This window comes from Convolutriloba macropyga, chromosome 4, assembly GCF_964194025.1.
Source record: "Convolutriloba macropyga chromosome 4, txConMacr16.3, whole genome shotgun sequence".
In the NCBI taxonomy this organism is placed as follows: Eukaryota; Metazoa; Xenacoelomorpha; order Acoela; family Convolutidae; genus Convolutriloba; species Convolutriloba macropyga.
This window is the reverse complement of record NC_134471.1, coordinates 21,026,971-21,171,149: the sequence shown is the minus strand read 5'-3', so window position 1 is coordinate 21,171,149 and position 144,179 is coordinate 21,026,971. Positions and strand designations below refer to the sequence as shown.

At 35.2% G+C, this 144,179-nt stretch overlaps 3 protein-coding genes and 1 pseudogene across 6 annotated transcripts in view; all 4 read left to right on the top strand.

Moving 5' to 3' along the window:
• Nucleotides 1-55,355, top strand: part of LOC142338315 (prostatic acid phosphatase-like) — a 56,274-nt gene extending 919 nt beyond the window's left edge. The window contains exons 2-10 of one of the 2 annotated variants that reach the window (XR_012758969.1): nucleotides 3,934-4,113; nucleotides 4,369-4,521; nucleotides 7,145-7,339; nucleotides 27,369-27,498; nucleotides 27,822-27,907; nucleotides 28,144-28,253; nucleotides 47,180-47,373; nucleotides 48,776-48,875; nucleotides 54,927-55,057. Coding sequence is in view for 1 of the 2 variants with exons in the window: in XM_075388007.1 (XP_075244122.1) it covers nucleotides 3,934-4,113; nucleotides 4,369-4,521; nucleotides 7,145-7,339; nucleotides 27,369-27,498; nucleotides 27,822-27,907; nucleotides 28,144-28,253; nucleotides 47,180-47,373; nucleotides 54,927-55,078 (1,200 nt within the window). In the remaining variant the exon portion in view is untranslated. Of the gene's footprint in view, nucleotides 1-3,933; nucleotides 4,114-4,368; nucleotides 4,522-7,144; nucleotides 7,340-27,368; nucleotides 27,499-27,821; nucleotides 27,908-28,143; nucleotides 28,254-47,179; nucleotides 47,374-48,775; nucleotides 48,876-54,926 lie in introns of both variants that reach the window. The other variant, XM_075388007.1, reaches the window with a different exon arrangement.
• A 10,652-nt stretch (nucleotides 55,356-66,007) lies between these two features.
• LOC142338314 (selenocysteine-specific elongation factor-like) lies at nucleotides 66,008-79,741 on the top strand. 3 transcript variants are annotated; one of them, XM_075388003.1, is made up of 5 exons: nucleotides 66,008-66,187; nucleotides 73,885-74,036; nucleotides 74,180-74,427; nucleotides 77,888-78,159; nucleotides 78,653-79,740. In XM_075388003.1, exons 3-5 carry the CDS (start codon nucleotides 74,285-74,287, stop codon nucleotides 79,675-79,677), a joined length of 1,440 nt encoding a protein of 479 aa, XP_075244118.1. In that variant the 5' UTR covers nucleotides 66,008-66,187; nucleotides 73,885-74,036; nucleotides 74,180-74,284; the 3' UTR covers nucleotides 79,678-79,740. The 3 variants fall into 3 exon arrangements, with proteins under 3 accessions (XP_075244118.1, XP_075244117.1, XP_075244119.1); XM_075388002.1 differs by having other exon boundaries at nucleotides 73,857-74,036; XM_075388004.1 differs by lacking the exon at nucleotides 66,008-66,187 and having other exon boundaries at nucleotides 73,467-74,036; nucleotides 78,653-79,741.
• Nucleotides 79,742-94,724: 14,983 nt separating this feature from the next.
• Nucleotides 94,725-95,459, top strand: LOC142338313 (succinate dehydrogenase cytochrome b560 subunit, mitochondrial pseudogene; annotated as a pseudogene).
• A 3,476-nt stretch (nucleotides 95,460-98,935) lies between these two features.
• Nucleotides 98,936-137,191, top strand: LOC142337510 (ribonuclease Z, mitochondrial-like). Its single transcript, XM_075386790.1, has 8 exons — nucleotides 98,936-99,209; nucleotides 103,103-103,313; nucleotides 105,924-106,107; nucleotides 106,584-107,203; nucleotides 127,503-127,989; nucleotides 134,543-135,569; nucleotides 136,049-136,245; nucleotides 136,920-137,191. The coding sequence occupies exons 1-8, from the start codon at nucleotides 98,960-98,962 to the stop codon at nucleotides 137,142-137,144; spliced, it is 3,201 nt and encodes a 1,066-aa protein (XP_075242905.1). The 5' UTR covers nucleotides 98,936-98,959; the 3' UTR covers nucleotides 137,145-137,191.
• Nucleotides 137,192-144,179: the final 6,988 nt, after the last annotated feature.

Here is a 144,179-nt window from a genome sequence, read left to right as displayed (position 1 = left end):
ATTTTCAACTTATTTTTATGCTCCTTTTCAATTCTTGTTGACCGAAAATATTCAGGCATTTTATTCGATTTGAGCACACATTGGCGAATAACTGAGATCATGCCATAGCTTGTTGTTATCTTTTGACAGATCTGCTGTAGTGTTAAAAGTCCGTGGAAATGTTTGATTTTTTTTGCTGATTTATATCATAACCAAATTGCATTAATGACAGTTTCGCTATCACCAGTTGATCTGGAAAGCATTAGAAAACATTTTCTGCGGTTTAATAGTATCTTTAAAAGCCCATTAGTAGTAAATTATTAAAACATTTCGTGCTCTTTGCCGTAAAATTTCTTGTACCTGTAAAGATGCAGCAAGTATCATCTGCTAATTGGATTAGCTGTTCTGTTGTGACCATGTGATAAAAGTCACTTAATTAAAGAAGGAAAATAAGTCAACCTAAAATTTCCCCGAGGAATAACGTGGTTTTTAAATTCAATTTTTAAAAAGTTTTACTCGTCTTCGCTCAACAAGAAACGAACAAAGCATTTATTGCATCGTCAGAAAAACTGGAATGAGCTTCCTTTTCTAGGAATTCATCTTCGTTTTCACCAGCAAAATGTTGAGCTTTGTGACTAATTATACCAATGAGTTCATCAAAATGAAAAGAATGCTTCAATAGTCTATTTGTCAGCAGAAGAGATGGGTTTATTTAATTCAAAATATATGTTCAAAATAAATGTCCAAGTTTATCAAATGTCAGTTCAACTGTCATGTAAACCTGCTTCCACTTGTTGAGCGTTTCCGCTTTGAACTCACACAATGGAGTAGCTTATGTTTTTTTGGATGTACGGATCTCAAAATAGTTGTTTAGCTGACAACACATTAGCTGAATATGATAACGTAAGTTTTATCAGTAAAAATTGAAGTCCTGGATCTTTTTGGCGGCGGTGGTTGTGCGTCTCCTAAATCTGTTTTTTTTTCGTTACATGCAGTTTTAAGTATCTTTTATGTACGTTTAAGTATCCGGGTTTCTTCAACTCTTGAATAAATTATTTTCTGCTTTTCACGTATAATTTCTCTGACGTCTTGTTTCAGGCATGGTTAGTTTTTGTGATTCTGCTCTGAACTTTTTGGAAAATTGCGGAAATGTTTCAAGAAAAGTGTCAGCGTCCCTACACTGTACGAGGGTTTTTTTTGCTCGTCGTACTGCTGTATGAAGAGCGTTGTTAAACTTGGCTGACAGTAGTTTGTTTGGGTAATTTTTAACAAATTACCAGCAACACTTGCACGGTGTTTATAGATCTGATGGCTATGAGCATCTTCCTTGAGCATGCAGATGCGGCACGAACTGCCTTGAGCATGCAAGAACAATTTTGTCTTTTAGTTTTGGTCAGAATTTGTCTCGTCGTCCGTCTAAATTTTTGTATCTTCTGCTATCGTGTATTGGGGTCCCAAAACAGCGTGCGGCAATATGCCCTTAGCGTCTCTGCATTGGTTCTGGTAAACTTGAAGAGTCTAGAGGACACTCAAGGCGGGATTACATCAGGAACCGACGAATACCTCTGAAGCCCTGGCACAGACAAGGTGCGGGTTTGCGATAGCTCCAATTTCTTTCGGCCAGACTGTAGACGGGTCATTGACCTGCGATACTCTACCTTCCTTTCCCGCAACCGCCTGACTACCTCTCAAGCGTTTATTGCCGCAGGCGTCAAGTCCTCAATTTTTTTCCATTTTGCTTCGTTTTCGCCAGAAAATTATTAAGCTTTGCGAATAGTCAATGGATTAAATACAATGTTTCAATGTACTGTGTCAGCAGTAGTCTTATGGGTTTGTTTGTTTGAACATATATGTCCTGGCTTATCAAGTGTCAGTTGAGCGTTCAAGGTATCCTGCAGCCACTAGTCGAGCGACTACACTTTAAGAGGTGATTTCCTTCTACTCAGATTCAAGTTGAGCTGATCTGGGCTTTAACAACTGAAAACATATGAGCGGAATATGATGATGCTGCAGGTCTTATTATTAAAAATTGAAGTCCTGATCTTTGGTGGTGATTTTGTTCAAATTTTTGTGCGTCTCTTAGTTTTTTAAAATTACGTGTAATTTTAAGTTGCCTGTACGTCTCATTATCAGGGTTTTTTTCCAACTGTTGAAAAAAAATTTATTTACTGCTTTTCGGATATAATTTTTTTGAGCTATTTTGTCAGTCAGTGTTGTTTTTTTTGTGGTATTGTTTTCAATGTGAGTACTTGCCCAACAACTTTTTAAAAACGTCGCTTCAAGAAACGTATCAGCGTCCTTACATTCGTTTTTTGCTCCCAATACTGTTGGATGAAGAGTTTCGTTTAACTTGGCTAGACATAATTTTTTTTTCGGTTGGTAATTTTTACCATTAGCACTTGCACGGTGTTTATTGGTCTGATGGCTATGAGCCTCTTCCTTGAGCACGTAGAAACAGCAGGAACTGCCCTGAGCATACAAGAACGGGATTGGCACGAAATCTTGGAGGTCAGATTTTGTTTCGTCGTCCGTTCAGATCTTCGTATCTCTTTCTGCTATCGGGGATAGGGGTAGCAAAACAGCGTGCGGCTACGTGCCCTTAGCGTCTCTGCATTGGTTCTGGTAAACTTGAGGAGTCTAGAGGACACTCAAGGCGGGATTACATCAGGAACCCACGAATACCTCTGAAGCCCTGGCACAGACAAGTTGCGGGTTTGCGATAGCTCCAATTTCTTTCGGCCAGACTGTAGATGGGTCATTGACCTGCGCTACTCTACCTTCCTATCCCGCAACCGCCTGACTACCTCTCAAGCGTTTATTGCCGCAGGCGTCAAGTCCTCGATTTTTTTCGATTTTGCTTCGTTTTCGCCAGAAAATTATTAAGCTTTGCGAATAGTCAATGGATTAAATACAATGTTTCAATGTAGTCTGTGTCAGCAGTAGTCTTATGGGTTGGTTTGTTTCAACATATATGTCCTGGCTTATCAAGTGTCAGTTGAGCGTTCAAGGTATTCTGCGGCCACTAGTCGAGCGACAACACTTTAAGAGGTGATTTCCTTCAACTCAGATTCAAGTTGAGCTGATCTGGGCTTTAACAACTGAAAACATATGAGCGGAATATGATGATGCTGCAGGTCTTATTATTAAAAATTGAAGTCCTGATCTTTTTGGTGGTGATTTTGTTCAAATTTTTGCGCGTCTCTTAGTTTTTTAAAGTTGCGTGTAATTTTAAGTTGCCTGTACGTCTCAGTATCAGGGTTTTTTTCCAACTGTTGAAAAAAATTATTTTCTGCTTTTCGGATATAATTTCTCTGAGCTATTTTGTCAGTCATTGTTGTTTTTTTTGTGGTATTGTTTTCAATGTGAGTACATGCCCAATAACTTTTTAAGAACTTCGCTTCAAGAAACGCATCAGCGTCCTTACTTTCGTTTTTGCTCCCAATACTGTTGGATGAAGAGTTTCGTTTAACTTGGCTAGACATAATTTTCTTTTTCTTTTGGTAATTTTTACCATTAGCACTTGCACGGTGTTTATTGATCTGATGGCTATGAGCCTCTTCCTTGAGCATCCAGAAGCAGCAGGAACTGCCTTGAGCATGCAAGAACGGGATTGGCACGAAATCTTGGAGGTCAGATTTTGTTTCGTCGTCCGTTCAGATCTTCGTATCTCTTTCTGCTATCGGGGATAGGGGTAGCAAAACAGCGTGCGGCTACGTGCCCTTAGCGTCTCTGCATCGAGTCTGGTAAAACAACAGGCTACATGACACTCGCGGCGGGCACATTCCAGAAACTCACTGATACCTGCGATCCTTTGACTTTTCTGGCTTTCTCTTATTTGTTTTTGGGTCCATCCAATTCATCCGTATTTCTTTTCGTACAAAATGATCCAAGAATGCGAATGAGCAGAGTGGGAGAATAATGTGCAAACGCGCCTTACGGAGTCTCTTTTTATAGGTATGTCGTCATGGCGATAGAGCTCCAATATTTTTGTACCCGAACTATGAGCACTCCGATAAGTGGCCCATGGGTCTGGGTCGATTGACTGAAAAGGGAATTCAACAATGCTACAACAATGGACTCATGTACAGAGAACACTATAAAGACTTGTTTGGTGAACACTACAATTCAGAAAAAGTAAGTTGAATCTTCCGTTCAAACGATGTTACGAGTTGCTGCTGAAGCATTCGACAATTGCGTGCTACAGAGCATCAAAAATTAATTTTAGAATTTTAAATTTAGAAATAGTTGAATTGTTTGATTTGATTTTTTCCAGTGATAAATGGACAAAAGACGTTATATTGTTAAACCAATATGCGAAGATGGTAGAAAAGCTGATGAATTGTTCTTTAGAGATACTATTGTAATGTTATTCTTCACGTTCTGGTTTAGGTTAGAATTCAGAGTTCTTACATCGACAGAACGATCGTCAGTGGACAATCTTTTGCAGCCGGATTCTTCCTCAACTCGGATTATCTACCAAACTTAGACAGCAGGACATTCATGCCTTACCCTGTTCATCAAATATCAGAAGACATAGACTATGTAAGTGGACAATTTGATATTCACTCACAATTACTTGTTGGGCGAGGCGCGGATCGAACGTTTGATCCGATTTTCCATTTGAAACGGATCCTTTGACGTTATTATGTTTAAAATGGCAATTGCTCAGCATGTACGTGGATAATGTTTGTTTTTATGGTCGATAATTGGAGTCATCGTTGTGTTGGTAAAGAAAGATTTACGTAGAAGCACGTTATTTCTATTGGGGTCTTTAAAAATAAATTTTACATATATAGGCAGGGGATATAATAAGTTGATAACGTAAATTTTAAAGTTGGAATGAAATCAAACAATAGACTACAACTCGAAGTCAACTAAATCCGTATTCAATCAATTAGATCAATCAATTAGATCAAGTAGCGTAATGTACAAGCATCATCCAGAATTAGGTCTCAAATTGTATTTTGCTTGTCGGTTTCGATGCTTAACGATTGAGAAACCACACTTGGTGCAATATGCGAAGTTAAGAATCTTGAATCTGTTACATCAAATCCGCAAAAGTTTAGACCCGTTATCAAAACTGAGCTCAATCATTGAGTCTCCTTTTGGGGAGATTTTTTGAATTGTTGATAAGTTCAATACGCAGCATTGGTAATGTATGTTAGCACATAATGATCCAAACCATCCAGAAAAGACATAGAAAAAAATTCCCAGAAGTGTACCCTGAATAATACATTCAACATAGTTGTTCGCCCGGTTGTCTTTTTCAATTAGATAGCTTAAGTTTTGAAACATTCTGAAATAAAAGTTTCGTTTTTCACCCAAAAGGCGCGTTTGAGAACTTATACCTCTTTGATGGACTTGAAGAAATTTCAAGTGTTTCAGTTGATAATAATTAGCATTCTTTTTTGATGTACAAATTAAAAGATCTATGAAATGTTTTTGGATTTGGAGAAATTATGGAAACGGCAACTTAGTGGAAATTTTTTCATGGATGTGATACTATGCTCCAAGGATTCTGAAAGCCTTTGCAAAATAAGATAAATTAAAGCCAGGAGTGTATTCTTGTTCTTTGAGATATACATTTTTTTGTATGAGAAAAACGATAAAAGTTGGGGAATTGTCGGTAGTGTTTTAGCATCAAATTATCAGAACAGAAAAATCGTAATTGGTAAGGATTCTTTTTTCGAGAACCAAGAAAAAATGTGAAAACTGACTTCAGTAGTTGATTACGATTTTCATTCGACTCTTTAAAGTGCTTGTTTTGACTTTTGAGCTTTTAAATTGCTCTTGAACGAGGTTCATAGCAATTATTGTAAACGTGTGTGTGTCTTTTTTATGCAAAATTATCGCTTGACAATTTTGACTTTTCGAGTGACTTTTACGCCCTTGACATTTTGCGTTTCGCGTGATCTAAATTTCTCTCTCAATCACAATTTCAAGCAGCTGAATTCAATTGGAGGCAATTTAATACTATAAGTCAACTGAAAAATGCGCCTAAACTGGTGCCATTTTTCACTTTAAATCTTAGTAGTGGTATATGTTAACCTCTAATATGGATATTTGAAGCCCACTATTGATTTTCTTAGTCTCATTTAGACCCCCCCCCCCCGACTGAAGCAGGCTGCAATTGATTAGAGCTCCCACTAGTCGTTCGAGAGCAATTCTTCCGACATTTAGTCGGTTATGTTTTCTCATTTTTTTTTACCTCGTGAAAAGCTCTTTTGCGGGTATTAAAACCTGTATTTTTTGTCATTTTTATTTACCTCATGAAAAAGCTCTTTTTATAAAAAGGTGTACCCAAATTTCGAAACAGATCAGCCAAATAACGTATAATTTGAAATGAGGCGTTCTTAAGGCGCGAAAGGCAACAAAACCGAGAAACTTCGATTAATTCTGGCCTGAATTTTTCGAAGAGTTTTATAGTCTGGCCATTGTTTTTCCAGAATTGTTTATAGGTTCAGGTGTTTTTCCCCGTTCTCCGCTTCTTCCTCCCCACAAAAAATAACGAAAGACTAAAACTGATTTACTAAGAAAAGCTTAAGCTCATAATTTCTGACTTTTTTCTCATGCTGAAAGTGCTCATAAACAGCAGTTGATCAGCAGAGCAATCTAAAATGTACGGTAAACAAAATCAAACATATAAATGGGATAACTCTGTAAATTCCGGTTTTAGATACCTTGTGTTTGGAATTGGTTCTAATTCGTCTCAGTTACCAGGTTTAATGTTTTTGCTATGGATACCAATCCCTGTATCCTCTCATTAAGAAACAGGGGTGTCTAACTAAAAAGTTTGTATAATCAATTTTTTCGGCTTTGTGAAATCCAGAGGTGTTATGTGAATTAGTCGTGGCAATTTTCCGGCAATCTATCGAGTATGGTCATATTTTAAGTTGAAAAAGCGAAAAAGGTGAACTGTTTTGATAGTTTTAAATATAAATATCTCCCCGAGAAGTGTAAATGTCTCTTCAACGGTCGACTCTGTTTTTAATGGCTTTTCAATGATACCACAGATATCGATCAACTAAAATTGGCGTATGAAAGAAAGTAGGGCTTTTGCAATAATTGGAGGGTTTGAGGAATAATTTCTCTCGTGGTTCAGTTATGACGTAAAATATAAACAGCTTTGTTCAAACAAACTAAGATTTATTATGCCATATTTTAGTACCTGGCTGGTGGAAGGAAACTGTGCCCGAAACTACAGACTGCCTTATCAAACTATCAACAGTCGCGCGAGTTCTCACTGTTCGTGGCGGAGAACGAGGAAACTATCAATCACATATGTGACAAAGCCGGATTCCCATTAGACAGATGGTCACTATCTTGTATAAGACATTTAGCAGATACCAACACTTGCGACGTTAGCTATCACTTTTGCAATTATTTTTTAAAAACCTGCTTGAAAAATGCCTAGAAACTGTTTTTTGGAGGCAAATTTTCAAAGTATTTCATTTGTGCTTTTCACGCTTATCATGACAATATCAGCAAATTGACCCTATTTAGTATACAAAAAATACTGAATTGAAGTAATCGATCGAGATGGATTTTTGATGGAAATAACTTCCAAATTGCTTCCATGATTTTCACACGTGTGCCTTTATAAATATATTCAGAATTTTTGATTCAGAAATTTTCAGTTAGAATTTTTCAGATACAGATCTTCTGAGGCCGAATGACATTTTATTTAACGTCAGCACGGTAAAAAAAATTTTTGCATTGACAAGACTTTTGTACTCGAATGACTTTATTCGTGTGAATATAAAGCTAACGTAACCTGAAGAATGCGTTCCGTATAATGAGCTTTAGGTGGAAAGGTCGCAGGGAGTTCGACTGTTTAATCATTTGAACGAAGTTTGAAGCAATTATTGTAAACCTGTCTTTTTTATCAATGGCCGCAAAGCGATAGCTGAGGCTATTAATGGCCTTCTCTTGGTGTTAATGACTCGAAGAGGAGTACTGGTCTTAGGTTTTTTAGCCGGAAGTACTACAGACGGCGTTTTGACCTAAAAGCAAAAATGTGTAAAGTTGCCGTGTTAACCTAATTTTTCTGAGCGAGAAAATTTCGAAAAGTCATGCTTTTTTGAACATTTTGAAGTTTTTCGAAGAATTTAATCTGCCTTATGCTTTAACGATTTGTCTTTTAGGCTGCATTGTTGATTGCGGACTTCTATCTTTATGAGAAAAGTATCATGAACTGTTTGATGAGTTTTTAGCCATATATATTTTTTTGAGATATCAATATTTGTCCATCTTTAGAGTTTTGGTCCTTTTTCAAAGTTACCAATTGTTTTTAATGTGAAATTTCTCAGTATCAAGATCTTAGTGATTGTTTTCTGTCATAATTATGTATGTATTAAATTTCGCTTTTTTTTACTGAAATGTGTCGTAATTTTTATTTTATGGTGACTTTAACGTGCTCCAAAGATGGCATTACATCAGCGATGTCTTGGTGACAGCGATGTAAATGTTACCATTTTCAAAATAAAATATGGCGAGGTACAGAGTTAATGTTTCAGTCAAAAGGTTATGGTTTTCTATGTGAAATTCCGAAGCTTTGAATCGCTTCCGGAATTCATCTGGTTGTTTTTTCATATCGTCGTCAAGATTTTTGTTACGACCACTTGACGTTACAACCAATTCAACTCTGCTGTTTCATTCGTTCATGCAATTTCAACTGAATTGCGTTCGTGACGTCATATTTCAACCCTATCGGGGGAATTTTGTGGTCAATCGCGTGATTGTTTGTGGTCAGACGTGACTTACTTCAATCTTTAAAACAATTAGGGCAGCTAATAGAAGCAACAATAAGTTATACAAATTCTTATTCCAAATCCCACGTCTCAGCTTTTATTATTGTGAAATTTCCTTTTGCTCTGCTTCTTCTACTATCTTTTCGAGACTCCGATGTACGAAGCTATCGCAGTTATTTTCTGGCAATCTAACAGCTATATTGTAAATTTTTTTTACTCAACCATTTTCTTCTAGAACATAGGAGTCGAAATTGGAGAAGTGATTTTGGTGTCGCCGAAATAGGAAAAGGAGCGAAAAAGCGAGTAGTTTTGCGGTGTGAAATTTATTAGCTCCAGTTTTAAAGAAGAGCAGAACTGTGTGTTTCAAAACAATTGCCCTCGTTTTTCCTATGCATTCATAGTATAATTTAGGTATAGTTTTTCTTCAATCCTTGATATTTCTTTGCATTAAATTTTTAATTGCTCTTGAACGCAGATTATAGCAATTATTGTAAACGTGTGTGTCTTTTTTTATGCAAATTTTTCGCTTGACAATTTTGCGCTTTTCTTCTAGAACATTCTTTGACTTCTCGGGTGACTTTTTCACGCTTTCTTTCTTCATTTTTGAGTGATCTGTGGTCTATATTGCTCCGAAGTAGAGCTAACATAAAATTGGTTGAAGAATAGGAGAGGTAAGTGAGTTGTACCGCAGTGGTTAGTGATTGTAGCTGTGGACCGGGAGATCAGTGGTTCGAATCCCGGCGGGGGAAAGGTTTTTTGCACCCATAAAGAAAAATTCATCTAGGCTACAGCCACTGATGAAATTGCCTCGCCTGTCGTTCAAGAGCAATTCTTCCGACATTTGTCGGTTTATGTTTTCAAGCTCAACGTTTCCGATTTTTGATGTCAATGAGAAGTGAAGTTTGTGGTGATTTTAATCAAGCTGGAGTTGCAAAGAGCGAAAAAGCGGTTAAGTTTGAAGCTTGAGTTTTTTTAATTAAAGTACTCTTAAATTGAAGTGCGAAATTTGTTTTTGAGCAATTTTTTTGCTGGTTGAAGGCAATTTTTTTCACGTGCGGCAATTGACCATCCTTTTCTACTATTTTTTTCCTGATTTTCTCAACTAATGGTTTCACAAAGTCAAGCGTTCTAACAATGAATAGTTTATTCCAGTTAATGGTTTACATGACTTAGACACTGTTTGTTTTAGTAAAATAGTTTTTGAAAACAAATATGGTCCAAGTGGTGAAAAACATTAACTATGAACTTAAACCATTAATTACTCATTTATTCCTCATTATCAAACGGCGAGAGCTGTCAATAAGGACACTAAGTGATAAAACAGCAGAAATTAAAAATTGGCACGACTTCAAAAATCATTGATTTTCTTTGAAAAAAAGTTAACTACTTCGTTTGTGTTCTTAATTCGTTTTCAATATCAGCGATTTTTTTTTACTCGTGCCCAGTTTCGTAGTTTTTGTTGTTTTATCACATAGTCGCATTAATGACACTTCTCATTGTTTGCCAATCAGGCATAAATGAGTCTAATTTTTGGATCGACCTAATTATTTGTCTGTTGACTCAAGCTGAATAATGCGAGCTCTCATAGGTTACGAGTGAGGCCTATGTTAATCGAACTATTTGTTCATGTTCATAGCTAGTGCTTTCAAATTTGACACTAAAAAATGTTAACTAGTTGTTTTTGCCCATTTTATTGTTCATTTTGATTTGTCTAAACTTATTCTCATTAATGGCAAGTATCATTGGTTGCCAATCAATCATAAATTCGAATTATTGTTGTGATTTCATTGCCGTGGTTTTTATGGCTTTTAAAATTTTCATTAGTTGTTTAAACTAGTTGTTTTTGTCTATTTTATTGTTCATTTTGATTTGTCTAAACTTATTCTCATTAATGGCGAGTATCATCGGTTGCCAATCAATCATAAATTTGAATTATTGATGTGATTTCATTGCCGTGGTTTTTATGGCTTTTAAACTTTTCATTAGTTGTTTAAACTAGTTGTTTTGTCCATTTTATTGTTCATTTTGATTTGTCTAAACTTATTCTCATTAATGGCGAGTATCATCGGTTGCCAATCAATCATAAATTCGAATTGTTGATGTGATTTCATCGCCGTGGTTTTATGGCTTTTAAACTTTTCATTTTCATATTTCTGGATTTTGATTCTGTGAGGGAAAGCTGATGTTTGTTTTATGACTTGGAAAATTTGTATTTTATAGTGTGAGTAAGAATTTTAGCATGTAGTTTTGTGTTCTGTCTTGACGTCACTATTGTTCAAAGAAGATTTTTCTCTCTTTGCTGTTTTGGCTTTGTTTTGCTTTTTTTATTTCGACAAGTTTGTTCAATTGTGTACTCATTCTAAATACGCGTAGTGTCAATATGTAGCGTCCTTTTTCTCGTTTTTGGAAAAAAAATTCAATTCTTTGAAAGTTTTTTTGTTTCTTTTTTCTCACACAGGACTATATGCTTCTTTGGCTGTCTTAGTTTGCTGTCTAATTCAGGACTTGTCCTTCTATGTTTTTAAAATATCTTTTACCTTTCGATTATGTTTTTCGTTTCACTTGAAAGTCGCAACTTTTATTATTTTTATTTCTGACTTACCTCGCTTAACTGTTTCAACTGAAAGGAATTGAGAGTTCATTCAACAAAATTAAGTGAATACGTTCAAGATTAAAAGGCGAACGCAAAAGAATTGACATAAAGCTCGTTCACTAAGACTTAATGTTGAAAGCCCTAAATTATTGTATCAAGTTGTCCGTAGTGCATACTGCTAACTGGTATCATTAAGCTTTTCGCCCTCCTAATTAAAGGTTGATTTCACTATATTTATTCTATCTATTGAAGTTGATGACCAAATTTGAGGACTTGTCGCTACTTTAAAAAAATTAGACTGTCATTTTTCACGAACTGATTCAATCCATGATTCAATCGTTTGCCGCCTATATTTAAGATGAGCAAAAGCTCTCAGTCAAAGTTGGTATCAATTATATGGGCTCTGTGGTCTTTTTTATGCGATCGATGTTTTCGTCTGACGCTTTTAAATTTTGTCCTCAAAATCGGAATAGACAGGTAGTGCCCCGAGGGCATTAAGTGGCTGAGCAGCTCTCTTAGAGCCTTAAGCTTTATCTTTCTCAGCATGATTTTTAGTTTAGGTTCAAATAATGATAACCCGACTGCTCAGAGTTTAGCCGGAAACATAAAGATTTATCGTAAGCTTGTATTTTGCCGCCATTTTACAAAGTGAGAAACTTGTTGACTGAGTCAGATTGCTTTGTTTTTATTCAGTGTTTGTTACACTTTCACACTTGGTCGCGCGGTGAGAACTGATTTAATCTGTGCTGAAGGATGAGCCCTGCGTTATCTGTACCATGACCTTATTAGACGATACATCAAAAAATATCTGGTATTGTTTGAGAAGAAAACTTAGAAGAAATGAGAACAAAATGAAAAGTTACTTCTACATGCTTATAACGCTTGTATGCTAAACAACTCAACCAGTTAATGCCCCGACGATACCTGCTCGAATTTTGATAGCCTCCCGATGTCGCGCTCCAAACTCCGGTGGTTTTAGTCATATTATCAACTCTGGCCTTTGATCGCGCTTCAGAACTACCAAACAGTAACAAGCTGTATTATATTTGTAGAAAAGGAGACTATTATAAATAAAGTTGTATATTAAATTGGTAAATAAAGTTCAATTCGTCAAATGAAACTTTCAAATGAACTTTGAGCAAAGAATTTTTACCCCGCCGGCTTTTCAGATATGTAGCAGTAATATTTATGGTCCAGGATATTTCCAAACGTTTTGGTCAGTTTTTGACATTAAAAGAGTTTTGAGACTCGAATGAGCTCTCCATGTGCACGAATTTATTTCGAATTCCAAGTGCTCCTGGCGTACTGAGTTGAGCCTCTTTTAACTGCCCAGGTGTTTGAATTTATCTACATAGCGCAATAAAAGTTCAAAAAAACGCTGATGAACGACAACGGAAATTTTAAAATTGAGAAACAAACCGATCGTTGTAGTTTTCGTATTTCACGTTTACGTTTTATAAACAGAATCAGCAAGTGCATTTCTGAGTACATTAAGTGACAGTAATTCAAGTTGGGCTCAAAACCAATCGGGCTCTGTCATCGCTCTCAGGATTTTCTCATCATATTTTTAGTAGCAGCCGTCAACCTCTCAACGGCTATTGTATAAGCGCTCTTTTTATAGCTGCGAAGCTGTAATCTGAGTGGAGCTATATCGCGGTGCTCTTGGTTTTTTACTACAATTCAAAGAGTTTGAATTGTATTGGGGCGCTGTCTTTTTTTTCAAAGATCTGTTCAGACATTTTCAGGATTTTTGAAGTCAAATTGGAGTAGTGATTTTGGTCACGCCGAAATAGGAAGTGGAGCGAAAAAGCGAGTGGTTTTTAGGCGTGAAATTTTTTCGCTCTAAATTTTAAGTAGAGTGAGAAAAAGGTGTTTGAACAAAAATTCGCTTTCTTGCTAGTGGTTTTTTTTGTTCACATGCGGCAATTTCACTTTGATTTTTACTGTTTTTTCGATTTTTTGGATCGGATTTTTTTCTAAATGGTTTTCCCAATCCATTCATATTCCGTTCTTGGTCTAATTTTCTGTTTAGTCAATGAAAATTCTTTGAATTGTACGTCAGGACTTGTCCTGCTATGTTTTTTTGTTTCGTCGTCTGACGCTCTTTTTTCGTTTTACATTTGTTCACACAGCAAAGCTGAAAAGGTCAAATTTTCTGAATGACTTCTTCCTCTCGCTAACGGCGTTTGGGTGCGTGTCGTCATTTCTCACTCTCTTTAGCAAAAGTTTTTTGCGTGAATAGATTTTGATCACAAGTGACTTACCTCACTCAATTGAATGACTTTTGCACTTTTAAACTTAAGTTGAATTTGAATTTGTTTAAGGTCAAAGAAACTCATATGTGCAGTAAAGGTCCCTAATAAGAGGTTTATGCGGGATGAATTTTAACAAGCTTTATTAATTTAGCGCTGAATGTTTTTACCTAGCTTTCTGAGCGGCGTCGATTTTTTTTCAATTTGGATCTGTCTCTGTTTCTATGTCTATTATACGGCACGCGGGTCTATTATTTATCAGCTATTCCGGTAATCTGCCGGCTATGTTTTTCAATCCAAAGTAATTGGATTGTATTGGTGCGCTGTCTTTTTTTAAAGATCGGTTCACGCTAATGAGAAGTCAAATTAGAGTGGTTATTTTAGTCATGCTGAAGTAGTCAAGAAAACACGAGCAGGAGCAGGTTTGAAGCCTGATTTTTTATTTACCTTTAAAATGGAGAAAGAAATTGGTGATTGAACCATTTTTCTGTTTTTCGGATTCAATTTTTTTCTCGTGCGTCAATTTGACTACTGTATTCAGTGTTTCTTCTCTTGAGTGCCATTGATATGGTACATATGTTCTAATTACATCTATTTGAAATTGTTTGATTTCATCAACGAGCAGCTTTTGGTGATTTTGACATTATTTGTTATGAAAATAACGCCCTGAAAATTTTGCTTGATTTATGCGCCTTATTTAATATTTCTACGCTGTCTTGTCACAGAATCAATAGTAACAGGCCTCATTGCTTGCCCATCAGGTATAAATGAACCTAATTGAGGGTTCGAGATCATAACTATCGTAGCTTGTGCATTTCTAAGGGATGCAAATATTTGTTGTGCTTCTTGTTGTCTTATCATTTAATCTCAATAAACACCAGTCTCATAGATATATAATGGGATCAAGATACTTGACTTAATTTGTTCTTATCTTTTTGCTTATTCCTGTCTTATCGCTTAATCTCATTGGTGACAGGTCGCATCGATGCTAATGAGGGTTTACCTAATCGTTTGGTTAAATAAATTTTTAAGTCCGTAGCTGATGCTTTCTGTGACTTCTACACTAGGGTAATGAGGGAACGCGAGTTTGAGTTTTGCGAAATGTGTTGTATTTTTGTTGTAATCATTTATTCTCAATAATGAGGAGTTTCATCGGTTGCCTGAGTTCATGAGGAATATGTGAATCTAATCAGTTGCTTGACATCATAGCAATCGTTTTTATGATTTCAGAAAATAAAACTTAGTTTTTCTTGCATTTTCTGTTGTTTTTCTTTGTGTTATCGCCTAGTCTCAAGAATAACGGCTCTTATTGGCCTTCTAGTTCAACGTAAAATCGTCAATTTGTTGGTTTCAACTTTCAGCTTACGTTTTCCTTGAATGAGCTTTGTTCCTGTGACTAAAATTTGTCTTCATTAAAGGTCCAAAGCTGGCTTTCGTAGTTCCTCAATTGCTTAGAGCGGTGCAGCTGCTGGGAAGCTGAGTTGAGCAGCAAAGGGTGCGATTCGCGTTTTTCGTCATTTTTCGAGTTTTTATTGGACCAGTCTACAATTGAGGTTTGTCAAAGTTGATAAATGTCTGTCAGACATAATTACTTTTTATGAGCTATATGTTTTGGTACTGCAAACATAATCACGAAGAATAATACTCCGTATAGTGATACTACTTTTTTGAAGTTTGTCGTCATTTTTTAAGTTTTGCAGCCTCAGGTGTCATACAATCTCCTCTAGGGCTCGGTTATAGGTTTCTGTATAGTTTCTCGTGGCAATGACACTCTTTTCGACATTTTAATGTCTTGAATTTCAAGCAATTGTTTTTGCATATTTTTTCAATTCTCTAGAATTTTTGTTATTGTTAGAGTTTTTCCGGCCTCAATAGCCAGAAAAGCCTCTTTGGGTTCTCACAATAGGTTACTGCAAAGATTTTAATGGCAATGTAATTATTTTCAACATTTTTTGTCACGAATTTTTGCAATTTTTTTAAATAATTTTTGCAAGTTTTTAAGAGGTTTTCTTATGAGAATTCTTCTTGCTTCAGCGACCAGGTAACCTCCTCTAGGGTTCGAGTATGTGTTCTTGCATAGTTCGTAGGGGCTCTAAAATACTTTTCAACATCCTTATATAACAAAATTTTGGAATTTCTTAATAAAATAAGAATTTTTCACAAATTTTAAAATTGTCATGTACCTAGTTTGTCAATGGCTTGCATATGTGTTACTGGACAGATTCTAACTATATGTCATGTTTCTCGATATTTTCTATTTTTTTTGGACAATAAATTTCTTTCAAGGCTTGTGCTTTGGTTGATGTGTATGTTTAATTAGATCAAGTTTGGCCATCAGGGTAAAAGCTTCCAGAGTTTTGGCAATGATTGTAGCAGCAAAGGGTGCGATTAGCGTTTTTTCGTCATTTTTCGAGTTTTTGTTGGACCAGTCTAAAATTGAGGTTTGTCAAAGTTGATAAATGTCTGTCAGATATAAATACTTTTTATGAGCTAAATGTTTTGGTACTGCAAACATAATCACGAAGAATAATACTCCGTATAGTGATACTACTTTTTTGAAGTTTGTCGTCATTTTGTAAGTTTTGCAGCTTCAGGTGTCATAAAATCTCCTCTAGGGCTCGGTTATAGGTTTCTGTATAGTTTCTCGTGGCAATGACACTCTTTTCGACATTTTAATGTCTTGAATTTCAAGCAATTGTTTTTGCATATTTTTTCAATTCTCTAGAATTTTTGTTATTTTTAGAGTTTTTCCGGCCTCAATAGCCAGAAAAGCCTCTTTGGGTTCTCACAATAGGTTACTGCAAAGATTTTAATGGCAATGTAATTATTTTCAACTTTTTTTGTCACGAATTTTTGCATTTTTTTTTAATTTTTGCAAGTTTTTAAGAGACTTTCTTATGAGAATTCTTCTTGCGTCAGCGACCAGGTAACCTCCTCTATGGTTCGAGTATGTGTTCTTGCATAGTTCGTAGGGGCTCTAAAATACTTTTCAACATCCTTATATAACAAAATTTTGGATTTTCTTAATAAAATAAGAATTTTTCTCAAATTTTAAAATTGTCATGTACCTAGTTTGTCAATGGCTTGCATATGTGTTACTGGACAGATTCTAAGTGAATGTCATGTTTCTCGATATTTTCTATCTTTTTTGGACAATAAACTTCTTTCAAGGCTTGTGCTTGGGTTGATGTGTATGTTTAATTAGATCCAATTTGGCCATCAGGGTGAAAGCTTCCAGAGTTTTAGCAATGATTGTAGCAAACAACTTGAGATTGTTTTTTTTCGCTGGCATCGTTCAATTGATCTGCTCTTCGGGTACTGTAAATCTAAGTTTTTCATTCAATTTTTTGTATTGTGTTTCAGGACCTGTATTGCTATGTTTTTTTCTTTTGCTTTACTTTTTTTCGACGTGTTTATATAAATCACGACTTTCACATTTGACTCCTGACTTACCTCTTCTTACCTTTTCTGACCTCTTCGACTTACTTTTTCATCCGACCTGTTGCGGCTGCTCAAGAAACTCAAGTTGGGGTGTCTGGAGAAGGACTTGAGTAGGTCAGCTTGCTCTTTCTCTAACGTTTTGAGTTGACCACTCGCCTTCCAATCAGCTGTCTTCCAGTGTCTGTTGGGACTTTTGCTTGCCATCGTTGCTGGTTGTGTTTCGGTCGACCAGGTTGAACCGAAGATTCGTTGCTGTTCGTGTAACTGCTGTTGTTGTTCGGGTCGGCGGACCAAATGTTGCGGCTGCTCAAGAATCTCAGCGGAACCGATATAGCACAGCCTGGTTCTCGAGTTTTACGCAGGTCTGGTTCGTCACTGGGTTCGATTGACTAACGATCTCGCAGAAATAATTAATCGCTCGGACGTATTAAAGGACTGTAACTTTAATTTTGTTGATTGAAGTTAAGAAAATCCTTAGTGATAGTCTATGTTCAATCTCGTGCTGAAGATTGTAAGGCTTCAGTCAGTAGCCAGTATTGTTGCAAACTTCTCGTTAAGTAAGCTCAACTAACTTAGAACTCGCAAGATCTTAAGATCTAGCAAAACTTAGCAAAAAGACTAAAGTTGTTAAAGAATCAAATTTTAGTCTATCTGAGAGCCAACTGCTCTTGGTAACAGTTTCTAATGGTTCTAAATACAATACGGTTTGACTAATCAAACAATTGGGTTAAAGTTAATAATCAAATATTTTTCATTTATAACATCCTCGCTACTTGTTTCTGATTGGTTAATCAAGAAAATGATTTAGGTCATTGTTTACATAGTAAATGTCAAATTACTGCAACATTTACTTTTGTTGAGATAAGCACGGATGGTTATTACGTAGCTCTAAATGCCTCGAATGTACGGTATTTCACCTTTAATGATCATCTAAAAAATCATAAATAAACAACTCAAGAAATTTAACAATAAATAACAAAATATCGAAAAATGCCAATTTTGCACCATTTAAGTGCTAAGAGCCACACTTGTGGGTCTGATGGAATAACGTTCGTTGGGTCCATGAATAGTTTAGAGGTAACCCTAACCGTCTGCCATAACCTCGGGTTGCTCGGGTTTTGCCTTCCCAAAATCGGGGGGGTGCACAGATTTTCGGTCCCAACTTGTAAAATTTTTCATTTTTGACCATTTTTGAGTTTTGACAAATTCTAAGTTTTTTCAGTTTCAAAAGTTATTTCTTGCTGTCTGATGGCTTTTCTAGCTGATTTGAAGTGGCGCCAACACGACCCTTTTAACTTTTCTTCCTTAAAATACTTGATGAACAGGTTAATCATGAGACAATTTCATTGTGTGATGGGCGTTTCAGTTTGACCCCCCTTAGTCACCCCCACTTGCCTCGCCCCCCACCCAACACTCCCACCCCAATGCTAGCATTCCTAAGCCCCAGCTAGCTGGCTACTATTGAAGGCGACCGGTCGTTTGAGAGCAATTCGCTCGAGTTTAGTGGGTAATGTTTAGTGAATGCCGTGAATACGCAATTTAGTGAACGTGGTCAATGTCAAAAAAGCAAATCAAATGAAATGGGATAAACCGATAAAGCTCCGTCTTTAAGTAATGGTGCATTAGGTTATCAGAGTTCATTAGAGCGGTTTGTAGCATTTCTTTTGCTCTTTCCTCCGAACCTTGATTGTAAAAGATTTGAAAACCTTTAGTTTGAGATATTAGTGTGATAGTTACGTCATTGTTCTACAGGTTGGTTTTTAGTAGTTTTACAGTCAACTGTTGGTGATATAGCCTCATGGCTGCCTGGAGCTATGTTTTTAAAATCAAGAATTGGACTGTATTGGAGCTCTGTTTTTTGGCGTTTTCACACATTTTTCAATGACTTCGATCTTTCAAAACGGAATGAACAGTTGGGCCGCAGTGGGAATTAAGTGCCATTAGAGGTCCAAAGCTGGCTTTAGTAGTTCCTCAATTGATTAGAGCGGTAAAGCGGCTGGGAAGCTGAGTTGAGCAGCAACGGGTGCGATTGGCGGTTTTTCGTCATTTTCCAAGTTTTTCTGAGCAAGTCTAAATATAAGGTTTGTCAAAGTTGATAAATGTGTTTGTCAGTAAAATCTCCTCTAGGGATCGGTTATAGGTTTCTGTATAGTTTCTAGTGGCAATGACACGCTTTTTAGCATCTCAATGTCTTACTTGAATTTCAAGCAATTGTTTTTGCATATTTTTTCAATTCTCTAGGATTTTTGTTATTGTTTGAGTTTTTCCGGCCTCAATAGCCAGAAAAGCCTCTCTAGGTTCTCACAATAGCTTACTGCAAAGATTTTAGTGGCAATCTAATTATTTTCAACAATTTTTTTGTCACGAATTTTAGCAATTTTTTGATAAGCAATTTTTTGCAAGTTTTTAAAACGTTTTCTTTTGATAAATCTTTCTTGCTTCAGCGACCAGGTAACCTCCTCTATGGTTCGAGTATGTGTTCTTGCATAGTTTGTAGGGGCTAAGAAATAATTTTCAACATCTTTATATAACAAAATTTTGAAATTATTTGATAAAATATGAATTTTTTCAAATTTTAAAACTGTCTTGTTCCTAGTTTGTCAATCTTGAGCCAATGAAACTTTTAAAGGCTTGCATATATGTTACCGGACAGATTCTAAGTATATGTCATGTTTCTCGATACTTTGTATCTTTTTTGGACAATAAACTTCTTTCAAGGCTTGTGCTTGGGTTGATGTGTATGTTTAATTAGATCAAGTTTGGCCATCAGGGTAAAAGCTTCCAGAGTTTTAGCAATGATTGTAGCAAACAACTTGATATTGTTTTTTTTTCTTTTTCGCTGGCATCGTTCAATTGATCTGCTCTTCAGGTACAGTAGTTCTAAGTTTTTCATTCAAATCTTTGTATTGTGTTTCAGGACCTGTATTGCTATGTTTTTTTTGCTTTACTTTTTTTCGACGTGTTTATATAAATCACGACTTTCACGTTTGACTCCTGACTTACCTCTTCTTACCTTTTCTTACCTCTTCGACTTACTTTTTCATCCGACCCTTTTAACTTTTCGTCCTTAAAATACTTGATGAACAGGTTAATCATGAGACAATTTCATTGTGTGATGGGCGTTTCAGTTTGACCCCCCTTAGTCACCCCCACTTGCCTCCCCCCCCCCACCCAACACCCCCCCCCCCCAATGCTAGCATTCTTAAGCCCCAGCTAGCTGGCTACAATTGAAGGCGACCGGTCGTTTGAGAGCAATTCGCTCGAGTTTAGTGGGTTATGTTTAGTGAATGCAGTGAATACGCAATGTAGTGAACGCGGTCAATGTCAAAAGAGCAAAATCAAAAGAAATGCGATAAACCGATAAAGCCCCGTCATTAGGTCATAGTGCTTTAGGTTTTCAATGTTCATTAGAGCAATTTCTAGCATTTCTTTTGCTCTTTCCTCCGAGCCTTGATTGTAAAAGATTTGAAAACCTTTAGTTTGAGATATTAGTTTGATAGTTACGTCATTGTTCTACAGGTTGGTTTATAGTCGTTTTACAGTCAATTGTTGGTGATATAGCCTCATGGCTGCATAGAGCTTCATTTCGCGATGGGAACCCCATTTATGCAAATCAATGAAGTCTGTGAGTACTGAATATCCGTATTCTGATCAAACATTTATTAATCTGAATTTTGTAGTAGCGTTTTTGCGAAATGTCATTGAAAGCCTTTTCGAAATATAGGTTAAATGTTTGTGATCAAAATAATTTACCTCTGGGTTTAAATGGTGTGAAACCTATGCTGTAGACTGTTTTGTTTTGAAGCCAAATTGAGAAACATTTTTGGACGTAAAGCAGAAGCAACTAATAGGCCATTAATGACGAGTTTCAGTTCTGCCATCCTTTTAGACTGCTGTTTAATTGCTCTCAAATGGAGTTTGTAGCAATAATATTTGTCCTGTTCTTTTTCGCAATTCTTATACTACCCAAATTTTTGTAAATTTTTTGTCCTGAGAAGCGGGATCAACTGGTAAAGCCTTAGAGCATTAAGTCATCGAGCCATACTAGTCTCCAAGAGCCATGGTAGTCTAAGTATGCGATTCTTCGAATGTTCTGAGGAAACTCGAATTGAAGGGCGCCTTCCATACTCCCCAACTTCCTGGTTGAATGGTTTTGATGGGAATGTGTACTCTCTCGACATTCAAGAGATTTTTTGAGCCGGTTTAAAACAAAATTTGTTCGAAGTTGTCAATATATTGAAAGTGAAAGAATAATAGCCAAGAAAAAACCATAGCTGGCTCTTCTTTTCACCAGTGTTGTCTTGTTTACCACTGTATCGAGAGGAGTATAAGCATTACAGTTTTTTTAGGTGAACTTCAGGTTTGACTTCTTTCTTTTCGAACGTTGACTTCTATTTTAGAATGTCGACATCTGTTTTTAAACATTTGAATTTAACAGTAACTTAGTTTAATTTTGTGTATTAAAAGCTAAATAGGAGCTCTGAAAAGGGCAAAATATTTGCATGTTTAAGGAGCCTTCTCATGTTTGATACGAATTGAGCAGCATGGTTAATAGGACATATCGAGAGAGTCCAATGACATAAAAGGTTTTACAGAAAAATAGATGGGTGGGAATCGAACCCGAGGTAAAGGGATGTTAGCCAAGAGCAGTTATCACGGGGCTATGCTGTCTCGAAAATATGCTTGCCCGGCGAAAAAATTGCTTCCTGGTTAATGTGTTGTGTGTGTGTGTGCGTGTGTGTGTGTGTGTAAGTGGGTGCATGTGCGTGTTTGTGTATAGGGCGGCGTCCTTTTGCATTCGGGGACTCCTATGTGACGAACGCTGTTAACAAGTATTGCTACTGACAAAAAGGCATCTTGTATTCTGGAAAAATGGTTGATATTTGAATTTTCAAACCATCCGTCAATTTATAATTATATCGTTTGCTATCTTTCTTATACGGAGTCAAATACTTTTTGCAGCAGTTGAGAATTGTTCTGAGGCTTCCACGCTTCCACTGATAGCGCTGATATATTGACTGTTCGTTTTCGAATGAAAGTCGAAATCGCTCTTTCGAGCCATTCTTTACTAGTTACTAGTTTCAAGAATTAATTCGGTATCAGCCAGATTAAAAAACAAACTCGAAAAAAGTTTTTGAGCTAGACAAAATATATGAAAATATCTTAACAAGAATTTAGAGCACCAAATGCAATCTAATTACTGGTTTGTGGAAAAAGCAAGAGCGTGAAAGTAACCCAATGATGCTTTGGTTCAAATCTAAACTGATCGATTTCGTTTAATTGCTTTCAAATGCTCTTCTATTTTTCCAGAGAAAATAAAATCCCAATAATTTTTTACAGCTATGTTTTACTCAGCAATATTTTTAAGGATACAACTAATGTGCTCTGGAATAAATTTTTTGTAGTTTGTGTGGTAATATTGTCTTCTGAAAGACTGGGAGATTTTGACGCTTGCGTTTAATTGTACCTGCAGCCTTATCTTAGATTTATTAGATTGAGACTGAACATTACCGAAAGACGTTACTTTTTGATATTTTCTGGAAAATTTTTTCTCGATGTTAAGATTTGCAATATTTAAGGAGTTGAAGTGCTCCTTTGAGGAAGTGATTATATGTGGTCTGTGTGCTGTCCTTTTCAAAAATGAAATTCAAAAATCTATCACAGTTGTTTTTATCGGCATTATTTTTTGTCGGATACTACTGATGTCTTCCTGGAAAGTTTTTCTGGGTGGTATTTGGGTCACCCCTTCTCCTCTCATCCCCTGAGGTGTAACCCTTTTCCCGAGATCCCCACACCGTGCACGCCCCAATAATTGTTCCGACCCCTCTTGAGGGAGGGAGGAACTATATGCTCAAATGGGTTTTTTTGTTCAGTCAATTTTGGCCGATCGATATATCGTAGAGAGTTGAGACTGGTATCATTAGAAAGCTTGTCCAGCGTAGAATATGGTATTAAAAAATTTTTTTGATTTTCGTTTTTGACAGGGAGATATCGAGGTTTAAACTTTCAAGAAAATAAGTGAATTCCGTTGATTTCATTCACCTTTTTTCGGAACTTTTGACTAAAATTTCGCCAATTTTGATAAAAATTAATAAAATTTTTCAAGAAAATGTTGATTTTACGTTTAAAGACAAAATATATTGTCGGCTATTTTTATCGAATTTTTTTTGTCACAAATTCCGGCTAAATAGTTCACAAAGTTCAGACTTTTTCATCAAAAACGGCACGAAATAAGTTTCTTTAGTCCACTCTGATTAAATATGCAGAAAGTGCACACCCAAACACCACTAACACAATCTTTGTAGACTGAAAAGACTAATTCCACTTCAACTTGAGAGTGCTCTGTAAACAAAACTCTGCCGTTTTTTGCTAAATTTATTCGTTGATTATGAAGAACGCAGCATTTATTTTTGATTTTTTCACTAACAAAATATCTATATCAATGACATTCCAAAAATTAAATATTCCCAATGGACAGTCAGCATTAGCAGGACTAGTTCTGTACCAATCTTGGACCGTTACAATCCAAAAATAATTCGGCTTGTCGTCAGTCGGTTTTTTATTAAAAAATTGATCTTTTTTATGTTAATTGAATAACAGAACATTTCAAATCAAAGCTCAATAGTAATGGGTCCTATTGGCTTCCTAATTAGCTCAAAATTAATTCATCTAGTTGATTGCTTGAAATCTTATGGTCGTTTTGATTTTTAAATAAAGAATAGCTTATTGAAGTTTACCTCCATTTTTCTCTTAATTTGGTCAACTTGTAGCTTAGTGTCAGCAATCAAAGAGTCCTCCTTCTTTCTGCTGAATTCAAATTTAGTTTTATTGCGGTTTTACGCCTTAAGTTATAGTGTTCTGGCTTTGATACTACTAGATTTCACAATTTTTTAAAAAATTTTTTGGTATTTGCTCATTTTTCAATGTTTTCTAGTTTTGCCAAATTATCACGTTATTGTCAGTTCATATATCACATTTTTCGCGTTCAAAATAACGCACAATTGATAATATTCAAATCCTTAAAGATATAGATTGTGGTTCTTTACCGCTTCGACAGTACTTTCTGGAAGAATTTAATAGATTTTTTAATTTTGTCTTTAACTGTCGTTTTTACTTTGTCTCTTGTTTAATTTCATCAAAAACGACCATAAGCTTTTTCATCAAAAGCGGCACGAAATAGGTTTCTTTAGTCCACTCTGATTAAACCTGCAGGAAGTGCACACCCAAACACCACTAACACAATCTTTGTAGACTGAAAAGGGGACTAATTCCACTTCAACTTGAGAGTGCTCTGTAAACAAAACTTTGCCGTTTTTTGCTAACTTTATTCGTTGATTATCAAAAACGCAGCATTTATTTTTGTTTTTTAACTAACAAAATATCTATATCAATGACATTCCAAAAATTAAATATTCCCAATGGACAGTCAGCATTAGCAGGACTAGTTCAGTACCAATCTTGGACCGTTACAATCCAAAAATAATTGGGATTGTCGTCAGTCTGTTTTTTGTTAAAAAAAATCGATCTTTTTTATTTTTGTTAAATAACAGAACATTTCAAATCAAAGCTCAATAGTTATAGGTCCTATTGGCTTCCTAATCAGCTCAAAATGAATTTATCTAGTTGATTGCTTGAAAGCTTATCGTCGTTTTCACTTTCAAATTATTTGATTTTTAAATAAAGAATGGCTTATTGAAATTTGCCTCCATTTTTCTCTTAATTTGGTTAACTTGTAACTTAGTCTCAGCAATCAAAGAGTCCTCCTTCTTTCTGCTGAATTCAAATTTAGTTTTATTGCGGCCTTACGCCTTAAGTTATGGTGTTCTGGCTTTGATACTACTAGATTTCACAATTTTTTTTAATTTTTTGATATTTGCTCATTTTTCATGTTTTCTAGTTTTGCCAAATTATCACGTTATTGTCAGTTCATATATCACATTTTTCGCGTTCAAAATAACGCACAATTGATAATATTTAAATCCTTAATGATATTGATTGTGGTTCTTTAACGCTTCGACAGTACTTTCTGGAAGAATTTAATTGAATTTTTTAATTTTTGTCTTTAACTGTCGTTTTTACTTTGTCTCTTTAGTCGTGTATAATTTCCTGTGCAATGACCCGGTTTGATTGGGTTTTCCTGGAAGAGTAGATGAATCGATGTTCTGATATTAGAAGATAGATAATGGCTTTCATGACTTTGAAAACAATTGTTTTCCAAAATGAAAAAAAAAAACATTTCAACTTCGCAATTTTGTTCCTTTTATTGTCTGTTTGTCACCTGGTCTCGTCAATTAAAGCTTAAAGATGACATTATTTTTGTCAAGGGAGTTTTTGTCAAGCTTCGACACGGGTTTTTCACAAAAGAAAGTAAATTAATTTTTGGTTTTTGTCATATTTAACGTTCTTTTTGTAGACGTAAGACTTGTTCTGAATAGTTGTAGATCTCTAGGGCTTCCTTTGGAAGGAAAAACGAACCTTTTCATTTTTTTCATTTTGTAATTAATGGCTTTCATGTGTTTGGAAATAATTTTTTTTCGAGAAAAACAATTATTACATAATCTTGCTTTTTTCTTTTTGGTCTAATTGTTACCTGCTTTCATTAATGAGAGGTCACATAATACATTTCAAGGGAAGGTGTCAAAAGGGATTGGTGTCACAAATTTTCATGTTTTAAGAGAATTCGTTATGGCTTTACTGGCTTTCACACGAGTTTTTCACAAAAAAAAGTAAATGAAGTTTGATTTTTGTCATATTTGACGTTCTTTTTGTAGACGTAAGAAATATTCTGGATAATTGCAGGTCTCAAGGGCTTCCTTTGGAAGAATGGACGAACCTATTCAAATTTTTCATTTTGTAATTAATGGCTTTTATGTCTTTGTAAATAAATTTTTTTCGAAAAAAACAAGTATTACATAATTTTGCATTTTTTTTGTCCAATTATTGCTTGTTTTCTTTAATGAGTGGCCACATAATACATTATAGGTGTTCGACGAATGTGCAATCGAACATATTTTGGGTGCCAAAGTTTGGCTTTACATTTTGGGTGCCAAAGTTTGGCTTTACGGCTTCCAAAGCATTTTCTGGCAAGTTTTAATTAATTTTTAGTTTGTTGTCTATTTGTTGTTCTTTTTCTAACTGCATAAAAAATTGAATGCGAAGAGTTCTTAATTCTCTTCTATAGAAGCATCGGTCATTGTAAACCTATGGGTTATTTTAGTTGATTTTTAATGGTTTTGATTACTTTGAAATTAATTGTTTTTTTTAAATTCAGCGAATTTTCGAAAGTTTCTGTTCTTTTTTGTCTAATTGTTACCAAGCTTTATTATGAACGGGTGAATAAGCATTTTTTTCTGGTGTATTACAAGTTATTTTATTTCTTTCAGTTTTATATGACGCTATTTTGACTTTGTTATAAAGTTTTATTTTTTAAAACGGACAAAAATTTTTTGATGTAATTAATGTTTGTTGTTGTTGTTGTTGTTGTTGTTGTTGTTGTTGTTGTTGTTGTTGTTGTTGTTGTTGTTGTTGTTGTTGTTGTTGTTGTTGTTGTTGTTGATGTTGTTGTTGTTGTTGTTGTTGTTGTTGTTGTTGTTGTTGTTGTTGTTGTTGTTGTTGTTGTTGTTGTTGTTGTTGTTGTTGTTGTTGTTGTTGTTGTTGTTGTTGTTGTTGTTGTTGTTGTTGTTGTTGTTGTTGTTGTTGTTGTTGTTGTTGTTGTTGTTGTTGTTGTTGTTGTTGTTGTTGTTGTTGTTGTTGTTGTTGTTGTTGTTGTTGTTGTTGTTGTTGTTGTTGTTGTTGTTGTTGTTGTTGTTGTTGTTGTTGTTGTTGTTGTTGTTGTTGTTGTTGTTGTTGTTGTTGTTGTTGTTGTTGTTGTTGTTGTTGTTGTTGTTGTTGTTGTTGTTGTTGTTGTTGTTGTTGTTGTTGTTGTTGTTGTTGTTGTTGTTGTTGTTGTTGTTGTTGTTGTTGTTGTTGTTGTTGTTGTTGTTGTTGTTGTTGTTGTTTAGTTTTGCCGTTCGTCTTCGCTCGCTTTCTTAATATCGGCATATCTCATCAATCTAATGCATCATATTTACTCCACTGAGTTATTTGCTTTAGAGGCTATCTTTTCGTTCATACACCAGTTTTTTTTTGAAAAATACTTGAATTTTTTATGTTTTTCCATCTGTTCCTCATTTGGTAGACAATTATGCCAAAATTGTGGATGAGCGGGGTCGGAACCTTATGTGCAATCGCACATTACCGAGCCGCCTTATTGCATTTCTAAGCCCCAGCTGGTTACTACCAAAGCCAACCGCTCGCCGGTCGTTTGAGAGCAATTAGTTCGACGTTAGTTGTTTATGTTTCTTTTTTTCTTAGGAAGCCCATGGGCTGAGTTTGCCTGATTGGATGGACGAAACAGTTCAAGAGCAGGTCTCCAACATGACGGAATTTGAGAGGAAATTGGCATTGTCTCAACAAGAAGTGCAACGATTCCAAGTCGGAGGAGGTAAGAATTTGAATATCCGGATCAGTTATTCTGGTACTCAAATTTCTTTTATAATCCTACAAAGATGATCCTACCTAATAGTAATGGAGCTTTACTGTGTAGAGTATGCAAAGATACCGATTCTGTCTTTTGTGTAATTATTGAACGCCCTCTTATTGTTATGCTTTAATTGTATGTCTTCCTATTCTATACAAAGCGTGAGTTCAATCTTATACAAATCATCATGAGCGCATTGCTAATATCGGCTCCTGAATACAAATGTTAATGAGTGAATAGGAATAATTTGCTGCTGGTAAATTGCTGAAAAGATTGGTTTGTTTCAGGAGCCTTCATCAACTTGATTTTGGATAACATGAGGTCATTTGTGAACGGATCCCTGAACACGACAATATTTGATCTTATTTACGCTGTAAGTTGCATCCGGTAATTTCGCTCAAATTAAAAATTTGATGACAGCTTCAGAAGGGAAAGCAAAGTTTTCAAAGTGAAGCATGACTTATGTACCCCACAGCATATAATGGGAGCTAAAATGAGAGTATGTTCACGGAGAACTTAAAATTACAGATTCATTCGGTAGGTGCTATATAGTACAGGCAAAGCTTTGATTGTTGTTACCCAAGGAATTTCATTGTTTTTTTTTTGCAGCACGACACGACCCTCCTCGGTTTTCTGGCCAATATGAAGTATGAGCATATTCAGAAAAACCCAGAATACACTAGCTGTATTAATATGGAACTGCATTTCAAAGATGGAGAGTAAGTACAATTGAGGTTTATTAATTGCTCTCAAACGAAGTTTGTTAATTGCTCTCAAACGAAGTTTGTAGCAATTATATTAGTCCTGTTGGTCTTTTTTTATGCGATTTTTCGCTTGACCGATTTTTCGTCTGACGCTTTTGACTTTTCGTCCTCAAAAACGGGATAAACAGGTAGCGCCCAGCGGGCATTAAGTGCTCTTAGAGCCTTTCAGCTCTGTTTCAGCTCAAACTGTTTTGGAGACTTATACTTATGGTGTGAAGGGCGGTTCTGAGAGGTTGAGAACCCCAACCCCCCCCCCCCCCCCCCCGTTGACCCCCATCCCCACCGCGCTGTTGCCCCCCCCAACCCAGTGTTGCCCCCATCAGCCCCCAGTGCACTCCCCCCGTGGCCAGCTACTGACGAAGCCAACCGCCGTCGTTTGAGAGCAATTCGCCCGACGTTAGTCGGTTATGTTTAAATCTTGTTGCGATAACAACTTTCTTACAAAAGTTTGTTACCGCCCGATATATCAGGGCAGTAACAGTGATGTTAAACAGTCCGATCTTAAACAGTTATGTAACTGGGCTTCGGGATAGATTACGAAGTTCTGTCACTCTTTTCTCACAACTGATGGTATATGAAGAGTGGTTAGAAAGGAGTGGCGGAACTTCAAAGTCCGTCAAAAAGTGGTCGCGTAAGTTTTGCAACATATCACAACGAGAGTTGATTAGAAACATTACCACTCGATTGTTATTAATAGCAGCCCTCATCTTCTCAGCCGGTTATTAAAGCGCTTCTGACTTTTCATTAATTCAAGGAATTTGAATTTGTATTTTCTTTTTTACGACTCAAAGGGGAGTATTGGTGGAGCGTCTTTGTTATTTTGACCTATAATTTTTGGAGTGTTTTTAAAACAGGATGTAGAAGTCAATACCGTAGGGAAAACTGTTTAGGTCAAAGGGTTGAACTAATTGAAGAGCAGAGAGAAGAGAGAGTCGTTCTTGGAGTCGTTCTTCGACAGATAGCGAGATTTAGGTGTGAAAAATTTATGCTGCGCGTGCAAAATTTTTTGATCACGTACGGCCTTTCAAGGCTGTTTTTTTAGTTTTAGCAACAATTTTTTCAAAGTTTTTTCGATTTACTATCTACACTAGAAATAGTGCGTTGGTAAGCTTTTTTGAAGCAAATGTTACACTTTTAAGACTTAATTTTTGAGTTATTTTTTACCATTTTATTTTGTTTTAGGTTTTTTAAACAGTTTTGAACTCTTTTGACTTTCTTTGGCGTTTGTGCAGTTGTTTGGTTGGAATTATTTGTATTAGCAATTTATGTGGCTTGGCTATTTCTCTGTTTTGTTTTACTATTTTTCAGTTATTTCCTCTGATTTCCCGCTGTTGTTTCTTTGTCTTTTCCTAATTAAGCGCTATTTCTGGGTGTTGTTACTATGAAGTGACCACTGAATACTAGACATCTAAGTTTTGTAAGTCATTTATTTTTTAAGTTGTTTCTTTTTTGGGTTTTGGGTGAGTGAATGGTCTGGGACAAGATTTAATAAAACATTTTGCGAATAATGGTTGGGAAGTTGCATTTAAGCTTTTCGTAGAGAAATCGCTTAAAATATTTATAAAGAGTTTACTTCCTTCCAGATCTTTTCCTCCCAGATCTTTTGCTTCCCTTGGTTATCTTTCTATGAACAGTCTTTTATACTAGGTTGTCTTTCATTTGGTATTTTTTTGCTGCAAACTAATTGTATTACAAGGTCTTTTGACACTAGTTTATTTGGAGTCGCAACGTCATCAGATGCTTTAATCAGTTTTTTGTCAGCTACTTCCCCCATGTTTTTGTTATTGTTTCAAAATGTTCCTAAATTGTTTCAAAGTTTAATTATGTAGGATCTGCATTAGGTCAGTGAGGATGGTCAGTTTTCTATTCCGAGTCGTTTTCGGAATCCTTCTGGCTATATTTTAAGATCTGTTCACGCATGATTTTTGAAGTGAAATTGTGAAATGTTTTCATGTTGCCGAAACAGGAAGAGGAGCGAAAAAGGGAGTGGTTTTGCGGCATGAATTGTTCACCAATTACGTCAAATTCTTGTCTTGTTGTGTGTTTTTACTTCGTCGAATGAATTTTTTTTCGCTTTAACTTAGTTTACAGCTCGTTCAACCTTTTGCTGGAAATCTTTTTGATTTCTCTAGGCTAGTTTTGTTCTTCTCGCATTATGTTCAAATTGATTTTAAACAGAACTTTGGTTGGCAAAGCGATCTTAAATGGATGGTGTCGTAAAGAAACGACATCAAAAATAGAAACAGGTATAAATGGGGCTTGGAATCAAGGGCCGCTGTTTTCCAGCAATCTGACCGGTATGTTTGCACACTCGAATTTGATCAACAACTAGACTTCACCTGCGAGCTTAAAAACCTCCCAATGGCGATTACATGCTGTAATATTTATGCATAGATGCGGCAAATAATTTAAAACTTTTTTTGCGTTCTTCTAGTTATAGCTGCGAAGCTGTAAGCTGAGCGTAGCTATATTGCGGTGCTCTTGGTTTTTTACAATTCAAAGAATTTGAATTGTATTGGGGCGCTCTTTTTTTTAAGATCTGTTCACACATTTTCATGATTTTTGAAGTCAAATTGGAGTGGTGATTTTGGTCACGCCGAAACAGGAAGTGGAGCGAGTGGTTTTGCGGCGTGAATTTTTTTCGCTCTAATTTTAAAGTAGAGTGAGAAAACAGTGTTTGAACAAAAGTTCGGTTTCTCGGTAGTGGTTTTTTGTTCACATGCGGCAATTTCACTCTGATTTTTACTGTTTTTTCGATTTTTTGGATCGGATTTTTTTCTGAGTGGTTTTCCCAATCCATTCACAGCTCATTCTGGACCTAGTTTTTTGTTAGAATCAAAATTACATATCTCACTAGTGGTTTTTTGTTCTCCCTAGCAGCATTTTGACATTGATTTTCTGTTTTTTTTTGTTTTTTTCATCTGATTTTTTTAGAAATGGTTTTCCCAATTCACCCATTGTCCGTTCTAGGTCTAGTTGTTTGTTAAGTCAATGAAAATTATTTGAATTGTACGTCAGGACTTGTCCTGCTATGTTTTTTTGTTTCGTCGTCTGACGCTCTTTTTTCGTTTTACATTTGTTCACACAGCAAAGCTGAAAAGGTCAAATTTTCTGAATGACTTCTTCCTCTCACTAACGGCATTTGCGCGCGTGACGTCTTTTCTCACTCGCTTTAGCGAAAGTTTTTAGGTTATTTGCGTGATTAGATTTTGATCATACGTGACTTACCTCACTCAATAAAATGACTTTTGCACTTTAAAACTTAAGTTTATTTGAATTTGTTTAAGGTCAAATGAACTCATATGTGTAGTAAACGTCCCTAATAAGAGACTTCTGTGGAATTTATTTTAACAAGCTTTATTAATTTATCTCTGAATGTTTTTTAGCCTAATTTTTTTGAGCGGCGTCGATTTTTTTTTCAATTTAGATCTGTATCTGTTTCTATCTCTATTATATGGCACGCAGGTCTATTCTTTCGCAGCTATTCCGTTAATCTGCCGGCTATGTTTTACATAATCTGTGCATAGCTGCTTCTCAAGGTTTAGCAGGCGACTATTGATTTTAAGCTGTCAAATCAAGTATGCTGCACCCGGTTCTGGGCTGGCTTTACCGTTATTTCTTCTCGTCTCAATATGATAGGTCGGGTTTATTGGCTTCAGACATTGTGTTGTGGTTGTGTTGTCTTTTTTGCGAAACGAGAAATGTATTGCTATCCTACAAATTTTTAATCACTCAAAGAGCAGAATTGGTTTTTCCAAGATTGTTGAAGCTAAAGCACATGCTTTGAATATTGACTTCTGTTTTCGAACGTTGGGAATAAATAAGCTCTAGTGGAAGTTCATTTGGAAGTTGTTATTTATTGCTCTCAAACGAAGTTTGTATCAATTATATTAGTCCTGTCGGTCTTAATAGCCGCACAGTGATAGCTGGAGCTATTATTGGCCTTCTCGTTGTTTTTCAATTCAAAGAATTTGAATTGTATTGGGGCGCTGTCTTTTTGGGGCGCTGAATCTGAATTGTATTGGGGCGCTGACTCGAAGAGGAGTATTGAAGAAGTCAGTTTTTTTAGTCAATTTTAGTGGAGTAATTTTTGAAGCGAGAAATGAAACGCGTGAAAACATTTGGAATTATTTTGGTGCTGAACAAAAGTGAAGAGCGGACCGAAAAGAGAGTGGTTTTTGTTCATACCGCTATTTTTGAGAGAGCGAGAAATTGATATGTCCAAAATTTTCTCGAAGCGAATGAAATTTTTTTGTTCACGTGCGGCTTTTAAAAGCAGTTTTTTTGCAACTTTTGATGGTTATGAGGTTCGATATTGTATAAGTTTTAGGCTTGTTTTGATAGGAATTGAAGGTTTCAAGTAGTTAATTTGAGTTTGATGCTAATTTGGAGGTTTCTGATCAGTTTTGCTGGTCTTTAGACAAAATTTAATGAGCTTTTACCTGTTTTCTTTTGTTTAAATGCTTTAAGTGGGATTTGAATAGAAGCTTGTCACCTAAGGGGAATATTCAGATACCAATTGATTAATGTTTTCGTGGTATAAATCACTTTTTTCTTAGGAAAATTGACAGAAAAATTGAGAAAGTTTCTTAGTCTACTATGACGTGCCCATTGTTTTGCGAGTTTTCCATTGCTCTAATTGCAAAGGATCTTTTTGGGCTTTATGTTTACTTGTGCTATTTAAAAAAACTTGAGTATTTCTAGTTTTTTGTTCAATTTCTTTTTGAATGCCGTTTCTATTCTTTCTTAAGTTTTTTATGGCATTTGAGGAGGTTCTGGGTTCACAAAAGGTGTTCCAGTTGTTTTGTCATAAGTATGGGCAGTTTTCTCCTTCGAGTCGTTTCCGGAATTCCTCCAGCTATGTTTTATTTGTTTACATATAATATACTTGTTTAATAGCTGCCTCAGCTTCACAGCCGGCTATAATAGCGCTCCTTTTTTATAAATCAAAGAATTTGAGTTGTATTGGGGCGCTGTCTTTTTTACGAGACGTCCCTTTGTTAATCAATTTTATTGGAGGGTTTTTTGAAGCGGGAAATGAAACGCGTCCTTTTTTTAATCAATTTTATTGGAGTGATTAATAGCCGCGCTCATCTCAGCCGGCTATTATAGCGCTGCTATTTTTTTTACTTCGTCGAATAACAAAATGTTTCGCTTTACCTCATTTTGCCGCTTTTTCAACATTTTGCGTGATATCTTTTTGACTTCTCTAGGCTAGTTTCTCTCTTCTCTCATTTTGCTAAACATGATTTTGAACATCAGTTGCTCAGCAAAGCAATTCAAAATGAACAGAGTCAGTATAAAAAATTGAAGTCAGAAATAGAAAAGGGATAAACCCATAAAACCCAATTTTAGATGCCCGCTATTTGAACGTCGTTCCTATAAGTCTTAATTACCATCTCTAACGCTTATTGGTTTTGATAGTAGCCCCTGTACCCTCTCTCTAGGAAACAGAAGTTCGTTTTGTTCAACTACGAAATGCCATCAAAATAAATCGGACTTAAAAAATGTTTTGTACAAAAATATTTTTTTAATATCTTTTATTCTTTCAATCCCAATCATGCTTATTAGAATCAACGGCGGCTATTTTCCGGCAATCTGCCGTGTATGTTTTTTGTAGCGTGAAAAAATTTGGAGTGATTTTGGTGCTGAATAAAAGTGATGAGCGGAGCGAAAAGAGAGTGCTTTTTATTCAAACCGCTTTTTTTCAGAGAGCGAGAAATTGATGTTTGAAAAATTTTCTCGAAGCGAGCGAATTTTTTTGTTCACGTGCGGCTTTTAAAAGCAGTTTTTTTGCTACTTTCGGTTGTTAAGAGGTTTGATTTTGATTTTTTATTAGTTTTAGGCTTGTTTTGATAGAAATTGAAGATTTCAAGTAGTTAATTTGAGTTTGATGATAATTTGTAGGTTTCTGATCAGTTTTGATTTTTAGACAAAATTTGATGACTTTTTGCCTGTTTTCTTTTGTTTTCTTTTTTGAGATCTGTTCACACATTTTCATGATTTTTGAAGTCAAATTGGAGTAGTGATTTTGGTCACGCCGAAACAGGAAGTTGAGCGAATAAGCGAGTGGTTTTGCTGTGTAAAATTTTTTACTCTAATTTTAAAGTAGTGTGAAAACGGTGTTTGAACAAAAGTTCGCTTTCTCGTTTGTGGTTTTTTTGTTCACTTGCGGCAATTTGACTTTAATTTTTACTGTTTTTTTTTAATTTTTTGATCGGATTTTCTAAATGGTTTTCCCAATCCATTCTTAGTCCGTTCCAGGTCTAGTTTTCTGTTCAGTCAATTTTTTTTGCAACCATATGACGTCACAACCACTTCAAATCTTGCTTTTGTTCATTCGTTCAATTAATTTCAACTGAAGTGCGTGCGTGACGTCATTTTTCGCTCTTAGTGGACCGAGTTTTTTTTCATTTGCGTGATTAAATTTTTGGTCACCTGACTTACCTCACTCGCAAAAATGACTTCATCACATTGAAGCTGACTTTTTTTACTTTAATTCAGTGATAAGGTCAAATGGGTGTGGTTATTAGAGAGCAGCTAATAGGGGAAGCAAATTTATAATCAAAATATAACATCAGCCTTCAATGGAAAGACATCAGCCTCAATTTTTTGGGTCTGTCTTTTTTATTGTTTTTTGAGACTGCATATCTACGAAGCTATTGCGGCTATTTTCTGGCAATCTGCCAGCTATGTTTATGCTATTTTTCGCTTGACCGGTTTTTCGTCTGACACACTTTTTGTCCTCAAAAGCGGGATAAACAGGTTGCGCCTAGCGGGCATTAAGTGCTCTCAGAGCTTTTCAACTCTGTTTCAGCTAAAACTGTTTCGCAGACTTATTTTTATGGTGTGAAGAGTGGTTCTTAGAGGCTGAGGACCCCCCCCCCCCACATTTGCCCCCCCCCTCCCCACCTCACTGTTGCCCCACCCCAAGTTTGTACTAATTTAATTTTTTTAGCTTTTTTAAAATTTTTGTCATTTTTTGTTTTATCAGCCCTAATTGTCGAAGAACCTACTCTAGGGTTTGATAAAATGTTACTGCATAGTAAGTAGTGGTAATAGAAATGTTTCAACATTTTAACATCGCAAATTTTAGCATGGCGAAAACATTTATTGCCATTAAAGTTCTTTCGCTAACCAGGGGCCAGAAAACCTCCTTAAGGGTTTGATAGTAATTTATTGAAATTTTAATTGGTCATGGAATAGTTTTTATTATTATAAATTTTATCGATTTTTTTTATGAAACTTAAATTTTTTGCAAGTTTTTTGAAAATGTTTCATTTTTTGTTTATCCAGCCTCAAGAGCCAAGGGGCCTCCTCTGGGGTTTGATATTAGGTTAGTGTATGGTTTCTAGATGTAGTGGAACTTTTTTCACATCACGACCTCAAGCAATTATTTTTTTAAAAATTGCAATTTTTTCAAGTTTTTTGTATAATTTTTTTTAAACTTTTTTTGTGCACCAGGGAACTCCTCCGAGGTTTGAAAGTAAGCTGCTTCATAGCCTCTGGAGTTAATGGAGTGGTTATCAATATTTTAATGACTGCGATTTGTGATAAATTTTAATTTTAAAAATTTTCGAAAAATTCTGATCCAAGTTTATGGACCTTTATGAGCCAGTGAAACTGTTTAAGGCTTGAAATAGAGTTGCTAGATAATCTCTTGAGACAATGAAATGTTCTGAAGATGTTAATATTTTGCATTTTTGCATTGTTTTGAATATGTTTGATTTTTTTGTCCTTGTCTGAGTTTAACAATCACTACTGGCCGACGAAGTTTTTAGGTCTTGGAGATGGGGTCACATGACAGAAATCCAGAGACAGAAATGTTTTTGAGCATTTTCTTTACTGCGAAATGTGGAAACTTTTCTTTTGAATTTTGCCCTTTCATTTTTTTAATTTTTACTGTTTTTTATTTTTTGATCGGATTTTCTAAATGGTTTTCCCATTCCATTCTTAGTCCGTTCCAGGTCTAGTTTTCTGTTCAGTCAATTTTTTTGGGGAGCTAATAGGGGAAGCAAATTTATAATCAAAATATATCAGCCTTCAATGGAAAGACATCAGCCTCAATTTTTTGGGTCTGTCTTTTTTATTGTTTTTTGAGACTGCATATCTACGAAGCTATTGCGGCTATTTTCTGGCAATCTGCCAGCTATGTTTATGCTATTTTTCGCTTGACCGGTTTTTCGTCTGACACACTTTTTGTCCTCAAAAGCGGGATAAACAGGTTGCGCCTAGCGGGCATTAAGTGCTCTCAGAGCTTTTCAACTCTGTTTCAGCTAAAACTGTTTCGCAGACTTATTTTTATGGTGTGAAGAGTGGTTCTTAGAGGCTGAGGACCCCCCCACATTGCCGCCCCCTCCCCACCTCACTGTTGCCCCACCCCAAGTTTGTACTAATTTAATTTTTTTAGCTTTTTAAAATTTTTGTCATTTTTTGTTTTTTACAGCCCTAATTGTCGATGAACCTACTCTAGGGTTTGATAAAATGTTACTGCATAGTAAATAGTGGTAATAGAAATGTTTCAACATTTTAACATCGCAAATTTTAGCATGGCGAAAACATTTATTGCCATTAAAGTTCTTTGCTAACCAGGGGCAAGAAAACCTTCTTAAGGGTTTGATAGTAATTTACTGAAATTTTAATTGGCCATGGAATAGTTTTTTTTATTATAAATTTTATCGATTTTTTTTATGAAACTTAAATTTTTTTGCAAGTTTTTTGAAAATGTTTCATTTTTTGTTTATCCAGCCTCAAGAGCCAAGGGGCCTCCTCTGGGGTTTGATATTAGGTTAGTGTATAGTTTCTAGATGTAGTGGAACTTTTTTCACACCACGACCTCAAGCAATTATTTTTTTAAAAATTGCAATTTTTTCAAGTTTTTTGTATAAATTTTTTGAACATTTTTTATGGTCCAGGGAACTCCTCCGAGGTTTGAAAGTAAGCTGCTTCATAGCCTCTCGAGTTAATGGAGTGGTTATCAATATTTTAATGACTGCGATTTTTGATACGTTTTAATTTTAAAAATTTTCGAAAAATTATGATCCAAGTTTATGGACCTTTATGAGCCAGTGAAACTGTTTAAGGCTTGAAATAGAGTTGCTAGATAATCTCTTGAGACAATGAAATGTTCTGAAGATGTTAATATTTTGCATTTTTGCATCGTTTTGAATATGTTTGATTTTTTGTCCTTGTCTGAGTTTAACAATCACTACTGGCCGACGAAGCTTTTTAAGTCTTGGAGATGGGGTCACATGACAGAACTCCAGAGACAGAAAATGTTTTTGAACATTTTCTTTACTGCGAAATGTGGAAACTTTTCTTTTGAATTTTGCCCTTTCATTTTTCTATATGATTTATTTACTAACAAGTCGAGAAAACTGGAGGTTGCAGAGTCGAATCTCATCATGGAAAGTTTTCCTGGCTCTTTCTCTCTCTGTAGGTTAGGGTTTCTTGCTTCTCCTTCTCGTTCACGTTTTATCTCTCTTTCTCATTCTCTCTCTCGCTATCTCTCCCTCTCTTTGATGATGCCGCACTTCAGCTGCTGTTGTGTGCCGTATTGTTATCATCTATTACCCTAACCTCACGCCCCTTCAGTCAATCTAAAGCTAGCTTCACTAAACAGTGGCTAGATACTGACGAAGCCAACCGCTCGCCGGTCGTATGAGATCAATTTGCCCGACGTTAGTCGGTTATGTTCATTAATAGTCCCCACCTTAGCGATCTTAGCGAACTTCCAAGCCCTTACTCGCACCAAAAACAATCCACTTCCCCAATGTTCATAGTTTTTTGTTGTTTCTTAATGCTATTGTCTCGTTCACGTATTTTTGTTCTAGTGCTAATTTTTAACAAGTCTTCAAATCCTTTCCGGCATTCTGTGGTTCTTTCTTTTAGCGGTTTCCAGTTTGTTGATCTTTTTCGGTTTCGAGCGCAGGCTTCAGATTTTTCGAACGTGGACATCTCTTAGTTAGGAGCCACCATTGTTGCTCATTCTTCTCCAGTGCTTATAATCTACAGTTGCTCAACAATATAAAATGAATAGAATCAGTATCAAAAAACAGAATTGAAGATAGAAACGAGATAAACCCATGGAGCCCCAAGATGCCGGCTACTTGAAGTTTGTTCTTGTGCTTATTGGTCATAGTTACCATCTAATGCTTATTGGTCGTATACCATCTCTAATGCTTATTAATAGCCGCACAGCGATAGCTGAGGCTATTATTGGCCTTCTCTTGGTTTTTTTACAATTCAAAGAATTTGAATTGTATTGGGGCGCTGTCTTTTTTTTTTTTTAAGATCTGTTCACACATTTTCATGATTTTTGAAGTCAAATTGGAGTAGTGATTTTGGTCACACCGAAACAGGAAATGGAGCGCAAAAGCGAGTGGTTTTGCGGCGTGAAATTTTTTCGCTCTAATTTTAAAGTAGAGTGAGAAAACGGTGTTTGAACAAAAATTCGGTTTCTCGGTAGTGGTTTTTAGTTCACATGCGGCAATTTCACTCTGATTTTTACTGTTTTTTCGATTTTTTGGATCGGATTTTTTTCTAAATGGTTTTCCCAATCCATTCACAGCTCATTATAGGCCTATCTTTTTTGTTTGAATTAAATTTTCATTTCTCGCTAGTGGTTTTTTTGTTCACATGCGGCGTTTTGACTTTGATTTTCTGTTTTTTTTTCTTATTTTTTGTATCTGATTTTTTTAATTGGTTTTCTCAATTCACTCATAGTCCATTCTAGGTCTAATTTTTCTGTTTAGTCAATGAAAATTCTTTGAATTGTACGTCAGGACTTGTCCTGCTATGTTTTTTTATTTCGTCGTCATGATTTTTGTTACGACCATATGACGTCACAGCCATTTTTTGTTCATTCGTTCATGCAATTTCAACTGAATTGCATGTGTGACGTCATTTTTCGCTCTTAGTGGAGCGAGTTTTTTTGTTCATGCGCGTGATTAAGTTTTTGGTCACACTTGACTTACCTCACTCTCAAAAATGACTTCCTCACTTTGAAATTGACTTTTATTTACTTTAATTCAAAGAGATAAGGTCAAATGGGTGTGTATCACTCTAAATGAAGGTTATTTGAGATCAGTTAATAGAGGCAGCAATAACTTATACAGTTTTTTAATCAAAATATAACAGATCAGCCTTCAATGAAAAGACGAATTTTTTTGGTCTGTCTTTTTTACTGTTTTTTTTAGACTGCCGATCTACGAATCTATTGCGGCTATTTTCTGGCAATCTGCCAGCTATGTTTGATATTGATGCTAGCCCTGTATCCTGTCATTAAGTAACAGGAGATTGCCTAGCAACAAAATGAAATCAGAATAAATCGCATTAAAAAAATTCTTAAAACTCAGTTTTTGCCATTTTTTTTGTGTTTTTTTCAATCCCAATCGGCCGGGTATTCTGTGTTTTGTACTCATTGTAAGAACTCATTGTATCAATAGTTTATAAAAGGCTCTTGAATGGATTTGAAGCAATCATTGTGAGTTTGTGTGTCTTTTATGTAAATATTCTTCTTGGCCGTTTTGTCTAGAAAAATCTTCCGATTTCACTTCCCTGGTGACTTTTCGCCGGAGGTCTTCGGGTTTGAACCCCTCCTTAGGTGGATTTTTTTGTACCCATAAAAATTATCTGTGCTGCAGCGCCCTCTGAATTTAGCTGCCCTGGCTGTGCTTTGCGAGCTATATGTTTGAAGTTAGTCGGCTTGTGTTATGAAATGTTGTTAGTTTTAATGACTTCTAAAACGCTGGGTTCTTAATGTTCTATAGTTTTCGCTTTTATTCTTGCGCTTTTAACGTAATGTGATGAGCTTACAAATTTTTTGTGTTGTAATTGAGGACTGGTCCTGTTACGTTCTTTGTAATTTTTTTACGACCATAAGAGGTCTCAATGAGTTTTAATCAGCTTTTCATTTGTTCGTGCAACTTTTGTACTGAAATTTATGTGTGTAATGTCTTTTTTTTGCGTATTGAAGCGAATTGCGTGAATAATTTTTTTTCACACCTTATTTACCTCCCTACCTAAATGAATTTTCGTCTGTCAAATTTTTTTTTGCTACTTAAAAGAGGAATTTATGTCAATTGAGGATATCCTAACCTATTTCTGGACATTGTTCAGTCATATTTCAAAACATATTTCAGTCAATTGAATATATATTCATCTAATCGAACCCCAAATTACTTTACCTCTCTCAATTTTATTTTTGCTGACTTTAAAAGAAGATTCAACGTGAATTGAGGATATCTTAGCCTGATCGAAGGTTATTTGAGGGCAATTTTGCAATGCGTTGTATTAATTTTTTTCTGAAGCCGTTTTTTTTGTTTTTGAGACTTTCTATGGAGCCGTTGCAGCTGCTTTTAGCAATCTGCCAGCTATGTTTGTGTATAGGTACTTTGCCTTTGATCTGAGCGTCAGGTCGAGGTTTTTTAAAGACAATATTTGTCCGTTTCGTAAGTTTATTCTTAAGCCCGTGTTCTGATTTTTTTATTATCTGCCATCGTCTTTTCAGCCGGATTGGTGCAGCTTCTAATTTGTTCGATAATTTTGTCGGAACCTTTTAAAACTGGAATTGAAAGTTTTTAAATTGCTTGAAGACCTGAGAGAAGGGAGAATGTTTTCTGTCATAAAACGAGTTTGAGGGAGGGAAAAAATAGTCTGAAAAATTTGTCTAAGCAAGCCTATGTTTTTATTTAATGCGGAATTTTCAAAGCTGTTTCCTTCTTTTACGCTCCAAGTTTCTCAGTTAAAATTGTTAATTATCCAAACTAATATATAATGTGCATTTTAATCCTTTTTTGATCATCTGCAAATAGTGCACTTTAAGGTTAAATGTTCAGCTTAATGTTTAAGGTGTAATGTTGATTTTTGACTTTTTGCCATGTTTTTTACTTGTTTTTTAACCAGTTTTGGCATTCTTCTTCAATTTTTGATAGTGTTTGGGGAATTGAATGGTTCTAATTTAGTTTTAGCTGACGTTTGATATAATTGGCTTCAACTTTGTTGTGTTTGTGTCTCGCTATAGTCCTTTCTCTGTGCAATTTAGGTTCTTGTACAGTTGTTGTTCCTAAAATGTCCCACTGAAGGCCATACAGTGCACATATAAACAAATCATACAACTATTTTTCAGGTTTTGCGTTTTTTTTTTGGTTAATATTTCTGCCAGGGATTGAGTGAGTGAATGCGTGAGTAGAAGAGCTAATTAAAATTTTATCTTAAAATTGTGGTTGGTAAGTAGCATTTTGGCCCTTTGTTGATAATTTTGCTGAAAATTTTGTAGGGAATATTAATTTTTTAATTTGTCCCCTATTCTTTTTCCTCGTTTTTCTCAATTAACTATTATTGTTGGTTTTCTGTCAATAAAAATGTTTGATGAAGGAAAGCTAACTTTATCGCAAGGTTTTAAGTCAATAGTTTTACCAATAGTTGCTTGGCGGTCTTAACTTTTATTTTTATCAGATGATTTTTGGTTATCAGATATTTTTTCATCAAGAATTTTCTTGATTTTTCAAAATTACTATTATAATTGATTGGGATGTTTAACAGCAGCCGTCAGCCACTCAACGGCTATTTTTTCGGTGCTATCTTTTTTACAATTCAAGAATTGGATTGTATTGAGGCTCTGTCTTTTGATTTTTTTGTCAGATATTTTCACACATTTTTCAATGACTTTGATCTTTCAAAACGGGATAAACAGGTAAGGCCCAGTGGGTATTGGTTTCTTTTGAGACCCGAAGCTGGCTTCAATAGTTTCCAAGTGCATAGAGTGTTGAAGCCGCTGGGAATTCCTGGTTAAAAGGTCAATTTTAGGAGGTTTTGTGCCCAAATTGATGTAATTTTTCGCTCATGCCATTTTTTGAGTTATTTGTTTGAGGGTTCTTAAATTTACAATTGGCAAAGTTGATAAAGGTTTTTCGCAAGACATCACTTTTATGACTATTTTGTGACCTATTTTTTTGCTACTGCAAACATAAGCAAGCAAAATTGTACTTATTTTTACCTTTTTTGTTTGTCACGAATTTTTCCCATTTTTTCCAGCTTCAGTTACCAGAAAAGCTCCTTTAGGGATTGATTTTTTTACTGCATACTTTTTAATGGCAATTGAATATTTTACAATATATTAATATTAAAAATTTTAGCATCTGTTTGATAAAGTCTGCAATTGTCAAGTTTTTCTAAATGTCTTTCAGTTTTTCTGGCCTCAGCGGCCAGTTAATCTCCTCTGTTGTGTGAGAGTACGTACTGCATAGTTGCTAGGCGCCATAGAATGATGGTAACGTTTTAATAATTTTTTTGCAATCTTTTTGAGCCGAAAAGTTAAGGCTTGAAATTGGTATTTTAGATAGCCTTTGGAGACATTAAATTTTTGTAAAAAAATTAAAATTTTTGTCGAATTTCAAAAAAAATTGCAATGGTTTGCTAATTTTTCAATATTTTCGTCTTTTTCGAAGTGAAATTTATCTTGCTTTCCGCACCACAGAAATTTGAAAATGATTTACTGGACTGGAGAGATTCCAGGGACAAAAGAGTGGTTTTGAACGTTTTCTTTTTCCAAAAATAAGAAACTTTTGGATCCCCCAGTTTCAAATTATATGTTATTACTTAGAAAGGTACTATGTAAAAAGTGGCATATGTGACCGGGGGCGTTAAAGATGTATGCCCGCTGAGCTGGAGTGTCACAACAGAATAGATCCAAACTTTTTTCTCTATTATAGTTTTTTTTTCAGTATTTTTTGTAGTTTTTGGCCATAAAACTTTGTTTAAGGCTTTTGCGCGAATGAATGTTTATATTTAAATGAATCAAAGGTCTTCAGGTTAAAAGCCTCAAGAGTTTTAGGAATAATTATATTTGTTTACTTCGTTTAATTGTTTTAGTTTCTCAACTTTTCAGATTCATATTTCCCATTCAATTATTTGGATTTTTTTTCATGGATTGTACTGTTTTTTTTTTTGTATGATACCATGCCTATTGCCATGACTTCGATCTGAACTGGTAAGACTCAGTGGACCTTAAGTTTCAGTGGCGGCTCAATGCTGGCCTTTGCAATCTATCAAATGCTCATGGTGGTGCAGCTGTCGGGAATGCCTTTATTCAAGATTGAAAGATCATTTTTAGGAGTTTTTGAGCCCAAATTGGTGCAATATTTTACGTTTTTTTCTTTGTTTTGTCTGGTCTGTTTTAAATTTGTCTGCCAGAGATGATGAAGTCTTTTGCAGGATTTAATTGCTTTTTTCCGACCATTTTTTGAGCTATATGTTTTGGTACTGCAAACATAAACATAAAAAATGATACTAATTTTTGCAATTTTTTTCACGTTTTCAGAAAATTTTTTCTCATCTTGATATTTTTAGCCCCAGGAGCCATAAAACTTCCTCTATGGTTTGGTCCTGCCATGCTTTCCCAACATTTTTTCATGCTTTCCCAACATAACTTTTGTTCAGTTTTTTTGCCACAGTGGCCAGGTAACATCAATCTAGTGTTTGATCGTATGTGTTTTTTATATGTATTGGAGGCAATGGAATGGTTTTCAACTTTTTCAATATCTCGAAACTTTGCAATTTTTTTTATAAGTTTTGATTTTTCAAGCCTTTTGAGACCATGAAATGGTTCTGAAGAAATTAATATCACAACTTTTAGCAACGTTTAATCTTGATTTGAAACTATTTTCAAAGTTTTTTTTGTCATTTTCGAAGTTTATCGATCTTTATGGGCCAATGAACTTTTTTTCACGTCCCAACCGGGGTTATGCGAATCAACAGTGCCGCTGTTTTCCGGAAATTTGCAGGGTATGTCTCTTCATTTTTTTGTTTTTGCTGCGATTTTTATGTCTCTTGTCAGGCTTGACTTTTGTTTTTTTTGTAATCTAAAGGCCATCAGAGGACAAAGTTTCAAAATCAAAATTGCTGAATTTTTCTCCTTTTTCTGCAATTTTTGGCTTTTCATTTTTGTTGTTGGACCTTTGAGGGGAATTTTTTTGTAATCAGTGTATATGTTACGTCCTAATAGTTCATACGTCGATTGCCTGTCTCTTACATAGTTTTTTGTTTTATGAAATTGTACACAATAGAAATTTGATTTTGACTGTTTTTGTCTGTTTCTCAAGTTTTTTGTTTGTCTCTTGGTTTGATTTAATAGAATAAGGATTGCAATTCAACGTGAGGGTATTTAATTTCGTCTTGTAATTAATTCAAGTAATTTTTGTTGTGTTTTCAATTGGAGATTTAAAAATCCTGATAATTTTGGCCACATTTTTCAGCGCTTCAAATCTTTGTGATCTGCTCTTACTGATTTAGTTTTACAGTGATGGTTATTTTATTTTACTGAATCGCCAATGATAAATAATGAATTGTTGTTTCTCTGAATTTTTTTTCTGTTTGATTTTCAACTTTCAAAATTATTAAGATGCCCTTCGTTACTTGGTTTAAGAATGTGTTGTAACCTCCAGATTCTAGCAATCGGCGTTTTTTTGCACCTACCTTTGCTGAGTTGTTTCCATAATCTATAATTTTTTTCTCTGCATTCAGGGTTTTTAAAAATATTTGATGCTTTTTCCTAAGTTTTTTGAAAATATTCTTGCTTGCAGTCGCTGCAGCGCTAAGAATGCTTTAAGGATTCTGTCAAATTTATATATTAGTTCCTGATTTTTTTAAAACTAAAATGAGTGGTGTTTTTTTCTGTGGAAATATTTTTGGGGAACAGTTAATGCCTTATTAATCTGTTGCCTTTTTTCTGCTTAAATTTGTTTTGCACTAGTATAAATTCTTTTGAACAAATTCTTCTATCATAATTTGTTAGTTTGCAAATTATCTGGCGGCAGAAAACTATTAGTTTTTTTAACCTACATTAAAGTTTGAATTTTTTAGTCCATCAAATTTAGAAGAATGCCACCTGCCTTGTTTTCTCTCACTGTGTCTCGGGAGTTAATTTGAGAGCTCGGATTTTTAAGATCGGTTCTTTCGTGGCAATCTGTATCCCGTTGGTTAATTTTCGTCTTGTAATTAATTCGAGTAATTTTTGTTGTGAAATGTTTATAATCTTATGAAATCTGTTTTCAATTGCAGATTTGAACATCTTGATAATTTCGGCCACATTTTTCAGCGTTTCAAATCTTTGTGATCTGCTTTTACAGATTTAGTTTTACACGGTGATGGTTATTTTATTTTTACTGAATCGCCAATGATAAATAATGAATTGTTCTGTTTCTTTGAAATTTTATCTGTTTGATTGTCAACTTTCCGTTTTTTTGCACGTACCTATGCTGAGTTGTTTCATAATAACTTTTTTCTCTGCATTCAAGGTCTATTTTTAAAAATATTTGATCCTTTTTCCTAAGTGTTTTGAAAATATTTTTGCTTGCAGTCGCTGCAGCGCTAAGAATGCTTTAAAGATTCTGTCAAATTTATATATTAGTTCCTGATTTTTTAAAACTAAAATGAGTGTTGTTTTTTTCTGTGGAACTTTTTTTAAGGAACAATAAATGCCTTTGAGTATTAATCTGTTGCCTTTTTTCTGCTTAAATTTGTTCTGCACTAGTATAAATTCTTTTGAACAAATTCTTCTATCATATTTTGTTGGTTTTTTGCTGCAAATTATCTGGCGGCAGAAAACTAATAGTTTTCTTTGAACCTACATTTTAGTTTAAAGTTTTTAATCCATTAAATTTAGAAGAATGCCATCTGACTTATTTCCTCTCACTGTGTCTTGGGAGTTAATTTGAGAGCTCGGATTTTTAAGACTGGTTCTTTCTTGGCAATCTGTAGCCCGTTGGGTTTTGTTTTTTATAATTGTTTTTTGTTTTCTTGCTTCAATGATGTCATTGCTTTAATATTTCTCGTTCCAAAGGTTTAATTTTCTAACAATTATTTTAGTCAACCTTGGCTAGCAAAGAATAGTTGTTTTCAGACAAGGATAATTTTTTGGCTGGAGTTAGTTTTTGTGGAGAAGTTTTTTGATTTGCTTTACGTTCTGGAAACGTTTTTTTTTGGATTAGTCACTACTTTCACATTAGACTCCTGACTTACTCACTCCTTGGTTTCGACTGAATGGATTTCAAATTCCTTCACTCTTTAAATTCCGCAAAATAGTGAATAAGGTTCAGGTCAAAAGAGCAAAATAAAAAGAAACAGTATGTACCGATAAAACCCGGTCATTAAGTTATTGTGCAAACGGTTATCAAGTTCATTAGAGCAATTGTTAACTTGAATTAGTTTGAAGCTTAAATTATGTCCATCAGTTTAGAAGCTGAAGTAAATTTATTTTTAGAGTCTAGCCGAAACTGCACACCAAATTAGAACACTTTTGTTCATTTGGAAAATTTTTTGTCATTTCTTTTTGTTTCCATCACGATTGCGTCACGTGGACCATCGGCGGCTATTTTACGACGGTTTACGCTCTATGTTTGCCTCATTATATTTATTAATAGCCGCCCTCATCTTCTCAGCCGACTGTTATAGTGACCCTAATTTTTGCTTACTTCGTCGAATAGAAAATTCGTTTGAGTTTTTGTACATCACAGCTAGTTCAAGATGTTGCGTGAATTTTTTTAAACTTCTCTAGGCTAATTTGATTCGTCGCTCATTCTGATCAAAGCAGGTGCTCAGCTCAGCAAAGCCATCTGAAATGAACGGAATCAAAATAGTTCGCGCTTCAATAATAATGTTTTAGTATAAAAATCAGTTCTTGTGTTCTTTCAATCCCAATCGGAGTTTTGGTATTCAGTGGCGGCTGGTTTTCGGCAATCTGTCGGATATGTTTTGATTTTTGAGCAGCGTGTTTGTTCAGTTTCATTTAATTAATTTGCTACATTAGATTTTATTCTCAAAATCAACCTCCGTTTTTTCGTGTTTCGAATATAGATTGTTTCGATAAGTTAACTTTTTAGATACTCGGTAGACATTCTGTACAAGAATGAGACTGACAGAATGGCAATGAAGCGATTAGTGCCTTGGGGCTGTCCGGCTGATGACTCATGCATCTGGGAGAACTTCTTGACTTCAATGGAAAGATTAGAGATCCCGAATCCCGCGGAGGCGTGTCAGCCCAATGACATTGTTCTTGAACTTACCCTCACTTCAAGTAAGTTAACGGCGATAAAAGATGGGTAAAGGCTACGGGGAATTGTTTCGTTGCACGATAGAATAAGTGGTTGGCGGGTTTTAAGTTGTTGTTCCATCACCTCAAATTTTTGGGGTTCGGAACTTTATGCTACCGTGGCCTCTTCCGGGGTGCCAAGATACTAAAAGGGAACCATTGAGAAGATCGTGAAAAGTGAATCGATTATCTAAGAGTCATTTTCAATTTTGTTTTCTCGAGGAAAACATCAGGCTTCAAATTTTTTACTTTCAAATTTTACGCCACCAGATTGCTCAAAATTATTCTTTTTTTTTGAGTAATTTAGTTTGTATTTTTCCGGATGAATAGGTTTGATATTTAACTGGGTGCTGAAGAATATAAGCAAATTTTCCATCGGGACATTAAACTTTTTTTGAAAAACATCCCGCTGAAAGCAGTTTTTATTGAAAATTATTCCAAAATTCTTTTTCCTAATTTTGTGCCCTACAGTTTGGAGCCATATTACAAGCTACAAGGAGAGAGTACATGGTCCTGCACATACCAACTCAGGATTCATTCATGCAAGTTCACTCGACTTAGTGCATTTGGTCAAGGGCGAGAAGTGCGTGCGTGACGTCCTTTTCGCTCTTAGTGAAGCGAAATTTTTTTGTTCATTCGCGTGATTAATTTTTTGGTCACACTTGACTTACCTCTCTCAAAAATGACTTTCTCACTTTGAAATTGACTTTTATTTACTTTAATTTAAGAGATAAGGTCAAATGGGTGTGTGTGTGTCACTCTAATTTAAGGGTATTTGAGAGCAGCTAATAGAGGCATTAAAAACGTTTACAGATTTTTTTAATCAAAATACAACATATCAGCCTTCAATGAAAAGACGATTTTTTTGTCTGTCTTTTACTGTTTTTTGAGACTGCAGATCTACGAAGATGTTGTGGCTATTTTCTGGCAAGCTGCCAACTGTTTTAAAAAAATTATGTGCGGTACATTGTCGAATTTGTAAATTGATCGTGAAGTTTTACGGGTCATTTGTATCAGAAGGAAGATTAGTTTGCAGTTTGATATGTTAGGTCTGCTATTTAGGTAAAATGTGTTGCTGCTGCTCAATCTTTGGCATATAATTCATCTCAAATGACGTTTGTATCAATTATATTAGTCCTGTTGATCCTTTTTACGATTTTAATACTAGCAGATTTTTTGTATCAACGAATTTTATCAAATTTTGAGAGACGAGAGTTTTGTAAGCCGATTTGAAACAGAAGCCGTTCGAATTTTTTAATATATTAAAAATGAATGAAGAATAGCTAAGATAAAGCCCTAGATGGCTGTTCTTTTCACCTGTGTTGTATTGTACCAGTGTATCGACTGATTGTCAGACTTTTGAATTTGCAGTAAAATTGTATTTCAGCGAGTCCGAAGCCAAGTCGCCCAGTCAATGGTGATTTGTGAGGGCAAGTAATTAATGCAAATGTAAACATCGCTATTGGTGGCAACAGATTGAGCAGCGGGTAACCTCATTTCTTTTCAAAAAAATCACTCAAACTAAATGTTGCGTCTAAAGTTGGTGTCTAAAAGTGTCAGAATAACATGGGTTCTTGATTAATAGCCGCCCTCATCTTCTCAGCCGGCTATTATAGCGCTCCTATTTTTTTTTACAATTCAAAGAATTTGAATTGTATTGGGGCGCTGTCTTTTTTTACGACTCGAAGAGGAGTATTGAAGAAGTCCTTTTTTTTAATCAATTTTATTGGAGTGAATTTTGAAGCGGGAAATGAAACGCGTGAAAAAATTTGGAGTGCTTTGGTTGCTGAACAAAAGTGAAGAGCGGAGCGAAAAGAGAGTGGTTTTTTGTTCATACCTCTGTTTTTGAGAGAGCGAGAAATTGATGTGTGAAAAAATTTTATCTGAGCGAGCGAATTTTTTTTGTTCACGTGCGGCATTTAAAAGCAGTTTTTTTTGCAATTTTGCTTATTTATGAGGTTTTATTATGATATTGTATTGGATTTGGGCTCGTTCTGATAGGAATTGAAGGTTTCAAGTAGTTAATTTGAGTTTTATGCAAATTTGGAGGTTCTTGATCAGTTTTGCTGATTTTTCGACGAAATTTAATGTATTTTGGCCTTTTGTTTTTTACTGCTTTAAGTGCAATTTGCATAGAGGCTCGTCACTCAAGGAATATGAGGGATACAAATTAATTACATTTTTGTTGGTATAAAACATTTTTTTCTGAAGAAAAATGACAGAAAAATTGAGAATTTTTTAACCACTTTTTTAATAGCCGCACAGCGATAGCTGAGGCTATTATTGGCCTTCTCTTGGTTTTTTTTATTTCGTCGTCATGATTTTTGTTACGACCATATGACGTCACAGCTATACGACCATATGACGTCACAGCCATTTTTTGTTCATTCGTTCATGCAATTTCAACTGAATTGCATGTGTGACGTCAGTTTTCGCTCTTAGTGGAGCGAGTTTTTTGTTCATGCGCGTGATTAAATTTTTGGTCACACTTGACTTACCTCACTCTCAAAAATGACTTCCTCACTTTGAAATTGACTTTTATTTACTTTAATTCAAAGAGATAAGGTCAAATGGGTGTGTATCACTCTAAATGAAGGTTATTTGAGATCAGCTAATAGAGGCAGCATTAACTTATGCAGATTTTCAATCAAAATATAACATATCAGCCTTTAATGGAAAGAGGATTTTTTTGGTCTGTCTTTTTTACTGTTTTTTTAGACTGCCGATCTACGAATCTATTGCGGCTATTTTCTGGCAATCTGCCAGCTATGTTTAATTTTTTTTCCTTTTTTCGTTTTTTTTTCAATCGTAAACAATTTTCTTAGCTTGTTATGACTTGCCCATTATTTCGCGAGCAATTCAATGCTCTATTTGCTCAAAGTAGCTTTATTTTGCTTTATTTTGTCTTGTAAAATTTAAAAACACCTTACTTTTTCGCGTTTTTTTTTGTTCAATTTGGTTTTAAATGTCGTTTCTATTCTTCCTCTACCTTTGATAGCATTTGGGGAGTTTTCTAGTGACAGTCAGTTGTCGTTGTTTTTTTGGATGTCTCTCATTTTGATTGATATTAGTTTCGAGTTGTTTTTGTTAAAGAAAATCGAGTAAATCAGAGCAAATTTTGGCCACTTTTTGTCTTTTCTAAGTTTTTTGCCTATTTCTTCAAATTTAATGTTTTTTGTTGGTAACTTTTTCTCAATACGGAGCATTTTTGTAGGTTTCGACACAATGAATTTGCACTTGAAGGCTTAGCAGGGCAGTCTTCATTTAAACAAATTATACAAAACTCTAATTCGTTAAAGAGTTTTTCTTAGTCTTTTTTAGTTTGTTGTTTAACGTTTCTGCAAGTACTAGGTGGGCGTTTGATCTAGCCAGTTATGTAACTAATTGATTTCTATGAGTTATGGATGGGAAGCTTCATGTTATCTTTTTGTAGAGAATTTTGTTTGGATTTTTAGAGAATATTATTTTTTGATTTTGTCCTTTGTCAAGTTTCCATTTCTCCACAGACTTTTCTTTGTGAATTGGTTACACTGTCTGTCGATTGGTAATATGCTAGCGATGCATTTGATTAGTGAGAATAGTCAGATTTCTACTTCGAGTCGTTTCCGGAATTCTTCCGGCTATGTTTTTTTTAAGATCTGTTCACACATTTTCATGATTTTTGAAGTCAAATTGGAGTAGTGATTTTGGTCACGCCGAAACAGGAAATGGAGCGAAAAATCGAGTGGTTTTGCGGCGTGAATTTTGTTCGCTCTAATTTTAAAGTTGAGTGAGAAAACGGTGTTTGAACAAAAATTCGGTTTCTCGGTAGTGGTTTTTTGTTCACATGCGGCAATTTCACTCTGATTTTTACTGTTTTTTCGATTTTTTGGATCGGCTTTTTTCTGAATGGTTTTCCCAATCCATTCACAGCTCATTCTAGGCCTATTTTTTTTGTTTGCATTTAATTTTAATTTCTCGCTAGTGGTTTTTTTGTTCACATGCGGCATTTTGACATTGATTTTCTGTTTTTTTTCTTATTTTTTTCTGATTTTTTTTATTTAAAATGGTTTTCTCAATTCACTCATAGTCCATTCTAGGTCTAGTTTTTCTGTTTAGTCAATGAAAATTCTTTGAATTGTACGTCAGGACTTGTCCTGCTATGTTTTTTTACTTCGTCGAATATAAAAATGTTTCGCTTTACCTCATTTTGCCGCCTTTTCAACATTTTGCGTGAAATCTTTTTGACTTCTCTAGGCTAGTTTCTCTCTTCTCTCATTCTGCTAAAAGTGATTTTGAACATCAGTTGCTCAGCAAAGCAATTCAAAATGAACAGAGTCAGTATAAAAAATTGAAGTCAGAAATAGAAACGGGATAAACCCATAAAGCCCAATTTTAGATGCTCGCTATTTGAACGTCGTTCCTATAAGTATTAGTTACCTCTCTCTAATGCTTATTGTTATTGATAGTAGCCCCTGTATTGTATTTTCTCTCTAAGAAACAGAAGTATGTTCAACTACGAAATGCCATCAAAATAAATCGGACTTAAAAAATGTTTTTGTACAAAAATCTTTTTTTTTCTTCAATATCTTCTGATATTTCAATCCCAATCATGCTTATTGGAATCAACGGCGGCTATTTTCCGGCAATCTGCCGGCTATGTTTCTTCTTCCTTTGCTGGCATTGGGCGCTGGATAATATACAGTTGAATGATATTAAGCTCCCAAGAGTACTGTCTGTATTATTTGTCGATACCCAAGGATTATACTTAAGGTGACGCTTGAGTATGAGTTTTGGTTGAATTTTAAGCGAAACTGGTTTTTTGTTGAAAAGTAAAGTAATTCAGATAACATTTTTTTATTATCGCGTTTGACATTTTCCCCCGCATTTTAGTGACGATTTCAAACCATATTCAGTCAGTAGTCTACACTTTTCTTAATTCAGCAATAAAATGCGTGCGTAACAGTCATTCAATCAATAAATGGTCCTCAAAATTAAATTTAGAAAATTGAAGTTGATGTGTTTGCTTTCTAAAAACTGTCAATTTTGTCTTTCACACGATTACCAAGCATAGATAGAGTTGCATTCAAGCCAGCGGAAAATTTAAAGTCCTGACCCGCCGCCTTAGAGCAGTTCGACCGACAGCAGCTGATTGTGCTCAATTTGATTTATGACTAGTTTCACGGCTTAGAGGCCACTAAAACTGCTTTCACTGATGAAATGCGCCTGATATGTTCATGCATGCTCATGAAGACAAACAAATTCGCATGAAAATTTAATGATTTCATTAAATTCAGTTTGTGTTAGATGATTAGTTAATCAAGGAATGTATAAGATGATTGATTGTTGTTCCTTTTAAGGGCCACAGAATGACACTTGAACGAGATTTGTAGCAATCATTGTAGTTGTGTGGGTCTTTTTTATAGCTGCGAATTAGTTTTTTTCGCAATGTATGTATTCTCCACATTTTAGCATGTTTCTTTCTAACATTGTCCTATTTCTATCCTATGCCACTTTAATTGCTTGCCTCGCCAGTCGTTCGAAATCCAAGCGTCTGAAGTTAGTCCGTTTAAGTTTAATGGCCGCCGTCAGCTTCTTAACGGCTATTATCTAGGCGCTCTCTTTTTACAATCCAAAGTCTTTGGATTGTATTGGTGTGCTGTCTTTTTTAAGATCTGTTCACACATTTTCATGATTTTGAAGTAAGTTGGGAGTGGTAAGTTTGGTCATGCCGAAACAGGAAGTGGAGGGAAAAATCGAGTCGTTTTGCGGCGTAAATTTTTGCTCTAATTTTTAAGTTGAATGAGAAAACGGTGTTTGAAAAAAAGTTCGATTTCTCACTAGTGGTTTTTTGTTTACTTGCCGCAATTTCATTTGATTTTCACTTTTTTTTGAGTTTTTGGATCGGATTTTTTAAATTGTTTTTCCAATCGTTTCATAGTTCAGGCAAAGCCTAGTTTTTTGTTTGAACCAGATTTCCATATTTCTAGTGGTTTTTTGTTCACATGCGGCATTTTGACATTGATTTTCTGTTTTTTTTTTTACAATTCAAAGAATTTAATTGTTTTGGGGCGCTGTCTTTTTTATAAGATCTGTTCACGCATTTTCATGATTTTTGAAGTCAAATTGGAGTAGTGATTTTGGTCACGCCGAAACAGGAAGTGGAGCGAGAAAGCGAGTAGTTTTGCGGCGTAAATTCTTTTCGCTCTAATTTTAAAGTAGACGGTGAATACCGTGTTTGAACAAAAATTCGTATTCTCGGTAGTGGTTTTTTGTTTACTTGCCCCAATTTCATTTGATGTTCACTGTTTTTTGAGTTTTTTGATTGGATTTTTTTTCTAAATTGTTTTTCCAATCGTTTCATAGTTCAGTCAAAGCCTAGTTTTTTGTTTGAACCAGATTTCCATATTTCTGGTGGTTTTTTGTTCACATGCGGCATTTTGACATTGATTTTCTGTTTTTTTTTACAATTCAAAGAATTTAATTGTTTTGGGGCGCTGTCTTTTTTATAAGATCTGTTCACGCATTTTCATGATTTTTGAAGTCAAATTGGAGTAGTGATTTTGGTCACGCCGAAACAGGAAGTGGAGCGAGAAAGCGAGTAGTTTTGCGGCGTAAATTCTTTTCGCTCTAATTTTAAAGTAGACGGTGAATACGGTGTTTGAACAAAAATTCGTATTCTCGGTAGTGGTTTTTTGTTTACTTGCCCCAATTTCATTTGATTTTCACTGTTTTTTGAGTTTTTTGATTGGATTTTTTTTCTAAATTGTTTTTCCAATCGTTTCATAGTTCATTCAAGGCCTAGTTTTTTGTTTCAACCAGATATCCATTTTTCTAGTGGTTTTTGTCTAGTGGTTTTCTGATTTTTTAGAAATGGTTTTTCCAATTCATTCATAGTCCGATCTAGGTCTAGTTTTTTTAGTCAATGAAAGTTCTTTGAATTGTACGTCAGGCTTTGTCCTGCTCTGTTTTAAAGTTTTTTGATGTGATTTTTTAGAAGTGATTTTCCCAATTCACTCATAGTCCGTTCTAGGTCTAGTTTTTAGTTTAGTCAATAAAAATTCTTTGAATTATACGTCAGGACTTGTCCTGTAATGTTTTTTTTTAATTCGCTTCACCTTTTGATCGCGTTTTTCGTTTCACGTAAGTCACGATTTTCACGCTTGACTCACTGTTTCAACTGGATGGGTTTTAATTTTAATGGAAACGTGATAAACTGATTAAGCCCGGTCATTAAGTCAGTTCATTAGGTTATCGAAGCTCATTAGAGAGATTGCTAGCTTATATTAGTATTAAGCTTAATAGTTTTCAGTTTAAAAGATGAATTAAGTATTGTTATGGAATCTAATTGAAACTGCGCACCGAGTTTGAACACTTTTTAAAACTTAGGAAAAATTCTGTCAATTTCTATCTCTTCTTCTCTTTCAATCCCGATGCGCGTCAATGGTGGCTATTTTCCGGCCATCTGGCGTCTATGTTATAGATATAGAGCAAATTCCATTCATTCAACTATTTAAAATAAGAGCACTCATAATTGACTTACGTGTTTGCTGTTTCAGCCAATTTAATTGTGTTCTGTGTGGCAATCAGTATATTGATGACAACAATATTGACAATAGCCTACTCATGTGGTAAGAACAGAGAAGCAAACAAAATCATGGGAAATGGGGGAGTCCATTATGAACCACTCAACTTCATGCACGACCTGTAGCCGTATTTAACACATTTCTGACCTCAAAAGTTATCAACAGCTTTCTGAAACACCTGGACTGCCTTCAGTGCTATATTTTATCTCTACTTTCTTTCTTTACTTCAAAACTGTTTCTGACTGGATTTTAAAACGCCATTAATTTTTTCACCTTTCTTCGATGAAAATTTTCCGTGGGGAAGATGGGTAAAATCTATAACCTATCACTTTAATAGTCAAATTGTTATCATCTTATGTCGGTGCTTTGTAGATTAGTTTTAAAAATTGCTTCAAACGAAAGTTGGAATCCTGTTTGGATAGTTTTTTTCGAAATTTAGTTGATATTATATGGCCAGCAAGAGTTGCCCTTGGTTACGGAATTAATTCATAACTACTTATAAATTCAGTACTATGCATAACAGTACTTTGTTAGTTTTATTATGTTGCCTTGAGACATGGCAGGGGTATGATTTTAAAGATGCTGCAGTTTGAAGCAATTTTTCCTATTTTAATAGTTTATATCTTTTTATATTTGGAAATTCTGTATATGAATATAGTTGTTAAAAAGCGGTGCAAATTGTACTATCGAAAAATTGGATTAGATCAAAAATTGGTTTTGGACTTGATTTTTTGAATTCTATTGAATAAAGTTGGAGTTATAACTCAGAATAATGATGTAGTGAGGTAGCTTTTGGCGTGGAGCTTTATGTGTTCTGAGTGTTACGTTTCTTTTTGAAAATTTCTCGCTTGAAATGTTTAACTTTTCTATTGACATTTGCCTCATTGACTTCATTGGTTTTGCGAGATCTAAATCGCTCAACTGATCATAATTCCAATTAACTGAACTATAAGTTTAGGGCTCTAAGTCAGATGAAAGTTGCTCCGAAATTCTTTGTGACTTGGAATTTAACTTCTCTTTTCGAAAATTTACCTCTTTTGAACGTTAGCTTTGTTTGTAACAGTAGCTTTGTTTGTAATGTATAGTAAATAGTAACTGACTGTTGCTAAGATTCTAGGTCAATGTTTTTTATAGCTGCGAAGCTGTAAGCTGAGTGGAGCTATATTGCGGTTGTCTTGGTTTTTTTTACGACTCGAAGAGGTGTATTGGTTTTAAGGTTTTTTTAACCGGAAGTACTATTCGTTCAGACGATGTTTTGACCTAAAAGCAAAAGTGCGTAAAATTGCGGTGTCAACTAACCTAAATTTTTCTGAGCGATAGAAGTTTTTTGATCATGCGCTGCGTTTTGTGAATGACTTTTTGACTTTGAAAAGTAAGTTTTCGACTGAATGGCACATTTAGATAACCGTTTTCAGCCGTTTTTTCGTCTAAGTGGGCCAATGTTTTTGCTTTTAATTTGTTTTTTTGTAGAAATAATTTTTATTCGATGCTATATTGAAATGTAAACCTCGGAAATCGATATCACAGTGTTTTGCAGAGCCTGAAAATGCGTTTGAAGTTCACAATTGGCACATTTCTTGACTTTTTAGTTTATTTTTGGCTTTTTCCAATAATTTCTGCAATTTTGGATCTTTGAGCCGTCTTTTTGCTAAAACTAACTTAATATGGCAACTTAAGTTTCATAATTCATATACTCAATGCCACTTTCTAACTCGATGTAATTTTGTTTTTATAAAAATTGCACATATGCTAATCCGATTTTGTTTTCCGATTTTTCTTAGTTTTTTGTTTTTATTTTGGTTTTAATTACTAGAAATAGTACTTTTGTGTGACCTAAGGGCCTTTATTTTTGTTTCAATAAAAATTCAATCATTTTGCGTTAAGTTTGTGTAAAACAGTTAAAATTTTTTTCATAAATCCAGTCTCAATTTTTTTTGAAAATAATTTCGTGTGTTTGAATTCTGCTTTCGTCCATATTCTTCAAATTCTAGTTTGTATCATTCGAGCTTTGCCCTGGCACCTACCTTTAAATTTGTTATATTGATTTTTTCAGTTGTTAAAAAATTGAATGATTTCAGCTTTCCTTGATTTTCGTCATTTCTTTGGTTTGCAATTGATTTCATTCAACATAAGGCAGTACTGAGAGTTTGCTAGGTTGATTTTTCCAAAATTTTTACCTATTACTATTTATTGCATTTTTCTTCCGGCCTTGGTATTGTTTTTAAACAATTTTTTGCCCTGCAATTTTATTCTGATGCTTATGTCTTTCCTATATTTAATTTAATTTTTGAGTTAGTATGAAATCATGTCTCAAATATATACAACAAGGAAGAGGTATGAGTTGTTTTTGTCCTAATCGCAGTGATTAGAAATCTAATTGGAGTGGTTTTCTGATTCCTATATTTGAGCATTCTTTTTTGAAAAATTTTACTGAGCTCTAAGATTTATATCTGCCGTTTGCCTTCGCGATCTTTTTGAGATTAAAATCATTAATTATTTGAGGGCAATTGATAGCGCTGCCAGTGTTTTCAGCCCATTAGTTTTTTGACCATCCTATTTTTTTCGGACTTTTTAACCGTTACCAAGTATTTTCCAAAATTTAAATTTTTGCATCATTTTGTTTCTCTTGGTGACAGTGGCTTAAATTTCGCCAATTTTTATATCACACCTGGGGAGGCAGAGAGCTAATGGTTTAACACCAAAGGTAATTGGTTCAGCTGAATTTACGGTTTTTTGTGAAGTTTTGACGCTTCGAGTCGCTTTCGAAATTCTTCCGGCAATGTTTTTTGTTTCGTCGTCTGACGCTCTTTTTCGTTTTACATTTCTTCACACAGCAAAGCTGAACAAGTCAAATTTTTTGAATGACTTCTTCCTCTCACTAACGGCGTTTGCGCACTCGGTTTAGCAAAAGTTTTTTGCGTGATTTGATTTTGATCACAAGTGACTCACCTCACTCAATAAAATGACTTTTGCACTATAAAACTCAAGTTTAATTTGAATTTGTTTATAGTCAAAGGAACTCATATGTGCAGTAAAGGTCTCTAATAAGAGGCTTCTGCGAGATGAATTTTAACAAGCTTTAATAATTTATCACTGAATGTTTTTACGTAGCTTTTTGAGCGGCGTCGATTCTTTTCTCAATTTAGTTCTGTCTCTGTTTCTATCTCTATTATGCGGCACGCGGGTCTATTCTTTCGCAGCTATTCCGGCAATCTGCCGGCTATATTTTTTTGAGAAGTTTTGTCTCTTCTTTCATTCCAAACTACAACCCCCCATCACAGGCATCTACTTGCCCTGCCCCCTTTTACTTAACAAAACACCAAACCCCACCCACATACATATCCCTTCCCACCCCTTCCCCCACAGACCCCCTCTCACTCCACGTACTCACTGCCGCCGCCCACCCCAAATAACCTCAGCCCCCTCACCCACCTAGTGTCTGTATCTTTTAACTTTTTTGGTTTTAATTATCATTTAACTTTTGGGTTTTTGTTTCTCCTTTCTTTGATTTTCTTGTTAGTTTGACTTTCTTAAATATTAGTTAAGATTTTATATTGAACTTTTTGAGCCGTTTCTGATAGTCTATCGGCTATGTTTTTTTTGGCTGAAGCAAGTTTGTTAATGGCTTGAACATTAACTTTTATTTCAGATGTTGAGTTCTGTGTTTTAACATTAGACTTTTAACAGTGGTTTGGATACTGATACATAGTATTACGTAACTACTCGTAATATTCAAGGTCGAAAGGTTTTCCTCTCATAGCAGTTGCTCATTCCTATCCAAACTAAAAACACCGCCATACCGTGCATCTATTTACCCTCCTTCCCATGATTTTCATTCCCACCTAACTATTAAGGGCTCTCCTTTCTTATATAATAATTCAGATTGTGTTGGTGCTCTTTTTTGTAAATGGGAATTATGTTTACTTAGCGGCCATAAGCTGTCTTTAGTAGTATTTAAACTTGTCTGATGATCAGGTCGTAGAGTATTTTGTTTTTCCACTCAATTCTATAGATTGTGTCGCGACTTTTCTTGCTATCTTTAATTGTTCTCGAGTGAATTTTGAATTATTTATGGTGAATAATGGTCTTTTGCGCTTTTAGCCCGACCGATTTTGCGCCTTTGGCCTAGAACATTTTTTGACTTCCTGAGTGACTTTTTCACTCTTTAGTTCTTCATTTTTGTGTTAGCGGTGTTGCTCTTGTTCTGAAATCAAGTTCGCTGGTAAAGTCGATTGTCAGCGAGGAAATCAAAGCCGTTGTAGCTTAATGGTTAAGATGTCAGGCTGATAAACGTGGGTTCAAGAGTTCGATTGGGGCGTTTTTTGCACCTATAAAACATTTCTAAGCTACAACACCTCTAAATAAATTGCCCCCGCCTGTCGTTCGAGGGCAATTCATTTTCCATATATATATATTTTACATATAGACACAGCAAATAATGTTTTTTTTAGTTTTTACACGAACTCAAATTATGAATCTTTTGCGCTGAGCGTTTCCGTTGAGCTGACGCTAGTCGCAAATATTCGAATGAAATGGTGCTGGTGAATCTTTGTTTACCCAGACAGTGTCACTTTTTGGAGCAGCTATTTTCGAATTTCGTTTTCGCTGATCAGATAAAAGTTTTACATAAAAAGTTTTCCTTATTTCACGGAGAATTTTGTTTTTCGCAAAATAATAATTGAATTGAAGCTATTATGGATTTGAAATAATTTGCAATATAAATTTCGTTGTAAATTTGCAAACTATGTTTCATTGTCAATTATCATCTGAAAGCTTTCAATATGTATAAATCTGTATTCGAATTCTTATAAATATGTAGTATAAAAATGTAGTATTCGAATTCTTAGCTTGTCTGCCCTCCCAATAAACTGCGAATCGGCAAAGCTGGCGCATTGTTTGTTGCAGGTATTTAGTTCTACTAGCCCGTGAAAAAATTTTTACACCGAAATTCATGCTGAAAGCAGCCCAAATTCATGCTGAAGTTGACGGTGTTTGATAGCTGTGTGAATCAATGCGCCCCATCATGAAATTTGAGAGCAAATCATCCCAACAAAAGGAACACTTTACCGCAGACAGGCAACTGTATGTTTGTTTTTAATAGCCTTCTCAGCCGGCTATTATAGCGCTCCTGTTTTTTTGCAATTCAAAGAATTTGAATTGTATTGGGGCGCTGTCTTCTTTTAAGATCTGTTCACACATTTTCATGATTTTTGAAGTCAAGTTGGAGTAGTGATTTTGGTCACGCCGAAACATGAAGTGGAGCGAAAAAGCGAGTGGTTTTGCGGCGTAATTTTTTTTGCTCGAAATTTAAAGTAGAGTGAGAAAACGGTGTTTGAACAAAAATTCGCTTTCTCGCTAGTAGTTTTTTTGGGATCTTTTCCGTTTGTGCCCTCCAGCTTAGTGGGTGCATTTTATTTGCAACCCCCAGATGCACGTGCAATATTTTTACATAATGATTTACTATGTAATGACACGTGCTCTGTAGCTAGGGGGAGCATAACGTACTGGGGGCACAAACGGAAAAGATCCGTTTTTTGTTCACATGCGGCAATTTTACTTTGATTTTTACAGTTTTTTCGATTTTTTGGATAGGATTTTTTTCGAAATGGTTTTCCCAATCCATTCATAGTCCGTTCTTGGTCTAGTTTTCTGTTTAGTCAATGAAAATTCTTTGAATTGTACGTCAGGACTTGTCCTGCTACGTTTTTTTATTTCGTCTTCGCGATTTTTGTTACGACCATATGACGTCACAACCACTTTAAATCTGCTTTTTGTTCATTCGTTCATGCAATTTCAACTGAAGTGTATGCGTGACGTCATTTTTTCTCTTGGTGGAGCGAGTTTTTTGTTCATTCGCGTGATTAAATTTTTGGTCACACTTGACTTACCTCACTCTCAAATATGATTTCCCCATTTTGAAATTCACGTTTATTTACTTTAATTCAAAGAGATAAGGTCAAATAGGCGTGTGTCACACTCTAAATGAACGTTATTTGAGAGCAGCTAATAGAGGCAGCAAAAATTTATGCAGATTTTTAAATCAAAATTTAACATAGCCTGCAATGAAAAGACGGAATTTTTTTGGTCTGTCTTTTTTACTGTCTTTTCGAGTCTGCAGATCTACGAAGCTATTGCGGCTATTTTCTGGCAATCTGCCAGCTATGTTTAAGATCTGTTCACACATTTTCATGATTTTTGAAGTCAAGTTGGAGTAGTGATTTTGGTCACGCCGAAACATGAAGTGGAGCGAAAAAGCGAGTGGTTTTGCGGCGTAATTTTTTTTGCTCGAAATTTAAAGTAGAGTGAGAAAACGGTGTTTGAACAAAAATTCGCTTTCTCGCTAGTAGTTTTTTTGGGATCTTTTCCGTTTGTGCCCTCCAGCTTAGTGGGTGCATTTTATTTGCAACCCCCAGATGCACGTGCAATATTTTTACATAATGATTTACTATGTAATGACACGTGCTCTGTAGCTAGGGGGAGCATAACGTACTGGGGGCACAAACGGAAAAGATCCGTTTTTTGTTCACATGCGGCAATTTTACTTTGATTTTTACAGTTTTTTCGATTTTTTGGATAGGATTTTTTTCGAAATGGTTTTCCCAATCCATTCATAGTCCGTTCTTGGTCTAGTTTTCTGTTTAGTCAATGAAAATTCTTTGAATTGTACGTCAGGACTTGTCCTGCTATGTTTTTTTTATTTCGTCTTCGCGATTTTTGTTACGACCATATGACGTCACAACCACTTTAAATCTGCTTTTTGTTCATTCGTTCATGCAATTTCAACTGAAGTGTATGCGTGACGTCATTTTTTCTCTTAGTGGAGCGAGTTTTTTGTTCATTCGCGTGATTAAATTTTTGGTCACACCTGACTTACCTCACTCTCAAATATGATTTCCCCATTTTGAAATTCACGTTTATTTACTTTAATTCAAAGAGATAAGGTCAAATAGGTGTGTGTCACACTCTAAATGAACGTTATTTGAGAGCAGCTAATAGAGGCAGCAAAAACTTATGCAGATTTTTAAATCAAAATATAACATAGCCTGCAATGAAAAGACGATTTTTTTTGGTCTGTCTTTTTTACTGTCTTTTCGAGTCTGCAGATCTACGAAACTATTGCGGCTATTTTCTGGCAATCTGCCAGCTATGTTTAAGATCTGTTCACACATTTTCATGATTTTTGAAGTCAAGTTGGAGTAGTGATTTTGGTCACGCCGAAACATGAAGTGGAGCGAAAAAGCGAGTGGTTTTGCGGCGTAATTTTTTTTGCTCGAAATTTAAAGTAGAGTGAGAAAACGGTGTTTGAACAAAAATTCGCTTTCTCGCTAGTAGTTTTTTTGGGATCTTTTCCGTTTGTGCCCTCCAGCTTAGTGGGTGCATTTTATTTGCAACCCCCAGATGCACGTGCAATATTTTTACATAATGATTTACTATGTAATGACACGTGCTCTGTAGCTAGGGGGAGCATAACGTACTGGGGGGCACAAACGGAAAAGATCCGTTTTTTGTTCACATGCGGCAATTTTACTTTGATTTTTACAGTTTTTTCGATTTTTTGGATAGGATTTTTTTCGAAATGGTTTTCCCAATCCATTCATAGTCCGTTCTTGGTCTAGTTTTCTGTTTAGTCAATGAAAATTGTTTGAATTGTACGTCAGGACTTGTCCTGCTATGTTTTTTTTATTTCGTCTTCGCGATTTTTGTTACGACCATATGACGTCACAACCACTTTAAATCTGCTTTTTGTTCATTCGTTCATGCAATTTCAACTGAAGTGTATGCGTGACGTCATTTTTTCTCTTAGTGGAGCGAGTTTTTTGTTCATTCGCGTGATTAAATTTTTGGTCACACTTGACTTACCTCACTCTCAAATATGATTTCCCCATTTTGAAATTCACGTTTATTTACTTTAATTCAAAGAGATAAGGTCAAATAGGTGTGTGTCACACTCTAAATGAACGTTATTTGAGAGCAGCTAATAGAGGCAGCAAAAACTTATGCAGATTTTTAAACCAAAATATAACATAGCCTGCAATGAAAAGACGAATTTTTTTGGTCTGTCTTTTTTACTGTCTTTTCGAGTCTGCAGATCTACGAAGCTATTGCGGCTATTTTCTGGCAATCTGCCAGCTATGTTTAAGATCTGTTCACACATTTTCATGATTTTTGAAGTCAAGTTTGAGTAGTGATTTTGGTCACGCCGAAACATGAAGTGGAGCGAAAAAGCGAGTGGTTTTGCGGCGTAATTTTTTTTGCTCGAAATTTAAAGTAGAGTGAGAAAACGGTGTTTGAACAAAAATTCGCTTTCTCGCTAGTAGTTTTTTGGGATCTTTTCCGTTTGTGCCCTCCAGCTTAGTGGGTGCATTTTATTTGCAACCCCCAGATGCACGTGCAATATTTTTACATAATGATTTACTATGTAATGACACGTGCTCTGTAGCTAGGGGGAGCATAACGTACTGGGGGGCACAAACGGAAAAGATCCGTTTTTTGTTCACATGCGGCAATTTTACTTTGATTTTTTACAGTTTTTTCGATTTTTTGGATAGGATTTTTTTCGAAATGGTTTTCCCAATCCATTCATAGTCCGTTCTTGGTCTAGTTTTCTGTTTAGTCAATGAAAATTCTTTGAATTGTACGTCAGGACTTGTCCTGCTCTGTTTTTTTTTATTTCGTCTTCGCGATTTTTGTTACGACCATATGACGTCACAACCACTTTAAATCTGCTTTTTGTTCATTCGTTCATGCAATTTCAACTGAAGTGTATGCGTGACGTCATTTTTTCTCTTAGTGGAGCGAGTTTTTTGTTCATTCGCGTGATTAAATTTTTGGTCACACTTGACTTACCTCACTCTCAAATATGATTTCCCCATTTTGAAATTCACGTTTATTTACTTTAATTCAAAGAGATGAGGTCAAATAGGTGTGTGTCACACTCTAAATGAACGTTATTTGAGAGCAGCTAATAGAGGCAGCAAAAACTTGTGCAGATTTTTAAATCAAAATATAACATAGCCTGCAATGAAAAGACGAATTTTTTTGGTCTGTCTTTTTTACTGTCTTTTCGAGTCTGCAGATCTACGAAGCTATTGCGGCTATTTTCTGGCAATCTGCCAGCTATTTTTAAGATCTGTTCATACATTTTCATGATTTTTGAAGTCAAATTGGAGTAGTGATTTTGGTCACGCCGAAACAGGAAGTGGAGCGAGTAGTTTTGCGGAGTGAATTTTTTTCGCTCTAATTTTAAAGTAGAGTAAGAATACGGTGTTTGAACAAAAATTCGTTTTCTCGGTAGTGGTATTTTGTTCACATGCGGCAATTTAGCTTTAATTTTTTACAGTTTTTTTTCGATTTTTTTGGATCGGATTTTTTCTAAATGGTTTTTCCAATCTTTTCATAGTTCATTCTAGGTCTAGTTTTTTGTTTGAACCAAATTTCCATTTTTCTAGTGGTTTTTTTGTTCACATGCGGCATTTTGACATTGATTTTCTTTATCTGATTTTTTAGAAATGGTCTTTCCAATTCATTCATAGTCCAATCTAGGTCTAGTTTTTTTACTCAATGAAAATTCTTTGAATTGAACGTCAGGACTTGTCCTGCTATGTTTTTTTTATTTCGTCTTCGCGATTTTTGTTACGACCATATGACGTCACAACCACTTTAAATCTGCTTTTTGTTCATTCGTTCATGCAATTTCAACTGAAGTGCATGCGTAACGTCATTTTTTCTCTTAGTGGAGCGAGTTTTTTGTTCATTCGCGTGATTAAATTTTTGGTCACACTTGACTTACCTCACTCTCAAATGTGACTTCCCCATTTTGAAATTCACGTTTATTTACTTTAATTCAAAGAGATAAGGTCAAATAGGTGTGTGTCACACTCTAAATGAACGTTATTTGAGAGCAGCTAATAGAGGCAGCAAAAACTTATGCAGATTTTTAAATCAAAATATAACATAGCCTGCAATGAAAAGACGAATTTTTTTGGTCTGTCTTTTTTACTGTCTTTTCGAGTCTGCAGATCTACGAAGCTATTGCGGCTATTTTCTGGCAATCTGCCAGCTATGTTTAAGATCTGTTCACACATTTTCATGATTTTTGAAGTCAAATTGGAGTAGTGATTTTGGTCACGCCGAAACAGGAAGTGGAGCGAGTAGTTTTGCGGAGTGAATTTTTTTCGCTCTAATTTTAAAGTAGAGTAAGAATACGGTGTTTGAACAAAAATTCGTTTTCTCGGTAGTGGTTTTTTGTTCACATGCGGCAATTTCGCTTTAATTTTTTACAGTTTTTTCGATTTTTTTGGATCGGATTTTTTTTCTAAATGGTTTTTCCAATCTTTTCATAGTTCATTCTAGGTCTAGTTTTTTGTTTGAACCAAATTTCCATTTCTCTAGTGGTTTTTTGTTCACATGCGGCATTTTGACATTGATTTTCTCTTTTATCTGATTTTTTAGGAATGGTTTTTCCAATTCATTCATAGTCCGATCTAGGTCTAGTTTTTTTTAGTCAATGAAAATTCTTTAAATTGAACGTCAGGACTTGTCCTGCTATGTTTTTTTTTACTTCGTTGAATAAAAATTTTTCGCTTTACCTTAGTTCACAGCTTGTTCAACATTTTGCGTGAGATCTTTTTGACTTCTCTAGGCTAGTTTCCTTCTTCTCTCGTTTTGCTAAAGTGTATTTAGGCAGCAGTTGCTCAGCAAAACAATTCAAAATGAACAGAGTCAGTATTAAGAAACGAAATCAGAAATAGAAACGGAATGAACTCATAAAGCCCAGTTTTAGATGCCCGTTACTCGAATTTGGTTCTCATAAGTCTTTGTTACCATATCTAATGCTTATTGGTTTTGATACTATCCTCTCTATTGTCTCACTATGAAACACGAGTCTGTTCAACCACGGAATGACATCAAAATAATTCGCACTTTAAAATTGTTTTTCTACAAAAATCATTTGATTCCCGTTTTTTCTTGTCTTCCAATCCGAATCGTGGTTATGGTTATCAACGGTTATCGAAATCATTCAATGGGCTATTTGCCGGCACTCTGCTGGGTATGTTTAATTACTATTTGCTCTAAAACGAAAATTTGTAGCTGTTTATTTTGTCGAGCTGGTTTTTAGTGCAGTTCATGGTTATTATGACAGGATAAACGGTTGAAGCGAGAGGGCATTAAACTATCGAGTTGGAGTCTTACAAGTGTCTAAGGATACGATTCGCCGAATCTACCGAGGAGATGTAAGTTCGTGTTGTGATTAGTAATTTTCTAGATCTTTGGACCCCCTACATTTATGTTTTTCTTGCCAATGCACAGTGATTAAGCGTATGCCAAATGGTTACTTTCCGCTTAAACATTGACTCGGGATTTTGCAACAATTCTTTTGTTTCGTTGCTCTGCAACGAACTTTGAAGCATTTGTTGTAAAAGTTTGGTCTTTTTACGACGCGAAGAGGAGTATTTGTACTAGTTTTTTACGACTCGAAGATTTTTGGTATTATTGCACAGCTTTGGTATTACTGGAACAGTATTGGTAATGCAGAGGATTTTTTGTTTAAGCATGACTAGTTTGTTCATGACTACCCTACAATCCATATCCCTACTTAACACCCCCTCCTTATCTAAACTAGACCGACGGCCTACATAACAACCCCCCCCCCCTTCCTTACCCCCACCACCTAAATTTCCGCTACCACCTAGCTTCCAATACCCCCCACCCCCTGCCTACATCCGCTCACCCCCTGGGTAGCAATCTACCATCTGCTTACCCCCTCCACCTATCTTACCACCGCCCCACTCCGCAACTACCCTTCCCACTAACGCACCCCCCTCCAACTACCTACCCCCTTGCCGGCACCTACCTCTAACCTACTTAACCTCCCAATTTCTCGCATACCCCCACCTCCTATCTACCCCCCACCTGCCCACTACCCCACAGCTACTCACATTCCTAATTAAAAAATTGGTTGATTCTATATATTGCTATTTTGATAATTTTAAAATAGGTAAGCTTAGTTTTTTATTAGACGACTTTTCGAGCCATTTCCTGTATTCTACTGGCTATGTTTTTATGCAAAACTTGCTTGACTGGTTTGACTTTTCGGGTGACATTTATGCCCTGACGTTTTCGTTTGTTGTAATCTTAATTTCAGCAGCTGAGCTCAAGTGGCGGCATATCACTAATAGAAGTCAAATGGAAAATGCGCGGAAGTTTGTGTAGTTCTTCACTGTACTTTTATTAGTGGTTATAGTGGTATGTAATAACCAACTAATGACGTCATTTGAAGCTCCCTTAGTTAATTTAGTTGCTCCCCCGAATGAAGCACTCTGCACTAGTTTTTGGCTCCCACTATTTCGAGAGCAATGCTTTCAACGTTAGTCGGTTTTGTTTAACTCCGTTGTTCATATGACACAAGTGCACGATTAGTTTGTTGGTTCTTTTTGATGTCTTCTGGCTCTTGATTTTATTAATCGCTCTCGAAGTGTGAAGACTAGAACAATCTTTCGATTACACTTCGTGAGTATCTTTTTCACGCTTGACTACTTTATTTTTTTCCTGACTTAAATTATGTTGCTAAACCAAAAGCGATTGTTGATTTTAATAAAAATCCCGGCCGAGGTGCAAAAAATGATCAATTTGGAGTTGGAACCCCAGACCTCCGTCGTAAAACACTGAGTAAGTAACCACTCAGCTATCAGGGACTTCTGCTCGGCCCCTGATAGCTGGATGGGGTTAATGATTCCGTGTATTATGCCGCTGATCGGGGGTTCGAACCCCTCCTTGGTCGGAATTTGTTATTTTGCTTGATCAACTTTCATCCTCAAAAGGTTCTTGAAGGGTTCATCCTCAAAAGTCTGTGTTCCACGTTTCTTTCTATGCTTTTTCTACGTGTTGATTGTCTATTTTTTTCAGAAACCGCGAAAGAGCAGTTGTTGATTGCTCTCAAACAACGTTTGCGAAAATTATATTAATCCTGTTGGTTTTTCTTGTGCATGCAATTTTATGTTCAACCAGAGTTTCGTCAGAGTTTTTTTACATCCCGTTTGACGTTTGGTCCTCAAAAATGGGATAAACAGTTAAACTCCAGAGAGCCTTAAGTCGCTGAGCTATTCTCTTGGAGGTTATTTAGCAGTCTCTAAGTGTACAAATCACCGAAGCTACCGAAAAGACGTAAAATCATGATGAGGTGGGGGCAGTTTTTTGACGGTTAGGCCCTGCGAAACCTTTGATGGTACTAAAATTTGATCTTGCTAAACTTTAATATTATATGTTGATTGAATTATTGTTGAAGCTTGGTCTAACTTGATCTGATCAGGTTTTTGTTTTGAACTTTCAATTTTAGCTGTAAAAATGCAAGTAGATGAATGAGCATGTTAAGTTTGGTTGAATCTTTGTAGGCCTTCTTCGTTTGCTTTTTCTTTTTTCAATGCTTGGCAACATTTCATGTGTAGTTTTGAGTTAAATCGATCGTTGCGTCAATTGAATAACGCTTAGTTTTTTCTGAAAGATTATACCTGCGAGTCGCTCTGTCATTACTGGCTAGTGCATCAAATTGCTAACGTTATCAGTTTCATGCTAACTGTTGATTTTGATTAGAAAGTGAATTAGAATGTGAACTGAACGTGTTAGTCAGTTTTTCTATTCTTCCCTCCGTTTATACTATTGGGCTTCATCGTGTTTTGATTTTTTCTGTGTAATTTTTTAGTTGGAATTAGATTAGTCTAGCTTCTGTAAGAAAACATAGCTAGTTATTTTGGTGGATTTTGTGCACAATTTTCAACTTCAGTCGCTATACTTTGTTTTGAATGTAACTGTGAAAATGTTCTCCCCCATTTGATTGTGTTCCTCCATAATTGAGTTTTTTACACTGTCGATAACACGGGTCAAAGAATTCAATAAGTTGAATTTTAAATTAAATTTTGAACTGAAAATATACAAAAATTAGCTTGTATGTATTGTAGTTATCTATTCGAAACTATACAGAGAAAATTTAGATTAGCTTTAAATATTTTACATGATTGGCATGTGAATAGATGTGAACTCCGAATCCCGGAGGTGATTTTCTATTTTCATCAACATTTCATGAGAATCATATATGGCTTGGGTACAATCGAGTTCATTAGTGGGAGGTCGGTGGATGTTAGAATCAGGTTTCTGTTGGTGGGGGACTTTACTTCTGACATATGATTGATGGGTCAATAAGATTATGATAGCGCCAAAACAAAATTAGAGTTGAGTTTAGTTTTGTGAAAATTACTTATCGACACAGCATTAAAGTTCGTCAGGTAAGTTCTTCTTTCGTTCTTTGAAACTTTAATAAAGAAAACTTCTAAGTTTCTTGATGTTTCTTTGAACCATCACATTCTCCCTCCTTTTTTACGCAAGTTTGTGGGTATAGGTTCTCCAAATCTGTCGGGTTGTTTTCTGTTTCTTGTTGATGTTCGTAAAGGCTCTGAGGTTTCGGGTTGTTGGTGCTCTGCAGATGATGTGGCTGCAGAATCTTCATCTTGAAGTGAAGGTCCCACATCTGTGTTCTGAAGTTGTTCTGATTGAGATATGGTCTCCTCTACTGCTGGTTCAGTTTTCAGTGTCCTCGTCTAGTCTCGCAATTTGGTTGTCGCTCACTAGAATAGTCCGTGCTGAGTTTTCGGGCTCTATGAAAGATGTGTTCAAGCCCTTCCTGATGATGAAGGTAGCAGGAACTGTCTTTGTCTTTTCGTTGGCTTTGAATAGAGTGGGTTCGCACAAGTCGAAATCTGCTATTGCTGGTAGTCTCACTCGGCGTCCCAACAAGAGTCCAACTGGGGTTTTGCCCCTCGTCTTTGAAATGTTGCGATGTGTCATCAGTGCCCTTTGCAGGAATGCTCCAAATGACACATTAAGGTTTGGACTCCACGCTTGAAGTGCCCGCTTCACTGTCTGAACTGCTCTTTCAGCTAGTCCATTAGCTCTTGGATGATAGACGGGTGATTCCATTTTCTTAATTCCCAGTGATTCACAACACTGTTTAAGGTCACCACCTACAAATTCAGGACCATTATCAGATACTAAAGTTTTTGCTATTCCGAATTTTGCAAAGATTTGACTAAGATATATTAACTGTTTCTGATGTTCTATTTCCCGCGGGGAAACGTTCTATCCAACCAGAACCCCCGTCAACAATTACTAAGATATTGCCTTGGTCCTTGACATAACCCCACTCCATTTGGAGCTGTTCCCAAACGTCGGCTTCTGGCCACGTAGAAACTGTTTTTTCCCAGGCTAGGCCTGTTCATTTGACAATTCTTGCATTTACTAACAAAGTGTTGAACGTCTTGGATAATGTCAGGCCACCATGCTATCATTCTGACTGATGCCTGAGTTGCATTCTTCCCGGGATGCGTCTCAAGTGCTTTTGCCAAAACCAAGTGTCGTAGTTTGGGTGGAATGAAAGGAACAACGCCTCTGAAGATGATTGCATTATATAAAGTAAGTGCATCTTTCTATTGTTCGAGTCCTTTTTCCGCTTCTGAACATTGTTTCGAATCGCCGGTTTTGATTCGTTTCGTTATGTCTTGGAAGAGTCTGTTTGTTCCAAGTTCAGTTTTGATTTCTGCTTGGGTCACCAAATCACTGGGCGAAGTAGATGTTATTGATTGCGAAGCACACTCGATCGTTGTCCGATTCGTCTTTGTCAAAATCCATTATGCTCAAAGCATCTGCATGGGGTATCTGCTCTCCTGGTGTGTACTTCAACTCATAGTCGAAACCCATTAGAGCTATTGCCCTTCTTGTGATTCTCGCTGATGCTGTCTTCTGCATCTCCTCATCTGGTGCAAAGAGATATTTGAGTGGTTTGTGGTCAGTCTGTAGGGTAAATCGTCTTCTAAGAAGGAATCGCTAAAGTCTTGTGACCACAAACACAATTGCCAGTGCTTTTCGCTCTATGTGCGAGTAGTTTTGCTCCGCTGGAGTCAATTTTCTCGATACATATATGAGTAGATGTCCTTGCGAATGAAACCCGCCAATGGCTTTTTCAGAGGCGGCAGTAGTAATTTTCTTCTTTTTGTAGACTATATGGCTGTACTAGTGGGTTAGCACATAATTCATTTTTTTTGTCTTGAAAGGTTTTTTGTTGCCTTGATATTCCCTCCTTTGAAATGGGGTATCCCAAAAAGCTAACGCTATCGACTGGTTTTGAGTTAGATTTTTTCTCATTAATAGTAAAAAATTTTTTCACGTAGTCGACTCTTGCCTGCAAGCATTCTCTTGTCGAACTGCTCCTTGGTAGTTCCATACACCAATACATCGTCTTGAAAGATCACAACACCTTTGATTCCTTTGAGTGTCGATTGGATGCAATTCTGGAAGATTGAAGAAGAGTTTTTCAATCCCTATGGTAGTCGGTCAATCTTGAACAGTCCCTGGGATGTGTTGATTGTGCATATATCTTTTACTTTTTCGTCAAGTTCAATATGATAGTAGGCATCTGAGAGGTCAATTTTGCCAAAGTGTGAAGCCCCATGTAGGTTGTGAAAGATCGTCTCCATGTCTCGTATTGGGTAGTCCTCATCCATGACCTTGCCATTGATGTGCACTTTCAAGTCCACGCAAAGTCTCAGTTCTCCAGTCTTCTTTCTCTGCCGCACCACTGGAGATGCATTAGTGACTCCTCCTGGCTGTACCGGTTCAAGGATGCCTTGTCTGACCATTTGTTCCAGCTTCTCTGTGACCTTGTCTTGAAGAGGTAGAGGTATTTTTCTGGCTTTGCAGAACATTGGCTGTGTTCCTGGTATCAGAGGCACATGAGCTTTGTAACCCTTCACAGCAGGTACGTGCTCGGCTGTAATGTTGTTCACACCGTGCTTGGGTAGAAGGTCTCTACCAAGTAGTCCAAATTCTTTATTCAGACTGCACGACTGCTAGTTGTTTTTGCGTGAGCCTGCTTCCGTTCCACTCAACGTCACAAATAAGTGATCCCAGAAGCGTTAATTGATGACCATTATAGACTTGGAGATGTCTTATCTTACCATCCTACTGAGGTTTACCAAGCTCAGTCCATATTTTTGATGATATCACTGTGCTATCTGCACCTGTTTCTACCTGCACCTGTGTCTACCTGCATTTTTACTTTGCAGTTTTTTATTGAGATATATTCCCATGTCACAGTCATGCTAAAGATTTGTTCTTTAGTATAAAATATTCCCATCTCCGAAGCTGGAGATGCTTGCTCTGAAGAAACATTTTCTTCTTGGCAAAAGTTATTCTGTTTATTGTACTTACCTGAATATGTAGGGTTTGCTTCTACACATTTTCGAGGAGTGTCCCACCTGTTCACAGGTGTTGCATTTTTCAATTAGCGCTGGACAGGGCCAACTAGAGTGTGGCTTACCTCCACATCTAGTGCACATGTTGCTCTTATTAGCCGTAACTTTTTCATTTGGTTTCGAAAGGTCTTTTTGAAGTTGAACCCAACTTCTTTCACATTAAAGGACTTATTACCTGATGAAGAACTTGCAAAAGCCATTGCTTGACTTCTGAACTGTTAGCTCTCGGTCATTTCAGTAACCGACTTTGCTGGTTTTGCTTTAATACCGTCTAGTAGTCTAAGTTTTGCTTCAGGGTCCCTCAAACCTGAGATAATTTTTATTTTTACCAACTCCTCTTCGGGGTTGGCCGCTGTTTTCAGTTTTTCGAAGTCACAATAGCGTGCTTCTTCTCTAAGACGTGCTACGAAGTCGTCGTCTGACTCCCCTACACCTTGTACTACGGACAGAAATTTAGCCCTTTCTGCCGTTACTACTCTCTCTTTAGGAGAAATATAATTTTGAATAGCCAATCTGACGTCTTTATACGGAGTGTCTATCAAATTCCTAGGACTCATTAGGCTCCTAAGTTTAATTGTTGCATCTTGCCCGCACATACTAAGGAAGAGATTGGTTACCTGTAGGTCCTGTACAGTACCATCGGTGTTGACGTTGTCCTCTTTCTTCTCTGCGCAACATTTCGCCACAAAAGACATAATCCACGCAGTAGCTGATTCTGCATTCTGTAGATCCAAAATTTGTCTGTCTGTAGCTGGTCTGGACACCATTGTCGTGGTCGATAACACGGGTCAAGGAAATCGATAAGTTGAATTTTAAATTAAATTTTGAACTGAAAATATACAAAAATTAGCTTGTATGTATAGTAGTTATCTATTCGAAAATATACAGAGAAAATTTAGATTAGCTATAAATATTTTACATGATTGGCATGTGAATAGATGTGAACTCCGAATCCCGGAGGTGATTTTCTATTTTCATCAACATTTCATGGGAATCATATATGGCTTGGGTACAATCGAGTTCATTAGTGGGAGGTCGGTGGATGTTAGAATCAGGTTTCTGTTGGTGGGGGACTTTACTTCTGACATATGATTGATAGGTCAATAAGATTATGATAGTGCCAAAACAAAATTAGAGTTCAATTTAGTTTTGTGACCATTACGTATCGACACAGCAATAAAGTTCGTCAGGTAAGTTCTTCTTTCGTTCTTTGAAACTTTAATAAAGAAAACTTCTAAGTTTCTTGATGTTTCTTTGAAACCATCACATACACCTTTGTATTGGTATAAATAAATATTAATGGCAAGTTTCTCTTCATAAGGCTACAAAAAATCCCATCAGTGCGAAAACGAGATTAGGTTATTCGCAACATGCTATCGGGAAAAATTGTTCAGAGGGACAGTTCTTGACACTGTACTCCTCTTCTTTCTCCAATTTTCGATTTGTAAACATTTTATCTATGCGCCGGGTGCACAAACAAGACCGCCGTCATCGTTTCTGTTTACAATTTAGTGTATTGTGCCATCTGTGATGATTTTCAGTTTTACTGTTTTCCTTGAATTGATAATTTCGTGACTGGTGTATGATGGCCTCTTCGGCTAAGGTGAGCAACATCAACATTGGGGTGCTAGGTCATGTGGACAGTGGGAAAACTTCCTTGTGTAGAAGTCTGAGTACTGTGGCTTCAACAGCCTGTTTTGACAAGAATCCTCAGAGCCAGGAGAGAGGAATTACTCTAGATTTGGGATTTTCCTCTTTCATTCTACCATTGAAGACGTCCGAGGTGGGATATGAGAAAAATTAAATAAACAAAGATTTTCTTAAATTACCCAAATCCTTTTCCAGAGTCCTTTTCAGAAAAATCATCAATTTTAATACCACTCGAACGTTTCGGAAATATCATGTCCGTTGATGCGAATCTTTCAGAACTCGGAGAATTTACCCCCAGATGTCCAAGTAACGCTGGTCGATTGTCCTGGTCATGCGTCGCTCATACGCACAATCATCGGAGGTGCTAGCATAATCGATTTGATGATTCTAGTTGTGGATGCCTCCAAGGGGATCCAAACTCAGACTGCCGAATGCATTGTGTTGGCTGAGATCCTCTCGTCCAGCCAGAAGTTGCCTCTAATTGTGGTGCTGAACAAAGTGGATTTATTCCCCGAAGAGAGTAGGTGCGAATATTGCGTTTTTAAAGTTGCGTCTGTTAACTCGACTAGGTTACCCAATACACTACTACCAAAAGGTTAACCGACCAAACATTTAACCCTTCAGTGAAATGTGCTACCAACAGTTCTGTCAAGTTCATAGAATTCAGAAGACGCGTAACTCCGTCGTTAGAATTGTAGGGAAATGATATTCGCATTTATACCATTAGCCGCAGCACTCATTATGATAATAGTGATAATTTTAATTCTCTGTTGTCATACACAATAAACAAATAGAAATCAACATGTAGCAAAAGAGAGACTACAAAAGGACTCCGTGCAAATGGTTCAAGCTCTTGAAAAGAAGCTCTTTGGGTTCCACCACGACCAAAAGTTGCCAGGTTAAATGTTTATTAATAGCAGCAAAGCGATAGCTGGGCGATTATTGGCCTTCTCTTGGCTTTTTTACGATACGAAGGAATTTTGATTTTCTCGAGGATTTTTTTTACCGGAACTACTATCTGTTTCGACCTAAAAGCAAAGTGAGTAAACTGACATTTGAACCAATTCTTGAGAGAGAAATTTGTTCATTCGCTGCGTTGAGTGAATGACTTTTTGGTTTTTAAGTGTTTTTGAGAAAATTGCGCAAATAGATAATCGTTTCTAACAGTTTTTTTCTCCATTTGGCTCAATTGTTTTGCTCTTAGCTTGGTTTTTTCAAATGTTTTTACGGGATAACCTTTGTGCTCATATTATAGAAAAAAAACAAAAAAGTCGGAAAATGTGAATGTGAGCAGATGGTCAAGACAAAAAATATAGATTCTGGGAAAGTGTGAACTGAAATCATACAATTTAAAAAATTCGATAAAAATGCAGGATAAATAAATTATTTGAAGTAAAATGCTGCCATGTGAAGTTGAAACTTCAATCAGATTCAGAAAGGTTAAAAGATTTTAGGAATATTTTTTTGAAAAAGCAATCGGGAAGAAGCTAATTGATATCTACTTTATTTTAATGGAATTGTAAAATGATCTCTTGCGTTGATAAAATTCAGAAGTAACCGATTTGTCAACTTAGGTCGCATTACATTTTGTTATGCAAACCGAGCAACTAACTCCCACGCGCTTTCTGCGCTAAATGAGAAGAATGTTATATGAACCAGTGAGACAGAAATTACCAATGAGAGTTGAGCTCGACATGAACGAACGCGTACGAAAACTTACAAGTTAGCCGTTCGACTTGCAAGTTGTTACAAGTGAAGCATTCGAGTTGCTGGTTCTTACAAATGAACCGTCTTTTGCAAGATACTTGCAAATTCTTACAAGTTAACCATCTTTGGCAAAAAACTTGCAAGTTGTCACAATTTAACCCTTCCGTCTCGACTCGGGAATGCATTTTTGCAGAAAAAGGGCTCATATTTCGCTTTTTTTGAAACCTAAATTTTGAGTTTCATTTTTTACAAATCATCCATTACAATATTGTTAAAATTACAATTATGAAATGAAGTTTCTATTGAGTTTTAAAGACTCTAATATAGAATTACTTAAAGTCTTTAATATATTTGAAATATCAATAACTATCAAATTATTAACGAGACGTGGCCATTTACATTGATAACAAAAAAGTTTCGTTAACATTGATAACAAAAAAGAAGCGATTTTTTTTGTTATCAATGTAAATGGCCACGTCTCGTTTATAAATTGTTATTGATTTTTTCATTATATTTTGGGTTGATTCTTTGCAATTCAGCAGAAAATTTATATCATAATTGTAATTATAACAATATTTTAACAGGTGACTTGTCAAAAAAAAGGAAAATCAATGTTTGGGTCTCAAGAAAACAGAGCTTATCGTTGTACCGTCACACCATTTCAGAAGTTTTTACCAATACTATTCTTATGTTGCAGATAATTTTCTTCAGCTGCATAATATAGAATTTCTGTACTTTGGCGGGGATTTTATTGCTGATATTGATATTTTCATTATATTTTGGTTTAGTCTGCATTTCAATAAAAAAATTTATTTAATAATTGTAATTTTAATAAAATTTTGGGAAGGATGTTCGTTTAATTTTACTAAATATTATTTTCTACGCATTGAATTATACTTGTTTGTGTACTTAAATTTTATCAAATTGTTTTTCAACGTTCAAAACTATGTCGGCACCTTTTTGTCATTATTTTTTTGCGTTTGGCCCCCTTTTTCTGTTACTCTTCATTTGGCACCCTTCTGTTATATTTGCTCTGCTTTTAAGTTGTTTAAGATACTTTTCTTTCGAGTGTTTTGTTTTCAGTTGATTTCTTTTAATATAATACAGGTCTGAAAATTTATTTGGAATTGCTCTTATTTTTTTACCAATTTTTATGACTCAATCGACTGATTTATGTTTTATGTGAATTTTCTCGGGCTAAATTTTGATCATAATTGCCTTTCCGACTTCGAGATTTAACGCTGTTTGACCAGATTTAACGCTGCGGGGTTTTAACCAGGTGAAGAAAAGTATCTCCAACAAGAGAATAGTATTTGTAATTTTTTTTAAAAATACTGTTTTCACAACGAAAAGCTCTGTTTTCTTGAGACCTACGTTTTGATTTTCATTTTTCACAAATCTTTTCTGTCTCTCAGAATGCTAACTGCCTTAAGTTTTCCCAATGTGTCTCTTGAGTGACGGAGATAATTAAAGATTTCTGAACTCTTGATGCCAGATTATTGTTTTGTGAGTTTAATACTTGAATATTTTGGCTGTTTTTTTAATGATCACCAGAGATTTCTAAAAAATACAAATGTTGAAAGATTTTACGATGAGTTTTCAGTCGCACTGTTGTCTGTGCAAGCGAAAATTAAATCTGTGATCCTTTGTATGGTTTCTCAATGACGATAAAATTGTTTTTGTGTGCTTAATATAAGCGCAATATTGGTTTTCGCAATATAAATGTGATATTACTTTATTTCAAAACGACTTTTTTAAAATTAAGGAGATAAGGTGAACTGAGATTATGTCACTCTAATTGAAGATTATTGGAGCGCAGCTAATAGAAACAGCAACATATAGAATCAATATATAGAATCTCAACGATTAAAATAAGAACAGAAATGTCTTTTTTGGTATGTTGTTTTCTTTTTGAGACTGTAGGTCTACAATGCTATGGCGGCTATTTTCTGGCATTCTGTAATATATTGTTGGTTATATCTTACCCTGCAAGGGCTTCTAAATGATGCCACTTGTGCTTCGAGGCGAGAAATTTTTTGGGGATCAAAATTGACGGGACTTAAAATTGGAGATATCACATAGAGGTCCTTCCCGCTTTAATGGGGTCGGAACAACAAAAACAAGCAGCATATTCGTAGGGAATCTGAAAAGGTTGTGAGCAACGTAAAATTAATGATTCTCTTCGTGTTGAATCCTGTTATTAAGAATTTAAGCAGTCTGTATAGCCCTATTTCCCCCGCAAGTGTGTATATCAATTCTTAATTAGATGTGATGCAGGTCGGAGAAAGTAGAGAAGATGAAGAAACGACTGCGAGCAACTTTCAAACAAACGGTGTTTGGAGAGGGGATCGAAATAGTCCCCTTTTCTTGTGTCCAAAGTGAAGATTCCTCAAAAGAAATGACAGACGAGATCACAGGTCGTCTTTCTTCAATCTTGAGGCGATATGTTTCAACAGCGATCTCAGCTCGGTTAGCTACGGAAAATAGTGACAATAGTTATTCAACGGAGCAGTTCCTATTTGCTGTTGATCATTGTTTTTCAATAAAAGGTGAGTAAGAGATCCTTGTAGCTCAAATTTGTTTGAGAAAGTTTCTTGTATTTTCACGCAACAATTGGTTAGAATGTATCCCAAAATTGATCTTCTTCAGTGAACATTAATTCAAAGTAAAAACAGTTGTGATGTATCAACATAGTGATCGTAAAACAGATCTGCGCAGAATTACAGAAAAATTGTGAGAATAGTTATGAGAATTGATCGAAGAAGGGGTAATTAATAGGAAAGAACCGTTTTCGAAGTGTTTTCTTAGCATGGGTTTCGTTTTTCATGATCCGACATTCAAGTGAACGTGTCTTTGCGATGATAAAGCATTCTTTGCCTAAGAAGCGGTGGAACTTGCGTGTGAGTTCATTTGATGCAGTTGTTAAACAACAGGGCAACGAAAGAAGATGATAGTAATCTATGAGGAGCGGGTGGGAAAATCTTTTCTGTAGGGTCCTTCAAGATAGCTCTAAAGATGTTTAACCCAGGATTTTTTGTTTAGGACAGGGAACCGTAATGACAGGAACGTGTCTTCAAGGAAAAGTGTCAGTCAATGACAAGATCGAAATTGCGTCGCTTTCTATGGACAAAAAAGTCAAATCTATCCAAGTCTTCCGTAAACCCGTTAGCTCAATCCAAAAAGGCGACAGAGCCGGTGTTTGTGTCACACAATTTGAATCCTCGTCTTTGGAACGAGGTCTGGTATGCTACCCTGGATTGTTGCGTAATATACACGGCTGTGTGATGCTATTACGTAAGGTGCGATTCTATAAAGGAGCTATTGCTTCTAATTCGAAGTTTCACATTGTTGTTGGCCATGAAACAGTAATGGCTAAGGTAACATTATTTTCGAGTACTACTGGAAATCAGTGTCGATTTGACCCTGAACAAGAGTACGAATTTTGTCAGCAAATCGATGAGGACAAAAAATCCGCGGAAAGCTCTGAAACAAATCAGCGTGCGACAATTTTCATGTTGCTTCAGTTCGAAAAACCAATTTTGGCAGCTCCGAACTCAATTCTGATCGGGTCAAAGTTGGATTCAGATATTTTATCAAATACTTGCAGAATTGCTTTTTATGGAAAGCCTGATACTGTGTTTTACGAGCCGAATTATCCAGAGACGTATTTGAGCAAATTAAAAGTCTTCAAGAGGAAACAGAAGCAAGGTTCAATTGACAGAATTTTTTCGGATGATTGCGTTATATGCAAAAATATGCTGAAAAAAGAGACGAATATCGAGAAATTTTTGCGACTGAAAGTTGAGTTTTCATCGGGTGACAAAGGAGTAATTATTGGTGGGTTTGGACAGGGCGGAAAACTGAAGATACAAATAACAGGAGCGCCAATGTCGGAATCTTTGAAAGCGTTTGGAGCTACTTCGAGAAAGTCAAAAGGTGATAAATCGACACAGAATGATTCTGAAAAGAGCAGTGATGTGAAAACAGAAAGAACATCCATTGCTGTTCAGTTAAATTTTAAGAAAATGATATTTGCAGGGTCTAACATAAGTAAGATTATCCAGTAAATGATCATATCAGCGTTGTAATTGCTCTTGAACGAAGTGCATAGCAATTATTGTAAAAGTGTTTTATCGTTTTTATGCAAATTTATCGCTTGACCATTTTGCGCTTTTCTTCCAGAACAATCTTTGACTTCTCAAGTGACTTTTTCACGCGTTCGTTCTATTTTTGAGTGATCACTATTGCTTGTTCCTAATATAAATTGGTTGCGGCAAAAGAAAAAAAATTGTTTGATGACCCAGTGGGCAGTGCATGTGGTTAGGTATCGGGAGGTCAATGGTTTGAATCCCGGCGTGGTCGAATAATTTTCTACCCGCCTGTCGTTCAAGAGCAGTTCTCCCGTAATTAGTCGGTTTATGTTTGATACTTCTAGTTTCTATGTAGTCTGGACGATATATGGTCGTACCATATGCTGAAAGCATAATAAATTATTCAGTTCCAAGGATTTTTTGTTGATGTGAAGCTCTGAGCTGAGAGAAGCTGTATTACAGTGACATCTCTAACATTATCATAATTTTGGGGGTTAAATTTGAGTACTGATTTTGTACACCCTGAAGCAGGAAGTAGAGTGCAAAGTCTCGTGGTTTTGCGATGTGAACTGCAAATTAAAACAAGTTATACTGTAGAACCGAATTTGAATTTCCCTGTATATTTATATAGCACGAAGAAGTTGGGGAAACAGCAGAATCCACTCTTAAAAATAAATAAATCCAAAGTTTCATCAGGAGTGGACGCTTGCAAATACTAAGGCATCGTAATTAAGCGCCCTGATATTATTTGAAAACAGTTTTATTAGCGTGTCATTTTGTATGATCAAGCTATATTGAAGTCTAGTTTTTTTTAACTTTTATACAGAACATGGTTTCTTTTTCAAGCTCAGTATTATTTTTTGTTTCAGTAAAAAATATCAAAATTCTACCGCGATACCCCAGAGATGTCCGAGTTGAATTTCGTTTTGAGGTTTTCGTTTGTATAATGCGAGTGTTTTTGTTTGTGTAATGCGGTTTTCAAGCGAGTATTGTTTGACAAATTTTGATTTGCGGTCAAAATCTCATTCATCATTTTGTTTGAATGTAACCCAAAGTATTTTTTGAGGCTGAATAAAAGCAGGTGTTTTATGTATAGTTCACTAGTTATTAAATTTTTGAACTCGAATAAGGTTTCAAAGATGGAGTCTCTTGGTTTCTTTCTAAAGACAATTCTCTAAATTTTCTTTTGTAATTGTTAAATTTTGTGCAGCAAATTTAACGTTGTTCCAGCATAAATAAGAATTTCATACTCAAAAATTGGTACCACCGGAGTGTTTTAGAACATCAAGATGGTGTTGCGACTGCAAGTTTTCCTTAGCCTTGCAATTATTCCGAACCTCTTCTTTGATTTTTAACAAATGGCTTCCATATTAGCTTCGAAAGTTAAATTCGCGTCCAGAATTACTCCTAGATATTTGTAGGTGTTGCACTTCTGAACTGCTATCAGTTCTTTTGATATTCCATATATATATATATAATATATATATATATATATATATATATATATATATATATATATATTATTATATATATATATATATATATATATATAATAAATATATATATATATATATATATTTATTATATATATATATATATATATATACTCCCAGTTCTTTCCATATAACACACTGTGTTCTTGATTTGAGTTATGAGGAAAACCAGCTTAAAACCTGACCCCTAAACCAAAGTTCTATAATTTTTTCAACAGCAGCGAGTTATTTACAGTGTCGTATGCCTTTTTCAAATGAAGGAAAACTGTGGTGATATTGTTCCCTGTTTCTTGTTCCAACTTAATGTGTTCTGCTACATTTACGAGTGCATCAACTGTTGACCTCTGACTGCGGAAACCAATCCGATTTTCACCAAGATTTTGGAATTTTACATTGTAGTCGACAATTTTGTTTTTTCAGTGATTCTTTCAAAGTTTTTCAAAGATTTTTTCAAGTGACGGCAAAATCCAAATTGGTCGATGGTTATTGTCATCAGTTTATGATCTCGTTTTGAAATGCGGTTGGATAATTGCTCGTTTTAGGCTATTTGGGAAAACTCCACTCAAAAAAGATTCGCTGATATATTTAAATAAAAAGGCGCTAAATTTTTGTTAGATCTCTTATTAAAGGTGTTAGTGATCAGATCCACACCATGCGAAAAGAATTTGGTAGGCTTGCTATTTGTGAGAGCACTTCTACCACATTTGTTTCATATAGCATCATAGATTGTTCTTCAGTATAATTAGATGAAGGAAAGCCTATTTGAGGTAATTTGTTTACTATTTCATCTGCAACATTTACAAAGTGTTCATTGAAGTAGTCAGCTATGGTACTGGGTTCATCAGTTCCAATATTATTGAAAACAATCTTATAATTCACATCACTTCTGAATTTCCTGCCTATCATTATGTTTAAGATTTTGTAAATTTTCATCGAGTCCCTACCACACTCTGAGTTTTGTTCTGTATGAAAAACTTTTTTTGCGTCGTTCATGATTTTCAGTGCTCTTGCTTTTCAGTTGAAGATATCTTTTTTTTCGATGTTCTATTTTTTCGATATCTATTTTTTGTTCTCAACCATTTTGCTTCTGCATTGTTTCTCTTGGCGAAAAGATTTTTTAATCGATTTTTGACGTGACCCATTGTTTCTTACTTCTGTTTTGTTTGATTTCAACCAAAGACTGGTATTTGTCGACTACAAATTGTAAAAAATTACAAAAAGCGTTTAAAGTTTGATCCGTTTTCTTATTCGGAAATATACTTGTTATTTTCCATTTCCTTTCTGTTTTTCAAAGCGTTTATGTCGTTGAAAACAGACATCTTTCGACGTTTAAATGCTTTTATCTTGGGTTTATCATATTTTTGTTAGACGAAAAACTACGAGAAAATGATCTGTAATGTCATAACTGATAGATTCTGTTATGCATTGATTTTTATCGATGTTTGTTAGAGTCAAATCGAGGGATGTTTTTGTTGTTGACGTTTCGCTTTTTATACCCGAATCCATTAGGTTCATACCATTACTAGAGATACCATTACTAGAGAGAGTACCATTACTACACTATCATACCATTAATAGAGGTAATGGTATGAATGGTTCATACCATTACATCTTCAAATCCCTTTTTTATAGGAGTCAGAGATAGTTGATCTATATTGAAGTCTCCATATACGATAAAGTTTTGGTTCACAACCACCATAGTCTCAAGATAGTTGTCAATTTAGTCGGGAACTGATTTTTATTGAACCCTGGGGGAACATAGTATGTAATCAAAGGATAGTTTTTGTTATTTGTACTAATTTTTATACCTAGGCTTTCATTATAATTCGTTGCAAAGCTTTCTAAGAGAAAAATATCGTTCCTGCAAAACATGGCTACTCCAACAATTTCCACCCGATTTGTAGCAATTATTTTCTTATCAGTTGAAGTGTTCTTCATGAGAACCCTCCTTATCCAAGTTTCAACAAGGCAAATCACATTTGGTAGTGACTCAATTGTTTGCAAAAAAAACCTGAAGCTACTCAAAATGTTTGTTTACAGATCGGATATTAACTAGCAAGAGTGAGAATGTTAGTTTTTTGATGCATAAGTTCTGTTTTGCTGAAATGAAACACCGTAAATATTTTTTTTGTTGATAGGTATATCATTTCTACTGTTTGTTGCGTCCATATGAGGCGAAAAGCATAGGTTCCTTTGTTATTCAAGAATGGAGTGCCATTATTTTGTATAGTTTGCAAACTCTCCGAAAGCTCGCTGATGTCATCAACTGGTTTTTATCTTTCGCCATCAATAGCCCATAAGTGGGATTTCTTAATTTTATACTTAATGTCCAGTTCTTAAGCTTTTTTTAATGAAAACATCTTCTTTCGCTAGTGGTTCATGAATAAAATAGGATTCCCCATTGAATTTATCAGACTTCTTAACCATAAAGCACGTTTCAGAATTATGTCCCTTTAATGCAAATAGTAAAATTGAACAAAACAGGCGCGTTGTTTCCATTTTTTAGTGGGTGGGCAATCGACATTTCGTCGGGATTCAAACTAACCTGTAAGTTGTTGTTTTTTTTTCTGTAAAACTGGTGCAAGTAAGTTACTATCAGCTGGGATGTCGATGTTAGTAAAAATAAGAAAGGTGTAATCTGTTTTGGTGCATTTCTACTGTTGTTTAATTGTTTTTCTACCTGGTAGATGTTATTTTCTGAAGTAATTTGTTTATTCTCAAGTTTTTCGAGATCATCCGTAAGATTTTGTATGAGTAGGTTTTGTTTTGTTACAGTATTTGTAAGTTTTGATTAATTTGTTTCAGTTCGGTGATTTTTTCTGTAGTAAGGTTCTCTTGGTTGGCCATTTTGGTTTAGAAACGTGAATTTCAAACTTTTTGAATAGCATAAAACGAGCAAGAAAGAGCAATTGCTTTGTTTCGCTTTGTTTTTAAGACTGACAACTGATAAAAGTATGCAAACAAAGACTGACTGTTATCGATTTTAAAGACTTCATCTTAACGCTTATTTTTAAATCAGATTCAATGTTTCACAAACATGGCAGAATTCGTTCGTCAAAATGGGGCAATGTGTTTATTGATTACGATCAAATTCTGAAATGTAAATTCAAGAGCAACCGTACAAATCTTTTAACAGTGAGTAAGTCAACTCATATTAAGTTATCAAATTTATTTAGAAATAATGCGAGTTGTGGTGTAAGTATCAAATTTGATATCTTTCAATTTAGAAGCATAGTTTAATATAATTGTGTAAACCTAATTACAGCTGTTCACCAATTTAAAACACTTGTCTTCAAAGAAAATGAAACTTTCAATCTTTCCTTTCTGCTTTTTTTTTCGCTGCTTGTTTCATTCCCGATGTCTGTAGGTGTCAAAGGTGGCTATTATCCGGCAGTCTGCCGGCTTTATTACTGCATATTTAGGCAAGATCGATTTTTTAACGTTCCGTCTTCTACTGATGCTTGTGAATTCGGTTAAGAAGCGGAGGGCTGAATTTTTGGCGGCGTTGAATTAATTCTCTCTCAGGGCAAACTGATCACGCTGCCAAAAAGTTTGAAGAAAAGAGTAGACAGACCATTAGTTATGCATTTAGGGAACTATTGTTCCAACCCACTTTAGTGGGTGAAGAACTATATACTCCAATGGTTTTTTGTTCAGTAAATTTTAGCCGATCGGTTTATTCATCATGGATGGTTTTGAGTATTCTTGAATTAAATATTTGCTGGTTTGCTAGTTTAAGTCGATAATTATCCAAAATGCAGCTTTTATCTTTAATAAGTCCACTTTTTTGTCAGCGTATTCATATCCATATTATTTGGAACCAATACGTGTTCCTAATGAATGATCAGCAATAGCAAGTCTGGTTTGAGTCTGATTGTTGTTTTTACAGTCCAAAAATAATTCGGATTACACTGTCCGTCTTTTTTGAAAATCTCTTTGTTCGTTTTTGCTTTTTGTAATTACAGAACAGACAAACAGCAAGGTTTCAAAGCAAGAGTTACTCATGAATGGTGCAGTTGGATTCCTAAGAAGTTTCAAGGAAACTGATCTAATTTTTCTGTCGAAACCTTATGGTTGTTTTAACTTTTAAAAATACTGTTTTCAAAATGACCAATGGATAATTGAGCTCTGCCACTTTTTGCTCTTTTCGTTCTTCTTGTAGTCTAAGGTCAGCAAAGACAGGTGGTATCGCCTTTCTAAGGTAATAAAATCTAATATTTGTTGCGTTTTAACGTTTTAAGTATTGGGTTTTCTGTTTTGATGCTACGAGTTTTCACAAATAAAATGTAATTTTTGGATTTTTTTCAATCTTTGAGGTTCGTGTTCTTGTCTTGTCATAATATTAACAGATCAGATATCACATTAGGAACAATGGAAAACATCATTTTTTTTCGTTGAATATATTTTGCTCTTAACGGCTTCGACACCATATTCTACCAATTTAGTGGATTTTTTTGTTTTCGATTGTCGTATGAATAATTCTGCATAATTGCAGGTGTTAGCTGCTCCGTAAGGATCAACAAAGGAGCCTATTTACCGATTTCAGTTGATCCCTAAAGTTTGTCTGGACGTATTTTTTAACTTACCAGTTTGCTGTTATTTTATCTAATTGTTTCCTTGTCTCATTAATTACAGGTCACGTATTGCAATATTGGTGTTGAGGAAAGACAGAATTGGAAATATCTATTTTTTGTAGTTCACTAATTTTTGTTTTATCGGCTATGACACCCGTTTTTCGCAACAATTTATTTAGTCTTAATATAATTTAAATTTTGTCTATATTTGTCGTTCTTTTTGCAGACGTATGACTATTTCCAAATAATGACAGATATCCGGATTTCTTGGTAAAAAGAAACTTATTTAGCTTTTTCAGTTGATAGCTAAATCTTTATGATTTTGAAATTAATTTTTTTTTCGGAGACTAAAATTTACTAAAACTCAATTCAGGTCCAGGTTGACATAAATATTCTTATCTGAATCTATACAATGTTCTTATATGAATGCTGATGTCTGATATAACTTTTTAAGTTACTTGGTTTCATAAAATTCTACGAAATTTTCTAGCTTCGCCCTTGTTTTTTTGTCTTCTTGTTATCTAGTCTCATCATTCAGAAGTTATATATGTTATTGGTGATCGAAGGAGCAACTGATTATTGCTTATTTTGTACTGATTTTGCCTTCGACAAGGTTTTTGAATATTAATTTGAATTTTCGTGTTTCTTCTGTGTTTTTCGTTTGTTTTTGTGGACCTCCGACATATTCCGGATAATGATAGTTCTCAATGTCTTCACATGAAGCTATGAATAAACGTATTTAAAAATTTCAGATGATATCAAATAATTTTCATTGTTTGAAATCATTTGTTTTCAAAAAAAGGAAACGTTTTTTAACGTGGCGTTATTTACTTTACTAAGTGATGTGAGTTGGAGACAATTTTTAATTTCATAACTAATTATTTTTGAATTTCCTTTTTGAAAGTTTTCTCTCCACCTCATTTGATGGACAATTAAGCCAGAATTGTGGATGAGCGGGGTCGGAACATCATGTGCAGACGCATATTACCGAGCCTCCTTGTATAATTTGCTTATCTTTTCATTAAACACTGTGCAGTATTTGCTGAAATAACTTGTTCTTCTGACGAATATAGTAGTTAATTTGATACCATTTTTTCAATATTAGGGGTAACTAGTGATTTGTTTTGCATTATTTTCTTTGTTCGGCGAGGTTATCAAAAATCCTGTATCATTTTAACGATTGATAACGATAAGATGGAAAATAAGAAAAAAATTGTTTCGTGGAAATGAAGGATATCTTTGATGGGGAACCGGATTTGAGAGTTAGTGGATGTGGTTCTTAGTTTTCTTGGTTGTTTCATAAAAAAGCTGGCCGGGTGAATGCGAGCGCGTGTTTAATTTTACTCTAAACCTTTTTTCTTAACCTTTTTATCGTTGAGTTGACCTTATGGATTCACTTTTTGAAGCATTGAACATTATTAGTAGTCTTATTAGATCTTTTGATTGCTCTTGAAACGATATTTGCTGCAGTGCTGTTAGTGCTGCTGGTTTTTTAGCGAATCTTTTACAACCGATTTTAAGTCTGATCATTATCGTCCGACCGGCGAATTTCGTGACATTTGTTGTGGACATTGAGTCACCATAAAGTTCGCTTAGTGCTTTGTTAGTCTAATGGCGAACAGTTCAGCGAACTACTGAAGTGGTGTATGTTCAGATCTTTCCCCTTTAGCCCCCCCCCCCAGTAAATTTGGCAACCCCGATTTGTATATGTTTAAACATTATGTATGCGCTTTTATTATTACATGTGAATACGTCTGAATGGGCATTTAGAAAATATTAATAGAGCGGTGATTTGAAATTAATACTTTCATAATAATAATGAACTGCATATAGTGTAAACATCCACCAAAATCTTGTTCTTATTGCATTTTCGGGAATTACGTGCTTTGTAAATGGGTCTACAACATAAAGAGATCCTGAAAAATGTTGCAAATGTGTCTGTTGATGTGTTATACTAGGTACGTAATCATGATCATAAGTTAACTTTCCAAAAGGGAGCAAAACATTAATATTTGGGGGATGCCTAAGTTTCGGCTATATAGGACCGGGGGGGGGGCGCTAGCGGAAAAGATCCGTAAGTTCATTGTGTAAAGAATAATCTCGGAGATGTAGACAACCGCCATCTGAGCTACTGAGGCTGTGTTTCCTAATCGTAGCTATGATATTACTCAGGCTGAACCCACTCGTTTGACATCATTTTGTCGTTAGGCGGTTGTTTCATGCATCCTCTAATGTTTATGATTTTCCTTTTCCGTTATTTTTTGAAGACCAAAACGACTTTTTTGAATGTTGGCATTTTGTAATTTCTGTTAGTTGCGCTGTTACTTGTTAATGTCTTCAAGAAGTTCTCGAACGATTTATAAATTTCTGTGCCATTTTTTTTCATTTTTGCTTGTCTGTTCGGTGCTGTAAATTGTCCCAGCTGTGCACTATTACTAAAGAAGTTAATGGAACGAAATTTAGTTTGATTATTAAATTTAAATCCGTAATGTACCATTAGATTAGCTCCATGTCATTTATGGCTAATATGTAGGTTAGTGCCCGCAGTAGCGAGCAACTGTCACCAGCCTGTCCCAAACAATAGATTTGATTTTGAACCCTCGATTCATTTTTTTTCTACCAAAATTAATATTGAGTAATGAGAATGATCAAATAATTCGGTGAGAGAACATATATCAAGAAACTGACATACGACATATTGAAGTCATCAGGAAATCATTTTAAAAACATTCGGACAAATGATTTGACTACTGACGTTTTGTTATTAATTGCTCAAGAACGGTGTTTGATGCGATTTTTGTAAACGTGTGTCATGTATGGCAAAGTTGTCGCTTGACCGTTTTCACCTTTAAAGTGACTTTTTACGGCCTTGGCTTTTTTCGTTTTGCGTGACTTAATTTTTTCTCTTTCACAATTTTAGACAACGAAACTCGGTAGTTGCAGGAAATTTACTAGAAGTCAAATGAGAAGTGCGCAGAAATTTGAGTCATTTTTATACTTTAAATCCACAAATTGGTATATAATAAGCTTTAATAACGTAATTTGAAGCCCCACTTCGTGGTCACCCTCTCCCAACGAGCTACCACTCGTTGGAGAGCAATTCTTCCGATGTTGGTCCGTAATGTGTTTTTATTGTATTTCTTAAATCAGCAATAAATCATTCAGGTAGCAGAAGTAGAGAAAATTATTATAAAATATTTACAAACAATTTTTTTATTAGATTTTTTTGTGAAAAGGCTGAATTGTAATCTGATTGTTTTCAGGTATGAGTTATTAGTGCTCTCAAAATTTTGCTGCAAATAATATTTTAGTTCTGTTCCAATTTTCTAATCTATGCAGTTGAAACGTATCGTTGTTAATTGCACTCTTGTTCACTATTTTATATCGTTCAGCTTATTGGGCGGCAGTTTACTACTTGAAGTCAACTCAATATTTGTCGAATTTATTTTCATTCTTTTTCAGTTTAAAGTCTGACTGATTATTATTATTAATAAATGTACAATCAAGTTCAATCAATTTAAAAGGCATCAATGAGTTTATCCTTTAAAACCAATTGATTGCTCTTGTTGCTGGGAGCCAGTTCAAGCCCCGGGAAGGGCTTCTGTTGGCTCTGTTTGCTTTTATTCTTTTTCTTGGTGTTCTTGGCTAGCCTCGTAGAAGTTGATTAGCTCGCCGTTTTTCCCATGCGTGGTAAGATATCAATTTTTTTGTTCATAGGAGAAAAAGGTCGTTAGTTAAGATTAATAATTCAAGAAGTAATAAATAGTGAGTGAAGGAAGAGTGAATAATAAAAAAATTGAAAATAGGAATAGGAGTGCGCTCATGGTGGGATTTGAATTACTGCTCCCAGTTTGATCAAAGAATTAGAGGACTGCGCTAGAACTCGCTGTTTAAGTCGTAAAAAGTGTATTTCTGTTCATGAAGGCAAGCGTCAAGACGCCTTAAATCAAATTCAGGGAAGACGAGAAAAAGTGCAGTTGCAACAGTTAATAACTTAGCTTCAAAAAGCAAAATTAAAGCGTTTAGTAGAATAAAACTAAAGAAGGGAGAATAAAAAGCAGTAAAACGTGCTCTGCTAACCTAAACCTTAAAAACACTGAACCAAACCGCGCATAGCACTATTATGTCATTTGTTGTATAAGTTTAACTTGACTGTGTTAAAGATATCAGTGGAGTGAATGTGAAAAGCAATAATGTTTTCTTGGTTGAATGATGCCAATCGATTAAGATTTTCCAGTAATTAAAAGCTGTGTAAATTGCTGGTGTTTTCCTGGTGTTTCTCACAGCTAAGCCCCGAATTTACTAGGTGAGCGGCTGGCTTAGCTGCATGGTTTGGACGTTGTTTGTTTGATTTCTGCCCCGAATTAACTAAGCAAGCGGCTGGCAGTAAGTCATTGGTTGATGGCTGTTCTACGATATAGGAACTGGAATTTAAGATAAAGTAAATAAAAATAAAAGAAGACTACAAGCTGTTGCTCTGACTCGATCCATCTTCCAATTCTTCATTTGTTTCGTTCCAAGATCGTTAACTGCTCGGTCATTGTACTCTGATTGTTGTAGGTGGCGGCAGTGTTTTTTCGTCATTAGTACATACGGCAATCTTGTCGAAATTAAATGTAAAGAACATTAGCAGGACAGATGGTCCAATGTGCTTTGATAACTGTTTTTTGGACGTTGTCGTTTTGTGTATTGATTCGGGTATACTAGTTCAGATATTGATTCGATCTTGTTTTCCTGCGCGTTTCAGGTACTCATTTGCTAATCTGATCTGAATATCCCTTACAGCAGGTATATTGGCCTCTTCATGGAGTTTTTTGAAGCTGTACCAGCGGGGTTTCCTCATATAAATTTTTAAGAATCTATTTTGGGTCAGTTTTATGTTGTTGATTATTGAATTAGATTGTTCAATCCAGCTGGTATTCGCATAGAGAAATAGGGGTCGAACCCATGATTTATACAAAGTCAGCAAGCACTCTTCATCAATGTTGATCTGACTGAGCCGCCATAGCTGGTAGTTTTTTTGTTTGCTCTTGCCAGCAAACTTTTGCAGTGTTCGTTCTACTTTAGATATGGGGTAAGGTTTACGCCAAGAAGTTTGATTGAATTTGCGCCTTCAATTCGTGTACCATCGATAAAAAAGATCTAGACTGGAAACTTTCTTTGACGGATTTTTAAAAAGCATAAAATTTGGTCTGCCATTATTTTCAGATTTTCGCACCATTTGATCAATTTGTCAATTAAAAACTGAAGTTTCTCCTGAATTATTCTGCTGCAGCGCGACCTGTAGTAAAGAGCAAAATCATCAGCAAATTGAGAAAATTATGTAGGTAAATCAGGATAAATAAGGAACAGTATTGGTGCAATAACGCTGCCCTGAGGTACTCCACCTAGTGTTGAAAATGTGATGCTTTTTGAGTTATTAATTTTTACGGCGATACTACTTCGAGAAAGAAAAGAGTTAACCCATTTTATCACAGGTTTATTTGTTTTTTGCACACTAATTTTTTTGCAGTTTGTTTTGAAGTCCTAGTCTCAACACCGCATCAAACGGTTTTTCAATATCTAGGCAGAGAGATCGCCCATTTCGGACCATTGAAATGCTTCTGTTACATGCTGAATAAGTTTGAGCAAGTTATCGGTTGTGCAGCGTTTCCTTCTATATAAAACTTTACATTTCACCGAAGACGCGATTGTTTTCACAGTGCGCTAGGACAATATTTTTTACTGCAGTTTCACAAGTTTTTGCAATGGAATTAGTTGGGCTGATTGGTCGGTATTTTTCGGCACCTTTGTTTTTGTTCGGCTTCGGTAACCTTTTTTACTTGTAACTCTTTCCATGTTGTTGGAACATAAGAGTTTTTTTGAGCTAGTTATCAAGAGACAAATAATTGCTTTGAGGCATTTAGGTAGCCTCTTCCGGATGTTATGGTTGATTTTGTCTGGTCCTGGGCTTGATCTACTTGTTTTGTTCAGAATTTCGTTATATTGATATACTTTCATAACACAGTAGTTATTCGGTTCAATATTGTCGTATTGGAGAAATTTTTTATTCTTTTTCGACTTTCTCGAAGTTTTCATTTAGTTGCAAGCTTTCGTATTTATAATCTTTCATTCTATGATGTAGAAGAGTTTTCAATATTTCGCATTTCTCAATGTCTGTTGTTGCTCTGAGTTGTTTATATGAGATTTCAACACTTTGTTCAGTTTCATTTGGTTTTAATCCCCACATAATGCTTTAACTGCTCTTCAAAAACCTTTGTTCCCCTTGTTGTGAGAACTTGCGATCAATTTTGATTGTTTGATTTTTTCCGATCGTTTTATTGACCTCTTTGTTTCTCTTTGGAGGATTTTTTTGCTTTTTCAGGGTTTTGTACTGTTCTCCGTTCTTTTCCGCACTCTTTTCTTTTTACTCTTTTCGCGGATAAGATTAGTAAATTCATGTCCAAAGGGAAATATTTTTTGTAGGATATACGACTTCTGTAGCGAGAATTGAATGATCTGTACAAGTACTTCATTAAATTGATTCAGTTCTGCTTTTGGATAGACTGGTGGTTAGAGCACAGAGCTTTCATACTCAAGTTTGTAATATTTGAGCTGTAGTTACTACCAAATTCATGGGAAACATAAATTGTGTCCAAAAAATTTGAAGACTGATTGATCGGTGAAGTGTAGATCAAGCTTATTTCGACAGTCTCCTTGAATTGATTGATATGTGAAAAGCGTTGTTTAAAAGAGTAAAGGTTCTAGTTTCTATCGTTTCAAGTATTTCACCGTTTTCAGTATTATATGTGCAATTCAGCTCTTGATGTGGAGCGTTGAAATCTCCGCAGAAAAAAACTTTTTCATTTCAGTTTCAAAATTTTCTGACTGTTTCAAATCACAACCTAGTGATTTGTAAAGAGCTATAACCCCGAGATGACCTACAACAGTTACTTCTAAGCATGCTTTTATTAGTTCGAAAACTTTTCCTCGTTCGTTTCTATCAAGTTTTTCTGGTTGAACTTCTACTATTGTCATTCCCTTCTTTGCCAAAAATCATTGAGCCATGTGACTTACTTGCTCTCGTTTCTGTAGTTACGAAATAATCATCGGTGAGATTTTCAGTACGCCTGCTTTCGATTTCATTCAGGCACACAATATGATTATCTTCTCCCTTCCAAGATACAAGGAGTTCAGATTTTTTGTTAGATAGGCCTCGGCAGTTCCATTGCATAATTTTGATTTTTTCCCATTTTGGCTGAATTGGTGGCTGTATGTTTAACTTTGTTGCGTTGGATTTTTCGTGAAATTGTTATTAGCATTTTTGATGCTTTGATGTACTTTTTGACCTTCTATTTTATCACCGAAATTTCTGCTTGCACTAATACTGACAACTTTGATTATATCACTGTAAGACATTGTGTTGAATGTTGATCGGACTTTGCTGAGTACTTCAGCAACAAGAACTTTTATGTTTATTGCTGAGACAGTTAAGTTTGGGTGTAGCTTTTCGGGTTGTCTTTTTGCGACTGCTGAGTACTTGATATCTTGGTTTCTCTTTGTTGCTTCAACAACTGCGTTTTGATAGGAGGAACATCCTTTGTACACAGATGCGGGCGATCCACCGCAATTAGCAAACTCGGCTTTTTTGTTTGGTGCATTGTTTTACTATGTGCTGGCCTGAGCATCGCAGGCAACTCTGCTCGTTTTTACACTCATTGGCGGAGTGTCTATATTTCTGGCAGGTAGTATTGGTTAACATGTGGCGGCTCTTTGCTTTGTTCACATCTGTAGATCAGCCAACCAATCTTTACACCGTGCTTTTGTGCTGCTGAAACATGATTTGTTGAGTCTGTTAATACTCTGATAAGCTTTGTAGGTTTTCCACTTGCTCGGCTTATAATCTTTGACACTTTTACTACATTAATTCCAGTCCTCTTTCGTTTCCTCTTCTTGGATGATGTGATACACATTGACTATAACAAAGCTTGGTTTGGACTTGGCTTTCAGCAGTGTATTTCTTGCGTTTACAATTGCGTTTGGGAATACTTGTTGCAGGTATATACGACATGAGACTATCTCTGGAGGCTTTGTTTTCCGGTTGGATAAAGAAATCGAATGAGTTTGGCAATTCTCTAATTCGTTGTATTTTCAGTTGTGGGAATTTTGTCTTCATAGCTCGGGCAAATTGCACTTGAGTTGGTCGGATTGATTGTTATAACTATTGGTCTAACTGGCGCTGATATCGAATTCCTCTCGATTTCGAAAACGTTTGTGTTTGTTTTGAACTTGATTGAAATCTTGTTCATCCTGTGAAGTTTCATCAGCGGTTCCTCTTGCTTCTGACGGAAGAGCTTTTAGTTGGCTCATTTTGGCGAAGGTCGCACTGAAGGCTATTGCGTAGCAAAACGACGAAGATGTGGATTTTAAAAAAAACTTTTAAAGAGTGAAAACTAAGTGAAATAAGCCAATTAAAAAGTCAGTACTTTAAATCTTAAGTAACTTTTAGTGAAAATTCTCTTTTTATAAAAAAAGACTCGCTCCCAGTTTAAACTCTAGTAGTATATGAGCTCGAATAGCATCAAGTAGCTGATGTTTTGCAATTGTAAATTATAGTTTATCGTTTTCCTTAATTATGTTGGCGAGCCGTTGTTTATAATTCTAAAGCTCCTGACCTCAAAATATTACTCATTGCTTCAATTAGTTTTTCAGTAGTTCTGTACTTGTTGTCAATTTAATTGAGTACATTATCTGTATTTCGATAACAGATTAAGAGCACATGTAAAACAAAGCCATAAAGTTGAAATTCGATTGATCGACCACAGGCATTATTACTTGTAGAACATACTTGGCCAATTTCAAAGCTGGTTATGTTGAAATTAGGAATGGAAAGTCTTATCATTCGTATGCGGCAGCTGTCGCCATAACTATTCGGCACTTTTCCGACAGCTTTGTTATTTGTTTTAATTATTTCATGACAGCTTTTTTTCAGATCGAAGTACAGAATGGCATTACTTCACCAAATAAGAATTAAAGCTTTAAGACCATGCTATACGTCATTACTAGCGTCGTCACAAAGTAGCAACTCCACCTTGGGGAACACAATTCTCCCTGCGGTTCTCCACAAATCATCATTTAGACAGGTAACTTCAGACTCATCTGGAATGGATCCAAACGTCCAGAAGATTGCCAAAAATGAGAAAGTCGAGTTTTGGGAGAAAAACAGAAATCTGAAACGGCCCATATCACCCCACATGACTATTTACAGCTGGCAGTACACAAATACACTATCAATTACACACAGGGCTACTGGTATAATGATGTACGGGGGTCTGTTTGTGTTAGCAGTCCCTTATATTTCACTGCCATACATGTTTCCTGCCTACATCACCTATCTGACGTCTTTCACCAGTGGAAAACTGTTACTGGGCACTGGAAAGTTTCTGATTAGTCTCCCTGTTGTTTATCATTCCCTGAACGGAGTCAGACATCTGTTCTGGGATTTCGGTTATGGGTTGAATTTAGAGAATTTGAAGACCACAGCTTATGCCACTGTTGGAGGATCCTTGGTGATATCGCTTATACTGGCTTTCCTGAAGTTTTAACTGAATATAGTCAACATCGAACTTGGTGAAAACAAAACTTGTTTAGAATTTGCCAAAATTGAAACTAAGCACTAATTGAACGTAGTAATTTATCATGCTAACCCGAAGTGTTTTGTAACTTAAATGATTTGAGCTGAGGTAGGGCACAGAAAAACGGTCAATTTCTTATGTCTTATGATTTTTAAGCATTCAAGTTTTCTTAAATGTTCCAAAATTTTAAACACCGCTTGGACGCATTTTTTGAGATCGTTTTTTTGAATTGATGCACGTTTAGAGACAGCTGATTAAGGAAATAAACAGATCAGCAAGTAAAAGAGCAGTATGTTTGTAAGAGATGTAAGTTAACTGTTTTAAACATAATTTATTGACAAATTGGAATTCCAAATGGTTTAATCGTTTCTATTTCTCTGTTAAATAAGAAATGAGCAAAGTTTGTCATGGCTGTCAAACAATTTAAATTGTCTCCTATGAATTAGTCATAAAAAGAGAATTGTTTAAAGCGATTATTTGGAAGCTTATAATTTCGGTTTTTAAAACACTAAAACGGATTATAAGTCAGGAACCTAATGTTTGCCTTGGCACGATAAACTTCACTGACTTCTTCGAAATAGTATTCAGTTCTCTCTGTACTTCAGCAAAAGTAGAAATTTCGCCAACTTTTCAAGTGTTTCGTGGAGAAATTTTATATTCCATATTACAAGAATGATATACTTAGATTTAGTAACTTGTTATTGCCACTTTTTGGGCGGTTCTTCACAGAAAAAGTTCCGGGCAGTTCTTCACTTTTTTGGAAAGTTAAATGTGTACATTTCTTTCAAGTTCAGTTGTTTGAAGAATCTGATCTTACTTTTTTGCCGCAAGCCGGACAACAAAACCTTTTCAATTAGAAATCGGCGCTGCCAACAACATTTGCCAAGAAAATTAAATGCAGATATCTCGTAAGTGTGTTCGCGACTTTTCTTAAATGCTCACAATTGTAAACACAGCTTGAACACAATTTTGGTTGTGAGGTCGTTCTTTTGAATTAATGGCGAGACATGTGGAAATGAAGTGAATTGTGGTGAAAATAAAAAAATTTTCAATCAATTGAAACTCAGGCGTTTGTCAAGGGCAACGGAGCAATTATTGATTAAATCATTCATTTCAAATACAACCTATGTTTTTCAAAGATACTACAACAGCACTAAAAAATCTTCAAAAAATTATCAAAGTGGAGACATTTGTAAAATAATTCTCTGTTCTTGACATTTTTGGCGCCGAAATGATTGCTGGATGATTGTCATGGCTCATGCAACACGAGTTCACCTACAAAATTTACTGCCCAGAACGGAGGATCTTTGAGGTTGCAAACTTTTCCGTGCAGTTATGCCGAAACTAAATTCGTTAACATTTTTCCTCTACTTTTAAACTATATATTTTTTGAAGAAACTGTTGTCAGCAAACTGGCAGCTAAACTTAAGATCAGATTCATGAAACGACCGTCATTAATGAGTGAAATCGAAATATTTTACTTTAAATCTCTGTCATAACAAAATCTTTTTTTCCTGTGCATAGATTTCTAGCCTCAAAAAGGTAATCCAGCCATCGGACTTCGGCAAAAATGGACAGTATATTGAAAGCAAATCATTTAAGTACTAAATCAAAGGCACTTAATTCTTTTAAAATTGCAAATATGTATACACGCAATGTATATACTGTCTATTTTTGCCGAAGTCGGATGTCTGGGTTACCTTCACACATTTTGCTTGAGACTAGAAATCTGTGCACAAGAAAAAGTGGATTTTGTTGTGACAGAGATTTGAAGTAAAATATTTTGATTTCACTCATCAATTACTGTCGTTTCGTGAATCTGATCTGTTAAGATAAAAGTCTGCTGACAAAAGTTTTTTCAACTAGATTGATAAGACAGCAAAAGTCATGTGTGAAGAAGATTACCAATACTTGAACGCAAATTTTTATACTCGGCGGAATTTTTTTAGTGTTTGAATGAAAATGCAGATGGTTCTTTCCATATTAAATGAATAGAATTATGTCCAAACGTTTTGATCATTTTTTGCAAAATCTGATAGTTAATGTTTATGGCGCAGATATAACGTTCTGTCCAATGGAAAGTGTCAAAGTCTTTTTTAACAGCCACACAGCGACAGCTGGACTATTATTGGCCTTCTCTTGGTTTTTACAATTTAAAGAACTTGAATTGTTTTGGGGCGCTGTCTTTTTTTAGAAGTTCTGTTCACACATTTTCATGAATTTAAAGTCAAATCACGTCAAAACAGGAATTGGCAACAGCAAAACGCGAGTGGTTTTGCGGAAAGCATTTTTTTACATTCTAAATTTAGGTAGAGTGAGAAAACGGTGTATGAACAAAATTTGTTCACATGCGGCATTTTAGCTTCGATTTTTACTGTTTTCGATTTTTTGATAGAATTTTTTTCTAAATGGTTTTTCCAATCCAGTCATAGTCCATTTTAGGTCCAGTTTTTCGTTAAGTCAATGAAAATTCTTTGAATTGTTGGTCAGGACTTATCCTGCTGCGTTTTTTATTTCGTCGTCAAAATTTTTGTTACGACCATATGACGTCACAATCACTTCAAATCCGCTTTTTGTTCATTCGTTCATGCAATTTGAACTGAATTGAGTGTGTGATGTCATTTTTCACTCTTAGTGGAGATCGTTTTTTTGTTCATTCGCGTGATTAAGTATTTGATCACATTGACCTATCTCAATCTCAAAAATGACTTCCTCACTCTAAAATTGACTTTTTTTCTTTAATTCAAACAGCTAAAGTCAAGTTGGTGTGTGCCGCTCTAATTAAAGGTTATTTGAGAGCAGCTATTTGAAGCAGCAATAAGTTTGACTGATATTTAATCAAAATGTAAAATCTGAGCATTTAAGAAAATAATTTTCTTGTTCTGTTTCTTTTACTATCTTATTGAGAGCGCAGATCTACAAAGCTATTGCGGCTATTTTCTGGCAATCTGTCAGCTATGTTTCAAAAGTTTAACTTTACATATATATTTGAAGATAGTTAAAGAAAACAGAACTAATTTGATACGAACGGCTTTTGTAACCCAATTGAATGCTACACGAGTCATGCATGGTAAAGGCAAAAATATTTGTACAAGTTGCGTTACTTCATTTTCATTGTAACTGCTCTTTAAAATGCGTCCACTTCGAAACATTTGGCGGAACTGAATCTAGCAAAATGTTATTTGTCCTTGTGCAAATCGATTTGATGAGATCTATTTAAATTAACAAAAATGTTGTACAACATTAAAACGATTATCCGAAAAAAATGTATATTACAGACTCTTGTATTTTGAACCTCTTTGTTTGTGGTAATCCAAAAATGAACTATTGTTGTAGCTTCAAGGTTATTTCATTGCAATCAAACCTGAAGTTATCCGTCATCGTGAGTCATCCGACTGCTTCGTGAGTCGATAGGAATCAATATAAGGCATCATTTACAGCATTTCTGGCTCCAAGAATTAAATGTTGATAGCGTTCATGTTCAGGTAGATTTTATGTAGTAGCTATTTATTTAAGCTCCCAAAAAATAAACATTTCAAAAAATTTCAGATGATGGGCCGTCTGTTTAGACACCTTAATGAGTTTGTATAGAGTGCTTTGTAAGCAAGTTTATCCCTACACGAAAACATATCAAAAGCTGATAAATTTTCGCTCATTGATGGAGCTGACTGTTTGTGGAACCAGAAATGAATACCACATTTTGGCAAAGTTTCTAAATCCAGGGAAATACGAGAAGTTGCTGATTTACCCGGAAGGGAAGTGTTCATATCTGCAATCTTCAGATGATCCGGCTAAAACAGCGCATGCATTTCTGGACGTCAGATCGGGTAAGATTTGAGCCTATCGTCTGAAAAAATAGGTTTGCCGAGAATTTCTATAAGCGATAACTAATTTGTTGTAAATCAGCAAGCTTTAAAAACATGGTAAATAATAAATTGCGACATGGTAGTCATTTTTTAAATTGGATAAGTTTGGACGCCAGAATACTGCTCCGTTAAGCAATATTTAGAATTGTTCCTTTAAACATTCTGGGATCTCCACAATTACACTTTTCAATCTAAACTTTCAAAAGTTTGCTATATCTCTTTTCAATACTAAAATATCATTTGCTTACTCGTCTTCTCATTTCGCTATTTATATAAACACACGCCAGTTTTTGAATTATTTTTTATATTGCGTAAAAATTTCAAAATTGATTCCGTTTTGGTTTTTTTTAAAAAAAGGAAAACAATATTGAGAAACACGTACTCATACTGGTCCTGTTCGGGCATGTTCCATTTATTTGCAAATTTGCAATCTTGTAGGTTCTTGCAAGACGAATGGTTATCTTGCAAGATCTTCGAAAGCGAATGGGGGACCAAGAAAGTCGAATCGGTTGGTGCCTACGACTAAAACAAAGTTTTCATTGAACAAGCTGATTGCTGTGTATCATATGTCAAAGCTAAGAGTTTTGTTGCTCAGTATTCTGGTATAAATTCGAGCGCTTCTGATGGGGATCACAATTGAAAAAAAAAAAACATTTTTTTTTGTTTTTGTGCATGTACTGTAAAACAAATTGCGGTGGCAACATGAGACTCACGAATAAGAAGCTCGCGCCCTCTTATAGTAATAATAAAAATTGTAAAGAAACAGCAAGAAATGTAGGGAAAACTAAGAACTAAGAACAAAATGTATTGAAACTATGCTTTCAAAAATTTTCTGAAGCTAGAGCTCTGATTTCACTATGCAGCCACTTCGGTTCTGGCGAGCAAATGAGACTGCACGTTAAATCTAAACAAACTTTAATAAAAGCACGAAAGGACAAAGGAAACAGGGCAAAATTGAGATTGAAACACGAGAAAATCCGTCATTCTCTAGAAATCAGCATTATTATTAATAGCCGCACAGCTATAGCTGGGGCTATTATTGGCCTTCTCTTGGTTTTTTTATTTCGTCGTCATGATTTTTGTTACGACCATATGACGTCACAGCCATTTTTTGTTCATTCGTTCATGCAATTTCAACTGAATTGCATGTGTGACGTCATTTTTCGCTCTTAGTGGAGCGAGTTTTTTTGTTCATGCGCGTGATTAAATTTTTGGTCACACTTGACTTACCTCACTCTCAAAAATGACTTCCTCACTTTGAAATTGACTTTTATTTACTTTAATTCAAAGAGATAAGGTCAAATGGGTGTGTGTCACTCTAAAGGAAGGTTATTTGAGATCAGCTAATAGAGGCAGCAATAATTTATATTAGAAAACACGAACGCTGTTCCTCAAAGGAAACCTCTTTGAAGAACAGCTGAACTCAATTGGCGGCAATTGAATACTAAGTCAAATGAAAAGTGCGCTAAAACTGGTGTCATTTTTTTTACTTTAAATCTTAATAGCGGTATATGTTAACCTCTAATGTGGTTATTTGAAGCCAACTATTGAACTCCTTGGCCCCATTTAGGCTCCCCCTCCCGCCCTCCCCTCCCTCCCTCCCTCCCCCACCCCTCCCCCATTTAGGCTCCCCCTCCCTCCCTCCATCCCCCCCCCCACCCGACTGAAGCAGGCTGCAATTGATTAGAGCTCCCACTAGTCTTCCGAGAGCAATTCTTCCGACGTTTTGTCGGTTTTTTTTTGTTTTTGGAGTCTTATTACTCTTTAACAATATTGAATGTTCCCATTGGCTTTGAAACGACTCACAGATGAACATACAGAAGGTTATTAGAGAGTAGCTTGTGGTTTTATTGACTTTGACTCCTTGTTTCTGGAACTTCTTTCAGTTTTCTGGTGTTCGCCTGTCTTTGTTGTCATTTTGAGTCATGACTCATTCGGATTAATGAATGATCTCATTGGCTTCCAGGTATAAATTAAAGTACTCAGTGATTTTCGTTGAAAGCTGTTGGTGGTATTGTCTCTGATACTACGAGTTGTCTTTATGAGCTTTTGTGATTATATTTAGTTTCTTGGTGACTTTTGTGTATCAGTTCATATTTGGTTTCTTCTGAAGACCCTGATCACAATACTGAGACATCGCGTTAGTGTTTAAACGAAAATCGTTTTAACATATCCCAATTTATTTCAGTGAACACCTTATTTCTTAACGACTTCCACATTTTTCTCTCGCTTTTTTTTAATTCTGATTTTTCCCTGTATATTTGGTTCTTTTTCGTGTAGATTTTTTGGTTTTTCTGTTTAATGACAGGTTTCAAAAGTTTCCTTTTAATAGGGCTAAGGAAGCTATTAAATTAGGTCAGCTAATGGTTTGATATCAATTGCTTTCAAAATTTTCAGAAGTTTTTTGAAATTTTCCTTTTTGCTTTTCTTTTTTCAACTTGAAACGCAGTCTCATCAAGGAGATTTCCCATCCTCTTCCCTAATTTAATTTAAAGTTCAATCTCTCTATTGGTTTTTGTTAAATGTCTCATTAATATCAATTCCCGTTCATTTTCAAATGAGATCCGAATTAACAATTACAATTTTACGTTTTTATTTTAACTGAAATAATATAGATGATATTTGGAATAATGACATAATATCAGATAATAGATAGCTGATTAGGTTTTTAGCTTCAGTATTTTGTGGTTTCGTAAATTGTTTTTCAATTTTTGTATCTGTAGTTGTTTTTTTGTCTTGTCGTATGGGTTAGTCTCACCAACGACATATGAAATTTATTGGTTTTTGTTACTTTTGAAGTTATTTGGTTTTAAAAAATTTGATTTTGCTTTTTTTGGTCTGGTTATCTAGTCCCACAGTGGACAGCTACCATCTGATTTGTAGTTGAGGACATGCGAATTTGTGTATTTTAGATTTTATCAGATTGTATTTTGATTTGTTACTATGCTTTTGAAATTAGATATTTGAGTTTTTGCCATGTCTTTTCTTTTCCTGTATCTTGCCGATTGTATTGTCTCGTAGTCCTATTAATGGCAGGTATCATGGTCTCTTTAATCCGGCATGGCATTATATACTTTAATGAGTAGTTTGGGTTGTTAGAAATTTTTTTACACAAACATCTATTTTTTTTATATCTTTTCTCTTCATTTGTTAGACAGCTAGGTCAAAAATGGGGATGAGTGGTGTCGGAAAATTATGTGCGCACGCATATTAACGAGATTCCTTGTTGATTTAAAAAAATATTAAAACCAGTAAATGTGGATCGAAATCAAAACAAAATTTTGCTGAAATAAAGAGGTGTCAGTCATTATGCTCAGTGTCTAGACTTTGAACCGTCAAATGGTCTAGCGTTTGGCATTATAAAATATGTACCGTGTGCTAATGCTACCATCTAACAGCCGAAAGAAGAAAACATCCAAAGTGGCCAAATTGCAGGAAAAAAAATATAAAAAAACTTCATAATTTGGAACAGTTGCAACATAAGCAGAAAAATGCACGAGAACATCTAACAAGACCAGCCGATCCCAATCTAGTTCTTGTGCTGTGAAAAAGAAGTTCATTATTATAATGTTGACCTGGCTCATGATGAAACCGTTTTTTTTTTTTGGTTAAAATCACTTTCGTCAAACTTTTCACCTTATTGTTGGGGATTCAGCTAGCATGGAGTTCATTCCCTCGTTACATGAGGTACATGAAATGAAATCGATACAATGAAGTCCATACGTACGTGTTAACGGACAATGTTTATCTAGAAATAATGAACACTAAATCCCTTTTATCAATGATTCGTCTAGTTACAGTCGCTCCATTCGCCACCTCCTTTTTTATGAGGAATTTGGCAGTTGCCTGTTTAGACATCTCGGGAAGTAGCAACAGTTGTGACATGCTTATACCTAACTGCGTTAGTGGAGTTTCTTCTCTTGACTGTCAGGATGGAATCAGTGTATCTTTACACGAAGTTTCGAGTGGGCCTTTGCAAACATCGGAAAACCCTGGAAGATTGATGATGGTTTCGTCAAGTATTGATGCTGTTATGAGACACTCGTTGGGAATTCTGAAAATCAAGTGAGTTTGTTTTAGTCAGCTTTGGAATTCAGGTATTAGTTGGGCTAATCGGCCTTTCTGTAATAATTAAGATTGTACACATGGTCTCAGCTAGCAACTAATTGAAACCGAATGGGTTAGCAACCTGTTTCTTTCTGATAGTTAAAACATTGGAATTCAATATTGAAGTTTTTGAGCATTTGAAAATTCTTTTTACCAATGAACAAAACGTCATGGCATAACAAGCTTTCTGAAACTGAGACATTGATCACCAACAACAACCACTCTTGGGAACAGAAAAAGTGGTCAAAAGCCCATTCATCATCATCATCAACAACAAGATCTGTTCAAACGATCTAAATATCTGCTTTAATCAATGATCGTGGGCTTGTTAAACAAAAGTACCTACTTCACTGGCAACTTCAGAGTAATTTCATTCCTGAAGTATAAAACCCGACATCGATGTTATATGGATACGTATAGATATACCAGAATCTAGGTGATATTTACTGCTCTTACTCAAATCTTGTTGAAAATGGCTCGTTGCTGGATGTCGTTCCAGGTCTATTAGTCTGGCATCGGGCTGTTTTGTTTCTGATAAACTGACCTGTCATATATTCAATATTTTCATCATAATCTGGAAACTTTTGTTTAGTTTAAACTTGCATGCAAAAAGAAATCTCAATAATTAATAGCCGACCTCATCTTCTCAGCCGGCTAGTATATCGCTCCTATTTTTTACAATTCAAAGAATTTGAATTGTATTGGGGCGGTGTGTTTTTTTTAAGATGTGTTAACTTATTTTTCAATGACGTTGATAAACAGGTAAACCCAGCGGGCATTAAGTTTCATTAGAGGCCCCAAGTGAACGTCAGTAGTCCTCCGAGTGCTTAGATTGGTGCAGCTGCTGGGATGGCCTCAATTTAAGGTTAAAAGGTCATTTTTAGTTTTTGGGCTCAAAATGGTGCAATTTTTTGTTTTTTGTTTAAGTTTTTCGATTGATTAGTGTTAGGTGTAAGTTTTTAAAAGTTGATGAAGGCCTTTTGCGAGACAAAATTACTCGTTATAACCATTTTAGGAGCTATCTGTTTTGGAACTACAAACACAAACACGCAAAATGATACTAAATTTTGCAATTTTTTTCAAGTTTTTTGAAATTTTGTTTGTCGTTTTTTGAGTTTTTCCAGCTTTAGGGGCCAGGGAATCTCCTTTAAGGTTTGATAATAGGGCACTGTGTAGTTTCTAGTAACAATGGATTGGTTTTCAAAATTTTAATGTCTCGAATTTTTTTTTGTTTCCTAATGTTTTTGTCAATATCTAATATTTGTTTATTCTGAAGTGCCAGAAAACCTATTTCACGTTCTGAAAAGTTCACTGTATGGATGTTAGTTTCAATGGAATTGTTTTCACCCATTTAACTTTTCGAATTTTAAATATTTCATCAAAACATTTGTATTTGATTCTGTTTTTCTTGCTTAAGGAGCCAGATAGATTACCTCATAGAGAGTTTGATAGTATGTTAATAAATAGTTGCTAGGGGGCAATTGAATGGTTGTCAACATTTTCTACGAATTTTGTATTTTTTGAAATTTTTTATAGAAAATTGTCTATCGATCTTTGAACCAATTAATTTTTTAAGGCTTGGAATTGGGTTACTAGATCGCCTCTAGAGTCACAGAAATGATTTTAATATAATATCACAATTGTCAGCAACATTTCATTAAAATTTTCAATTGATTTCATTTTTTAAAAAAAAATTATTGGGTCATTTTTGTGTTATTCGATCTTCAAGGGCAAATGAATTTTTTCAGGCCTTGCAGATGTAATACTCCAGCAATTTCAGAAACAAAAATTTGTTTTGAACATATTTTTGAAACGGGTGTATTTAAAGGGATCAAATTTTGCCTTAGGGGTAAAAGCTTCAAAGTTTTAGCAATGATTATATCTTTGTTTAGTTTGTTTGTTTGTTTCTCAATTTTTTGAGATCATTTTGTTTGTGTTTTGGCTGGCATTGCTCAACTGATCTGGTGGTCAGGTAGAGTACTTCTAGGTTTTTCATTCAATTCTTTGAATTGTATTTCAGGACTTGTCCGGCTATGTTTTTTTTCTTCGTCGAACCCATTTTTCGTTTTTTTTTTCGCTTTACCCATTTTGCCGCTTTTTCGACATTTTGCGTGAAATCTTTTTGACTTCTCTAGGCTAATTTCACTCTTCTGTCATTCTGCTCAAAGTCATTTTAAACAGCAGCTGCTCAGCAAAGCAATTCAAAATGAAGAGAGTTAGTATAAAGTCAGAAATAGAAACGGGATAAGCCCATAAAGCCCATTTTTAGATGCCCGGTACTTGAACTTTGTTCTCATAAGTTTTAGTTACTATCTATAATGATTATTGGTATTGATATTAGACCCTGTAGCCTCTCACTGAGAGACAGGAGTATGTTCAATTACGAAATGACATCAAAATAAATCGCACTTAAAAATGTTTACAAAAACAATTTTTGTTGATATTTTCTTTTTTTCAATCCCAATAGAGTTATGGGAATTAACGGCGGCTATTTTCCGGCAATCTGACGGGTATGTTTTTCTTGATTGTTACTGATCACGTGAGGGAAATGTTGCAGTTCTGTTTCAGCCCTGCAAGCGTCGACAATCTGTCTTCTCTTCTATCATTAGTGGACTACCATAGACCATCGTTCTTGATCCATGCTGCAAATTCAGACTTTGATTTCGGATCTAGTTCAACGTACAGGGATTGGTTCAAATCTACATCTGTTAATCAACATGCATTCTTGCAGCAAAAGTTTCTTCTGGACAAAGTTAGTTCTGTTTTGCATAACTATCACGAGATAGTGAAGTGAAAGAAGGAACTATATGCCGACTTTGACACCCACTTTTGCGTGCATTATTGCATAGCAATTGTTAACTCCTGGAAAATATTCATACGAATTAAGTTACTTCCTGCTAATTAGTTATATCTAACAATTCTAACTATGTATTGCTGGTTCGATAGGTACGTGAAGTTTGATTGTTACATTTTTTGGTTTTGGTTGTGCTTTTTGCGGCCGTGACTATTAATTGTTAAGCCCAAAACAAATTCCGAATGACGAATCATTTACTTATCTTTATGCCGAAATCATAATAGTTTTAAAATAATTGACATGTTTTGCATCGTTGACCTTTGCATGGAACAATTTTTTGACATTGAAAACTTAGGCCGCAAAGATAGAGATGTCGGCCTTTAGTTTTCCTCACTGTTATCTCTCATGGCGTGATATTTCCTGGTGTCATTTAGGACGCAACGATCGAAGATGAAATGACTATGATCAAATCGGTACCTTTCAAATGCAACATTCTACCTCTCAAAATAGGCAGACCTGTCGTTATTAGTGGCAACGAAATAACATCAATGACGTTTCCCACACCACCATTACTCTTGAATCCAATTGGCAAAATGGTGGACCATAAAAGATCATTTACGACCAGTAATGGATCCGATGTTTTTCGAAATGACATGAACTATGATAAGATGAAAAAAGAATACGAGAAAAAGCGTAAAGATTACAGTAGTGAGAAAAAGAAAGACGTCCAAGCCAAGCGAGACAAAGTGTCGAAAGTTAATCAGAATTCTGGTGTCAATTCTATAGGCGAAATCAAGCTACATATTTTGAATAATGGATGTCCCGGAACCGTGCCCTCCGTTGCTTTAACATGTGCGTCTAAATTGTTCTTGTTCAACTCTGGCGAAGGAACGCAGTTGTCGATTTTAGAAGGATCTAAGATGTTGAAGAATATCGATTACGTTTTTGTTGGGTCTAATAATTACGAAGCGTTCGCTGGATTGGCACCCTTGATGTTGACCTCTGAAGCCTGGGGGTCAGCAAAAGTCACAGCGTATGGAAGTCCACAGTTTAGGTAGGCTTCTTCTTATTGATTATTAACCGAAACAGGGAAAAATGGATTTGGCCGATGACAAAATACTAGTCGGAGAGAGCAGTGATAGCAGATTTACCCACTGCAAAGCACCCCCCCCCCATTCGCTTTGGAGTATGACCCATGTTGTAATACACTGAGTTAGGTGTACTAAATCTTTGGCTAATAAAACCGTCGAATCCACTTTGAACTAAACATAATACATCATGTGGGGGTAGGTTTCTTAATTTTTTGTTGTTAGCTGGCAAAGACGGCTCACAAGAACAATCAAGTCTTCGCATCGAGTCTCAAATAATTACTAAACGAATTAGTCCAAAAAGTTTCAGGCTAATTGAAGAGTTTTGCGAAGAAATAAATGCTCAAATGGACAATGGTTACGTTGTCATTGGGTACGAGTAGCGAAATTCATTCGTTTTTGCCACTTGTTCACTGTTGATGGATCATTTTTTGATCGTGTACAACAATTATGTGAAAATATTTGACATAATGTTGTCACTGTTGTTCACGAAACAGAAAGAATTTATCCATCATATACATGTTTAATAAAACACACGATGGTTCGTGCGAAACTGTGTAGCACAGAATGTTCCAACATACCTCTAAATTTTCTCTAAGATTTCTTCGATCTCAGAGGAAAAGATCTTTCAACTATCAGTTTTGCGCAATTAAAAATGAAGCATTTTTTCCGGATCAACTTTTTTTGCCCGGACCAATAAAACTTCACTATTCAGTTCGTATGAAGATCCAGTTGAAAAATTTTTGCTTAGAAATTAGAGCTATTTTTGTCTTTTTTAGCGCGGAGTTTCTTTCAAGTTAATTTTAATGCATGTATATCCTATATTCAAAAATTTCTGTTTTTTTCCAATTTAAATTAAATAAAACAAAAAATGATATTTAAGGATTTCGTCAATTTTGAGTCAATTAGAGCAAGTAATTCGTTAAAGTAAACCAAACATGAGCTGAGAAAAACTTTGCAATATTCAACAACTTTTTTCTTGTTTTTTTTTCATCTGGGTTTTTTTCTCTTTTTCTTGTTACAAATTCCCAATGTGAAATCAAATGAGTTTTTATCCTCCTTTTGAGCCCTTAGATAACAATTCAATTTTGCATGAAGGCGAGGAGGTTGAAACAAAACTTTTTTTGGTTATTTCCTCAAGTTGTTTCCTTTCCGTTGTTATGTTTTTGAGTATCTTTTGGAGAATGAAATTCCAATAAGTTACTCTCTTTTTATGTAACTAAAATTTACTGGGAAGGTTAGAATGTATTGGGTAAAATTCCGCCAAAATTTACAAGAAAAATTTGATTTTCTACTTTTCCAGATAATTTTTCTTAGTTCAGATTTTTTTGAAAGCAAAATATTATTAGTGAATTCTTCACGTTTTTCATATATTGTGTTCACGTTAATTACTGGCAAACTGCCGACCAACAGTCTGAAAAAAGAACAGAATTGTAAAACGAATTTTCCTTTTTCTCCTGTTGCTTTAGTAGTATAGTGTGAGTAGATCTCGCGCATTTTTGGGAGCCGGTCATTAACCTATTTGCTTTTAAGGGGTTATAACTTGACGTGATTAAATTGATAATTGTTGACAGATTGAAGAGACGATCTGTCTGTATACAAACAAAAGATTCCTTTAAGTATTGAATAGAGTTGTTAATTGGGGAAGAGAATGGACGTAGTAAATGTTTTCCGCCACTACATTGTTATAATGATAAATTGATTCAAAGATACGTTCATAGATGGAAAATCAGTTGTCTCATTTACCCTACTTAGTAAAGTTGTTGAAAATGGTAAAAGAAAATCTTTCTCAGATCCGTACCAGGAAGTACACTAAAAACTGCCGTCAAAATAAAAAACATGGGAGAGTTATGAAGCAATGTATTCTATGCTGTTACCTAGTATCAGATTGTAGGAAATGTGGACTCATTGAATGTGAGTCTGAAAATTGTCGGAAAAAAATGTGCCGAGTGCAATTTTGAAATGAAGGCCAGGTGCCCATATTGCTTGGATTGGTTTGGCAGGGAAAAAAACTTCCTCTATTGGTACAAAGTTCTGGAAAAAAGAAACGAGATTTAGATTTTTCCTAACTATACAACTCAGCCCTTTTAAGGGCTACCAGAGTAGAATCCTCCTCAATATTTTAAACAAATAAAAAATATTAGGTGGTTCCTTCTTTGAAAAGTCCTTAAACGAATACTGAGTTGACAAAATAAAATTGTATTGGTGTGAGTTTATAGATAAAAAAAATTCTGAAGTGAAAAGTTTGAACAACATTCGAATAGAAAATAGTTTAAAAATTAATAATTTAACTCTGTATTGTATCAATAATTTCAAAAATTGATATATTAGTGAGAACAATAAAGTACCGCCGTAATGCTTTGTCAGTTTTATGAGAGTGAACTTGATTAAAAGACGCTTGAGCTAATAAGACTTAATTAAATGAAAATCGACATGATGGTTCAACGTCAACTGGGTATGAACAAATCAGAAAATAAATGATCACAATAAAATAAAAAAATAATGATCACAACTAAAATAAAGTTCCACAAGGTAAAAAAATGAGGATATTGAACACTGTTTTAATTGCGAAACTCATCAGGAACTTAAATGTATTTGTCAAACTATATATATAGAGATATATAGAGAAAAATTTCACCCCTTTAGGAAACCCGACAGTGCTATTGGTTATTACCATTTCTAAAACTTTTAAATTGAAAAATTAAGTTCCTGTGAATCACTACACACATACATATATAATATATATTTGAAAAACTGAATGAGTTTTACAAGTTCAAGGGTTTTGTGTGTATTCCGTCGGGTTGAACAATCCTTTTAGGATAGAAGTAGGACAATCCCCTTTTTCTCATTTCATATGGACACACTTTTTGGCTGTCTACAGTTCGGAAACCACGATTGATGGTAACAATATTTTCTTTGTCAAATAAAACTGATTTGTACTTCTGAAGTGGATAATCGTTAATGAGACTACATTTGCAAGCCTTTGCAACTCAGTTTAACGTTCTGTACCTCTTCATCAAAACAACAGTAGGTCTTAGAGCACAATGCCACCATCTCTATGCAGCGGAACTCTTCTTTAAACAATCCAGGAGTTCTCTGATCGTGTCTGTTATGAGAAGCACAACTTTCACGCGGAAAAAAGTTAGCTATGTTGTCTGCTTGAAAGTCGTCACTACAATCACGAGCCCGGAGCTGGTTCCACATTTCTTTCATAGTTGGTTTGATAATATCTTTGATATTTTTTCACTCATTGCAATATAAAGACTGTCTGTGTCCATTTCAATGAATTCGTACTTGTCGGAGTCACAGAACCGATCAAAGAAGTTGTAGACGATTTCGAGCATGGTAAGTTTTGCATACTGTAAGATGAAGAACCCAACAACTAGTGGTTCCTTGTGTTCGACAGTACTGTTTTTAAGATCAACCTCATATGTCTTTGTCTATTTCATTGAAACTTTTGAAAAATTTGTTGTTTACTAGTTTAGATATGTCAGGTCCAATTGTATATTTTGTTTTTGTGTGACGAGATCTATCCATGATCTGGTAACCGTAAGAACTGTTTCCGATCAATTTCATTGTCTCGGCAACAACAGATGATTGTGTGTTCAGGTCTCCTTGACGACGTGCCTCTACAACTGAGTGTACAAATGGACTAAAACATTTCTCTGGGTTGTACTGAATGAAGAAATTAATTCGTTTCAAAATGAGACCCTGGGATAAGTAGAAAATTAAAAGGGGTGTTATGATTGGTCCACGTTCGAGAATCATACTGGAAATTAACATTTTACGTGGTTTCTGAAGAAGTTTGTGTTCTTGTGCGAACGTCATCATGTGATCACCGATATCGTTTATACTGACATCGCAATTCTTGAAGATAGGTGGAAATTTTTCGAACTTCGCTCGCAGATGTACTGGAACTTCAAGCTGACAGTCAACAACACCAAACAACTCACCATTCAAAATGTTTTGTAGTAGTTTTTCACAACTAAGAGGGGGTATGTAAGGAAAATGGACAGTTCGAAAGTTTTTTACTCCATACTTATTTGTCTTCGTCCACTCCTTCCATTGACACTCCCATACTTCAACGACCTTAAGATTCAATTTCTCTAAATACTGACGTCTATGCTCTGCTCTTTCGCCACGTTTTATGGCATCTTGACGTTCATGTTGTAACAAAGATTCTTCTTGACAAGAATGGAAATGATAATAGCACCCCATAGCCTCAAATACAGTGCTACAATGCGCACAAAATCCATCCACGAAGAAGGGTCCGAATTGTTTTTGTTTCCCGTGAGTAAATTGCGTCTGAATTGAACAGTCTGGCAGTGATTCACGGAAGAAAGAGGTAACCATCAACTCAAAGAACCTCCGACTGTTTTGTTTGGGATGAAACTTGTTAGAATCGACTGCAAAACTCCCATTTTGTGTATGGACCACTGGGCATATCTTTTGTCATAGAAAAGGTATACAACTGGCTGGCATCGATCCCCACAATAGCTTTACAACAATTTTCTGTGTTTCCAATGAACGTAGCACCTACTTTGGCATATCTAGTAAAAATGATCGAAGGTCCTCCTGTAAGCCAACTACGTAAATAGGTATCATAATGAGCATCAGACTTTATGGAAGGGAAGAACTTTGTCGAAGTTGATGAATGTAAAATTTTGTTAGCTAAATTTGGTAAAGTTAGTCCTGATTTAAGCATATCAACGTTCCTGTCATGATAAAACTTAACCATTTTTTGTAATGCTTTTAGTGTGGGCACAACGTCTTTGTTATTATACCACTGTAGATAGTCCTTGAAGTTCCGCATACCAGCTTCCTGCCATGAACATTGGATTGAGTTGTAGTTTTCTTCTTTAGTGTTGCGTCGTTCTCTCAGTTTAAGTTTCTTTTGAGCAGCTCCTTCCTTAAATCCCAGAGATAGCAAGTGCTGGTAGTCATTGAAGTCCTTCTCTAGTACATTACAGTTCTTTAATTTACTAAAGAAGCTTTCAATGGGTGGGAGGAAAGGGTTATTCAGCTTTTCTGTACTATTGAACCATTCATATGGAAAATAACCTTTTTGTTCCTCCATACCGTAGGCTTTCAGGAAATTGTCCAAACTGACAGAACCACCGAGGAAGTTAAGGATATCTAGGAATTGCAGTCCCAAAAAATTTATTCCTATGAATTGGTTACTCTTCCGAATCACAGATGGTGAGCAGTTTCTCTCAAGCAAGAGGATTTTCAGCAGATAATCTTTGATTAAATTCAGATCGTACCGCGAACTGTTGATTCCAAAGACCGGTAACTCATTACAATATCTGTTAACTTCATCCTTCAAATTAAGTAGTTTTCTCAATTTCGATTTCTGAACTTTCATTTCGTAACTGCTGTCTTCATCTTCGATATCAAGTTCCGCTTCAGCACTGAAGAGCCCTGTCTCTCTTTGCGAACCTTCTACTGCCTCAATTCCGGGAAAATTGGTCTGAATTTCATGTATTTTTTCATCTAACTGGATTAAAACATTGTTGAATTTTGTTTGCATCATTGTTGCTGATTGTTCTGACAACTTCAGAAGTTCATCCAAGAGTTCCCTAATAAGCTGCATCGGATTTTCGTTACACAAGAAAACTGGTGCAGAAAGAAGATTCGAAGCTATGGAAACACTGATTGGTACGTGCTTTCCGACCCAAGTAACTGAATAAGAGTTGCTCAGTGTTTCATCGTGAACTGTAATAGACTCAAAATCAAACACTGCTAAATTTGTGAATAAGCGAATCGTATCATTAATCTTGACATCAACATTCTCCAACTTTTCAAGGACATTCAACTTTAACAGATAATGACCATTAGGGTAATTGTGTTTGATGAGATCGCTACAAGTTTCCATGTGACGTTCGAGGTTAAACTCTCTATTGAAGAATTGGTTACAATTGATACAGCGAAATTTCTTAAGAAGCTTTTTTATGTCTGATGTCCAGCAAATGTGATTGTTGTACTGGATCAGGTTAATTGTCTTAGAAAATTTTGATTCACTTCGTCTCGTTAGCTCACCAAGTAACTCGTTTTCGTCGTAAAAGACAGAATACAACTGAAGGTTATTCGATAATTTTTTCCAAGTAATGTATCTGATTTGTATCGACACCGGCGAAGTTTTTTTCTGACTGCTTTGTCACACCAATAAACTTCTTGAACAATTCAACAGACTTTTCTTTAAAATCGACTACCCCATGAAGGTGATAAGCTACCGCTCGAAACATACAAAGATTGTCGTCAAAAGGTTTATGAGTTTTTGAATCCATCACGAAACATTTAACAAGTTTATTTCTCAACAGAAGTAGGAATTTGAGTTTCGTAACATCCAAGAGGAACGTTGGTAAGGTGGTAGAGAAAGAAAGTAACGTTTTTTAGACTATGCATTTTCCATTTTGTATCTGGCCGCTCTTTGATGAGGTCCTCAAACAAATTTTTCTGTTCTAAGCGATTCAAAATGGAATTCAAGTCATCTCTATCTGACAATACTTTTGTTGTCTCAAAAACGGTGTTGTTCTCGGCCGGATTGTAATACTGAAAGTTATCATCGTTTTGAATATTCTGCAGGATGAAGCCGAAGGCTAAATTCACCTTTACAGTACAATTAATTCATCGTAGATTGCTAGCATCTTCTCCTTGAGAAATGAATTACTAAAATTGTTCATACGAAAATTGTATACGGTTTTGTTTGAAGATTCGAATTTTTCGTCATTCAGGAAATGTTTGACTGTTTCAATTTCTTCTAATAATTTGACATCATGTTGAAACTCTGTCAGATCAACGTCCTTTTGTTTAACTCGAGTCTTCTGTATGTCTAAATGTGCTTCTCTTTTGTGTTTTCTAAGAAAATAGAATGTTCTGAATTCTTCCGAACAGTTCTTACATTTGAATTTTCGGAGAACGGATCTCGAGTGTTTTCGAATCTGATGCTGCAAGAGTTTCTTTTGACTTGGGAAAGATTCATGGCAACTGGAGCAAGCATGTTGGTGTTGTTTAAGTATATGACGAATCAAGTTCTTTTGCAGAAGTTTGATTCCACATTTAGGACAACTCTCTTGGGTCATTTTTAGAGATCTGCAGTTGAATTGACGGAGATGAGAACAGAAGGGAACCTTCACTAAGCGCAATAACCAAATCGTGGAAATCTTGTCCAATAGACGATGATAAAATGGATATCAAAATATGTGAATTGAATAAGTTTACTTTTTCAACCACTTTCTCTGTATCCCGAGCTTGTTTAACAAATTTGAATCGTTTTCTCAGCAACCGTTTACGTGCAATGCTGGGTCTTTTCAAAATTTGGAAAGGAAGCTGTTGATGAAACTGTGCCGCGGAAAGTAAATGAGAGCTGATCGGACCCCGACTGTGGGTTGAATCTCTGAAGTAAATTAAAACTGTATTAAGTAAACAATCTATACGTTGATAATAGTAATTGAGACCTTATAAACAGATTGATAAAAGAGAAACCAAGTTACTATTGATGAGAAGAATTTGATATTTACAATCAATCGGAAGATTTGATAGTTCAGTTTTCTTCGAAATTATTAAATTTTCGAAATTTGTAAAGTTGTTAAGACTCACTTCAGTTGTCAGGCAAATGAGAACAGAATTTGTTAGATGTTTCAAGTAAAATTCTGGGAAACAGGATTCATCACCACAAGCCATAAATCTTATCTTTTTTTCAGTGAAGTCAAACAATCTTATTTTTAGATTCTGTTTAACAGATTCAGTACTATGAATTGTGATGAAAGTTGAAAAATGGAAAATTTATTTAGACTGAACAATATGTACACTCCTATTTATCACGTACAAGTTTCACGTGACAAGTTGAATCATTTCATTTAGTCACGTGAATAACAGTCGCGTGATAGAATGACTAACCGAAATGTTGGATTTACTATTCGTACTACTAAGACTAGAACAAATATTACTCACTTAGGCTTCACGTGATCTGATTAAGAAATTTTTCAATTGATTCATTTTAGATTTTTCTTTTGTACTGAACTGTTCTCATTTAAAAGTTACCTAATTTATCAAAAAATGACTTCAAAATCTTGCAAGAAAACAAAAAACAGTCCTTCCCTTACCACACTCGAGGAGAAAAAGAACAAATCGGAACAGTTGGGACTATCAGTCCTAAAGAGGTATCGTGAAGTGGGATTTCTGAAGGATGCGTCTCACTGCCAACTTCTCTGGGACTTTATTGCTTGTCCATCACGTGTATTCCGTATTCCTGTTCCTTAACATACCGAAGACATGAGAAATCCATCTGATTGGATACATTTCAAAATTTACCGCCATCAAGGTGATCAATTAGTTTTACATCAGATTTTACTACTATCCTTAAACGAAACCCGTCAGTTTCTTGCGCATCTGATAAATGTTTCACGCCAGGCGAGGGATGGATTCTTCAATCACAACCCAAATTTTATACAAGAAGAAGAACATAGGTCACTGACGGTGACTCCAACAGAAGACCGAGCTTTGGTGGATAATTATTGGGAGATTTGCCAGACACCGAGAAGAAAAATAAGCGTGGGTTGTATTTATTACGATAGAGAGAGCTTGACAAAAACCTACCTCAGCATTCGCCTGTATACGAGAGCTGCCCCAATAGATGAATATAGAAGAAAAGGAGTTCTTAGCATCAAATGGGAGGAGCTGGAACAATTGCACGAGAAAATGGAACTAGTGATGGCAGAACTTGTACGTGAAAAAGTTAGGACTAGCGCACTACACTTGCAACAAACTCAGTAAAAGATATTTCTCATTGTCTTGTTTCCTTTTTTTTCATGTTGTAAGTAACTTTGCTTTAAAGTAGTATGATTGATATTGGAGAGAACAGAAAAATTTTGTTAAATTTACGTCACGTTAATCAACTCGAGTTGTTCCACTTAAAATTTTTTGGGACACAGAGAAAGCACAAAAAGTTACAGTTAACATTAATCGAAGGAAAGTTGTTGCCAGTAACTTTACTACCAACTGAAGAATTTTCCATATCCAACGGTCGAAGATTACTCAAAATTGAATCAGACTCTACGGCAAACCAAATAAAACTTTCACTCTTTCTACACCGAAACAATCATTTTGAGTTCAAATATTTTTTAACACTTGGAATCAATGAGTACAATCAGCTTACACAGTTTGTGAAAACTTTAAAATAGCATCATCAGAGGTTAAATTATCCCTTCAAGCTGTTGAGATCTCGCAATGAACCTGGAAAAAATAATTGTGATTCAAAAGAAAATTAAACAACAAGATATTTTTGCAGATAACACGGAACGAAAGAACTACTTCTTAGCAGTTTGTTATTCACATGACCCAAGTGTTGACCTCGAAGTAGTTAATGAAAGAGCTCCTTTTGGAGAGATCATTGGTATCGGAAACTCAAAATTGGAATACATTTTCGGTAACTTTAAGATTCTCAAACTGCACGCCGTTTTGCACGATGCAGCTGGTTTTATGAGAACAAACTACTCCAAAGGACCTGGATATATATATTTCTCCAACAGATTTAAATGTCTTAATTCATGTCTACTTGGTCACGTGAGCTGTATAATTTACTGTGCATACATAAGCACAATACTCAGGAGGATATATAAAAAAATTGATATATAGCGATCATTCTCAAATTTTACATCGAGTCAAGCTGTTGTTGTGGAAATAGAGAAATTTACAAATGGAGTTGTTAAAGAAATTGGGTTATATCGAAATGGGATATGTATTGGTCTTGCATTCAAACAACCGTACCCATTTTCAACCATAAAATCTTGGGACAGAAAACGATGCAAGTACTTGACTGAAAAGCGACATAATCTTGAATGGAACTCTGGTACAGTACCGTACAAATTTTTACCTCATGTCCTGGATTTGATTTGCGAATATAGAAGTTACGAAGTTCAAAACTTTTCAAATGCAGCATGGGTTATGTTTATGAATAATATCTTAGATGCGTCCAAAACAAAAAGATCTGAATACGTCTTTCACAAATCTCAGATGGAGTTCTTCACAAAAGGAATTGACAACTGTACACTGCTCGAAACAATTTTCATCAGACATTTTTACGACTTGAACTCAATTAATTGTCCTGAGGCAACAGATATTGCTACTGAAATCTCTAAGCAATCCAATTTCATTGGTGAATGCTCATCATATCCAAGAGAGCATGCAGACATTGTCGATCACTTTGCACAACGCAGGGCACATCTTTATGGACTCTGGTTACAGCATCAATTTGAGAAAGGGAACTCGATTTGTAAACTGAATTAATAATGTGATAGTGTAAGAATGTACTTCAATTGATGTAACTGTATCAGATTAATTCATTCTTCAATAATATTTTTTTTTTCATTGAGTTGGTCACAAAAAAAAGTAATGACTGATGTTCCTGACTGTGACGGAGTACAAAACATTGTCTTTGAATCTGGTGCACAAGAACGATAACCTTGGACAATAAAAGGACAAAATTTTCAACGATCGTTTTTGTACTTTGTCTTCAATTGCTTACTTGTCACTGCACTTGTCACTACTAGCATTACAAGACTTATTCTAGCAGATAGTTGTGATGAGAGAACAATGTGGTATTCAGTGTTGACGTGGTGCATTGGTTACGTTATTCCGCAACCTGGTCCCTAATTCACATTTGTAGTTATTTAGATCTGGTCGTTACCGCCCGCCGACATTAAGTTAACACGATCGTTTTTTAACTACGTCCGGTCGCGCGGGCTCCAGGATGAATAAAGTTATTTCTACCAAAGAAAGAGTTTTTATGAGTCTCGTAGGTCCCAGTGGATCTGGAAAAAGTTATTTGATTTACCAGATATTCATGAATGGAACCTTCTGTCCTCCTTTTGATAAAATTCTCTATTTCTATCAGCATCATCAACCACTCTATGATCAGATGATTCGTAAAATACCAAACCTTGAGTTTGTTCCCTGTTTGGATTTTGAAATAATAAACTCCTTACCAAATGATGGAACAAATTATCTCATAATATTTGATGATTCTTGTGATGAAATCACAAAAACGAAGGAATTCGAAAAAATTGCTACTGCTGGAAGGCACAAAAAGATCAACTGTATTTACGTCAAACATAACCTATTTCACAAAAGTCCCATAGGTAGAGATGCCGAGTTGCAGAACACTCATATAGTTCTTTTCAAATCACCTCGTGACGTGCAACAAATTGGAGTTTTGGCAAAGCAGTTAGGTTTGGGAAAACAACTAGTTGACTGGTATAATGCATCTACTCGAACGTCATATGGACACCTGATGATTGATTTGAATCCCAGAACACCAGACGGTTTACGATTTTGTACAGATAGTACATCATTTCCAGCAACTTTTTTCTTACCGAATAGTAGCGCTCGAATAACTGAAATCGATGATCAACAAACAAAACTACTCTACTCTGAAGCTTTTCATCAAACTCGACCCAAACCTCCTGAAAATTATCCTCCAAAATTGTTCCAAGGAACTGATTAGATTCATTTGTGAGTGTTGTGCCAACTTAGTTCAAGGTCATTTTCAAAGTATACGAAAACGGGATCTTGTAAATTACGCTAACATTCTCAAAAGACTTTTGTCTAAGAAAACACTGCTCCGGGAGAGAAGATTTCTCTTGGCTTCTCACAGAGGCATACAGCTTATCGAACTAATAGCAAATCAGCTGATTAAAAAATTTGAAGACTAATTCCGCTTTTATGGATAAAAAGATTCGCAAGTTCGTTTTAGTACCTCAATTTAATTGGGAAAACTACCTGGAGAAGACAGAGCAATCTCTTGAAATGAACCATAGTTTTCCGACGGATGGTTTGTTTAGTGGTTTCAAACATAACAACAAAATTCAAAATAAGGAACAGGAGAAACCTGGAGAGGTACTAAACCATTCTCAATCTATTGAAAAAGCAGATAAACTTCATACTTTCTTCGCTTCACAAATCGGAAAAGACTACTTTAAAAAACAGATTCTCGAAATACTTCTGAATTCTCCAAACAGTAAAATTTCTAATAGTCGTACAATCGTTGTAAACAACGTAGATACAGAAATTGGTGTTATAGCCTTCTTGATTGCAATTCGATCGCAAAGAAAAGATATAACAGCTTTACACGAGAACATTTTAAGTGAGATTAATTTACCGACTTCTCTTATCTCCAATAAAAATGTCCAGCAGAAGAAAGAAAAATGGATCTCTTTCTCTTTCTGACCGAATCAAACTGTTAAAAATTTACAGAAAAGGTTCAGCTGCGTATGGATCTATTGAAAATCTAAAGAAAAAAAGCGGACTTTCAAAGGCGAAAGTTGAATTATTCCTACAGTCCCAAGACTCTTACACTAAGCATAAAGAAGCTAAACGTCGACACCGAAGACTTCGAGTTCACTCACGTTATATAAATGAAATTTGGTGTATGGATTTGGCTCAAGTTGACAAATTAGCTAGTTCCAACTCTGGTATAAAATATCTCATGGTCATCGTAGACCTCTTTTCACGATATGTTCGAGTTGGTCCAATGAGAACTAAAAGTGCAGTGAGTGCCAAAGCCTGTTTTATAAAACTTTGTTCCGAAAATAGTAGTCTTGTGTTCCCAAAGAAACTCTGGATAGATAACGGAAAAGAATTCTTAGCAGACTTCAAGAACTTTTGTGAAGATGCGGGCATTACTGTGTACAGTAGACACAGCGAGAAGAAAGCACTTTTGGCAGAACGCTACATCAGAACGTTAAAAAACATTTTGTATCGTTATATGGAGAAGAAAAGAGAAAAGTATCTACCAGTTCTTCAACAATTTGTAAAAACGAAGAACTCACGTACAAACAGAAGCACGGGTTTACCTCCAGAATTGGTTAAAAATGAAAATTTTCTTCAAGTTTTGTATAGCAATCGGTCACTTCCGAAGAAGAGAAAACCGAAGTTTACAATTGGAGACAAAGTAAGACTTGCCTTCGATAATTTTTCTTTTAGGAAGGGATATAAAGCACAATTTACAGAAGTATTACGTGTGCAAAAGTTAGCTACAATTCAACCAGTTCCGACCTATTTGTTAGAAAATTTGGGAACAGGCAAACAAATGAAAGGAAAATACTACGAACAGGAGATGCAGAAAGTCATTTAAAAATGAGTAGTTTTATCGTCGAGTTGGTTTCTACTGCTTCGGCTGAAATTTATCCTCAGAACACATTATCTGCATTCACCAACTGTTTACCAGAACAATTAAATCTTGAAGGAGATTGGGAAGTTGCCTTGCTTGAGATATCATACCCATCTCTTATAAATAACGTAACAAAAGGAAACTTCTGGTACATTCACAAGAACGAGAAGTACCAGAAGACAAATCATTACGTTACACAAAATGAACTTAATCAGTTTATATCATGTACAATTGAACCGGGACTTTATCAGTCCACCGATCAAATACTTATCGCTGTGAATGAAAACCTGAAGAAGAATTGGAAGGGAAATAAGAAAAATTTCAACCTGAACTGGAGTGTAAACCAAATCACACGAAAAATTGACTTTACACTTCCTCACAAAGACTCGTTGTTAGTTTTTGGAAACCCTGATCTCAACTGTATATTAGGTTTTCCTGCCTATCACATCCTGGATAATACTGTTAGCACAAGTATTTTTCCTACGGATATCCTGAGAATTCATTCAATCATGGTTTACACTGACATTGTCGAGTACTCCGTGAATGGTGACACAAAAGCCCCAATATTAAGGAGTTTTCCGTTCGAACAAAGGCTCTCTCATGATAGAATTTCTATCACTAAAACACTGAACAATGCACGGTTTGATAATTTACAGTATCGAAGACTCTTAAAAAATTCAATTCACTCAATGAGGATTGAACTGAGATCACAAACTGGAGAACTTATACCATTCGTCTCTGTGGGAGTAACAAGGCTGAGACTAATTTTCCGCAAACGAGAAGCTCCATTTTCTTGAGAGTGAGTAGATGAAATGGTTGTCTACAACTCATTACCACAATTCAGCGGAGTACCTCGTCAACGAGGAAGAGGATTTGGAGCATTTGCTGGAACAGTTGCCCGTACCGCTTTTCCTATTCTGAAAAAATATTTTTTTCCAGCAGCTAAGCGAATTGGACGAGATCTAATTGAATCAACGGTACCAGAGATCGAAAATGTTGTGTCGGGTAAAAGTTCTGTTAGAAAAGCTCTGAAAAAGTTGGCTTCATCTACACTTCGTAAACAAATAGGTGGAGGGAAACGTAAACGAAGGTCCGCTACAAAATCTAAAAAACGCAAAAATTCGCGCAAAAAAACCATTCGCAAACATTCACGCAAAGGGAACAGTCGCTCTGATGTTTTTCGCAATTTACAAGATTGATCATGTCAGCTTCTAACACGTGCCTCAATTTATTTGAAAAAGTGCCAGTTTTGGAACCAGTTTTATGGTCAAATGTGAAACAAACTTTTATGGTTAACAACATAATGCATTCTTTATTCTCTAACCTAGAAGTCTATTTCAACAACGAACAGGTGTACAGTTCTAGCGGTTTATATGCTCAGAAGTCTTTCCTTTCAAATGAGTTTTCTGCAATGCAGGGTACAAAAGACTCCATACCATTGTGACAGGGTTATATATACGAGGAGCAACCAAATGACGTTGATGAAGCTTTTAAAGAGCGGAAAAAAACAGGAACCCAAGAGGAAATAAATTGTTATGGACGTCTTCATGCGGATATTTTCACATGTGATAAGTTACTTTTACCAAACGATAACATCAGAATTAAACTTATTCGCTCACGTCCATCATTTTACTTGATCTCTGATTTGGATAACGTTCAAGCCAGAATTATTGAAGCATCAATTTTCACGAGACAAGTTGCTGTAGAAGAAAGTTATTTCAGAAAAATAAAGTCAACCCTAGCAGTTGAACCAGCACGATATAATTATTTCGAACAAGTCCCAAAGACTTATATAATTCCTCGAGGTCAAAATCAGTTTATCCAAGAAAATGTTTTTAACAACGGACCAATTCGGTCATTTGGAATTGTTATGAATGAGAACAGTGCTTTCACAGGAAACAAGCAAGAGAATCATTTTCATTATCAGAAATTTGGTCTGAGAGAAGTTAGAATTGTGCGAGGAAATCAGACTATAGTTGAAATGAATTGTGTTAATGACTATCGTCCTTATATTACTACTATGGAAGCTTTGAAATTCAAGGAGGATGGACCAAATGTTAAAATTGAAAATTATCCTGACCATTATCTCCTTTTCTTTGATCTAACATCAATGCAGGAGTCCAACGTGGTGCTCTACTATCCAGATATAATTGCTGCTGGATTGAGATTAGAATTGTACTTCAGTGAAAATTTGAAAGAGACAGTTGAACTTATGATTATTGGAGAGAAGTTGACTACTGTTTTGATAAAGAATACAGGTGAAGTTACAAAGCATGGATAACTCACAACTTTCAAAAGTAATTTCCCAATTTCCTCATTTCAAGTACAAGTTCCTGGGATGTTTCCCTGCTGATCTGGTTCCAAAAACAAATTTTGAATAGTTAATTCGGATAATTCCAATAGTTCTGGTACTCATTGGATTATGCTGGGTAACAAAAACGGAAAAATTTATTTTGGAGACAGCCTCGGAAACAGAATTACTACTTATAAAAACCTTCACGCAATTCGGAAAGTCATTCACATGAACTACGAAACTCTACAAACTTCTGATTTGTGTGGTTTATATTGTATTTATTTTTTTATATAGTTTATACTGTAATTTGAAAAACATGTATGTAAACGATTTTGTATTAATGAAGTTTTTTTGTTGGTTACTTATAAATTGAATAATTAATTTAGTCTTCCGCTCAATTACTTGCACTCAAGTATAGAAAAGAGTTTGATCATATAGATGTTCTAATCGCTATCAGAGTCAAAAATTAGAACTCGTCTGAATTTACGTTGCACGCAGTAGTTCTCCGTCTCGGCTTCATCGTCTCCGTCGATTTCGTGGTTGTTGATTTGTTTTCGAGAATTTCGTTTGAAGACTCTTTTCTTGGGAGCGTTCAACAACGCTAATGGCGTCTCCAATTTCTCTGAGGAAAGGTACTGCTCTTGGGGCAGAGGAGGCGAATTACCTTCTTCTTGACTAAATTGGGGTTCTCGATTCTCTTTGTCTGAGTCCATACAACTCTCATTAGAGTTTGGAGCCATTTCCACTTCATCATCACTCTCTCCAGTCAAATCGATCACCACTGGAGAATCGATTTTTGGCGGCTTTTCCTTTTCTTGTCTGATCGGTTGACTTTTCTGATTACTGTCTTCCGACTCAAGATTTATACACAAGGATTCCAAATCGTTGACCTTATCATATGTAAGGGAACGTTTAGCAGGTCCTCTATGTAAAATCGACTTAACAACCTCATTGGATTTCTTAGGAGCATAAGTTTGGTAATCCCGAAGTTGTTTAGGTGGGGTTTCTTTGACTGTTGTGAGGTCTCGGTTTCCATTTTCACTGTCGATAACAAGATTACCAAAGACACTTGGAGATAAGGAATCATCAGCCCAATCTCCCTCGTTGCTTTCGGCGCAGTCTGTCTCATCATCATTGACACACCAAATAAATCTGATTGACTCAGCATCTCAGAAAAAACCTTCCTGGTTCTCGTATAAAGGATTACAGCACAACTGATATTTGCAGAAATGAGCACGAACTGCTCTGCTCATTGGATTTTTGTCTGAGACCACCAACTGTAACACATCTTCTCGATTTTGGTAGAAGTCGACTGTAAACTGTTTGTAGTCAAACTCAACATCGTCTTGTAACCGAATTGAAGTAATATTCTCCAAAAGAACGCGCGGAAGTACCATCATTGGTTCGACTTTCCAATCATGTTCCATTCTTCTCTCTTTGATTATCGCAACGTCTTCGTTGAAATCAGGAAAGAAGAAGTGAATACGCTCATTTTCATTGATCTGCACTGATTTGGTTGTCATATCTGTTAACAAAACAGCGATAACTTTGAATTTTGATCTCCTTAACTTCTTCTTTGTAAATTTTACGTGAAAATTTCTAGTCACTTGACTGAAATTTTCAAACCAATTGCTAAACCCCGATATCGGCAATCACTAGGTTTCCGAAGTAAAAACTCCTCACGAATGTTTCAAAAAACGAACATAGAAAAATCTCCAAATAGAAAAAAGAACTTGACTGCGTATTGTTTCAATTAACTTCAAAGGTTAATATATTAATAAGAATGTCAGAGTAGCGTAATTGTGAGAACCATGGAACTGGTTTTCATTTAAACAGGTTTGAACTAATAGAATTTACATGGTTAAACGAAATGGACATGAGATCGGACAACTTTACCTGAGTATAAGCAAATTATCTGAGCGAAAAAAAACAGATTTTTACAAACAGATCAAGTTAATGATCACAACATCTTTAACTGTGATGAAGTTCCGCAAGACACCAATAGATGAAAATGTTCAACCCTGTCCATACTAATAACTCTTCAAGAACTTAAAAATATTTATAGAGATTCTTAAATAATGGTTATTAATATTCTCTTAGAGAAAAAAAATCTAAATTTCTCGGTAAAATAGTAAAAATTTTTGAAATTTGACGAAAAATCTCACCCCTTTAGTAGACCCTATAGCGCTATATATTATTACCATTTCTACAATTTTTTTAACTTGAAGAAAAAAAGATGCTTTTGAGTTAGTAGACATACATATTTGAAATATGAAAGCGTTGTTTACAAATTCAAAAGTATTTTCTGTCGGCTTGAACAATTCTTTTGGGTTTCTATTTAATCTGATGATCTCTGTATGGTCCTATTATTCACATTTTGATTAAGTTCTCGTCAAATATATGTTTATCAATAAATGTTTTACTCTCCCTCTCTGACACTAATTTACATTTAAAGGACGATTTCCTAAATCATAATCGAACTTTGACTTACTTTCAAGATATCTCAGTTGTTTGTTTCGAAGGTTGCTGAATATTGAGTAGAGATTTGGTGTAAGCTGACGAGGTTGTTAGTTGAGAAGTACCACTGAGATCCAAAAATCGAGTAACAAGCCAATAGAACTTAACGTCGTTGACAAGAAATAGCGAAGAGTAAACTTGGAGAAAGCAAGATATGACAGGTTTTCAATTTGCAGTTGTCAGTGAAATCTTAATACTACCACTGAAATGAACTTTCAAACTTATGAAAAATGTGATAAAGTTATAGATCGATTTGAACTAATTGGAAAAATTCGTTTATTCGTTCGGACTCTAAAAGAAAAAAAAATACAATCTCTTTTTCGGTGAAATACGAGCTCCTTTTTCAGATTGAATACTTTATCAAACTATCGTAAGTGAACAGTACAACTTTACCTTTCCAGGAAGTAGAGTTTTTCTAAACAACAAAGTTAGAAAATTAACAAATAGGCTGATTGAAAAGTTATAGGAATTCCAAAGTGTTAATAAAACAGTTCAAACAAGATTCGCAATTTGCAAACAATTTTTTTTGAATATTTAAAACGGAATATCTAAAATCTGAAGTTGAATATCTAAAAAATGATACGGAAATCTGAAATTTTTCTAAGGGATAGTAGCTTGAATAAAGAAGAGAAAAGAGTTGGATCGAATTTAAAAGCGTTAATAAGTCAGTTCTGATAAATTTCTCAAATTGAAATTTTTTTTCGATTATGAGAGACAGGGTATCTGAAATCTGAAGTCGAATATCTGAAATATGATAAGCAAGTCTGAAATTTTTTATAAAGAAGATTAACTTGAATAAAGAAGCAAAAAGAGTTGGAATGATATTTTGTTGAGCGGGGAAATTCACTTTCTCAACAACTAGTCTCGTGAATCCAGCAGTGAATAAATTAATCCCTTTTAAATTTTTTGACAACCTATTGAATGTTGCTGACAGACCCATTTAAAACTGGACATATCCATTAGAAGATGAAAAGTTCCATTAAAAAAGCTTTTAAGATTCAGAGAAGTTTTCCCCTGTTTACACAATAACCCTTTCAATATTACATTAAGATAAAATAGGTTAATGACCGGCTCCCAAAAATGCGCGAGATCTACTCACACTATACTTCTTGCTTTTGTCTCAAATATCCATTATTTGGTCAATTCTGAACTATTTTGGGTCTAGCTTAAGATTTTGGGCTGAGGGTTTGAGTTTTAACGGGAGTTTTACAATATTTTATTCAAAACATTTTGATCTTTTTCTTTTTCAATTTTTGAAATTCATGAATATTGATATAATGTTCTTTTACTTTGTCCGTTAAATCAAATGGTTTGCGATGTAGGAGTCCTAATTGCAGCTGAAAAGAATTTGATCAAGAGGTCAGAAAAACCCACCAAGAAAGTACTTACAAATTTTTCAAATTTGTTCTTCTATAAAAACTTTTTTCTATTGTTTCCTTTTACTGCAAGAGTATTACGATGGTTCATTTGGATACGGTTTTTGGCAAAAAACCAGAGATTGGAATTACAAGGTTCTGCATATTTTTGAAAAATAATTTAAGATTTTAAAGAAAAAGTACTAACTTGCTTTTCTTTAGTTCTTCGTATTTATTTTAAAATTTTGAGTCTATTTGACCTTTGGATTCCCATATTTTATATATATATATATATATATATATATATATAATATTCTGTTTTAGTTAGTTCTGGAGTCTGTTGAATTGGAAAAAGGTGAAAACCTATAATAGGAACCGAGACTTTTTTTGTTTTTTGAATACTTGCTATTAAGAAATTTTCATTTCGTGTTTTTTTGTATAACCCAATATAATTTTATTATATACTTGAACAATTTTATAACAATACTTTTCATTTGAAGAAAGTTTTGTTATACTTTTTATTTTTTAAACAGCTCCCACCAATACTTTTCAAATTTTTTATAAAAATCAAAAGTACGCTCCAAGGGCTAGAATTTTTTTTTCTAAATTGTTAATTTTTTTCTACGACGCATAAACAAAAAGTGAAAATTTGACTAAAGAAAAAAGCCGACCTGCTAAATATGTATTCCACCATTTTGAAAAAATGTTGGAACAATTATATGGAAAGGATGAACAACGAACGAGATCTTCTTTTTAGTTTGCCCGAAAAGCCTGAAATTTACAAACTGTATTTACAACGTAATGCTCTGTATAGTTTTATTGCCTGCCTTAAATGGTATTCTAGACTAGTAATCATTATTAGAAAATAACATTGCTTCAATAATTTGAATTTGCATCAGACGGAGGAAGACAGCATTGCCATTTCGTTTCAGAAATCACCTAGAAAGCAACTACAACATGCTTCGTTTCCTTGAAAACTGCGACATGTCCAACTTACAATTCAAAGATATCTTCGAGGAACCTCTCAAGGACAATATTGAAATTCAAGGAGTCCAAATCAAGAGCACAGCTTTGGATAGACCGCATTCAGTTTGTTTCATTTGTTATCTACCAGATCGACCTGGCGCCTTCTCAGTAGACAAAGCCAAAAATTTCGGAATTAAACCCGGTCCGGTTGTAGGTCGCTTAAAACGTGGTGAGACTATTACTTTAGACAATGGCAAAGTCGTGAAACCGGAAGATGTGGTTGAAGCGTCCAAGAAATATGGTCCAGTTATTGTTGTTGATGTTGAGGATGAGACATATCTGGACAGTTTGGTTGAAAATGATATTTGGTCGACTTTGGAGCCTCCGAGATTAGTTGTTCATTTCACGTCGCAGGAAGTTCTAGACCACCCGCAATATCAAAAATTTCTAAAGGTTACTGTTTTTAATTCCCAGATTCATCGCTGTTTACATTGTTTCAGATTTTTTCCTTTTTCTCGTTGCATTACTTTTGACTGTTTACACAAAACTAGCCATTAAATTTGCCTTTAATTTTTGCACTTGAAGTTATGACACATGTTATCAGAAACTTATATCAATGAACGGTGATGACGTTCGTTGTACGCAAAAGCGGTTTTTTTCTGTTTTATAGGTTTTTTATTTGAGGGTCCTCATTTGAACACCAAAGGGGCGTGTCTTTAATGGTGCAATGTGATAAGACATCAAGACTCAAAATATTAAACAGTATCAAAAACCCGGTGTCAAAGTCATATAAGCATCGGTTAAAACATATTCGGTAGACATAAATTTTTGCCTCACGGGGAAGTGGATGGGACCTTCCATCGGTGCGACCGTGGAAAGTTACAAAAAGAAGATCCAAAAGCGGCGAATTTCAAAATTACGTAGATTTTTTTAAAAACAAAGTCATTAAACCATTACCTATCAACTGAATATATGAAGTTCAATTATACCCCTATAGGGAGCCCTCGAGACCTGTCCGATTTCAGAGTCTCTAATACGACTGGAAAAAGAACATCAAATGAAGGCAAAAATTGAAAATTCCATTGAAAATTTTGCGAGAAGTGTCAAGCTTTTGAAACCCTAAACTATTCATTGAAAACATTATGTCGAATTGAGCCTCCTTTCAAGGCCAATGCAACCTTGATAATGTGTTAAGTGACAAGAGACCAAAAAAATCACAAACTTAAGCAAGTATTCAAAATTACGAAATTTTTAATGAGACTTGGTAGTATCAAAGTCATAAAATCAATCTTCAAAAAACAATCCGCTGAACATATTATATTACGTTTCACTCGAAAGATTATGGGACCTGCTATAAATTAGACTGAGCCGAAAGCTAACAGAAATAAGATTGAAAAGGTGATCAAGTTCAAAGTTTAACTGACATTTTTAAAGCAAATTTGAGCCATTAGTCATAAGAGCCATTAGTTAGTTGGCAAGTACCTCCTTAGATCGACAAATGAGTTTTTCGAGTAATAAAACTTTTGACTAGTGATACATTTGATTACCGGGAACACTAGGTCTGAGCCATGAAAATTTTGAACTATTATCCGATGACTTTACTTATATTCATTCGGCGTGGTTTTCGTGTTATAGGTGTCTGTCATTACTGAAACATTCCAATAGAAAGATAATAGGATCTAAAATTAATGAAAATAAACATCACCTTGACCAATCAGGTTGGAAAGGTGTCACAGTTCAAAAATTGATTAATTTAAATTAATCATATTCAAATTTATAAAAGGAATTTTGTATCAACTTAAAGCGTTAGATAGTTTGTTATCCCTCACCTCTGCTAAGTTGATCAAAACTTGAGCAAAACGCGAATGTTCGCGCAACTTTAAACCTCATTCACTCCCCAAAAACGAAATTGACAAAAAAACTTCTGCGAGCTTGACCAAATTTTACAGAACAAAAAAGTCCAGTTGATCACATATATCCTGCCACCACTAAGATGGGGTCAGAACAATGAGTTTGATGTTAAGCGCGCTTCCTTTATTCAGCATTTAAAGCACTTTTGTTATTTGCATCAATGGTTGGGGAAATATATCTTTTTTCACATGTGTTCTCGTCTAGACCTTTCGCCTGATTACAAGCAGTTTTTCACTTTCGTTAAAAAATGCTGATTTTGCGAGAAACTGAATTCTAAAAGCTGAGCGGGTTGGATGGTTCTTGCGGATGTTATACTTGTAAAAGCTGAAACTTCGGAAAACCACAGAAATATTATTTTTTGTTTTCTCACTTTTGGCCTTTGTCGAAAGCGTGCTTAAGTCTTTCGTAATTCAGGAGCCTGTTTTGAAGTAAGTGTTGTTTTTTACCGTATGAATTTCCTTCGGTTAGACGGGCTTTGAAGTTTTGAGAGGAAATGGAATTTTGTACAAATTTATGTTACAGATCCTCATTGTTTTATTTGTTCGCTTTTTTAACAGTACTTGCATATGTTTGATGTCGTTTGATCCTGAAAGTGGGAAAAGTTATCGGGCAATCCGCTGCAAGAGTCAGGAAAACCAATGGTTTAGTTGAATGTACAATATGAAATTAGCTGATGTTTAATTATATAAAATTATAAAACCTGTACAATTATATAAAGTTAGTGCCAGTCGCCATCAATTTCTAATCCAATGCGCACTTCTGTCTGAAGTTATTTAAAATATATTGTTTTCTGAACTTCCATCAAGCAATGCTATTTGTTTCCAATGCTATATTTAGTGTCGACAGTTTGTTTCGCGTTTTTCTCTGCACTGTTTGCTTTTTGTTCTTGCTTTCCTTGTTTCATCTATTACAAACGGAACTGGTGCATCAATGAGATTTTGTCACAGGAACTTATTTACCGCAAACGAACAGCTAAGGTGATAATTACTGACCTTTTCAGCTTAGTGTGCAAACCAATAATTACCAAAAGTGGAACCAGGAATTGAGTCAATGTAATCAAGCGTTGTAATATGGTCTCGATGCGAAGCTTGAAAAACAGTAGTGTTGTTTCTTGAATGCTCCTAGAGATTTTTATCTGAAACAGTTCTTCATTTTCGTAGGGCATAATTTTCTTGAGCCAACTAAGCTGCGATGGGGATATAAACCGAAAGAAATCATGCCTTGCTGATATTATTTCATACTTGGGGAAAGAAATATAATTGTCCCGTGATTGCTACTGAGACAAGCGAATTTAGGTGTCACTTGTATTTTTCGTGTGTAATAGTTGCCTATCATACCCAAATTTTGCATTTTTGTTCCGACCTCAACTTAATGGTGGAGGCACTATATAGTCAATTGGATTTGCTTTTTTGTTCAAAATGTGATTAGTTTTAAATTTAAAATTAGCGGATGGTTGCTGAACTGTTTGATTCGATTTTTTTTGGTTGAAATGGCGGCTAAAATTTGTTCTTTTTCTTTAAGTTTTGAAAAAAATTTTCATGAAATTCTTCATGGAAAACCTCAAAATTGCACCGTAAATGTTTTTTTGATGAAAATTGCTTTTTATCCAAATTTCGCCTGAACTACAGACCTAAAAGCTGACAAAATATACGTTTATTCAGATGAGGGATAATTTTACTTGTGATTACTAGGAAAATGTCTGGATTTGATTATTTTCCGTCTTTAGCCACAATAAGTGTTGTGGTGAGATGTGGAACAATTACGGGTTTTAATAGACGCGCATTGATAGCAAGGCCATTTTTGGCCACATCGTGGATATTTGCAATAAAAAACAAATCGAATTGTTTTGGGCCGCTGTCTTTTAAAATTTGTCCCGTTTTTCATGCCAATTCCGTTCAAGTCAGCTTTCATATATGATAACGATTGCTCCTCTTTATGTTCAAATGAGGCGTGGTGAACAAATATTATATTTGCGGAGAAAAGCGCATGGTTTTTTGACTCCGACCAAGTTTTCGCAGACTTTTAATGAATTCTTGAGTTTTTCCTGAATTTGTTTTTTTTGTATTCTCACGTTGCAGTCCCGTTAATCATATGTCTCATTAACCAATTCCCGAACTAAAGAGGTATTCGTGAAACTGTCTAATGCTTTCAGTTGAGGTGATAACTAATGGCTCTCATGGTTTTGAAAAAAGGCTCTTTTTGTTCCGACCCTCTTGAGGGGGGAGGAACTATAAACTCAAATGGATTTTTTTTTGTTCCGTGAATTTTCGCCGCTCGATATATTCATCGTAGAGAGTTGAGACTGGTATCATTAGAAAGCTCGTCCAGCGTAGAATATGGAATTAAAAAGATTTTTTAAATTTTCGTTTTCTACAGGGAGTTGTCGAGGTTTAAACTTCTGAGAAAAGAAGAGTGAATTCACGTTGTTTTTATTCACATTTTCCGGAATTTTTGCCTAAATTTTCGTCAATTTTGCTAAAATTTGTTATAACTTTTTAAGAAAAGTGTCGTTGATTTTATTTTTGAAGACGAACAAGCGTTGTTGATTGTTTTGATTTAATTTTTTTTGGTCAAAAAATCTGGATAAACATTTCAAAATTTAGCCTTTTTCATGAAAAACAGCACGAAATAAGCTACTTTAGTCCACTTTGATTAAATTTGCCGACAGTACACCCCCAAACAACACTCATACAATCTTTTTAGACTCAGAGGGGGGCTATTTCTACTTCAGAGTCCGCTGAGAGTGCACTGTAGTTAAAACTTTGCCGTTTTTTGCTAACTTTACTAGTTGATTATCAAAAATGCAGAATTTATTTTGAGTTTTCAACTAACAAATTATCTACATCTACAACATTCCAAAAATCAATTGTTCCCAACGGACAATAAGTATTAGCAGGAAAAGTTTTGGGCCATTCTTGGACTGTTACAATCCAAAAAAATCGGGTTGTAATCAGTCGGTCTTTTTTTTTTAAAAAAAAAATTTTTAATAATAAAGAACAGAACATATCAAATCAAAGCTCAGGAGTGATAGGACCAACCAATTTGCTTGCTAAGAAGCTCCAAGCTACTGCATTTAGTTTTTTAATTGAAGGTTTATGGTCGTTTCCTTTTTAAAGATAATTACTTTTATGACTTTTAAATAAATAATGGCTTAATTAACTTTTCCTCGATATTTTTCTTAATTTGTTCAACTTCCAGCTTAGTGTCAGCAAAGAAAGACTGCTTCTTCTTTCTACTGATTTAACTTTTATTCTCGGTTGCAGTTTTAAGCCTGAGGTTATTGTTTTCTGGCTCTGATACTACAAGATTTTAGATTTTTGTTTGTTTTGATATTTGCCAGTTTTTCACGTTTTCTAATTTTGTCACATTATCACATTCTTTACAGTTCTCATGTCAACTTATTAGCATTCAAAATAAAGCACAATTGAACATATTAAAATCTTGAAAGATATACATCATCGTTTTAACGGCCTCGACGCCTCTTTCTTGAAGAAGTCAATTGAATTTTTTAATTTTGTCTCTAACTGTCATTTATACTTTGTCGTTTCGGTCGTATGAAATTTCCTGTATAGTGATAGCTTTCATTGGCTTTTCTTGGCAGAATAGAAGAACCGATATTCTGATATTAGTAGATAGCTGATGGCTTTCATTACTTTGAAAACAATCGTTTTCCAAAATTAAAAAAAAACTTTTTAACTTCGCAATTTTGTTCTTTTTATGTTTCTTTTTGTTACCTAATCTCGTTAGTTAATTACAGGTCAAATATGACATTATGGGTGTCAAAAGAATAAAAGGGATTGGTGTCCCAAAATCTTTTTTTTTTAAGAATTTGTTATGACCTTACTGGCTTCGACACCGGTTTTTCACAAAAAAAGGTAAATTAATTTGATTTTTGTCATATTTGACGTTCTTTTTGTAGATGCAAGAAATATTCTGGATAATTACAGGTCTCGAAGGCTTCTTTTTAATGAATAAACGACCCTATTTAAATAGCTCTTTTTGTAATTAATGCCTTTCATGACATTGAATGTAATTTTGTTTCGAAAAAAAAAAATAAAAGTATTACATACGTTAGCACTTCAAATTTTTGTCTACTTGTTACCTAGTCTTACTAATGAATGGCCACGTACTACATTAAAGCTGTTTGAAGAAGGCGCAATCAAATATATTTTGAGTGCCAAAATTTGGCTTGACGGTTTTGACAGCGTTTTCTGGCAAGTTTCAATTGAAATTTTGTTTGTTCTTTGTTGTTCTTATTAGCCGCTTTAAAAAATGAATAAGGACAGGTCCTAATGCCCTTCTATAGAAGCAGTGGTAATCGTAAATTTGTGTTAATATTAATTGATTCCTAATGGTATTTATTACTTTGAAGTTAACTGTTTCAAAAAAATAAGTTATTTTTTTGTCTTTACTGTTTTTGTTCTTTTTTGTATAATTTTTACCAAACCTTTTTATGGACTGGTCGCATATGTTTTCTGGTGATTTATAAGTTACTTTTGTTTAGTTTTAGGTTTACCTGACGGTATGTTGACTTTGTTATTAAATTTAGTTTTTAAGAGGGACATAAATTTTTTGATGTAATTAATGTTTGTTGTTGTTGTTGTTTGATTTTGCTGTTCGTCTTGACTCGCTTTCTTAATATTGACATATTACAGCAATCTAATGCATCAATTTTTACTCCACTGAGTTATTTGCTTTGGAGGCTATCTTATCGTTCATACAGAATTTTTTGAAAAAGACTTGGGCTTTTTTGGGATTCGCAAAAAATAATTTTTGGGTTTTTCTATCTGTTCCTCATTTGGTAGACAATTATGCCAAAATTGTGGATGGGCGGGGTCGGAACCTTATGTGCCATTGCACATTACCGAGCCGCCTTGTTAGTCTTATATTTTAGCCTCATTGAACAAATGGTCAACAGGCTATCTAAAATGGTAATAGCGAAACTGTCTATTGCTTTCAGTTGATATCTAAGATATTTTTCAGACTTCAAGAGTAGTTTTAAAGATTTGGCGAGGAAACATTGTTGTTAGATTGATAGAAGGTCTTCTTTATAGTCCATTTTGCGTTTTTAAATTGAACCACTCCCGTTGTTTAGATGTTTCCCGAATCTTCCGAGAATTGCAGACACCTCTTTTTAAACAGCCAACAGTCTACCGTGTCATCTAATGAAGGATTTTACCACGTCAATTTTCTGCTCAATAAATGCTGCCCTGAACTTTTCCCTCTGATTCATGGTTCCCGATTAAAACCTTGGAGTGCGACGCAAGAGAAACTGTCGAACGGAATTGCAGTCGGATCTTCGTACGATCTCTGGCAGTCAAACGGTAAACTGAGCGGTCAGCCTGGGTTAGACTTAACCGAAGATGCGTTGCTGCGGAAAGACAAAAAATTCTTTGAGATTTTCGGAAGTTCAACAAGAGTTCTGATGTATGACCGTCTATTTCAAAGCAATGAGTTTAAGGATTTTAGAACGAAGTTCAATGATTTGAATGCTGAAAGTTGTCGTGGAACCGAATTGACTCTTTTTCCAAGATTGGTATGTCTGGGAACGTCATCCGCGGGTCCGAGTAAATACAGAAATGTCAGCGGGTACTTTTTTCAGTTATCTGACGATAAATGCATGATGTTAGATTGTGGAGAAAATAGTTATGCGCAGATGGTTCGCCATTTTGGCTTGGATGAAGCTTTAAAAAAGGTTAGTCAAACTGGGCTCATTTTTATATCGCATACTCATGCAGATCATATTGGAGGTTTGCCGTTGTTTCTTATCAAACGCCAAGAAGCATTCCGTTCTTTGCAACTTCCCTATCGGCCGTTACTGCTTTTGTGTCCTACATATAGGCATTTACAGCATCTGTTTGCTTTCGAAAAGGAAGTTGGAAAGAGGTTTTTCAACGACGATGATTTGACACTTTTATGCGAGGAGAATTTCAAAGGGTTTCGAAAACCAGAAACAGAAAAGAAGTTCATCTCAATGTTGGAAGATCTGAAGTTGAAGAGTTTTGACTGTGTGCCGGTTGATCACAGGACTTTCAAGTCTTTCGGATGCTCATTTGTAACGTCAGATGGATTTAAAGCTGCTTATTCGGGTGATACGTTGCCTTGCTTGAACATGGTTAATGGTGAGTTGCTTTCAAGTAGATAATGAAAAAGTTGAATTTTTTCTCGGATTTTACTTTATTCGGGCCCTTGCACCCCACTAAATGCACCCCACTTGTAAAATTTGTCCTATGTAAAATCGAACATCGATATTGTAATATATATTGCTTATTTCGGGTTGCAAATAAAATGCACCCATTCAGCTTTGGGCAGATTTTGAAGAGAACCGTATTTTAAAGCGACAGCTGTGTTTATATGTAGTTATTAGAGCGTAGAAAAATGAAATTTGTCTTCGACTGGTGAAGCCGTTTACTACTTTTTGATTTAATTTGGGTGAGTTAGGTAGGCTTTAGAAGTTCAGAGTTAATTTACACCTAATCAGTGAAATCTTGGGAAGATGATATAATGGAATTCGATGATAAACAGAGTTAGATAAAGATTAATTCACAATGCTCAAGAGGGAAATCTGAACGCCTGGTCAATTTATATTGGAATTTTTCAGCTGCCTCTGGTGCAGATTTGATGCTACACGAAGCAACTCATACAGATGACAAGAAATACGAGGCCCTCTGTGCTAAACACACGACAATAAGTGAAGCTGTGAGCATACACGACATGGCCAGAGTGAAGTTTACTCTCCTCACTCATTTCACACATCGCTACTCCAAATGCATACCCCTGGATCTGAAAGTTCTCCAGGTTTGTTTGACTTTGTTGAAAAGTTTATGATTTTATCATATTGTAGAATTCTCAATTGAGTCTTCGTTTAATTGCTCTTGAACGAAGTTCATAGCAATTATTTTAAACGTGTTTGTTTTTTATGCAAATTTTTCGCTTGACCACATTGTGCTTTTCTTCTAGAACATTCTTTGACTTCTCATGTGACTTTTTCACTCTTTCGTTCTTCATTTTTGAGTGATCTCTATTGCTCTCACTCCGAAATAAAGCTGTTGGTTGCTAAAATAAAACTGATTGCAGCATAGCAAGAATGTGAAGAAGAATTGTGAACTTAAATTTTAACTTTGTCAGTTCATGAATGATAAAAGGTTGAAAAAAAGCAGCTATTACCTTGGTGACTTTCTTTTTGTTTTTTCCTTTTTCAATTCAGGTTATTATTATAAGGTGATGTGTGCTCTAATTCCGTGTAATTCTTGAAGAGGGATTGTTTTAAGATAAAGCTTTTGACTTTAACACCACCTCTCTCACTAAAAATTTTTAGTAATCTTTTGATCGCCGTTCTTGCCGAATTGGGCCCTCGTTTGATGTTTGAGAAATATTTGTTGTATAATGTCGGTTTATAGTTTTTTCTAATTAATCTCTTGTCTCATCTTGGTTCCGCACTGAGAAATTAGTAAATGACTGCATTTTTTAAGGGACGTGATGACATTGGTGTTGCATTCGATCATCTTGATGTCGCACCACACGATTATAAACTGCTTCCGAAGCTAGTTGAGGGATACCGAATGATATTCCAAGACCATTTGGAGAAGTTTGCTGAAGCCGATGTGTATGCAAGTGAAGTTCTACCTCATTCGGAAGTTGCATCAAACTGTTCGGAAGAGCAGACATTGAAAAAGTTGAAATTGCAAACTGAATGAGTATTGTACCCATTTGAAATTGTCTACAAATAAATTATTTTTGTTCAGTTCTTTGAGAAGAGTTAAGCAAGCCTAACTTTTTATTGAAGAAATTAGAGTAATCTCGAAGGGAAATTTTATTTTATTTTGTTATATCAAGTTATTAATAGCCGCCGCCAGTCTCTCCTCGGCTATTATTCAGGAACTCTCATTTTTTACAATCCAATTGGATAAATTGGTACTCTGGTTTTTTACGACTCGACAAGTATTGGTTCCAAGTATCAGTGTTAAGTACAGTTATATACATTAAGAAATCAATTTCAATGTGGTGGGGATACTGTTCTAGTATGATCAGTTTTTTGTTGTGTATATAAAGTAAGGGGTACTACCCAAATATTACCTTTACATGATGTCGAATGAGTGTAATATTTAGTGAGAGTTTTACATTCTTCTAGACAGTTTCATCTTGCATATCTTTATTTAGTTCTGGAAGTAAATCGTTGGACAGTTGTTCAAGTAGTTTTTCTTCTGAGACATTTGTGTTTCAGTGGTTCCAGGGTAAGACGTGGTGTGTTCTGTTTGTTATTGGTCTAAAAGTGGGTTAACGTAGTTTTGCACATTTCCAAGGCGATTTCTTGTGAGCGGTCGCCGAGAGCGATTATCGTCTCTGCGGTAATTAGGTGATTGTATTCGTGATTTAAAGTGTAATTACTATTATAGTTAGGTTTATTATTTTGTTGATTGAATTTGTGATAGAAGTCCTGTTGGGACATCTATGACGAGAAGTGTCTCGGTTGTTTCTACTTCTGCTCCTCGGGCGATAATTGAATTGTAAATGTTTACCAGTCATAGTATTTGATGGTGCCTGCTTGTTTGGGAGATTGTAATTTCTCCTCCTTGTTTCGTTGATAGAATGTCTGTTTTGAAAAAGGAGGTTTATCTAGTGGTTTTGTATACCGTCTGTCAGAGCAAGTTGTTATACTATGCCCTGAGCGTAAACCTTTTTTTCAAAACTTTAAAGATTCAATATTTGTTTCTAATGATTTTTTATTTGGAAGAAACTTGAAAGTCAGCCAGGCCGCTTTTCACTGAGATAAATTCTTACAATTTTGTTTTTTTTTTCAGGTAGTTTGTTTTCTGCTCTATAATAGTTCAATTTGTCAAAAGTCATGTATAATAGTAATTACAATAGTAATTACACTTTAAATCACGAATACAATCACCTAATTACTGCAGAGACGATAATCGCTCTCTTGAAAAAGGAGGTTTATCTAGTGGTTTTGTATACCGTCTGTCAGAGCAAGTTGTTATACTATGCCCTGAGCGTAAACCTTTTTTTCAAAACTTTAAAGAGTGTTTTTCCTTTAAAATTGGGATCATTTGAGCACTTGTGTCGTACTACGTAGATCCTCTAGGCCATGTCTTGATCCATAGCCCCAACACCATCGACTGCGAGATTATCTTTCTTTGGAAAATTTCTTTATTGAGGCTGAAAGCGTAGTTTTTGTTTTAAATTTGTGTCGATCAGTATGCGTTCTAGTAATATCCTCTTGGTGTATATTTTCAACTAATTGAGCAATTGCAAGCCGTGGTTTCAATGCTGCTGATTTGTGATTAGATATCTTTGTTAAAGCGATTTGTGCTAATTGTGGATCTTATATTTTGAATAGTGCGTCATACATTTGTGCATTTGGCATATCGGGATCATTATTAACATATGCTTTTCTAGGCATCTGTTCAATTCGATGGTTTTGTGTTTTAATGTGTTCTCTCAGAGCACTTGTGATGCTTTCTAAAAGTAATTTTGCTTGTGTTTGGGATTATTGATAATCAAAAGTCTTTTGAAATTCTCGGCCAAAAATTTGCCAGTTCTTTATTATTTCTAGAGGTAAATGTGAATACCACTTTTGTCCAGAGCCTATTAGAGCTGTTTGTATCATGACGATTATCCTTTTTGAGAATCCATGCTTCATGATAGAGTGAATCAGATTGTTCTGGTCCTGCTGTCATGTCCATATTTGCTGCGATAGCATTAAGAACATCTTTTGTAGTATATGTTAGGCCGGTACCGTCAAATGGTTGCAAAGTTTGTTGCTTAGGTACAGAACGTCCTAAATAAGATTATGAATTTCTTCTCAAAAGCTGAGGTTTTGTGTTCACGCTGCCTCTAGGTAGTATAGCGTCGGAGCGTGTTGGTTGTTGATTAGTTTGTGAAGTAAATTGAAACAAATTTCGCTAACTGTTGGGGCGTTAATTGTTTGTTTTGGTTATTAGTTAAGGATTGTTGAGTAGATGTATTTAAATTTACCGATTCAGTAATAAAATGTGCTGAATTTTGTCTTTGTAAACGAGGTAGGGTTGCGTTTATATTATGTAAAGCTGGTAGCGCAGTGTTAAGTTGATTTGAAATTTGTATCAATTCAGTCGATTTTATTGGTTGTTGATTTTGATAGTTTTTATAATTATTATTGTTTTTGTTCTTGTTGTTGTCTTTTGGAGGTCAGTTAATGATAGTGTTTGTTGTATATGATGAAAATAATATTCCATCATCTAACAGTGTGGAACTAAAATCTGGTTCAAATCTTTCATTTGGGTTTTTATCCAATGGTTATGAATGTATGATTGTAACTAAATTTTTGGAGTTTTTGACTCTTCCAAAGAAGCATTTGTGATTAGATCTATAATATTTCTAAAAGTAAATAAGCAGTTTTAGGCATTATGATTTCGCAATGTGACTTGCGAGTGATCAATTTTCGTCTCTTGTATAATTTCAGATGGTAATTCTTTAATAGTTAAAAATTTTTCTGGAGACAATTTGGATCATCAATTTATTGTAGTGCCTCCGGTAGTTTTTGAATTAGGTTTTGATTTTTGTCTATTTTTGATTTTGTAGCTCTGAAATTAATGTGTACGAGGTTTTTCCAAAAACGGTTTGCGTACCACGATAAGATTGTTAGTTCATCTAATATTCAGTCTTCTGAAGTCTGCGTCTTGTACAGAGCTCGAAAAGATTTTATAAGGTGGTTAAAGTCTTCTATTTCTCGACAAGCTCTTTTTTTTGTACGCTTTCTGCTCTTGACTGTACAGCAGTGGTGTTAAATGCTGAGCTGGTTGTTTTAAAAATTCAAATTAAGATTTCCTAAAACCGTAGCCTCGGTCTATAATGTGCATTTTGACAGACACTCCTCTTAGAAATTCAAATGAATTATCTGATAGTGGGTGAAATAGAGTATCGTAAATGAGAGTAGTATATCTATCCGTGTTTGGATCACAATTGAAAAGGCTTTTGCATTTTGTCAGTTGTTTACCATGTATTTCTATGTGATACGAAATAAGCTGTTCGAGCATTTGGTGACGCTTTTTCTGACAAAGGGAGAAAAAGCTGTTTCTCGATACTAAAATACTGAATTTCAAGTTAAAGCGCTGTGTTTATTAGTAAATTGAATTCATCGACATTATGAATGTTTGTACCTTCGGTCTTGTCTTTTATTAAATGATTATTTGTTGTCTGAAAAAAGACAGTTAAAATTTAACAGATTATGTGTCCGACGTCGATGAAGTATGGCCGTTTTGGTGGCTCCTTTCGCATAAAGTAAATGTGTTTTATGTGTAAAATAATTCTAGCTCTGAATTTCTCATAGAGAAAAAGTTGTGTTTTTTGTGAGTTCTTTTTACGGTTAGAGTTTGGTAACTCACTGGTCGCACCAATTGAAGCAGACCCTTTGTGGGCTCGTTTTTTAAGCTATATTAAGGCAGACCATTGGGCTCCTTCAAGATATAAAGAGTTAGTGCTACTCATCTGCGCAGGAGGTAAACTTACCTAGTTCTCTCAGACTAACCCACTCTGTGAAACAATGAAGGAATATTTCAATTACAACGATGTATAATATAGTTAACACCGTAGTCAATGTAATGATTAAACACATGGTATATCCAACTATAACTACCAGACTGACTGAGTTCAGCCGTACAGGCTCTATATTTGAGAATAGAGTCTTCTCAGTCTGATTGACTGGAGGTGTACATTCAGTATTTCATCTTCTACAGTATCGGTCTCAAATCAAAATCTGCGAAGCCTCTTGCTTAGCTTGTGCTGATAGGTTTTTTGCTACTAGCTAAAATGTTAAATAATTCTTGTAAAATTACTATAAGGCTTCCCGTCGCTAACACGTTCTCACTTTATATCCTGTTACCTGAAAATTGTTTTGCGCTGATATGCTCTTACCGTTGTTGCCGTGAATTCCGGTATGGTTGTGTTTTGTTGTCTCTGGCGTCTGAGAATTCGGTTCTGAGCATTTGGTTGATTTACTGTTTTTTTCCTCCATCGGTTGAGTTCTTTTTGGATGAATTTTTTTCAGTTTCCGTTTCCTGTATGTTGGTATTCTATTTGATTTATTTGTTGCCTCAGTTGTTTTATTTGTGTTCTTTGTTTTGTAAATCTTCACATTTTTTGAAGCCTTTCAATTTTCGCGCTTCCTCTTCTTTTGTTGTCTTGCTTTCCAGAATCTTGTTCAAAATTTTTAGTTCCGGGCAGTTATAGCAATTTTCTGTAGTTATATCTGGTTGTTCCTTTGTGTAGCTGAGTATATTCTCTTTAATTGCTCTCAAACGAAGTTTGTAGCAATTCTATTAGTCCTGTTGGTCTTTTTTAATGCGACTTTTTGCAGTAGCTTCGTGTGTTGTGAGTCTTTTGTTTCTCGGTAAGAACAAGAGTTATTAAAACACGTTGAATTGAGGATTAAATCATAACCTAATGATTTTATCATAGAATGCAGCTTTAATTAAAGTGTCATTGAGTTAGAGTTTTCGGTTAATTGGTGTGTTTTTCATATTAGTCCATTGCTATGAGGGGCAGTGCAATTCTCGGCAACTTACATGATCAACCCTGATAATATGCAAGAAACAAGCTGAAAAGTATGAGGGCACTACTTAGATTCTGAAACTCCAGTTTGTGCAATTTTTAAATTCAAATTCTTGCAGTTGGATATTGGACATTTTTGACAGTTATCCGCAGAGACCCGAAGGTCCTGTTTCATTTAATATAATCTGAAAAAGCTGCAAGGCTAGATTTTTACACTGTAGCAAATGCGTTTTTTTATTCATCAGTTCGTCAAAACTATTGTCTAAGTACACACGAATTTAAAGGTAGCGCAACACTAACTTCTGCCTTGAGAAATTCGTAGCATGTATAATGTTTGACCAGCTCAAATCAAGCCTGCTTCAATTGCCTGCGAGTTGGTCTCAGGCTTCTTCAACTGGTAGTTGACAAAATTATATCCCGCAATAAATATCAAATTGTCAATTTTGGTATTGCGGCTATACTGATCACCTTTCTTTTTACAAGAACTGTTGTTTTGCTGACAAATTTGCAGCTGTAGTCAGCTTTAGATCTTTTTTTTACTTTTGCAAGTGCTGTTTGGGGAATAATTACTTTCCCATTGGTAGTTTTTGGTACAAAGTGTTCAATTTTGGTCAATTGTTGTTGTTATTCGACTTTGTTGCGATAGCTTGGTTTCGTTGCATTTTGTTCAATCTATTTATCTGCCTTTTTTCTGTTTTGGTGGAAGAGAAAAGACAGAATTGAATGAAAAGCTTATTGATGATTAATTGTAGAACAAACCACAGCTCTAATTGCGGATTAAGAAGACAAATAGCAGTTTAGTGCAGCACGTTTAGTGGTTTTCACAAAAACTTGATCCAAATACTTGACTGAAATAAAAATTAAATTACTAATAAAGTCCTTCGAGATGCAAATTTTTTTTGGTAACAAGCCGTTTTATAGCAACGTTTAGCTCTACTTTTAATTGAACTCAGTACTATTTGCACTGCAGTGTAAAAATGGCAATGCAATTTTCTCTGGTCAATGGAACTGGTGGCAATAATTACTCTGTTTGCCGTACTGTGGAGAACAAGAATTGGAAGTTAGAATATGGGCCGAAAACTGCTATTGACATAGATTTGTTAAAATTAAATTTTGTGCTAAAATTAAGCTTTCGTAGACGAATTTTGGTCTGAAATTATAATAGTTATGTAAAAGTTGTATAATTTTTCATATGTCGTTGAATTAAACGTTTTTATTTCAGTGTTGAATATTAAAAAGTGACGAACTAAATATACTCTTAGAAAGAACTGTTGAAAGTGATTAAAAGACATTGATTTAAAATATCTCTCTTGCCCAGAGTTTGACGATTTGTAGACGTGATCGGTTATTGTTGAGGTAGTATCTAAGGGATTTTCTTGATGAAACATACTTTGCTATTTGACACCAATTTGTTATTACCTTTTGATTAAGTTCTTTTGGTTGCGGTTTATACTGAGAACAAATATAGCGGATTTGAATTTCTCTACGTAAAATGGTCTCAGTGGATAACGGTAGTAATGATAATGCAGCAATAATGTTTCATGATGATAGCTGATTTTATTTCAAACTGTTTGTGCATTGGTTAGCAAGGAAACTGGGTAACAATCGGAAGCATATAAGGTTTCAACCCCTCTCAATCAAAAATTTTGCTCATAGCACCTAGACATAGACAGCTAGAATAAAATGGTAAGTTTTTGATATCGAGGCTAAAATCCGTATCCAGTTTTCTTTCAAAAATATTAAACAATATATGAAATAACATACAGGTTCAGAAGGTACATATGTTATACCAAACTGATCAAGCAAAAGTATATTTGTTCTATAGGTATAGGCCCTTGAAAACACGCATATTTTTTCTGTTCTTAATGACAATCTGCTGAGGTGTGTAAAGTCATAAATCAACATCCAAAATATTGCAAAGAAAAGGGCAGCAACACCCATAGAAGTTACTTTTATCAACTCACATCATTGTGAGTATATTTGAATGTATTTAGAATATATTTGCAATAACTAAATTCACTCAAAAACAAAAGAGAAAACTAATATCAATCGAATTGCTTGCGTAATAAATGAAAGAAGCAAAAAAATCAGCAAAGTGTTTAGCAGGGTAACTTTTGCAAATCCGCTATTATAACTTTAAAACTTCATTGATCCCTCATAGGATTTTTACACATTGACACAGACTGACAAACCGC

Coding starts and splice junctions, on each gene's coding strand:
- LOC142337510 (XM_075386790.1), top strand. CDS start 98,960: ATGAGTTTGTATAGAGTGCTTTGTAAGCAAGTTTATCCCTACACGAAA. Junction 127,990..134,542: donor AATATCAAAAATTTCTAAAG/GTTACTGTTTTT, acceptor CCCGTTGTTTAG/ATGTTTCCCGAATCTTCCGA. Junction 136,246..136,919: donor TGGATCTGAAAGTTCTCCAG/GTTTGTTTGACT, acceptor GCATTTTTTAAG/GGACGTGATGACATTGGTGT.
- LOC142338314 (XM_075388004.1), top strand. CDS start 73,836: ATGATGGCCTCTTCGGCTAAGGTGAGCAACATCAACATTGGGGTGCTA. Junction 74,037..74,179: donor TACCATTGAAGACGTCCGAG/GTGGGATATGAG, acceptor CGAATCTTTCAG/AACTCGGAGAATTTACCCCC. Junction 74,428..77,887: donor TTATTCCCCGAAGAGAGTAG/GTGCGAATATTG, acceptor GATGTGATGCAG/GTCGGAGAAAGTAGAGAAGA.